Below are 121896 nucleotides of genomic sequence, written 5' to 3'. Positions count from 1 at the left end.
AGATATTACTAGCTGCAGTGACCAAGGCAATATTCACAGAAGAGATTACCCTAAATCTGGATTATACTAAGAATCTGCCTCAAAAGAGGCACGTTTGTCTATTACTCAGGAAGAAGATGCACAAATGATAAGCGTCTTAACTTTGTATTCTGTTTTAAATTTGAAAAAGATATTAAACCCTAAAAAAGTTACAAGGTGATGTTACAATACAGAATTCTGGAACTAACAATTAATGCAAGATGCCAAAAGAAACAGATTTAGGTAAAAAAACCAAAAGGTTAGTGGTTTGTTTTGAAGCAACAGATTGATATGGAAGGATTGCCAAGAGGCAAGTACTGACACAGCTCAGACAGTGCCTATATATAGGACCTTACCAAATTCACGGCCATGAAAAGTTTGTCACAGACCATGAAATCTGGTCTCCTGCTGTGAAATCTGATCTTTTGTGTGCTTTTACCCTATACTATACAGATTTCACGGGGGAGACCAGCCTTTCTCAAATTGGGGGTCCTGACCCAAAAGGGAGTTGCGGGGCTCAGTCACAAAGTTATTGTAAGAGGGGGTCATGACATTGCCACCCTCACATCTGCGCTGCCTTCAGAGCTGGGCAGCCATAGAGTGGTGGCCGTTGGCCGGGCACTCAACTCTGAAGACAGCGTCCCCCACAGCAGCAGTGCCGAAGTAAGGGTGGCAACACCGTATCACATCGCTCTTCCTTCGGCACTGCTGCCTGCAGAGCTGGGCGGCCAGAAAGTGGCAGAGGCTGACTGAAGGCCCAGCTCTGCAGGCAGCAGTGCAAAAGTATGGTATCACCACCCTTACTTCCGCGCTGCTGCTGGCGGCGGCTCTGCCTTCAGAGGTGGGCTCCCGGCCGGCAGCCGCCGCTCTCCAGCTGCCCAGCTCTAAAGGCAGCGCTGCCACCAGCAGCAGCGCAGAAGGGTGGCAATATTGCAACCCCCCTACAGTAGCCTTGCAACCCCCCCACCTCCTTTTTGGGTCAGGGCCCCTACAACCCCCCTACAACACCGAGAAATATATATATCTTGATTTAAATGACCTCTTCAGGTCAGAATAGCATTTCTACTTCTCTATGAAAGATTTCTCCCTCTTTATTAATAACAAAAACTTCATACCTTTCATCTGAGGATCTGAATATATTTTAAGTGTCAAGCCGCAGAACATTCTGAAAAACTGGAGTAGAAATATCAGCCCATTTTATAGAATGCTTAAATAACTTCCCCAGACTCACACAGCAAGCTGATGATGGGAATGAGGAAAAGAACCCAAGTCCCCTTCCCTAACCATTAGGTCGTAATCACACATTTTATAGATATTGGGTAAATTTTCCAAAAGCACCTAAGTGACATTGGCCCAGATCCTCAAATGTACTTAGGCTCCTGGAATTTAGGAGCCTAAATACCTTTGAGGATCCAGACTCTAGAGCCTAAGTCTCACTTAAAGTCAATAGAACAAAGGCTCCTGAATGCTTAAGTTATTTTTGAAAATGGGACTTAGGTGCATTTGAAAATGTTACCTGTTAATTACTCATCTCAGACTTGGGTGAAGCAAGAGAAACTCTGGGAGACTCTGGATATTTAAGTGTTTGTATCCCAATCTTTTCAAACCTGTATTTAAAAAGGTATTAAAAAAAATACAAGAAACTCACGTACATTCCATTTCATAAACTATAAAAGCAAAGCAGTGTTTTTAAAGGAAGATCGCGGGGGCAATTATGCCAATGAAAACTGCACAGGCTCACACTCTCCACTGTGGACCAGATCAGCTCAAGATCTTGGTTCCAGTGCCACGACATATTCAAAGAAGCCATAAGGAAAAGAATTTATATGTAAGATGTATATCCAACAAACTGAAAGTTCACCACACAGTGTTATAATCTAACATACAAGATATTTAAATTGTTCACTAATTCACACATACCTCTGTAGACTTGTAGAAATTCTCCCTCAAATTACCATCTCCTTCCACTTTATGCTTTTTTGAAATGCCATAGGATCACATTATAGAGCACTCTGGGAAAGGGCGCATCCATGAAATGCACTCTGCTGTGATGTTGCACCACGTTAAAATAGTAAAGACTTTGATGGGAAAGGGCCATGAGACCCACTGGCATTATAACTATGAAAAAATATGTCTATCCTTCAAATATACCAACAGCTACAAAGTAAATCCTCTTAGGATAGCTATTTGTTCTCTGCCAATGCTACGCTCTTGTAAAAGTAAAAGTAATAATATTTTGCACTTAGAACACAATGAAATAGCTAATAAAAAGAACAATCTTGATAGAGCTATAAAATGTGGATTAATATAGAAGTAACAAAACTTGCTTTATAGCTGATGGTGAGATTGGCTTTTTTCAATAGGCACTACCTATAAATGTCCCCTTTTCTTCATCTGCTTAGACATTGTGACTGCATGTACCAGGGTACATCATGGAAAATGTACTTCCAGAGCTAATGAGAACGTATCATTAATTTATATTGAAGACTATTCGAACAGCACCACAGTTGCTGGTGTGAACAAGAAGCATTGAAACTGTTGACAGTATCATCCTATGCCTAGCCACTGAGCTATGTTCTTTTTCTGTAACAGCGGTTGAATCATTGTGAATGTGGCCTCAACACCCTGGTTTAGAATCAAGGATGATCATAAAATATCAGGGTTGGAAGGGACCTCAGGAGGTCATCTAGTCCAACCCCCTGCTCAAAGCAGGACCAATCCCCAACCAAATCATCCCAGCCAGGGCTTTGTCAAGCCTGACTTTAAAAATATCTAAGGAAGGAGATTCCACCACCTCCCTAGATAACGCATTCCAGTGTTTCACCACCCTCCTAGTGAAAAAGTTTTTCCTAATATCCAACCTAAACCTCCCCCACTGCAACTTGAGACCAATACTCCTTGTTCTGTCATCAGTTACCACTGAGAACAGTCTAGATCCATCCTCTTTGGAACCCCCTTTCAGGTAGTTGAAAGCAGCTATCAAATCCCCCCTCATTCTTCTCATCCACAGACTAAACAATCCCAGTTCTCTCAGCCTCTCCTCATAAGTCATGTGTTCCAGTCCCCTAATCATTTTTGTTGCCCTCTGCTGGACGTGATCTGTTGTATGAATTGATTGCATTAGTTCAGGATTATAGTGCTGCATTTATCCACAAGCTTCTTCCTCAGGACAACTGCTGAAATACCCACAAGAAGCCAACCAGTTGGTTGCCAGGTCTCCAGTTGATGTAAATCAGAATAGTTCCACTGAAATTAATGGAAGTATGCCAGTTTGCACCAGCTGAGGACCTGGTCCTCCAATTGGTAGGCAGAACAACATTTGGGAACATCGGATTTATTTAAAAACGTCAAATGATTTTGAGCAGTCAACCTGTACCTGAACTTGTACCACTGGAGTGAATAGGAATTTTGCCATTGACTTCTATGGAGCAGGATCAAACCTATGCAGCCACCGGATCTTATCATCCCTCTCCCTCTTTCCTCCTTTTGTTCAGTACACTCACGTTGGGAGTCTTGTTTCAAATTACATTGTAAGAGCTTCAGGGCAAGGACTATGTGCCTACGCATTTGTACTGTATCTTGGGCCACAATCCTGATGGTGGCCTGAGGGTGCTACTATAATAGCTGTAGCAATGTATAATAGATGTATTTGTAAATTGTAAGCTCATGGTGAGGGGACTGTCTTCACGTGTTTCTTGTGCAGCATCAACCACGCTGTTGGCACTTAAATATAGCATTGTGCCTAAAACTACAGTATTATTTTTTTATGTAGTGAACAGCCATTAAAAGGTTAAAATGTGGTGAAAGTTTGGACAGAAAGTCACCCAAACCTTTAATTTCTGTTAAAAGTTCAGAACATCATCTCTGACGAGTGCTCAGCTCTAGGAAAAAATCCAGCCATTTATTTTGAGAATATTTATTTATTTATTTATTTTGGTGTCCATGTTTGAATATCTTGACCCAAAAGACCACCTCATGCAAGTTTATTAAAACCTCTCCAGAGAGGAGGTATGAGGCTTCAAAGGGGCTATTGCAGAGGAAGGGTGGGGTTGGGTAAGCATCCAAAGGGCAGAACAAAGATAATTAATATAGCATATAATACATGTAACAAGCTCACTTACCTCACAGGACTGTTGTGAAGCTTAAAATGATATTATGGCCCCAATTCAGCAGGAAATTTAAGCACATGCCTTACTTTGAAATGTAGCAATCCCTTAATTTATTCAATAGGATTGCTCATGTCCTTAACATTAGGCACATGCTAAAGTACCTTGAGAATTGGGGCCCATTTGTTTGTAAAGTGCTTTGAGATCTTGTATGGAAAGTACTTCAGAAGAGCAAAGTATTTTTATTGAATCATGTAGCTATTTATTTGGGTTGTTTATGCAGTAGGTTTGTTTTTAACAGAACATGCAGGATTTCTCTTCCTGTGATTAAATATTCACATAAATATGTTAAGTGTGCAGCCTAATATTTATGGAACATTAGGATGGGACAGGTAGAAAATGCCCAGATACAAAGGAGAAGCACTTCTGCTTGATGTTTCTTTACAAATAACAGCAACTAATGCTGAATGTTGACATTTAAATGCTCAGCTTCCAGACTTAAAATCTTCTTCAGTATAGACAAGAGGAAGTTCACATCAGGCAGTGATCTCAGGCTGAGTAAGTTTTAAGATGAGAAACAGACATAAAATTTTAGGTGCTGCAAGAAGTGAGGATGGCAATATAGGTCTGCGCTGGCCTCATTTTAAGCCCATCTTCAACCCAACTAACCCAAACTCATGTCAAGTCGCTTTCAGACATGACTAACACTTCCCCCAAACTTGTGTTAACTTTGTGGCCTCATCCTTGAGGCTTGGCCTCATGGAAGCTTCCCGCTCCCCACATCTTGTGACTGCAATTTGTCTCCAATTGTCTCCTGCCTATGGGGTTGGCAATGTGGTGGCCCATGTGCCGGCCCATGTGCCCTGCTCCTGCCTCACTTCTGTGTGTGCACTGTGGATTGAGAGGTGCTGTGACTTGTTGGCACACTCACTCTGCACAACACTGAGAGCAGCAAGGTGGTGGCAGTCAGTGGGAGCAGGGCATGCAGCTGCCACTGAGCTGCCAACCTCAGGTGCAGCAGGAGATGATCAGAGAACCCAACCGAAGTCTGAGAGAGTAGATTGTCTTCACATCTGAACCTGATACTTGTAATCAGGTCCTAACAGATTGCAAGGCTCGAGGTGGCACTTTTCTTTCTGCATCAGCACTGAATCAATACCTCAATATCATGCTAGGAGACCCTCTGCTGCAGGACGTGCTGTCTTTCAGATAAGAGGTGGAAATGAAGGACTTGAGTATTTGTGGCCATTAAAGATTCTAAAGTACTCTCAAGAATAGGGAGTCTTTGCAGAGATCTTTCAAATGAGACCTTATAAAAATCAGTCCTGTCTGCTCTGAGAGGACTTTCAACATCTGTAAGCTTTTTTTTTTTTTTTTTAAACAAATGCAGAGATTTGCCCCAGCGTCTTTGGTCAAACAGCTGGGGGAGGGAAAACTTTGAAGTGCTGTGAAATGGTTGCCTTCCCATCCCGAAGGTAACTGGATTGCAGCAGTGTGACACCAAGCTTTGAGAACCTTCGCAATCTCCATATAAATGTAAAACATGACAGACAAAATATCATGCAAGTACTCTTTATTAACTGATCCTATGGATTACTTAAATAATTACACCAGGTGACTCTAAAAGTAATCATCATATATCAAGAAAGAAATAAACCATGTATTTACTTAGTAATTACCTTTCGTTATACTTGCTATGTAATCACCTTGAAGCTCTCTCTTTTATTTCTATTTCTATGCCGCTAAATGGTCAGCAGTTACGAATGTAAGTAAGGAGTACTCACATGATATTTGTGTTCTGATCCAGCCATCACCATCATCATCATCTGCGGCCTTCATACTTTTCTCAGTTAATGAAACTTGGCTATGTGACATACTGAATTATTTAGAAGAAAAGCCTATGTGCCAGCTACCCTTCTTACTAAAGTAAGAGCATGGTACAGCATCTTGCACTGTACTATACCCAAGTCAGTTGTTTCTACCAGCTGCCATCAAGCAAAAGGAAGTTAATTCAGCAAAGGTTGGAGTAACTCTGCTGCATGGCCACAGAAAGAATAATCGATTGGGCCCTGTTCTCTGAAGTGGGTTTTATTTTACACCCCACAGCCTCTTTCTGTACACTCCTGTGGATGGCAAGTTGAAGGTAGCAGCCAGTTAATAGTTAAAGGCGAAGATTTGGTTTTTGTTAATTATGGCATAAAGAGCAACTAGAAAAGCTTTGCTTTCAAACTGAGTAATTCTCTTGATGAAATTAATAATTAATCTTGTTTAAGAAGTTCATGCCCTCACCCCAATCATTTACACTCTAGTGAAGGTTTTAAACCATTTCTTACCCCACTGCCCAACTGTTGATCTGGAACTGTACACTGTCAATGAGGAACTCCAGATTAAGAGCCTGTACTTAGACATTTTTATATTTCTCTTCTCCTAGAGTGTGGCCTCTAGAGGAGTTTCATATAGAGCTAAAATGTATCAATACAACAGAAAAAAAGCTCAAATAAGTTTTTAAAAATGCATGAATACTGTGCTTTTCAATATTAAACAATAGACTTAAAAAAGCTGATTGTATCATTTCACAGGTTTGCTTGTGTGTGTTGCAGGAGAAACATCCTTTCCTCCTAAAATATGATTATAAGATACTTCAAGACAAATCTCATTTGGACACATTTCACTGAATGTAATATGCAAATTTTACATTTAATAGAAAAAGGATAAAAATTAGAAAAATGTAAAACCAATCAAAGCAACAGATCTATACAATCTTACTGAAATGGTACCAATATCAAATCCAGCATAAAATATTCATGAAATATGGCCAAGCATATTCTTAAAAACCAACATTCACTGCCGGCTGGCTTTTCCATTTTCTGTTGTTTCCATTCTGAAATATAAAAATATATCAAGAAGATTGGTCAGTTAGAGCATATAGTTCAATTGAGTGCACTCAAATGATTAAAAATAAAAAGCAAATCTGTGGTTTTATATAAACATTTATTTATAAGTTTCTAGTACCCCAACACTATCTTTTTAGAGATTTCTTTATGCAGTAATCATTAAACCAGAGGAAACTTTGCTTTCAGGCAACTTTCCACTTACAACTAGGGTAAATGAGCAATAAGTTCCATATAATAAATATCACAGTTAAGACTGATGTTACGTTATTGACTCCAGCAGTGATCAACAAAGGCAAGACAAAAGACAGACTCGTGTCTGACTGTGGAGGGTCTGCTTCTCTGAATCTCTAGAGCTGTACCAGTTTCTGTCAACTCCTTAACAGTATTTAACATTTTTCCCTGTTATTTTTATCCTTTTGCTCAATTTGTTGGCTACTCCCATTCTAATAATTACTTGATGGCAGTTGGATTTATGGAAATGCAGGAGATGTTATTATTCCTTTAATGTGTTGTACACGACGCAATGGTTTTATTTCTGCCATGTTTGATTTAGCTACTTTTATGGAGATACTGTTTTGGGGAGTTTGGGTCTTAATCTCGTCTCCTACTTGGCCCCCTCTAAGCATAAGGAGGATTGTGCTGTGTAGATAGTCACTGGGATAGATGGTAAGAAGCAATCCCCTCAAGACAACAGGGTGGCATTCAGCCCTGCTCAGTTAGGGGGAGGACTGCAATGAAGTAGGGGCAAATGGATGAAAACTGAGATTATTAAATTGTTTTCCTATAAAAAAAAAATTAAATTTTTATTAATGCAAGAGGTAAGGAATCCTCTTAATAAATTACTACGATGACTAATTTGTTCCTGTATATAGCACATTGACTGTTTATAAAATGTATTATGTATTCAGCAATACGAACCCATTTTCCTCTTTAAGATGTTGATACAGCTCAGCTTTATTGTTGACAGAGTTCAGACGACCAATAAATTCTTGGTGTTTCCTAGAATTGGCTGTATTAATCCTATTGCTCCACAAAGACAGCAAGGACATTGGCCCTAGGATTAGATTTGAAAATAGAATCAAGGGGATTTGATTAATGAATTCTCAAATACTAAATTCAATATAAGTTTACCAAACAAATTATACTATTTATACAGCACCACCACAGCACATTAAAGATCAATGTAAGACATGGTCCCTACCCCAAGAAACTTACAGTGTAGGTTAGATGAACATGACAGCTACAAACAGGTGGGAGATTTAGACGGTATGAGGTTATGAGGTTACTTTTCCTCACATTATGTTAGTTCTGTATGGTTTATTTTATGGTTTCAGTACATTTGACCAAAATGGATTCCACTATTCTGTGGGCATGAAGCGGAGCCAGGCTTTGTGCCTATGCATAGCGGTAAATGGATCCAAGGGAGACAGACCACATCCCATTCATAACCTGCAGCAGACAAGGAATTGCTCTAAATCAATCAAACCTTGTCCCAAAGACAGAACTGAAGCTGTGACTGCTCTACTGCAATTATATGGTAATTGGGCCATCAAAGGAGGCAGTTCTGCTCCTTGATATCCCAGGCTAGAGACTGGTCTCTCCCGCTGATTGACAGAGAGAGTGTCAAGTGGTCAATGTCCTTTCAACACCAGCCACTGGTGACAGCTCTGAAATACAGCTGTTCAGCCAGCAAGAATGGTGGCCCACTAGACCAAAAAAAATTCCCCACCCAGAACTACCAAGGACAGTGGGCAGCAACAGAGACCTCTGAGCTTTCCATCAGCATTTGTTTTATTGGAGGAGGGGAATCTCAGTCTGTGAACTACCAGATCCCACTCTTTACCTTTTGCAGACTGCTCCAGACAGTACTCTAGCTCCAGGTCTGCATAATGCAGCTATCACTAAAACCTTCAGACCACACCAAAATATTCCATTTTATATAGTATGTCAATTATCTAATACAGTGATTTTCAACCTTTTTTTTCATTTGTGGACCCCTAAAAATTTTCAAATGAAAGTGTGGACCCTTTTGGAAATTCAACCAGTGGTCTTCAAACCCCTGCCATAGAAGTCTTGGCCTGAAAACTGACGTTTTGTAAATGTCGCACATGCTCAGCATGGCATTTGATGCAATGCAAAAAAGGGCACTAAACTGTGGTAACTATGGTGGTAACAATACTTCTGGGTTTTGACGTGTAGGTGGGGGTATTCAAATACTTTTGACTGATCAGAAAAACAATGCCCTTTCTGGGATCTGAAACTGTATTTTCATAGTAATCTTTTGCAGACCCCTTAGACATATACGTTGAAAACCACTGATCAATAGATTATACACGCACAAAAATCAGAAGACATCTCTCAGAATTCAGAATTTTCTAATTAAACTAAAATTAACTCTTCAAATCTCTCCAAGACTCAACTCTTCTGCAGTTGACTCCTCACTCTAGGATAAAACCATTTGATGTCCCCTGCTACGGCTCATTCATTCTGCCTGTAACTTGTTTTTTGTGGCCTTCTTTCCCCTATACGTGTATGGTGCTTGGTATTCACCACTATGCCTTATTTAGCACTTTATTTGGTGAGGGTTCTTTTCTATAAAGACACACTACCCCAAAATAAATATATTTTACATTTACTAGTAACTCTTCTGCTCTCCTTTGTGTTACCCTCATGGCTCTTTATTCTACATTAGTGACATCTCTATACAAGGAAATTAATTTTGAACTCAATAAACGTACTACCTAGATTAGGACGAGGCTGTGATCTTTGGGCACATTGAGAAGCTCCTTACTCCAGATGTAATTCCACAGAAATCCATGGGATCACATACAATGTAAGGTAGTAACCAAAATTTAAAACTATCACAATCTGGCCCTTGAGGAACAGCAATCAATCAGATGGAACTCAAATCAGGAACATAGAGGCTTTGTATCTTTACGTATCATTCCCCTGAAGCCTTCAACCTCACAGCTTGTTTTTCATCCCTCCACCTGGACCAAAACTGTTCAGCTCAGAGTAAGATTCTGCTTGACTCCCTCTCTTCACCCACTTTGTGTATAAAGACTTAGCCACGACTCTTATTAGCACTGAATGATTAAATTTACATACAGGATATTCAAGAGATATACCTTTATCTTATTCAAGCAAATAGGAAATGCTGTGACAACCATATAGGATATCTTGCAATTCACACCAATTTTACCTGACTTACTATTTTTCAAAATCTGTTGCAATCTTTTTTACTTACCTTTTGTTTTTTCCACTGGAGGTATTTCATCTATTGTAATAAGAGGCTTTTTGTTGGGTGGTTCGGGAGAATCAGGAGAATCTTTTATAACTTCAGCTTCTGCCAGTTCCTCTTTTTCACGATCCAATACACCTTTTAATCTTAAAGGGGGGGGGGGAAGGTGAGACATCAGAGAGCATCAACAACAAACTTCTCATTTACAGCACTCTTCAAGTTTATTCATATAACATCTGTCCTAGTATAACAATTGCTTTTTTTTGTGAGTCATAAGATTGATGAAAATAACCAGAAAAGCCATTGGCTAAGTATTTTCTTGGATGCAGACCAAAAGGAAGTGAGAATGACCTGACACTCAATCTCATTTCAATTTGTTACTAATATTTATATTGCACTCATTATTGTGATAATTGGTTGTGCTAGAGATTTAAAAGTGCAATTGTTGCAAACCATTTGGACAACCCAAATCTACTGACGACTCCTGGTTTGAGCCTGAACCAGTTTGCTGTCATCTGCATCCCTACCTTTGTCTCACACTAGGAAAGAGAGGAAATCATAGTATTGGACTTGACCACAGGCACAGGTAGATCCAAGTATCATCAGCACGCTCACAACACTGCAGGCCAAAACATCCATCTTCTCCTAGTGGCCATGCACGCATATAGAACAGCACATACAAGTTGAGCTTAGAGCTGATTAACCATTTTTTAGGAGTTTCAACTTTATGATTTCTTTAGAAGAGAAGTTTGAATGAGAGGAAAGAAAAAGATACTAAGAAATTAATGACTAGACTGATTAACTGATCCTTCATGATCATATATGTCATATCAGCTAACAGGACAACTTTTTGTTTCTTAAGGGATAGAAAGCAGGTCCATAGTCAATAAACCTTGACGCTCATCTACACAAAACTCAGTGCAGAGAAACCTGGAGCATCTAAATGTCTATAAGGACACCTAAACAGTCGATCAGCCAGAGTTCAGGATACATAAAATTCATTTGTCTATGGTTTTCAGTCACACTTCATTTTAGGGTTTGTTTACACAAAGTTATTAACAGATGTACTATGTTACGGATGGGTATACATCTAAAACAGTAGAAGGTGCTATAGATGGTGAAGCAACTTACTGTTATTTTGGCGATTATAACAATTGATTAAACATTTATTAAAAAACCTCTCTCTCTTTTATTATCCCCATTCTAAACTATTTATAAGTGTACCCTTAATATAAGCATGAAACTAAATGTCATATTTGGGAAACTTATCTTAACATCAGATAATTGGGGTTTCGATACTTAAGAGTTTATCTGTAACTGCTTACATGTGTGCCTTTTATAAACAAGCTAAAATTATGTTAATTAAATCACTTAACATTTTAAAAATTCTAGCGCTAGACTGTGCTGTATATTACATACTAGTACGTGAAAGCATATATTAATTCAAAAAATTCACCTCTCTGATTCCTGCCAGGGTTTTTCCAGTTCATAATCTTTTCCTGATTTCTCTGACTTGTCTTCTTTTTCTTCTCTCTTCCTCCCTCGTTTCTTGCGCTCTTCTTCTTCAGGAGGTTTGCTCCTGCAAGCCAGTAGACACTCCAAGACTCGCTGGTGTTTATCAGAGTTATTTATATGCGCTCTAACAAGGGTCTCCAATTCATTCCACATAATCCGGTATTGTTCATCTCTATCCACAGGCACAAAATAAAATCTTCACATATTTATACACAAACACACTCTCTCTCCCCCACCCTCCAGATTGTAAGAGCCATTTATATATTAAATAATCAAAGTTCAAACGGTTGCTGTCTAGTAGATTGAGCCTAAGTTTTTTTAAAATGTCTCAGTAAAAGTAGGTTTTCTCTAACTCCCTTTTAGTGGAGTTCTGATCACATTGTATTGTTTCATTCTTGGAAGCATCAGAGCCGCATTGTACATGGACATGCTCGGTTGCTTCCAACAAACCTGAATTTCCAATTAAATCTAATACCCAAATCTCCCCTTGAGTCATAATCATTAATTTCCCTGGGTCAAAGCTATTGTGGAGACATTGCCAAAACCTATTAAAGTCACTTGAGCCAACCAACTCAAGAGACAAGAAGAAACCCTCCTTTTCAATGCTGAGACAAGTAGAAATCCATCTGTTCATTGCCAGATTCAAATTAATTTTAATGTTTTTCTCTTAGACAAAAATTAAAGACAAAATAATAGAGAATCATCATAACATAACACTACAGAACTAAATAGTTCAAGTAGCTTTTGTAGCTGACTTTTTTCCCCCCATACTCAGGTAACCATCCTGCCTAGGATTAGATTGATGTACAAGAAACGCAAATCATTATTCCAATGGATGGGATATCACAGACTTCCAAATTTGTTGTAAGGGAAGTTTCATCTTTTATATCAAATGTTTCAACAATACAATGACTACTTTTAAGATAATCAAATATTAAAAATATTTTAAATATACAATAGCTTTGGAAGGGTCTGGTTTCCATGTGTCCAGTGGTGCCTCCATTTCCTCTGTTCTACCCTACGCGAGGCTCAAGATGGTGTTTTCTGTGTGATTTTTTTTTCCCCTCTAGAAAGGGTCTTAAATATAAGATGTGATTGAATCTGTTATTTGCAGTTACAACTGAGTTTTTTCTTTAACATGAAACTAGGGGAATAGCACTACAGCTCTAAATTATGCAGCCAAAAGATATACAACATTTATTTTGCTCATGTATGTAGGTTAGTGGACTCTAAATTACCTTTGATTGTCCAACTTAAAACACAAGGTTCATCTGGAATGTATGCAGATGGGATATATTTTTTGCAAAAGTACAACAAAATTAATAAATGTTAAACCTTTTTGGACCCTTTCCCCTGGTACCAACTGTTGAAATTGGCAGTGGATCATTTTTCCTCTCCATATCTACTAAGTTGTATATTGTTTTCTGACAATTCAGCACATCCTCATCTGAGAGAGCTTCTTTCACAATAACACTGGCTAACGGCACTACCTTCAGGACAAAACAAAACAGAACAAAACCTGCATTTAGTTGGGGGGGTGGGGATTTAGAAGCATATCTGAGGTTGACATTAAAAAATAAAAATCCTTTAACCTACATTCGGAAGTGTCCCCAGCATGCATTACTACATGAAGTCTTCCTCTTAACCCAACAGCTCTGCATCCAACTCAATTCCATGTAATGGGAGACATTTGGGTTCAGAGTTATAGTTGTAAAATATACACAAAGTACTTAATCAAAAGTGAAAGCCAAAACCTTATTCTAACTGATTTTGTTTTGGTTGATTTTTCTATAGCGTGCTATTAGCTATTCAGTTGTTATTGATATTAACTCTTCCCCCAAGTACAGTTTTAAAACATACTCCAGAACAGAAAAGGAAAGTTACAAATCCATGGTCACTTACAGCTTGCATGTTGAAGATGGTGGTTTGCGAAATAATCATAGGCCAGTAACGAGTATGTTTCTCTAACTGATCTTTTGCTCGTTCCAAAGGAATCTCAAGACTTCCATCGATCTTATATCTGGGGTCTAGAAAAGGAGTTAATCTGTTTTCCCTCATAAATTCACCAAAATCCTAATGATAACCAAACAAGATAAAATTAGGAACTTCTCTAACAAAGTAACTTTCATTGAACGGGTCAAACATCATTGCCTCCCTTATGAATAATACAGAAAGGAAAAGGAATGTAGCCCTAAAAACTATACCTCTGTGTTCAATATTCTTATGAGCAATTCTACTTTGAATTCATATAGAAAGCATTTAAGGAAGAGGTTTGTCAAATCTTAACTTCATGAAAGCTTAACTTCAAAAAAAATTGTAGAATGTGGCAACAAATGCTCTGCTTTGGATTGATAATAAGGAATTACATATGTTAAAGTTTTATTCTGTTTGTTTACAGGCCACTTTTTGCTAATGGGCACCGAATGCAGAGGATATCAAATTAAAAAGAGTAAAATGGGTTTCTTTAGAGTGCCCCCTCCACACCTGAGTCTATAAGATCCAGCTCTTTTTTATCTGTTCAGTCCAGCTATTCTCAAAGACCCTCATTATGACAATTATCCTTCTTATAGAGGGCTGGGTGCAGGGCTATCTGGATCCAGTCCACTTCAAACCTTTGTTGAGATAAACAGTGTTTAAAAAGAGTAATCAATGAGAGTATTTTAGAAATTTCATATTGCTTACAGCATGCAAGCACAGATGTGGGATAGAGACAGAAGGTTTTTATAAAGTGGTTGTGTGTGTGTCAATAAATGCTGACTATCAATAATAGAACGAAGAAATAGTTGATCCAAGTGTGCCATTTAAAAAATTTTTTTTTTTTTAAAATAAGCGACCTACAATTTCTTACAGTACAGAATGTCTGTTTCAACCCACCCTCACTCCTCACCCCTGAATTCTGATGAATTGTTGAGTAAGACTAAAAATATAAAATAGTAGTATCTTACTGTAATCCTATAGTCTGTGACTCTTCCACCACATCCTTCACTAATTGAAGGGGGATCTTCTAGAATTGATCGAGAACTGCTCAAAACATGCAGGAAAATTTCTCCTCCATGGCTACTAAGCATGTGGCTAATTACTTTAGAACCAGACTTGCGCGGTTGTTCCAACAAAACAGAACGACCTATTAAAATTGAGATCAGTTTGATGAGCTACTGAGTACAGCAATTTACATTTAAAGATATTCTACAGGTTTATATTTAACCACCCAGCCACCCAACCCCAGCGGTGTTAAGCTAATGTAGGTCTCTTACTAAACTCAAATTAGTGACCTACAATTGTTTCCTATGGAACTTTAATTCCTGCCTTTAGATAGGCTATTATGGAACATAGCACTCTTCTTGCATCATATAGAAAGGGTTCAAACTACGTAATTTATTTGTTACCTTTTGATCATTCAGAAAATATAATCCTTATGGAGATAAATGTCTGTAAAAGTAATGGAAATGCTATACTCTATTTGGTCAGCTCATTATTTTCAATAGTTTACAATGCTAACCATATAGTGACCCAAACACATAACTTGTTCTCATTGAAGACTAAGGACATGGTAAATATACAGTTTAAAAAACTATCTTGTGAAAAATATTTGAGTACTAATGTATCTTAAATTTCTTTGTTTCAAGGGACACTATTTCATGTTCACAAAAGTCAAAAATGTCTTATTTTCTTGAAATTAAGAGTATGCACAAGAAAACTCTACTAAATATATTCTTTTGAGGGTGAAGGTTATGGTAGCAGTTGAATGATAAACTGACTAACCAAATCCTTGGCTGACCTCAATACTAATTAGTGTGTCAGTTTCAAGCAGGTACAATGCCCTCTTAGTATATGAAAATAAATGTAGGAGGTCACATGATCACCTAATTGGATCAACTGTGGGTGGTAAAGACAGTAGTCACCGATCCTTGATTCTGTCCTGATTGCTGACAGCTGCCTACCCTCTCTCTCGCTCTCTCTCGATAGATAGATAGATATATGGCAGGATATATCATTGCTACCTTAGCTCAAAACTGGGTTAAATTTAAAATGAAAGTTAGCAAATTTAGAGGTGAATAGAAGGGAAAATATTTTTATAGTCTCTTGAATGAGAGACAGTGGGGGAAAGAGGAATACATTGAGAAGTTCCTATTCTGAACCTCTGCAGCATGTTTCAGAGAAACTTGCAAATGCTTTGCAATATAGAACAATTTCCACTTAACTGATAAGAGCAAGAAAACCTATTTTCCAGTTTTCTGATGGAAGAACCCTTAGATATTACATTTCTATTCAGAAAGAACACTCAACACTATTAAGCATTGTGATCAAACATATTATTATTAATCAGTTATACTGTAATTCAAGAACAGTGGTAATATTAAAATAAATGATTACTACTAAACACAGAATCTATATTGGGATTTAGGGGGAAAAAAAAATCAGGATTCCTCTCTCTTTCCCATCTCTTCTCCCCTTTATTAGGTTTAAACTCAAATTGTAATTTTTATTCCATTTCCCTTCAAATATAGTTATCAGTTAATATCTATCTAGACGTTTGTTGGACTGTCTTGCTTCTGTATTACTGTCCTTTACACAGATTAGGTGTTCATATGACATCTGGAATAAAGTGAATAACTAACTTCTTAACATTTTGTACAATGTGGATATACCTACATGCTTTAAAAAAGGGATTTGCAACATTAACAATTTTTAAAATGCTTAACCAAGAAAACAATTTACCATTGAGAAGAAAGTTTGTAAGACAAGAGGAAGGTCGGCTATTTACATCTACGGGTGAGATTCTGTATGCTCCAGTGCAATAATGCAATTCTGAAAAATAAAAACGTGGAAAGGGTTAGTTGCAAAGATAGAAAAGCACACACTAAACACAGGGCCTGAAGCTTCTCTTACAAAATACCTAAATTAGTTGAAGTGATTTGTTTGTGAAATTTCTTTGAGAGAGAAAGGGAAGGAAAAAAGCTGCAGAGCAATGTCACTAGAGAATTAGAATACGTTTACGAACTGGTGATGCAAACCACAGAAAAGTAATGGAGGGGAAATTACTGAACACTTTTTGCCAGTGAGCAAGCAGTTTGCTTGGTAGAGGAAGAAAAATCCTGTTTTCCCCTCTCTCCTACATAAATAAGTCAGTGATTAGCCAGCATCAGGAGCATTCAGTCTGTCAAGATACTGACTGTACACATACAGTGGCCGAATCACAGCAGTAGATGTTGAAGCCTCTTTGGAGGCCTGCTGGCTGTCAGTAAAGTAGAGCTGTGGCAAGAGATACTGGGTATAGGAAACAAAAAGCAGAGGAACAGTAGTGCAATCACCAGGGAATAATATGCCGTTGGCGGGGATGGGGGGTGGGGGGGAAGAGGAGAGAGAGAGGAGGAGGAAACGTACTGCAGGACAGAAAGTGCTTCTCAAACATTTACAGAAAATACAGTACCTACCAACACTGTTTGTTCGTGGTGTGCACCATTTTAATGTTACAGTTTCTTTAAATGTACCCTCTCTGCTATTGCCACCTATATGATTATCACCTGCAACATCAAGTTAGAGAAAATGTTCCATAATAAGTTAGTCAGTCTTCAGTTCATTACATTATAGAATACAAAAATCTAGCAACTATAAGCCTTATAAAAATATATGATGGTGCTGCACAAACCCTCCTACTTGAATGAGAGGGTTTAACATACAAAATGTCTTATCTGGAATCCGAATTTGATTTTGAAAGAGAACATGATGATTTTTAAAACACTAAATATTCAAAATAAGGTTAAAAATATCCCCAAACCCAGAAGTTTTCAGAAGTAACAGCTACAATTTTAAACTTTTTTTTTTTTCAAGTGAGCAAAGTTATTGCAGTACAGACAAAGTTGGGTGTAAGAAACCATGCATGCAAAATACATAGGTGTTCAAGTAAGCGTGTTCAACATAACGGCTACATTGAGGCTCCTGAAAAGATGTTCCTCTAAGTCTCATTTTATTATTTAAAGCAAAAATATATTTACAATACTTTTATAGTTGTAACAGGACAAGCAGCTTATTTTAAAAAGAAGTCTAATACACTCCAAGGATGGGTAATAGTCTTCTGTGCAAAAATTCTGCACCTCCTAGGTTTCAGAACCTTTGTTTTGAACTGATCAGTTATAATTAAAATTCTATTTTAAACAGCACGTCCCAAAAATCATAACTGAAAACGTATCTCAAGAGCACATTTGACAAGTTGTATTGCTTTCTTCCCTTTTGCAAAAAATGGTAGGTATTGTTATCAATCTCTATATCCTTTCTTGTCCAATGCAAACACCTCTCATCATGTAGTTCTGGCCATGTATATTAAGATATATTGCTAAAACACTTCCCTACAACTGTCTTATTTACAGCTGGTCTGACAGGAAGCAGTGAATTACAGGAAGGCAATAAAATATATAAACATATCATAATGCTTCCACGACAATGCAGTATATTCTTGCTAATTAGCGCTTTGCTAATCTGAACTTCCAATAATCTGCACACACTAAGGAAAGATAAGTTTTACATGAAGTTTCAAATCGCTGGTGTTACTACTCACAAAATATACTTCAAAATATTACGCTCTAGACCAATAACTCATGCTGAACTAGATGCAAGAGTCAATGGGTATATATTGGGTTATGCAGGAGGTGAGACTAAACGATAAACACAGTCCTTTCTGATTATGAAATCATAGAAACATGTACTAATGGGTCTTGCATGATCTGTCCTTTGCTTCTACAAGTAGTCTTTACCCACACAGTCACACTGAAGTCAACCCTGCAGGTTGCCGTTAAGGATAATCTGTTAGTCTTTACGGTGCCACTTTAAGGTGCCACTTTCATATGCATATTTGATTATCTCAAATTTTGGGAAACAAGTCTGTGTGTTTGTGAGTGAAGTAATGGGTTGCCATATTTATTTAGACACTGACATGCAGCTACCTGGAGGGAGAATACTTCCTACAACATCAAAGAAAATTTGGCCTGTCACATGATCCTCTTGCTCAAAATCTCCTGGACTTTTGTTTAAGCATCTGGTATCTTAACTCATGAACTGGCATGCTTACATTCATGTGACAAACTGAAATGCCTCTGGTTCCATCAAACACACACATTCTGATGCATGTCTAATCTAGTTTGAAGTTTACATGTTATTCTTTCCTTCATTATGTCTTTTTTTTTTAAATCGGTTAAATTGAATATTCCAAGACCAATTCATTTTACATTACATCTCAAATTGTTGTAAAGAAAATTTAAAATGTCAATTAAAAAAAATCTGCTATAATTAGTTAAATCTTGTCCTTGCTGAAGAAGCTTAAAGTTTGCATCCATTTAAAGCCCAGATCTTGAGTTTTTGAACGATCTTAAAACAGTTTTTATAAAAGCGTTCTATTAGACATTTTTAATTCTTAGATTATTCCACCACTCACTTTTTACATTCTTTTTCCCCACTTACCACTTTTTAGAAAGTCTACATGTGCATCTTTGTGATGAAGAAGCTCCACATCATAATTGGCAGATGTGTTAGCATGTTGTTCTTCCTTTAAATAAAAAGGAAATTCAAAAAGAATCTGGTTTATTTTTTAAAAAAGATTGTTTGTTGTTTTTATAAATGGAGAATGATAGTCTCCATTTTACCAGAAGAAAATAAAATTCTAAGTGAATCAGACAATAAGGGGTTGCAACGTTGAGGAAACTGTTTGCTTTCTGATCTATTTAAAGATGCAATAGCCTGCTTTTTCTTTAAATCTATGATATTCCTATTTATATAAATGCCATAAATGTGCACAATGCATAACAAACAGATAAATAACACTGACAGAAATTCTTGTTTTTTTCCTTCCTCTTCTTCTCTATATAAAGCACAAGAAACAGATTGGGAAACTTGTAATTTCCTAACCAGCACCCAGTAATTCTAACTCGAATCTGTTTGCAGAGTCACTTTTTTTTTTAAATCTTCTGAGAATTTCTTTTTACCCTGTACTAACGAAAGAAACCACTTACAGTAGCAGTTTATCATGTTCCTGCGGTTAAGAACTAGAAGCTATTTAATAGTTCTAACTGCAGGCATAAAGTTAAAGACTGGATGTTTGTTAAAAGGAGGACACAGCATCTTTAAACAGCTGCATTAGCAAACACCATATACAGTAAATTAGCAAAAACAGAACGGTAATCTTGGGGAATTTATTTTGAGTAAATAGTACACGGGGAACCCAACATATTCTATTCCTAAAAAAGACAAAGGTAGGAGGAAGAGGCATACCAGCAGCACACAGGGCAGTAAGTTACAAATAAGGTATTTGTGAAACTAAAAGAAAAAAAATGTATTTATTTTTATATATATATATTATATATATAATACTATGATCCATGTTAAAGCTGAAAGTTGTAAAAACAAACTAAAGTAAGTCAACTGATACTTTAGCACACACAATCCATTCACTACTATCATTTATTCATTTTAAAGAAGTGGGCACTGGGTAATAATGACTTATTTTTCCTTTTGTGCATTCTTTAGTTTTGCTAATAAACTTCCCTCTCTTGCAATACTGGTGCTCTTGGTCTGACAGTAAAATGTAATTGAAGCTGGGGGGGCTCCTACCTACTAAAAGCCAATTAGAATTTTTAGTTACATTAATTGTCATCCCAGTGGCAATGAAGATTAATTAAAAAAGAAAAATAAATGAGAAGTAAGGATATACGTAGCTTCTATGGGGAAAAAAAAGTCATTTAATATCTTCCATTACTAGAGGCAAAAGTAATTTCCCCCTTCCCCTCTTGTTAAACAGCTCCACATCAGCTGAAAAACCATTATCCTTTGGTCAGAAACTATTAGTTACAAACACCTTTATGTTGGGTGGGCATGAAAATGACACAGAGGAAAAAAGACTCACTAAGCCACTAAAATGCACAAAGGTCAAGAATATCTAATGAACACAATTGTAAGAGACAAAAGAATCACAGACAAAGTAATTTGAAGTAAACAAGATTATATTTATATAAATAATATGAAGTGGACTGAAATAACACTTGTACTGTCGAATCGAATTGCTGACATAGCAATACAGCATTTTGTTCTGTGATCCTTCCTTTTTTTCCCTTCTTAAAATGTACTAACCTGGTCACAGACATTGAATGTGGGCTAATAAAAAACAGAAAATGTGATATGGAGAGAAAAACAACGTAAAAATTCAATTAAAATAAATATTAAAATTTCAAAACAATTTAAAGCAAGTGATGCAGCTACTTATCAAAGCTATAGATACAATCTTACCTTCATAGGGATATTGGTTATTGTGGTTGAAGCCAGATCGAAGTGCTGCTGTACTAAAACGTTCAGTTTTGTAGCCAGATGCCGTCCAGCACGGACACTATGCACTTCGCTGGTTAAGACTGGAGAAAGCTTTAAAAATAAAATAATAATAATAATAATTAAAATATAAAAAAGACATAGAATGTACCTTATTGGTGTTTTCTGATACCACACAAATATACAAACCATCAACATTTTAAGCTTAAGAAGACTTGCATCACCAAGTTCAACAGAAAATGTGATGTATGGTTAGAAAGAAAGAGGATATAAACATAGTTTAAAGTCATCTTGGATGCAGTGATGTTATATAAAAGACTTTGGTTCAGTCAGTCATCATAACTTCATCAAAAACGCTGAACACCAGAGAGTTGTTAAACTGTGACCCTTTCTGCCAACAAGAGGCCACCTCAATCCACGAGACTGGAATCCAAGAACTCCTTGGTCCTAATCTCAACTCTGTCACTGATCTGTCATAGGGCCCAAGGTAGGTCTGTCTCCATTTCCCAATCTGTAAAGTGGGGACAGTAGTCTTTTATCCATCTACCTCGTGTGTGCTTCATATACACTTGTATAACATTCTGAAGAGGTAAGTGCTATAATCATGCGTTGATATAATGAGCTGCAAGGAAGTCCTGTCTAATTTTCCTTGGCCAGGGGACTGTGTTATAGAGGGAAACCTCAGAATATGGTGAAGTAGTAAGAGTACTCTCTGCTTCTCACACCCATTGCATAAAAATGTAATACTCTATACAAGGCCTCTGTGAAGTTTATAAAGCATTTGAAGGTTCTGTGGGAGGAAAGGTATTATCTTTATTTTTACTCCTACAATGAGATATAGGATTGGATTTATTTCATGTTCAGAGTGACAGTTTAAAAACTAACTCCAGATTTTTTTTCCCCCCACACTTCCAATTAACCCAATAGTTTCACTTTAGTCTGGCCATTTTAAAAGGACGCTGTCAAACTAGAAAGCTCTCTTTAAAAACAAAAAAAAAAAAGGAAAAAAAAAAAGCCTTTACCAGTGTCGAGCCAAAGTGCTCGGATAAACTCAATGAAGCTACACCAGGTGCATACATATAACCAGTTTTATTGCCAAGCTATAATAAGCTTCCCAGCCTTCACGCGTTACTAAATATGTGCTTTCCAGCAAGCAAACAAGCATCAATGCTTACACCCCTTCTGCTACCAACAGTCTCGGACCCTCCAGCATTGTCCTTGAGGGGTCATGGCAGGCACTGCTCCAGCATGGGGAATTCCTGGGCACCCACAAAGCCTAGGTCCGCAGGTGAGACTGTTCGTCTAAAGCAATTTGCATAGTTGCTTTTATTATCATCTCCTTCGAAGGGGGCGGGGCGGCATATTCACCCACAAGCAGGCTCTGTCAGGAAACACTATTGCTTCCTATTTTCACACTTCATAGTTTTGTGCCTTGCTTATTTCTTTGTTTATTTAGTTGAGTGGCTACAAGCCAGTTCACTACTAGCTTCCCCCGAACTATGCTGTAACAACAGCCCAAGGTAACTTACTTTCAGCCCCAACAACCTCTGGGTACAGCCAACACCTTATGATTATTAAAACAGAGCAGGACTGAAGAACAGCAGAGTACAGTGGCATATACCACTTGGTGCATGTGTGGTTTTTGACCTACAGTCACTATAAATATACAGATTGTCCAAGAACATGCACTTGTAAATAAGCAATGAAAATATCAGTATACAGAATAATTTTAACTTAATGTGTTAACGTTATTTATAAAATACAATTTCTTCTTTTAGGACATTTCTTTTATTGGTATGTGGATAAATACTATAGGATTTTATCAACTCCTGAGACACCACAAGGATATCTGCATATCACCCCTTTGGAAGCAGATATTCTTTCCACTGACATTTAATTAAAAAGACACAAACAAGCCCATCTGCCAAGTTTAAAATAACATATCGTGCAATACAGTTAGTCAAAGTACTGACGGGTTGGATAGAATAATATATATGTAACATTTAACAATATTCATGCTCTGGCAGGCTATCAAGCTCAGCATCAACAGAAATTTGTATGGGGAAGTAGAGGTCCCTGGTGGCCGGCAATGTGTTCTTCTGTGGAGACAAAGTCCCAGAGAAGTAAATATCTCATGCAGGTCTTGTGTTTTCATTGTACTGTAATCTCCTTCCCACAAATGAAAACTAACAGTTTTCCTTTCAAGAAGTCACTAAAGAGCTCAATCTGCAAAAACTATAAGATGAATGGCTTTATTGCAAAGTCAACAGTTAGCAAAAACAACTCAAGCAGACTGATGAAAGAGATACAACTCCATGCCTATTGCAAAAGGAGGGGAAAATGTTATCAGAAACACACACTGAAAATGGTAACAACATTTCTATGTTGTCAGCTTCTTCACAAACTGTCACATATGCCTCTTCCTTTACAGATGAGTATCCAGTCTCTGGGAAACTAAAACATTACTGCTAAATTTTAAGACCAGGACTATACTACAGACCTATGTCGGTATAACTATGTTGCACAGAGGTGTGAAAAATACACACCCCTGACCAACAGTTACACCAACCTTAAACCTTGCATAGACAGTGCTCTGTTGATGGGAGAGCTTCTCCCGTCACCATAGCTATAGCCTCTCAGGAAGTGACAGGAGAACTCTCTCCTGTCAGCGTAGGAGTGTCTTCACTTAAGCAGCACAGAGGTTCTGCTGTGTCAATGCAGGGTTTTAAGTACAGACCTGCCCTAAGTTGGTTTGTGACATTCAGTACAGTGGTACCATTTCTTTAAAGCAATTTAAGCTCCTTACCTCTTTTTTAAGGCGATCTGAAACAAGGCTATCTTCACCAACTGGATAGGTGTGGATTAAGACCAATTCACACTTCTGGATCTGCATGAGGCTTAGAAATCAAATGTTCTATTTAGTAGGTCAGCAATGCAGCTGTATGCCACATAATTCATGTCAACTCTCTCCCATGCAAGACTAACTTGATTTCCTGAACACTGCACTAGTCAGAAGCACCAGAGACAAATTCTGCTTTTGAGTAAGTTTTGTCAGGACTTGGTGTTTGTTTATTGCATTTTATAAACACACAAATCTCCATCACTGGAGATTTTTGAGAACTGGTTAGACAAACACCTGTCAGGGATGTCTCGATAATACTTACTCTTGCCATGAGTGCAGAGGACTGGACTAGATGACCTCTCCAGTCCCCCTTCCAGTCCTATGATTCTATTAATTGATAACTGAAAACATGGTAAGATTTCCAGCTGAGCATTTTGGGGTGCAAAACAACACTGTACTTCTGTCGCACCTTCCATTTAAGTATCAATGGGGTAGATAGATCCTCATCTAAAATAAGTTGTCATAGCTCCACAGAAGTCAATAAACCTATGACAATCGAGACCAGCTGAGGATCTGTTCATAAAAAAGTGTTTTTCAAATTTTAATTAATCCCCATTAGGTACAGAAGAGAAAATGAAAATTAATAGCCTGAATGATGCTGAGCACCCTCACCTCCCAATTGCTGGAGTTCCACACACAGCCATTATGCAACCTACGTGAAGTTTTCACAAGAAAACTTTGGAAAAAAGAACCCAGATCTTGTATCTCCAATCCTCCATTGTTTCCAATGTCACAATGTTAGTCACAAAACCTTTTCACCCTTACATAGCATTTAAATAAAAACCTTATTTCCTGGGGGCCCATAATACCATTTTAACATTTATAAAATTGTAAAAATGCAAACAGTGAAATGAAAGTTAGAGGTTACGTGGTGGATTATATTATTAACATTTATTTATATTGTGAAAATGCCTAGAGCCAACCAAGGACAGGGCCCCATGTACAATGTAATAGACAGTTCCTGCCCTCAAGAGCTCATAATCTAAATAGACAAGATAGACAGAAGATAGGGAAAAGGGATTTAACATAACAGTCCTTTTTTCCCCCCCCTTCAGTATTTTGTTTCTCAAGTTTCAACAGAGATACCAGGCAAAAAAAGCTATTTGAAAACTAAAAGCAATTTCCAAGCACAGAAGCTCTGGCAGGCTAAAAGTAACAGGCATGTAAAACTAATTCAGTGCTGCCACCAATATGCATTGCTCAAAGCATTAATCACCAGCAGTATCAGGTATTCTTCAGATACACTGTTAGTTACAGAGATGTTTTCCATAGCTGGGCTAAATTATCTTCTTTACTCTTCTTTTTTATACCTCATTGCTTTAAGAGATTCCAATCTAAACCAATCTAAAGCAGCACGGTCTTGTGCAGGGCTATGGTACAGGAAAACACAATGGCTAAAGACCTCAGACTACAGGGTTGTGTTTTACTATCTTCCTCATCTAGTTTCCCCTCTCTGTTAAGCATTCAAACGGCCCATCAAGACAAACTCTCAATAAACAGCATCATATAGATCAGTGGTGGGCAACCTGCAGCCCATCAGGGTAATCTGATTGTGGGTCGCATTGATCCCGCAGCTCCCAGTGGCTACAGTTCTCTGTTCCCAGCCAATGGGAGCTGCGGAAAATGGTGGGCCACAGGGGCATGCTGGCTGTTGCTTTCCACAGCTCCCATTGGCCAGGAACAGAGAACTGCGGCCACTGAGTTGTGGGGGGCCGTGCCTGCGGACAGTCAACGTCAACAAAATGTCTCGTGGCCCGCAATCAGATTACCCTGATGGGCAGCATGCGGCCCATGGGCCGGTTGCCCACCACCAATATAGATCAGTATTTCGTAAAAGGCACATCAAAGTTGGCATATGCGGGATAAGAAAAACTGTGCTTATGGACTGAACACTCACTGATCTGAATTAGCTGCAAGCTTGTTATGCTCATGAATAGTTTCTTGGACACAGTCTTCAAGCATTCGAACATGGCTGTCACTAAAAGAAGGGGGGAAAAAATTAACTTAGAAAAAGAGAAAAAATTAACCCAAATACTTTAGTAAATGGCTTATTACTTTTACAGATCAAGAGGATTTTGAAAAACTCTTATGGCTATATTTGTTTCACTACCATATTGCTCTTACTGTTTTGACACATAGATGCAGCACAAATAAGAGCAAATGTCGGTTTAAAAATTCTTCAACAGAAGTATAAACAAGTTTTGTTTTGCAATATTTTAAAAAGTCAAAGTATAATTTTAATTAAATATACACAACTTTATCTTTTTTCCTAGATACATGTACAATTGAACAAAATTACAAATCTTATTCACTAATCCCCAACTTTTTATGCGTCTGTGGACTGCTCTGCCTGTGAGCAAGAAGGCACAAGATAGGTCAAGGGACTTGTCTACACTTGAAAATTAATTTGGATTAAAATATGTTGTGAATTTCAAGTACAATAGCTATTCAGGAATGTACAGACCCCTCATCCCTCCCTTATTCGTGAGTAAGAGTACCTTCTTCCAATTTAGCTTAATACACTCTGATTTCTGAATAGCTCCATGTGGAGACAAGCTTTAATTTTGTATCAAATTACTAACTCTTCATAAACCATTAATCCTACACTACTATACTCCTTAACCCACCCGAACTCTTTAAACAACTCTCTCCTGGAAACTCTCTACCATTAATGCTCACTTATGTAAAACAGGGAGCTGTTATCTTGAATGCCTCAGCTGACCTTTCCTGGTGGAGTACATTAGGTGAGAAGTTGTCAGTAGCCAAAAACTAACTATTAAAGGCATTATATATCAAAATAAAAACACTGAACTACATCAAGAAAAAAAAAGAAAGAATCAGAATCTATTTATAGAACCATTAATTCCCCCCCCCCACCCCCCGCCCCAAAATTGTATAATCCTGTAAATACCTTTTGGCATTCGTAATGCAGATTATTCTTCCTCTGTTTCCAACACGTTCTGCATTTTCCATTAGCATGGTTCGGGCCTCATGCTGGTATTCTGTGATTTTGCAGAGTGTTTCTACTGCTGCAACCAAACCATGCAGTATGCTGCAGCATTCTGGGTCTGCACGAGGATTAGGTGGTCCAACAGCTGCTAGAGCGGCCATTAACTGGTTAAAAAGAAGAAAAAGTTTTGTTGTGAAGTTATGATCTTAGCTATTACAGTAAAATGATCTCGTACTAGAAGTCATTAATTACAATTTATTCTACATACAAATTAACATGGTCAGGGGAGAAAAATAGAGCAATATTCAACTGATTTTGACCCATAACCAACTTGCTGGGCTAAATATTTAGCCCTAAACTCGCCACTCCCAGCAGCAGCGCAGAAGTAAGGGTGGCACAATAGGGTGCATTGCCACCCTTACTTCTGCACTGCCTTTAGAGCTGGGCACCCAGCCAGCAGCCACCACTTTCTAGCCACGCAGCTCTCAAGGCAGCGCAGAAGTAGGGGTGGCAATACTGTGATCCTCTCTATGATAGCCTTGTGCCCTCCCTCTTGGGTCAGGATCCCCAGGTTGAAAAATGCTGACTTAAGAGCTTTACATGTTTATATTTCGCTATCTCTAAATTCATATTCATGCTTTGTTACAACACCATGAAATGTAAGATTTAAATATTAAAACCGTGAAATTCAAGATTTTTAAAATGCTATGAGCATGACATTTACAAAAATGGACAATGAATTTGGTAAGGCCCTAGCTATTAGCCAAGACAGTCAGGGACACAGCCCCATGTTCCGAGTATCCCTACACCTCCAACTGCCAGAAGCTGGAACCGGAAAACAGGGGATGGATCACTTGATATTGCCCTGTCCTGTTCATTCCCTCTGAAGTGTCAGGCACCGGCCACTATCAGAATTAGATGGATCACTGGCCAGACTAGTATGGCTGTTATGTTCCTAAGGTTGCAAAACCATTTCCATTATCTTCCTTTGTTACACATTTCTAGTTTTCTGAAAACTACTTCTTTTGGGCTGAAAATTATATTTCTTCTCCATACTGACATTTCACTAATATAATTAGGCCAAAAAAAAAAAAAGGCTTATCTGAATTAAGCTTTTGATATAGGTCCTGATGAAGATGTTCTTGATAGTTCTTTCTTACCAAGACTATGTATGATCAGTTGCTGTTTCTGATGGTAAAATTAGACCTTCAATAGTTTACTTCAGATGTAAAAATTAGAGCAGGCAGGGAAACAGAAAATTTTTGGGTCCAAACTGAGACAAAAATTGAAAAACTCAATTTTTCATGGAACTGGGAGTTTGTTTTATTTTGCTTTGGAAACACGTTTGGGGATTCCAACATGAAATATGATCCCCTAGGACCCAGGCTCCCTGGAAGCTCTGGGACCCCCACTCTGAGGCAGCCTGCCCAGCAGGCTACCTAGAAGCCCTGGTTCCAGGGCAGCCCACTAGACAGGCTGATTTGGAGTCAGGAAGCCCTGTGAGCCCCAGCCTACCAGAGGAGGGAGGGGATAAGCTTGCAGGAAACCAGCCTGGTTTGCAGATTTACAACCAAATTTCGACAGAATCAACATGTTTCTGCAGATCTATCAAATTACTATTTTCCAGTGAAAAAGTGTTCCATCAGAAAATCTCCAACCAGCTCCAGTCAAAATGCAAACAGAGTCTCCAACCAGCGTCTATTAGGCATTCTCTGCCCCTAAGCTGGACGTGTCAACACCCTAACAACCCCCTTCTCAGACTGGGCTATCTACAAGACTTACTCCTCCAGATGCTTAAAAGGACCAGCAGGAGACACTGACCAATTGGGAGCCAGCAGGCCAGTTAAGGTAGTTTGCCTGCTTCTGCTTGGGGCAAAGATAGGCGATACTGGGAAAGAGGAGTTACTCGGTGCTCTCCCAGAACCCCATGGCCAGTTAAGGGCCTTGCTTTCAAGTGCTAGCCTTGACACAGACAAATAAAAACAGACAAATTTTGAATTTGTTAACCTTTTTTAGACTGACCCTGAGCTTACGGCACAGACCTCCCTACTCCAAGCAGGTGGCCATAACTTACAGACCAGTGGTTCTCAACCTTTCCAGAGTATTGTACCCCCTGCAGGAAACTGATTTGTCTTATGTACCTGCAAGTTTCATGTCACTTAAAAACTACTTGCTTACAAAATCAAACGTAAAAATACAAAAAAGATGTCACAGCACACTATTACTGAAATATTGCTTACATTCTCATTTTTACCATAGAATGATAAAATAAATCAGTTGGAATATAAATACTGTACTTACATTTCAATGTACAGTATATAAAGCAGCATAAACGAGTCACTGTCTGTATGAAATTTTAGTTTGTACTGACTTTGCTAGCGTTTTTTATGTACCCTGTTGTAAAATTAGGCAAATATCTGGATGAGTTGATGTACCCCCGGAAGACCTCTAAGCACCTCCCGGGGTATATGTACCCCTGGTTGAGAACCACTGTTATAAACGAATGCAGGGAGTGCTTAGAGTACCATCCCTGGCCCTGCAGGGGGTACTATAGAGAAGTCAAACCTGTGATGGAGTACCTTTTAATTTTGTCTTTAAATTACTACTTTTTCTTCTTCTTTGTATTCCCACTGTGTTTTAGTGAATTTCTTTATAAGATTAATTTTGGAACGTTTTGCAATAAAGAGAATTTTACAGCTCTTGCCTATTTTCCTTTGTTATAGTTACATGATTGTGATTTTAAAGGATGAATAATAAAATAAACAAATAAAAATTTCAAGTGAGTTTAAAAGAGGAGCTAGTTTCATCTAGATTTGTAAGAATATGCAAATAAAATTAAAATTTACACAAGCTAAAAGTTGTTGTCTCTATTTAAACCATTATCTTAAGATGAAAAGTAACTGAACTGCACACACACAAAACCTTATTCTGTTAGAAACATACAATGTTTCTAAATCCAGAATTCTCCTTCAAACAAATGAATCAATTATTATTCTCAGAAAAAATATACAAGACAAAAAACTAAAACATTGATGTCATACCATGATAAAATGTTGCCTACTGAATATACTAAGAAAGCTTATTCTTTCACTATAATTAATTTAAACTAGCCTCACAAAATAAATAGACATATCGAGTACTAATCATACCTCCTGCAAGTTTTGGTCTTCTTGGGTCCAGGAATTTAAGATATGAGCCCCAGAATCACTTACAATGAAATTCACCTAAAAGGTTACAAAGCAAATTTTAAGGTCACAGTAATGTATTCTTTCTTCTTATACGATAATTCTCACATGCCCATAAACAGAGCCTTGCACGGATACAAAATTTTTATCCACAGCCAATCTGCAAAAATGGTCAGCAGATAAAAAGCAGAAATCCGCAGATTAGCAGGGCTTTACTAGCAGCTCCATGGGTCACCATGCTCCAGTGACACAGGGTTGTGCCAAGCCTGCAAGCCCCAACCACTTCCTACTTCTCCCCAGAGACCTCCTGCCCCACCACCCGCTCTGCCCTCGCTGCACCTGCTTCCCCCACTCCAGGCAGAGAGGCTATAATCCTGGGCCCTTGTGTGCAGTGCCACCCTCCCAGCAGGGGGCTCGGACATCCCTATGCAGCCATGGCAGCTCTAACAAATGCAGACCTGGCCAGGACAGACAGTGGCAACAACTACGCTTCTCACAGCGCCTGTCGTTGCTGCTCGCTAGTTTAAAGTACAACGATACCTCTTTCAAGATGGCACTTGGCTCATTGAGCAGGAGCCCATGCTTGTGCTCCTTTCTGGGAGCTGTAATTTAAGCAAGTCTGAGCAAGCCGGGCACTACAACCGCCAAAATGCTCAGCGGGCTATTGCCACATATTGCAGCCCCCGCGGAGGGATTCAAAGAGCTGAGCGGGAGCCTGAGGGCTGGGTGACAGCTGCTCCAGTTGGATGAGTGTGTGCTGCAGTCAGAGCTCCATTCCCACCTCCTCCACCCCACACCTACTGTTGGGGCCACAGCATTTGCCTTGCCCCCATCCCATGTGTTACAGCGTCACCCTGATTTCTGTGAGATCGCTAGAGCCCTGCGCAGATACAAAATTTGCATCTGCATCCAAGCCACAAGCTGCCAAAAATTGTCTGTGGACATAAAGCCCATATCCATGGATCTGCAAGGCTCTACCTAGAAAAGGTCAGAGTGCCACAGTATTATATTTATAGGTCACTCAAACCTCATTTCATTTTTGCATCAAACTAACTTGTGCCCATAGGTTATAACAATTGTGCTAAATCCAGACTAACATAATATCTCCTTTTTATTTTAAACAAAGATCAAGCATTTAGAAGTGGTGTGATGACAAAGAAAAAAAAATGTTCATGTACACTTAATTATCATTTTAGAAAGTCATTATTAACACTGACTTCCTATCCTGTGTTAGTAGAGTATAAACAAGGAGCTGGTTTTGACTGTTAACACTGTAGTTACCATTGCAAAACTAACAGGAGAAAAAAATGGAGCAACTCCCGTAGTATCACATTTATATTTTCATTAGCAATAGTTATTGAGCACAGATGTATTTTTTCCTCTTATTTAATTAAACACAGCACTTAATCAGTGACTAGAATCTGCTATCAAAGGAGATCATTGAGGTAAATACCCTAGTGAGCTATGATGATAGATTAGATAACTTTATGAGCCTTCACTGCAAACGTTCATACTCATAAAGCATTTAAGCATGTACTTAAGTCCCACAGACTTCACTGTAATCTCCAGCATGGGACTTAAGTACATGCTTAAATGCTTTGCTGAATTGGGGCCTTAGAGAAATTACAATTTACGCTTAATAGCAGAACTGCCACTCCATTAAATTTGCACTGCAGAGAGCCACAAAAGAATTCAACATATTTAGGACAGAAAGGAGTGGAACAACCTTTAAACAACAACAGTTTGAAGGGTCACAAATGGGCCCCAATGACAAATCTGGCATTCTAAATCTTATAATTAATTGTGAAGTGTTAAGAGGTACAGTACTTACTCTACAAAGCAAAAAGGATAAAAAAATTACGCTCTGTAAAATCTTTCACTTTTAATTTATATTTCTTTAATAACTTACTTTAAATTTATTTTTCTTACAAATATACATTGCCCGTGTTATGTTAAAAAAAAGTTAATCTTTTATTGCCATTCACAGTTCCTTTTCTCATTAACACAGTGATTCTCTTTAACTTATGTGTCAAAGTGTGGACACCTAAAAAAACCCAAAAGTCTTAGAATTTGTTAAATATACTACCAAGATACAAATGAGAGTCATGCTGGGCACAGTGGATTATGGCAGCTGGATGTGATGCCAAGCATGCACCAAGGAACACCCTTAGGATTTCGGATTTCCAGGTTAGTGAAAAAAGGAACCATAAAATCACAGAAGTGACTTGTTTGGTCTTAAAGGGAATGGAGAGGTCTCAAATGCGTGCCAAAAGAAAAACAGACTAAATGATCCACTATGTACTCCTTAGTTTTGTCCAAAATGTATCAGCTTAACTCCAAAACAAAATAAATGAGTTTGTGAGAACAAAAAGGCGTGCTCCAAGTCTATTTTTAAATAATGCAAAGTACATAAAACACACTCTGAATGAAGACTAAACTTATTACAACAAGATAAATGGGTCATAACACATTATCAATCCTTCAGCAAGGCTGCATTTTCCTCTCTCCCCAAAAGTGGAAGACCAGCATTACAGAAAGCAGGGCTACAGCATGAAGCCACAGGGAACTGTCTCCTATAATACCAATCAATCCTGCATACAAACAATAGACCTAGAGGGCAGTACATTTTACTGTCATTTCAGCAACAGAGTCAGATATGCCAATGAGGGCAATTATTCTATTACTCTGCCTTGCTTTTACCGTTATCCCATTAACTACCACTCCATACTCACTTGGAGACATCTGTGACTAATTTTGTGCATGACTAAATAAAAGTGAATTTCTCCTCTAAGATGACATTTTCCTAGTAATATCAAGTATTTTACGTTTTTCTTATTTTTTCATCAAATTTTACAAAAGTTATATCCAAGTCTGTGTAGAGTCAAAATCTGGATTACATAAAACCTGAGATCAAAATAAATAATTTAACCTTTAAATATATCTTAAATAATAATTATTAATATGATTATAGTTGGTGTGGATTTAAACACTCACCCACAGAGTTTACAACCAAAGCAATGAGATAGAGCGGATAACCAGAAAGTGAAAAACTAAAATTAAACTGACTATTTTCATTGTTCAACTGAGTGAAAAGGGTAATGCAGCAGCTTAAATGGTGAAAAATTCAATTTTTAAAATTTCCAGTGTTTTTAATCTAAGACACCTGCTTTTCAATCTGACAGCATCCAAAAATAATTTTAAAAGAGCACCCACTAAAATGAGACACTCTCTACAATAAGCAGTACTTTTAGAAGCACTTACCAGTTTTTTGAAAGGAAAAATATCATACATTATTCTACAATATTCCATAGATGATTCCACCGAACAGGTCCACAGTGATTTTGATATGGGTGCCAGAGGTATGATTCCTTGGGTCCGATTCTTTACTAACATGTCAAACTCAACATGTTGTCTACATGATTCTGCCATATACGGACAGTGATCCACAACAAAAACAGTTTTATGGGACTCAGAGAAAATTTTCATTTTCTTCCTGAAATGAATAAATCCTGAAATCAGACAAAAAACTTACAAAGCACCAGGAGAAGACCACTATATGAACTTAGAGCCTTTGAAGATGTTTAGTGTTATTTTATTTAAATTTGTACAACAAATATTAACTTTATTAGAGAGCTGCTGTTGGTAAGATTTTAGTTACAGATGCACAAATATTTCCACCATAAATACCCATTTGCATTGATTGTTTGCCTTACTTATGGTTGGTATTTAAAAAGAAAATCCTTCTGAACTAAAAACTAGTAATACACAATCCCTGCCCAGGAAGAAACCACTTTCCCCAGAAAGAGAAGAAAACTGAAGAGAATGTGATAGAAAAAGCAAATAATAAATAGGTACTACTTTTTTTTTGCAGTTCATCCTCATATAAGGATTAAAAATGAAATTAGTAAGCAGTAAGTTTTTTTGCTTGTATATCTAAAAATATACCTTAAAATATTATTTCTGAAAATAACAAATTACAGAGCAGGCAGCAATTTTTCAGCAAAGTAATTCATTGCAGTGACCTGAAGAAGAGCTCTGTGTAGCTCCAAAGCTTGTTTCTCTTTCACCAACAGAAACTGATCAAATAAAAGATATGATCTTACCTGACTTGTCTCTCTAACGTAGTTCATTATATTTGTTTCAGAGTAACAGCCGTGTTAGTCTGTATTCGCAAAAAGAAAAGGAGGACTTGTGGCACCTTAGAGACTAACCAATTTATTTGAGCATGAGCTTTCGTGAGCTACAGCTCACTTCATCGGATGCTGTGAGTGAAATGAGCTGTAGCTCACGAAAGCTCATGCTCAAATAAATTGGTTAGTCTCTAAGGTGCCACAAGTACTCCATTATATTTGTAGGCACAGCCCTCAGCACACAAAGCAAAGCAAATTCAGTCAACTAAATTTAGCTTTCTCAAAATAAGATTTTCACACCAGAAATTATGCTAACTAACTTTTAAAAAACCACTCATCTGTATGGTTTTTTGTGTTTTGTTTTTTTAGTCACTTATAGTAATCTTAGCTGGTGGTAGTTAAACAATTTTTAACAGCAAAGAAACTTTTCTTTTACAGTTTGTTAGTTTGTGCATTTGTCAGTGTTTTGCAGATTGTCAGTTTCTCTTCCACCTCCGCACACAGAGATTTCCCTTTTGTTTGTATGGATCTTTTGCACAGCAAGAGGAAAGAAAAACATTTTAAAGAATAGGAAAATGTGATTGCAAAGTTAAAAATTGGCATGCAAACTTGGGGGCAGAAACCTACTACCTGAAACTATTTTAAATTAATTATTTGAAGTGAGAGATTAAGTTAACTGTGTCCTTTCAAAATTGTCATGCATCAAAATGTTATTTCCCTGTTCAACATGGAGAACTATTTAAACGAAACATTGCTAGCAGAAACCCTACTGCAGTCTCCCCATCCTCAGCATTAGGATTTTTGGACAGTTTCTAAACACAGCTAAGACACCATTTGTAACCAGGATGAATGTAGATGCAAACAGTATTACAGCTGTGCTTCTAAATGAATTTCAAACATTAAAAGGAACACAATTATCTAATGTTGCTATTCTGTAAGTAAACCAAAGAATTCAGTCCCCAGACTATGACCTATTTAAGACTACCAAGCTTTTGTATCTGCCCTTACATACAGATATATTTTTCAGAACCTCCTATTATGAACCATTCCAAATGAGTTAAAAGTATTCTTGATTGATGCTGACCAGATAGGAGAAGAGGTCTTTTAAAAATTGACAAAACTCTGAATTCAACTGTACAGTCCCCGGTGAGTCTACTACCACAGTTCTCACACCATTTGGATGGTGACACAACCTCCTTCACAAACACAGATTTAAGGCAGAAATCAAGATGTTCAACTTTTAAGTGCCAGAAGAGAAGGACCTCAAGATTATGTTCTACCAACCATGCTTCCTCACATTCTGTACTCAACCTTTGATCTCTGTATCTGGGAGTAAGTCATGCCAGTTAAGTAATGAAAAGTTTTCACAGACTATCTGAATCATTTTTAAGTTTTGCCTTCGTGGCATCTCACCAGGTCTTTAACATGGGCTTAATTCTGATGTGCTCAGTATTAAAGATGGCATTTTTCAGACCCATCCATGTTGTCAATGTTCTGTTTTTCCACCTTAAATTTGTTTTTTTGTGTTGTTCAATAGCACATTTGATCTTGAAGATCTAAAAGAAACTCAATTTCTGCATTTTTTAGAATGAGCACAAATCTTTCTACTTAAAATAAAATGTAAACATTGTTTTAACTACTGACAATCTGTTTTTATAACTTCAGTCCACTGAATCACTTACATACCATTTCCTTCAACTCTAGGTATACTAAGTCAGAAAAATTCATCCCCTGATGTTTGGTGGCAGTGTAGACACACTTTAATCACAGGGGGAGAGCTCTCCCGGCGATAAAAAACTCCACCCAGAACAAGTGGTAGTAGCTTTATTGCCGGGAGATCAAGTGCTGTCTATACTGATGCTTTTCAGCGCTAAAACTTTTGTCACTTAGGAGAGCGTTTTTTTCACACCTCTGAACAACAAAAGTTTTAGCGCTGAAAGTGGCAGTGTAGACACAGCCTAACAGTTTGCAAATCCCGATCCAATTTACAATAGCTGGTCCCACCCACTATCCATGTCACACTCCAATTATTCCTTCCTATCCTCTTTCCCTCAAGCCTTCTAATTTTTAGAGATTTCCTGTTATACCCATTAGGAACCTTGATGTTCTTATTGTTTCCCTTTTAAAAACAGGAAACATTTTCATTCACAGATTGAGTTAGAATGTTTTTAGAATTAAAATCATTCAAATAGGTTTATGTAAAAACTTTAGAATGGGTGGTGGTCGAAGTAGTATCTTTTGTCAGATCAACTTCTGTTGATGAAAGTGACAAGCTTTTGAACTTACATAGAGCTCTTCTTGCCAGAACTGAAGTTTGAAGCTTGTCTTGCTCACCAAGAGAAATCAGTCCCATAAAAGATATTACCTCAGCCAGCGTCTCTCTCAAATCCTGGGACCAACACGACTATAACACCGCTGCAAACAAAATTTGAATGACAATGCAGTTAAAAAAATAAAGGAACCAAGCAAACCACACACACATGCTGGGTTTGGTTTTCCCCTGGAAATAAACAAGCAGGTTTTACGGCCTAGTGCGGACAGGGTCACACCATGCTCCACCTTCACGTGCGGTTTTCTCCTTTCAGCCTCTAAAGACTTATTCACACTAGCAAGCTCTGTAGATGATCTTACCAACAGGCGCGGCTGCCGGGTGCCAATAATAGTTTAAATACGAGCACAGACAGACCGTAACCTCCTCCAGCACCGTGCGAAGAAGACTTGGGCCTGGCATTAGTTGAGGGAGCCGGAACAACCAGTGGCAGAGCCGGGAACAGAACCCAGGAGGCCCAGCTCCTCAGACAGGCAGACAGGCAGACAGACACCGGGCGGTGGGGGGGGTGAGTTCTCTTACTTCTGCCGGAGAAGCGCCGCCCGGGGCCCCCTCTGCCCACCCAGGGAGCGCGCAGGCGCACTTGGGCTTCACACCGGGACGGGAGGGCGGCGCGGCGGCCTGGTGGCCTCCATCTCCCTCCTGCCGCCGCTGCCCCACAGCCCGGCCCCGGCACCCGCGGGGAGCAGCCGGACTCCCCGCTGCGCTCACCCCTCAGGCTCCGATACCCTGAGACTGCCGCTGAAGCCAGGAGCCCAGGGGCCTGTCGCCACTGCCCCGGGCTTGGCTACAGCGATGCGCCCCGCACCCTGGGCCATTCACGCCCCCATGCTCGTGTCTGGCCAGCGTCACCACACTGGTATCGCGAGACTCGGACACTCACACACCCACCGTTCGTAGAGCCTCTCGCGGGACTTCCCACGGGGCTCGCAAGAGAAACTGACACTCTCGCGATATTTGCTTGTGGCTCTTTACCACAAGCCGAGCAGGTGGATAGGGCTGGAAGTCTCGCGATATCTGGTTTCTGTTCCCTCCAGCCTCTTCTTTCTGGCGGGTAGCTGTGGTTGTGGAGCGTCGCGCTCCCTCCTCATGGGGGCTCTCCTCGGCCTGGCGCCTTCCCCCGCACTCGCCGCTGTTTGAAGCGGCGGCCTCCGCGCTCTGCCGGCGCCGCCGGATATGAGTGAGTTGGGGACCCCCTTCCCCCCCCCCCCCCGGACGCCGGAGGAGGGTTACAGGGAGCGGGGCTGGCGCTGGCCGTGGGAATGGGAGGGGTGGGGGCGATTGTGACGTTCGGGCGCCTGTGGCCGTGCCCGGTGAACGTTAGCCACAGAGGGCCTCATCCACCCACCAGCGCCCCTGGTATCGCGATACGTGACGCTGTCGTGAGGTAACAGTATCGGGCGCTGCCGCCCTCCTTCCTGTCCCTCCCGGCGCGCGACGCTGCGGCACCAAAACAGCCCTGTCAGGCACGCGCCTGTGGGGCAGCTGGAGCCGTGCTCGCCAAGCACCCTCGCCTCCCCCCCCTCCCCCGCGCCCCCGCGCGCTCCGCCTTGGCTGAGCAGCCCGAGACCCCAGCTCTCCTACGGCAGCGGCCCCGAACGCGGGCGCTCACGCAGCGGCATCGCTTGACTATTTCGCCGTCAAACGCGGAGGGATTCGTGTGATAAATGCCCCGGGCGGGGGGGGGGGGGATGCTGCTCGCTCTGTGTTTTACGTGAGAGGTTGCGTGCGGTGCTCTCCCAGGCGTGCCTGTGAACCTTTGCCCAAGCTCTGTGTGGCAAAACTGTTCCGTGGTAGAAGACTAGTCGTCAAAAGGGGGACAAATTAAAGAGCATAAACCGGGCTGAGAGGTTTTAGCAGAGATGGAGAAAGGCAGAAAGATACAGGAAGGTTGTGTGTGTATGTATGTGTGTGTGGGGGGGGGGGTTAGTATGTTTTTAAGGCAACTGAGTTTGATAAGATTCAAAGCAATTAGTTAACGACAGGAAGTGAGTATGTAGGTGGCTGTATTGCTGTGCTGTTAGAGCTGTTGCTCTTGCTCTGTGCTAGCCCTGACATTTCTGAAATCAGTGAAAGGGCCTGGCTTGAATCCATTTGCCATTTAGATGCATTTCCTTGGCGGGGCGGGGGGAAGCGGGAGCTGCAGTTGTTACAGAATCTAAGATTGTAAGTGTTAAGTTTATAGCCCTAGTGGTTGCAAGAAAACCTTCCAGATATATAGATTAATGCAGTGATGTATTCCAAGATCTGCAGATAGACTGTTCACATCTCTGCTCAAGTTAAAAATGGTGTTTCCAAAGCACAGTCCAAACTGCTGAGTAGAAAGTCTCATAAAATCTGTGGTGTAGGGATTATCCTTTTTTATGATTGTACAAGTGCCCAGTATAGTGGGTTCCTGGCTCATGGTTCCAAGAATGTCATTCAGTGTGTCGCTCTGAAAACTAAAATGAATGTACAGTCAGTGTGAAGTAACAGAAGCAGCTACAAGTATGTTCAAAGTTCACTGTGTTTGGAATCTCAACCTGGTTCAGTATTCACTGGGATTGTCAGTCTGTTACTGTCCAATTTTTACTATCTTGGGCTGTTTTACACACATGGCATTACAAATTGCTCCCATGTTACAGCACAGGCTTTCAGCTACTGGTAAATAATAGTAATCTCCCACTCAAAGACACTAACATCAGAACTGGGAGTATCTTCTGCACCACCTGGGCTCCCACTATTTTTGGTGGGACATATGTTGCTGTATTTCTCCCAGACTTGCCCCTAAATGTCAACTGTGCACAAGAAGTCCCCTAGAGCTATGTTTATGCAGGATGTGTGGTTTCATTTCAGTCTTTCTTGACTCATTCACTGTAATTCAGAACCTTGCTGATTCTGCTACAAAGGGAGTTTTTTACAGCAATGTAGGAAGGGCAAAATTGATTATTTGCCTAGAAAGGTGCGTCAGTAATGGTGTAGTTGAATCCAAGTTAATGATATATAAGCTCTAATATAAACTGACGTGCAAAAAATGTTTCTACTGTACAGTGTGAGGCTCCATTCATAGTGGGCTGGAAAATAAATTAAAGAACAATTTTTAAACTATCTAAATATGGTTCTGGCTAACCTTGCTTCTATCAGTTTTGCCAGCCTGTGTGGAAGGGGCCAAACTTTGTGTGTGTTGGTGTAAGTGTTCTAGCCTAGAAAGAACAAGAACACAGATTGGTGGGGGGAACCATATGAGCCAACTCGCCATTAATATTCATTTAAAAAAACCCTTATATCGCCAGACTAAGACAAAACAAATCAATCTGATTGTTTCTGGCAACACACAAAATTCTAAAGAACTTGGCTAGGTACCACAAGATTAACTGTTAACGAGGCACTTGATAACCAGAAAAGACTTAACACTACAAACATTTACAGGAAATGTTTACACATTTACACATTACACAGCCATTTACACATTTACAGCCAGCCTGCACCTGCCAGTTTTTAAGTGAAGCTTACTTGTTGAATAAACAAGATATTTTCCATTCTCTACCAATGGGATCCCTGAAAAGGCACCTGTCTACCTTTACATAAATACCAAAGTAAACATGTTTGTATATTACATGTTGTATTCAGGGCAGAGAGGGAGTCTCTGGTCAGATTAATCAAATTAAAACATCTGTGTAATTTAAATAGATATCAAAATCTTTGAAGAATTAAAAATTTGCAGCATATTCTTAAAATGCAGGAACACTGTTGAGCAATCAAAATTGTTCTCTCTTTTTATCTTGTATTCCCCCCCCCCCCCCCGATCGTAGTAGGGTAGGAATGGGGATGATTTTGCTTTACATGTAAATGTTTGATTCATTGAATCATTCCTCCTCTTAACAGCACACCCTGGACTAGTCTGTCAGAAAAAATCAGTCATGAAGTAGGGACTTTGTTAGGATCTGCTTAAAATCTTGGCTTTCAAAGGGAGTTAAAATCTTTCAAAGGAGCTTAAGGGAGTTAAGCACCCAACTCTTACTGACTTTTTTTTTTTTTTTTTTTTTTTTTGGAAATGGCCCAACTTGATTATCATACACATTGTAAGGAGAGTGATCACTTTAGATAAGCTATTACCAGCAGGAGAGTGGGATGGGAGGAGGTATTGTTTCATGGTCTCTGTGTATATAATGTCTTCTACAGTTTCCACAGTATGCATCCGATGAAGTGAGCTGTAGCTCACGAAAGCTTATGCTCAAATAAATTGGTTAGTCTCTAAGGTGCCACAAGTACTCCTTTTGTTTTTGCGAATACAGACTAACACGGCTGTTACTCTGAAACCTGTCTTTTTTACTGTAGCTCTGTTCACTGCTCAAAAGCATGAGCAGGTTTTGTGGTGTTGGTTTTTTTTTTTTTATGGAAAAAATGTGTGGGTTTTCCTCTATACTCTGAACTCAAAAATGACTGAAGAGACTTTGCATCAAAATCTCCAAATAAAAAACCAAATATAATCTGAGTACCAAGACTAAGGGTATAAAATCTCATAAGGCCGTTTTTCAAATTTGAATATATAGTTTTGTTACCTTAGCCATAGTGTGGGCCTGGTCACAGTGGCTGTAATGATAAATTGTGAAGTTTTAATTGAGTTCCGTGTGTTCATTTTGTGTCCTAAATTGCTGTGTTACTCAGTACTGTTAAAAAGTCCATATTTTGATGTGAAGAAAGTATACTCCATGCAGTGGTACTGGAGTCATTTTTAGACATAGATAAAAATCATCTATTCTGTGTCTCTAAATTTTCCCTGGGTGATTTCATCTTGTCAGGTTAGTGGTCACCTCAACTCTCATGATTCATAAAAATTTATCTTTATTCCTAGCCTTTCAGGATCAGTTCTAGATTTCCCCCCCTCTCAAATACATCACTGGGACCACAAAATATATTGAAGGGAGGAGAGTGACACAACTTTTTTTTTTTTTTTTGCTTCAAGACCACCATCTCTTCAGTAACCAAATTTACAAATAACTTTTGATTTTCCTCTTTTTCCTATGCACTTTTCAAAAAGGCTGTGTGCAAGTCACACCACTGTCTTTTCAGCTCCTCCAGAATTTCATCCTTCCTGCTTATCCTTCTTTGCAAGAAGTTGGCCCTCATGTCTCATTGATTGCTGTAATACCTTCTGGAGGAACGAGCCAGAACAATAATCCAAAATGAAGGTGCCAGTATCACCTTTCCCCTTATGCTCTGAACACATTTGTACTAGTTCCCCTTCTTGTTCCATATTAAATTCCAGCTATTCTACTTTCAGAATAGAGCACAACCTATGGTTCCATCTCTGCCCTGTCTTACTGAATCTTATGGGATAAATGTAGGTCTCAAAAAGAGAACTCTCTGGATGCCCTTTGAACATAGTGTTCCATTATTAAGATTGTCGGGAAATTATTTACACTTCAACCAGATTACTACAGCTAAAGGGGAAAAGTGCTATCCCTGTATTTTTGATGGCCTTTAATAGGTGTCTTGAATTTCAGTTAATATGACATAACTTTTTGTAATTGCAAAAATTTCCTTTCAGCTCTTGGCTGTGGTGCATGGCCTTGAATTTGGGGGATTAAAGGTGGATGAAGGAAATGGGGGCCGCAGGGTTCCATGAGAGATGTAGAGTTTCCTTGTTCCCCAGGAGAAAATAGTTCCTGCAATGTGAGGATGTTTCTCCTTATTTGGGGATGAGGGAAAGAATGTATCTGACTGCTTCTAAGTTAATGAAAACATTTGATGTGTTTTGAGGTATGACATGGTGGTGATACAGCTGTATGATAAACAGTCTTTGTCTTGGCAATAATGACTTCTATTTTTTTAGAAATGAGTTGCACGATTGAGAAAGCCCTAGCTGATGCTAAAGCACTAGTAGAGCGACTAAGAGAGCATGACAACGCAGCAGAAGCTCTTATTGAACAGACTACAGCTCTCAACAAGCGGGTGGAAGCGATGAAGCAGGTTTGTTTTCCCATTTTGCTTACTCAAAAAAACACTTTGAAAACACTTGAAACATTAGTATTTAAAACTGGTTTAAATATTTTCGACTCCTACAGTATGTTGTACCAATAAAATAAAAACCAGCAGGATCTTATTAAAGGGAAAAAGGCAAAATACCACATTTATTGTGAATACAGAAAGAATCATAGTAAGCAGTTAGTTATAGCTATAACATTCCATTCAATCTCATATTTATTCACACATTCATTCATACAAACACACACACACACATACACACCCACTCACACAGGTTCTGCAAGGTTGTTATCATAGTTACCAGCCTTAGAGTTGCTCATGCCAAGCCACTGGCCAGGTGGCCTGGACATGAGGAGGGAGCAGGGCCTTGTCAGATGCTCATCTGATGCTCCTGGAAGTTGGTTTGTAGAATCAGACCCCAAAATTCTCACTTTTTAGAGTCTATTTTTATAGGAATTTCTTCCTATGCCAGTCTATGGGAATTGCTTCATCATGCTGTTGCTGAATCAATCAGCAGATAGCACATTCCTGACGGCTTCAAGATGTTATCTTGTTCTTTGGTTCTCCCATTCTTGAGGCTGTTGGGTGGATTCCAGTCTGCCCTCCGGGTGGGGTCCTCTGGTTATTTCCACTTGACGCCTTCTTCAGCCGATGGACACTGGATTCTTAGGCTGGCACCTCCCTGATCATTCAGTTATTATCCACACCAAGCATCCATCCACATACATCCTCTATCTCTATTTTAATCACAATTGTTAATACAACAAAAGGGTGGGGAGTCTCTGGGTGCTGTTTCTGTTGTTAGAGTATTGCTTTGAGTCTCTCTCTCTGTGTATTGCTTTGAGAACAGACTCTGTCTTAGAATGTACTAACACAATTAGCAGCTTGCAAGTTTCACACATAGAGGGAGAGAAACAGTACCAAAAACCAAGAGACCTCTTAATTAGTAATACCCTGGAATTTAAACTCTGGGGAATCAAACTCATTTGTGATTTTAATACAGAACTTCTTTAATATGATCCAACAAGTATAGTGCATAATCTGTTTAATATTCAATACCTCTTCTGGTGATCTCATGGGGATTGGGATGAACTCTGTGATCCAATAGGTCTCTTGTCTCTAGTAATTATGATTCTACAAACAAATTATTCGTCAGTTACTATGACCCCATCCTACAAACATGTACATGCTTAAAATTAAGCATGGTCATGTGTCTGTAGGATTGGGTTTTATGATTTATTATGGAACTTTCAGTGTCTGTGTGCTGCTCTTCTACAAAGTATTTAAAAGTAGCTTAATATTTTTGCTTAATTTTGCACATCTCCGCTAATTTTTAAAAAAATTTATAGAGACTTACATAAGAACAATCTCTTGTTTTCTCTTACATGAGTATTCTTATCTCATCTTATATTTTCTTCTGTGGCAAAGTAGCCTGTTCAGCTTATTTTGAGTGGGTAACCATTTCCTTTCTGCTGTTAACCTAACCAATGGATATTACTGTTTTGCTAAGTGTGGGTGGGTCAGTGGTGATAAAGGCTCTGTTGTGTCCATGTTTGGGAAACCCATCCTGTCATGTTAACAATCTCAGTAAAGTAGAAAAACTAATAAATAAAGAAAAGGAGTACTTGTGGCACCTTAGAGACTAACAAATTTAATGGAGCATAAGCTTTCATGAGCTATAGCTCACTTCATCACGAAAGCTTACAGTCCATTAAATTTGTTAGTCTTTAAGGTACCACAAGTACTCCTTTTCTTTTTGCAAATACAGACTAACATGGCTGCTACTCTGAAACCTGTTAATAAATAAAGGTAACACATTTAAAGTTTTGAAGTAAATGTTGCTTCTCAGGGGAATTATAATGTTCAGCAGAACGTTCAGACATAAGAATATTTGTTAAAAATTAGCTCTTGTTAATGGTCTTTAAATGATTGCTAATTAATAATAAGCAATGTACCAAAAGGGCTATTTAGTATTGGTCAGATTCAAACTTTGAAACTAGTCAGTCAGTACTAATGCACCTCCTTGCCTTCATTTACACAAGTATTTTTTTTTTTAAATCTGTTTAATTCTACTAGTACCAAGAAGAAATTCAAGAGCTTAATGAGGTAGCAAGACATCGGCCTCGATCTACATTAGTAATGGGTATCCAGCAGGAAAACAGGCAGATCAGAGAACTGCAACAGGAAAATAAAGGTGAGGCTTAATATTTTGTTCTTTAAGAATCTGATCCTGCTCCATTGAAATCAGTGGGAGTTTTGTCGTTGACTTCAATGGATGTAAGATCATACCCTAAGAATGTTCCCTTCTAATTTTAAATTCTTGTAGTATAGGGGTTCTCAAACTTCATTGCACCATGACCCCCTTCTGACAACAAAAATTACTACACAGCCCCAGGAGGGGGGACTGAAGCCTGAGCCCCACTGCTCCAGGCAGGAGGACAAAAGCTGAAGCCCAAGGGATTTAGCCCCACACAGGGGGCCTGTAACCTGAGCCCCACCATCCAGACTAAAGCCCTCAGGCTTTGGCTTCGGCCCTAGCCCTAGCCAGGCGGTGGGCTTGGGCTTCAGCCCCTGGCCCCAGCAAGCCTAAGCCAGCCCTGGTGACCCCATGAAAATGGGGTTGTGACCCACTTTGGGGTCCCGACCCACAGTTTGAGGACTACTGTTTTTAGTATAATCAGTCATGTGCACTGGTTGTGTAGACATTTGGAGATTTGGCATCTTTATTACAATGGTGAACAAAAAGAAATACTATTTTTCCTTTTTCCTGAAACCTATTTTTCCTTTTGAGATTTTTGAAATGTAGTTTTGCTGGCAGTTTTCTATAGGTCTTATGGCTCTTATTTATCCTGTGACTTGACTATTGTGCACTGCTACTATACAGAATATATCTATCTTACTGTTGCCAAGAAAATAACTTATTTATGTACAGGGGAGGCTTCTACTTCTTTTTAAAAAATTAGTCTAATGAAATATCTTCTGACTCTTGATGGTTTTGGGGTACTCTAAACAAGGGGGCACTTACAGATTCATATTCACCATTTTCTTGTCTCACATAGGAAGTTTCCATAGGGCACTAGAAACGCAAAGATCAGTCCTGCTTGCTAAGTACAATTCCACTCCCTTTATTAATTTTGTAATGGTTAATTGCTTTGAGCCTTTAATGCAGAAAAGCTAAGCTTTGGGGAAATTAACTGCTGGTTCTATATACTGAAGAATCACAAAATATTGTTTCTCAAAACAAAACAAGCTTTGCTCATGTTTAAAGTCAGACAAACTCTGCAAAGTTACAGATCAAAACAGTAGCCTAACTTTCAGATGGACTCTGCATTGGGTGTTTTAAGTGGAGCACTAGGAGCGAGATCCTCACCCTTTTCTCTGGCCACTTTGCTCCAGCCCTTTTATCTTAAGTAGGATAAAGGGACTTCATAGGTCCCCTGGTTCTGTCTGTGGGAGAACTTCTCAGTGCAAGCGCTATGCAAACTTTGTTTGGTGCTGTCTAAGAGCTTAGATTAGTTTTCTCAAATGAAGTATTTTTGCATGCATGTCTTGAAGCAGTTTTTACATTGTTTTGGTAGAACTACGTACATCTCTTGAAGAACATCAGTCTGCTTTGGAACTCATAATGAGCAAATACAGAGAGCAGATGTTTAGGCTGCTCATGGCCAGCAAAAAGGACGATCCAGGTATAATAACAAAGTTAAAAGAGCAACATTCCAAGGTAATAAGTCTTTAAAAAAAATTCTAACTTAGTCATGTCAATATAATAAGATAATTGAGCAAATGTCATTTTATATTAGAAAGTGCATTAGCAATTCCCAAGTTTTATAGGATAGCCTACTTAAACATGGACAGGAAGCTTGTTCAGACAAACAGATCAGTCTTACTAGATGCTTGTGATGTGTGTTTAGGTATTTATCTAAGAGCATTTCATTACTACGTTTCCATAATTCTCTTTTTCCTCTTGTAGACCAGGGCCGGGGGGGCGGGGAGCTATGCCATATTGGACTTTCGGCTATCATAGTCTCCAGTAATAATTTAGATCAGCTCAGTGTTCCAGCATGCACTTGTGACTTTAATGGCTTCTGTGATCAGTGCTGGGTCAATAAGGTAAGCCTTGTTTTATTCAATATTCAACCCCTTTTCTGAAGGTATTAAACTAGTTTTGAAAAAACTCTTGGGAGAACCTTCTGAATATTGAATAACCAGGCTTATATTTCTTCTCTTCTCCCACCCCTTCAGGCAGGCTTCCTGTTTCAGCACTAATCAGAGATGCTATGGAGTAACCAGTGCATTGTAGGATGTCTGAGTGGATCTGGAAGTTGTCCATACTGGGTGAGCTGCTTGTGATGATCCTGGAAAACTAGGAGAGTAAAGGGTTACTAAAACCAGTGTGTTTCTAACCTGTCATCAGTGGCGTATGTGTGTGAGGGTATTCAGCTCCTACTTAAGGCTGACCCATATTATTTTGGTTCTTCACTTTTTTAATAGGCTTTGCCAGAAGGTGACAGTGTTCAATTCATCTTTTTTAAGTAATTAGCACATGTATTTAAATTGTACCTTTTGTAACATGGCACAATAAACAGTTAATGAAAAGTACTGCAATTGTTACAGTGAACGATTTCATTAGAAGGGCTGTTGAAATAGATTTTTACATACAGGTAATAGAATAATAAGCATTGTTAGGTACCAGAAGTAACTTCACAGATAAACGCTGAGAATAAAACAGTGGGATATCCCTCAGTTCACTTCGACTTGGAGCTTCCTGTTAACCTTTTGGGTTAAAAATCGGAAAAACTCCCTCTATAGAGGAGAGAACTTCAAATAGAACATACACTGATAGATACAATAGGAGTTTAAAAAAAAATGTAGGTACTACAGTACAGACCCGTTTACACGCAAATCCGCTTAAAGCGCAGTAGCGCCATGCCTCCCAGTGCTACCTATTTAACACACGAGACTCGTTAACATGTGGTACAGGAACTTGCTATGTAGCACTACAGATTTGCTCACTAGCTCACTGACATAGAAATCAACAGGAAGTGCGGAGCGGAAACATGTTGTACGTCTTTACTGATATTGGTATAGACGTATCATGCACGCTTAGTCATTGTCACGCTAGAGAGAGAGATGATATATAGTAATTTATATACTACATTAGAAAATTTTAACCGTAGGCCTGATATAATGGCAGAGGGCAAGCATCAGCATTCCTACACTGTCGAAGAAAAGCGAGCTGCAATAGATGGAGTAAATAGCGGAGAAACCCAAGCCAAAGTTCCAAAAGATATTGGGATTGCAGAATATACTCTCTCTGAGGATGGCAAAAAACCTAATCTAAACTGAATGGCTTTGTACAAAATACTGATTCTGCTGCGGGGCTTAAGCGAAAACATGTATGCTATTCAGCAAAACCCACAATAGACAAAGCCATGTGCACGTGGTTTGCTCAGGAAAGGCTGAAAGGAATGCTGCTAAGTGGGCCAGTTCTTCAAGCCCAAGCTACAAAATTTGGAAATTTAACGGGGGATGAATCATTCCAAGCCATTCTAAATATGGTGTAGAAATGTATAAGTCGTTTTAAAAAGCGTCATGGCATAGCGCAGGTATCGATCTCTGGAGAAAGCCGATCAGCTGATGAATCGGCCGCGAACGCATTTCCTGCCAAGTTCATTTTGTAAAATAGATTTTAAGACTACCACGAAGAACAACTTTATAATTGTGATGAAACAGCTTTATTTGCAAAACTGCTACCTGATAAGATGTTAGCCTTTAATTACAAGACACAGAAAACAGCTGGATTTAAAAAGATCGTGTGACTCTTCTTTTTTGTAGTAATAAGACTGGCAGCCATAAGCTTGCCTCTCTTCTCATTGGCTGCTTTCATAACCCTTGCTGGTTTAATCACCTCAATAGAGCCAAACTGCCAGTAATACATGCTAACAACAAAAATGCTTGGATGGCGAGACACATTTTCGATGACTGGTTCCACAACAGCTTTGTTCCAGCTGTTCGTAGGCATCTGCTGTCGAAGAAACTCGAAGCCAAAGCACTTTTGCTACTTTACAGTTGTCCAACCCATCCTCCAGCCAAATCACTGGTATCGAGCAATGGAAAAATTCGAGGGCTATACCTACCATTCAACACAACATCAAAAATTCAACTTTTAGACCAGGGCATTATTCAGAATTTTAAAAACAATTATCGACGGGAGCTGATTTTGGCAATCGTATCATGCACGTCTTCAGGCATTTCCGAATTCCTGAAAAGTTAAACATGAAGGAAATTATGTATTGAGTTAAAAAAGCTTGGGACAGAGTAAAACAAAAGTCCATTGAGAACTGCTGGATGAAGGCTCTCGGTGATGCCTTGTCCGTCAAAGACGGCTCAGACTCGGAAAACTCCAGCAGTGGCGCTGATTCAGGGCCAGACTTTGAAGGATTTTTGGAAGAAGACATCCTACGAACACACACGCAGACAAAAGAGGATAAAGGTAAACTTCTTTTTCAAATGATAAAAGATTTTAGTTTGGATACGTTGCTGGAAATCATTACCGAGTGACTGGACATGGATGAAGATTGCCTGACTTCAGAATTTCTGTCTGAGGAAGAAATATTAACAGGCTGCGAGGCTACATTGGACCGCAAAAGTTATGGCGAGAATTCTAGTAACTCAGGCCTAAATGACAATGACGACGACAACGAGGACGTCATTGAAAAGGTCAGAATTTCGCCCACAGAAGCCCTTAGTGCTGTAGAAACTGTTGTAAGATTTATGGAGGAGCCAAATGCGGAAAATATCTAAATCATTCATCTGCAGCGAATGACAGACTTCATAAGAAAGAGAGGAAAAAAACGCCATTATTTTCTGCTCTTTCTGGCTCGCATTTTTTTTTTCTAAGTGAATCATAAACACTTTTTTCAGCATGGCCCGCTTAACCCGCGGTTCATTAACACGCAGTCATGACGGCTTGACTCTTGACATCCGCGCGTAAATGGGTCTGTACTGTATAAAGTGAGTTTATGCTTCTAGAAGAGTGTACAGATGAAGCATTCAAAGAAGCTGCATTTGTTTCAGTAACAGTTTAAGTCCTAAGCAAGGAAACAAAATATCTCCTTCTGATTTATCCCAAGATAAATGTTTTGTTTGGGGAAAATATTATTTTAGCAGAGAAATTTCATGGCCCTCTCGATCTCTTTAGTCCAACTCAATCCCATTTAGTATGTCTGTGGGGAGACTTTAATGTGTCTAGATACCTGGAATTTCATCATTTGCACTTCTTTCTAGTCTATATAGTCAGTAATGTTAGGTAATCTTGAAGTGCAGTCTAAAAGCTTCTCTCTCTTATGGGCATTAAGAATATAATTACTCCAAATTTGATGTCCAAGGAATTAATCTTGCTTTACCAGTGAACACTGTTCTATCAAGTGGCAACTGTTGGCACTTGTCTACTGAAGTTTTCCACATTGTTTTCTGCAATTGAATTTTTTTCAAACAAATTTGAAAATATTTATACCAGTATCATATATACCAGAAAAATATTTGTACGGTGTTAAGTAGTCAGAACTGGTCTAAGTATGGTGTAGAAATATGCCTTGAACTTAAACTTCTTATGCAGTTTCCTGCTATGAACAGTTTAATCTTAAACTTCCTAAAAACTGGTTTGACCATTTTAAAAAAAAAAAAATCTTTTGCAGGCACGTGATCCTTTCTGTGGCCTAGTGCCATATGGTAACTTTTAAAACAACCAAATACTTCAAACAACAAAGTTATTGCAACTCAAACAGTGGTTACTGCACACCTTTTAACTTTTTTGTAATACTTTAAAATTAAAGTCTACATCCATAGTAACCTTGTAATGAGTCTATACTGGAGATTGAAATTGTCCTTTTAACAACCCTGAAGGACTCCTCCTCATCAGTGCATCTCAATGTGTCCATGAAGCACTTAATTATGGACTGGAGAGGAGGCAGTTGGCAGCAAATCAGAATGTACATTTTAAAATTGGGTGGGGTTTTTTTTTTCCAGATCTTATTTAGTTTTACTTTACCTTTTTGAAAATAGTAAATAATAGAAGAATATTATGGTTGTGACAAAAGAAAGAAAGAAAATTCCAAATCTCTTGTAGCAGATGGCCTGAAGATCAGGCATATTTAGCAAGATCATGGGCTTTTTCAAGCCTCTGCAATATGTAGGCACAATGGGGCAAGCTAAAGATGGAATTAACTTTGTAACTTAAAGCCTAAACATTATTTCAACTTTTTAAATAGTTACAAAGCTTTTGATTTCAACTTTATTTTAATATAAACCCTCCTGGATATCCAAGGAATTCCTTTGTTTTGGGGAATCGTTTGAGCTTGCTTTAACTAATATTTGGCTTTCAGATGCTCTTGAATGATTTTAGTATAGCCATACTATTTTGATGTAATCAGATATACTAAGCAAAGCAGAGTTTAAATCGAATACATCTATATCAGAATCAATATGTGCAGAAAATGGTGGAGGTGATATGGGTGACATACTTTCCTCTGGCTTGGTGTAGAATTAATTCCCCAGCATGGTTGGGGAAGATGACAATGGGGGACTAATCTTCCAGGTGAGGTGTAAAATAGAAAATTTTGACCAAAGAACAGATGTGTCCTTTAGTGGGCAGGCAAGATAACAAAGGTTGATTAAAGTGCAAACATAGGTAAGGGACATCTCGCAAAAACTAGAAGTTGTCGGGACCATCCCACAAAAAGAGATGGAATAGGGATTACTTTTAAAACAGAGTGAAGTAGTAGATATATTGCAAGGACTGTCAGGGATGAACAAGAGCAAAGAAATTATTATTACTGCTGTAGGGATTATGTGGTCAGTTTTGCTGATACTGTAGCAAGCTTGATCCAGACTTCCAAAGGCATGAGACTGAAGAAGAAGCCTTTTGCTAAGATGACTTCCTTCTTTTAAAAGTTTACTGAATCAATTGTGTCACAGTAATATTAGTTAATGTTGGAACGTTGTGGGGCTTTTTTTACTGCCAGATCTAAATTATTGTAGAAATCAAACTTCTGATAACTGGCACAGTAGTTAAAATGAAGTTAATGCTCACTTTTATTAACGCAGGAAAGAATATATTGGTAAAGCTTTTTATTTCACTTATGGTTTAGGAGCTACAAGTGCATGTGGACCAAATTACAGAAATGGCAGCAGTAATGAGAAGAGCCATTGAACTTGACGAGCAGCAGGGTTGCAAAGAGCAGGAGCGTATTTTTCAGCTTGAAGTAAGTATTAAATCAAAGAAGCTAAGGCAGCAACTAGGTTTTCTCTTCCCACTCTCACCACTAAATGCCCTGAGGCAAGTGTTATCACATTTTGAAATAAAATTACAATATAGCATGTATTCGTAAAGTAGAGGAACTTTCTAGCTTTGAAATGCTCTCTTGCTCAACATTACAAGGGTTTGCTCAAACTTAAAGCGGTCTCTTTATTTGACCACCTATTATATATCTATTTTTTAATTATTTTGCTTGGCCCACCTCCTCTCTGTATCCGCTTTTAGTCATGGTGTCAGAAGCAAGTACTTGAAGTGCAGTGTTGCTGAAATAAGTGGTTTTTGTGAGAACTGGGCTATATACTACTGTATCTATATATTATGTCTAGGCTTAATTGAGTGCATTGGGACCATGCTCAGCTTTTAAGTCAGTGGATTTAGCCTTTAATACACTTCCTTTTCCTTGCTTTTTTTTTTTTTTCCTATTCTTCTAGTTGCACTACTCGACCACTGTGAAAATTAGTTGTTGCTATCCTGGTGTGATGAATTGGGAATATTCCTGTTCAGTTTACGACTTGTGTGAGATTATGAAGCCTATATTTGTGTCAGACTGCAAACTCTCTATTTTGAAAATGCGGCCTTTTGCTTTCTCTGTGGTCTGTCTGCCTCCATGTAGGGTTGCAAATTCCAAAGGCTGGTGGCAAAACAACAATAGAGAGTAGTTGTCTCAAGTACCCAATCACTGGAAATCTAGTCACTCTTGAGGAGACTGGTCCCTGCCCTGAAGAACTGGTTTAGCAGATGGGAGGTGACTTTGCTCATATAGGGAAGCTGGCTTGAGTGTCACCTGACAGATAGTGAAGGTTTTAAAAGAGCAGAGGCTGGTCTCTGCATGGGGGCTGTTTTCTGCAGTCTGAGGGAGAGCTCACTTCCCTTGTGACAGTATGCATGAGGCAGGGGATACCCTGCCCACCTTCAGAACACAGATTATTCTTCAACCACTTCCAACAGAAGGGTGAGCAAATGAGGGATATTGTGGTTAAGATGTTTTATTGTTTCCTGTGGTCTAGTTTCTCCTGTGCTTTACAGTATTAAGTATGAAAGAGCATAAAGGTGTTAGACAAGGGGTGGGCAAAATACAGCCCGGATCCAACCCATTCTGTCCAGCCTGCCCTGACTAGCATTTCTGCCTGGCCTCCTCTGCCCCCTCATGATCTCAGAGTCTGGGCTGTTAAAAGTCCCACGGTGCAATGGGGAGCGCAGGCAGGCTGGCTGCCTACCATGGTCCCATGCCAATGGGAAACCGACCAATGGGAGCTGCGGGGGTGGTGCTTGTGGGCACAGGCAGTGCACAGAGATGTGCCAGCAGCAACCAGACGCAGCTGCTTCCAGGAGTGGCGTGGGGCCTTGGCATGCAGGCAGCCTGCCTGAGTCTTGCTGCGCTGCTGGCCGGGAGCCAGCTGTAGTAAATGCCTCCCGGCCAGAGCCCACACCTTGTACCCCCTGGCCCCAGGTCAGAACCCCCTCCTGCACCCAAACTCCCTCCCAGACCCTGCACCCCAACACTCTGCACCAGTCCGGACTCCCTCCTGCACCCAAACTCCCTCCCAGACCCTGCACTCCCTCCATTAATATATTAGAAATGTGAAGCCCGTGATGACTTACCAAAATTAGTGGAGTGGCCCTCCTGCGAAAATTATTGCCCACCGCTGTGTTAGACTGTACAAAGTGTAAACTGTAAGTGTGTATGCATCACAACTGCTGCACTGTAAACTGGAGGCTTCACACCTTTTGGGTGGCGTTCTGGGAAAGGGGTAGGTTTAAGTGCAGGGGAGTCAGTGCTGAGCTAAGAAGGGCTAGGTGGCTGGATAGTGGGTTCACACTCAGAAGGGGTGCCAGTTAGAAGAGATATGCCCTGAGATTGGGGCAGTGGCTGAACTCCACTGAGGCTCCAGAAGCTTAACACACCCAAGGGATCCAGAGCATAAAGGGGTGGGTTCCTCTCACATCAGTCCTGGGCACTCACTGGATTCTGAGAGACAATCGTCCAAATACTTTCCTTGGCTCCAGTTGTCTCCTTTGACTTCTAATATGTCTCCTTAGATGCTATATTCTCTGCAACAATAGAGAGAGCCTTACCAGTGGCACTTCCTTGTGCCCTTTACAGAATGCTATGCTATTCAGCTTAATTAAGGATTCATATGAACCATTCAAACAACTATTTTCAACATTCATCAGCACTAACCATGAAGTCTGCAAAGCCAGTAATTTTGAAGAAAGTTCAATCTTTTCTCTACTCTTATTGCCATTTTAGTCCTGCATGGTAGAGGATGCTCTGCATTCTTGGTTTTCAGTCTCAGCTTCTGTTCTATGTAAATTTTCCAATCCTGTTGTTCCCATCACATTATTGCAACCCAAAACAACCTCATCTCATGACAAAATTATCAAAATGTAAAATGCTATTGAATTAGCTTGATCTAATTTATTTTTATGCTCCTGTTTGCATTATACTCTATTTGGACAATAAGATTAGTCAGTTTTGCTCTGTCCAACTCTTGCAATTTTTTTCCATGAGTCCTGCAATAGGATGTTATGTAAAATTCCAGCTCCTAGGGAAATGATTGAGAGTTTCAGCTTTCATTTTTAAACAGTTAAATTTTTAGCCCTCATGTTTTAGACAAAAGCTTTAAAAATGTGACAAGAATGTATGCTGAAGGTTCAGAAACCAGAAGGCAAATAACCTCCAACCCACATGCATGTGTTTTGTCTTAAAAACCATTTTAAAAAAAAAAATTTGGGGGATCGCTTTTTGAATGTTTGAGGTAGGCAATGTAGCTTTCTGGTTATGTGATTACACAATGCTTTGCCACAGAGAAATGTTTTAAATAAGTGTTTTCCCATGGAGGGGGGAAATCTTAACTTTGTTTAAAAAAAAAAGTTTAAACTTAAGCTATCCTCTTCCTTTGAGCGCTCTTCTTGATGCTGAAGATATCTGTTCAGTACAAAAAAAATAGAACTCCTAAATACTCCCTCACTCTTAAATCACAGATTAATGTAAAACTTCCTTCCTCTTCCATTCCAAACAATTAATCTCCCCAAATCGGTCTTATTTTCATTTTTTGTCCTGATTTCCACCTGGAATTATTTTAAGTGTCTTTTTTTTTATTTTGGCATCTTCTAGCAAGAAAACAAAGGCCTGAGGGAAATCCTTCAGATCACTAGAGAATCATTCCTGAATCTCAAGAAAGAAGATGTATCGGAGAGTACATCTCTGTCAGCATTAGTAACGAGCAGTGATCTGAGCCTCAGGAAGAGCTGAAGATTCTGTGAAGTCGTCAAACTTCGTTGCACATTTAACAGCTTAGGGTATCAGGGTTCACTTGTCAAGCATTTGTTACTGAATAGGGCACCAGAAAGATCCTGTATCTTAAATCAGATTTCAGGTTAATGCTTTATACAGTGTACAGTATATCAAGGTTTTTAGTACCAGATTAGTTGATTGCCATAGACCTAACTCTTGTAGGAAATTGCTTCTCACTGCAGTTGTGGAATTGGAGATTTTGTATTAATCCATTCAAAACAAATGACAAGCTAAACATTCACATATAGAAAATGTGTATAAGCTACTGATCATAAAAAAGACACCTGCCTAAATAACATGACACTTGAAATCAGTCTCCTTGGCCAAGAGTAGTTAAAGTAACAGGTAGACCTTATGTACTATCCATGTTGCTGTCTTTTTTTTTTTTTTAAACAAATTTTAAACATAGTCAAAACTATATTTCACAACAGGAATTGGTAATACTAAGGGCCTAATCCAATTCCTGGTTGAAGTCTGGAAACACAGACCTCCTGAAGAATCCCAGTTCAAAATATGATCACTTGCATTGGGTATGACAATTAGGAAATAGCAAATTTAAAATGACAGGTCTTGTTATTCCTCATGCTGTTAATCTTTATCAACACTCAGCAGTAAACTAACTTGTAAATAACTATATTTAATATTAGAAGGTACTTTCTGCAAGTATCCACAATATGTTCTGCTCATATGTATGTGCAGTTCTAAATACTATTAAAATATGTTGCAGATACTGAATCTATTTTTAAATTGTTTCAGTAACATTAAAAGAGCTGCTTCCATCTTGCTCAGTTTCTTGGTGTAGCCAGTCACCTTTAGAGAAGGAAAGGGGTTCAGGCTTTTGTTTCAAAACTAGAGGACTAGGTTGGTCTGTTTCTAGTCTGTAATTGGATGTTTGTTCATCATGAATTGGGAAGCTGCAGTTGTGAGACACCCAAACTAAAATAGCTGAAATAGGGTTTACTGAAAGAATCATTTGAGGAAGTTGGCACTCTGGCAGGCTCTAATAGTGCTATTAATCCCTCACTTTCATGAGTCCCAAAAATGTTTTTAAAGTTTGCTTCAACTGCAACTCTGTTTATAGATTGAGTTGTGCTTTTAGCATGCTTAACTGAGCAAAAAGGAGCCAATTCTTTGAGTCCTGAGGCAAATGCAGAAATGAAAAGTTGGCACTTCCCAATTAAACGGCTAGAATCCAACTAGATGGGCTACATGTGCTGCAATATGTAGGTGTGAAGTGAAAAGCTGAGGAAATAACTCTTGCATTGCTTTTGTCCTTTTTGACTGAATTTGTCAATTTGTTTTTCTGAATAAGAAAAGGAGGAGAAAACCCTCAGTTGATGTGTGGCTTACTTTGCATATTTTTTTGTCTGGCATGTAAAAAAATTCATAACTTAAAGTGAATCTTCAAATATGTATAGTAAAAGCCTTCACCAAAAAACTATACACACAAGCACTAGCCAAATCTGAACACTTTGGCAGCTCAAACTTTCACAAAGCAAAAGTTATTTGAATCCTATCAAACTCTGCTACTCAAGCTGCATTTGATAAATCAGATTAGTTAAATAGTGTAAATGTAAACCAATTTTTTTCTTCCAAATTTAAAAAAAAACTCTTGACCCTTGTAGGCTAAAACCTAGCATGGTATAAATGTCTAAGACTGAATTATCAGCCTGTGGAAAAACTTGGGTTTATAAAGTTAATGATTGAACGATTGGCAGAGTAATGCTATTAATTCCCGCTATAATTCACAAAGTAACTTTTCCCCTCCTTGGAAGCAAAAGATTTTTAATTACTTTTAATATTTGACTTAATCTGTATGAACTTGCTTGGTGAAGACAAATATGCAAGTTAATCATTGGAATGACTGAACTGCTCCTATGGAAGTAATAAAAGGCATTGTAATGATGATAACAGACTACTGTGCATGAAGTTCTCCAAACTTTCCAAGGAATCTTGCTTTTTACAAAATAAGTTCATAAAAATTATTGAAAAGATCACTAGTTCTGTTTCTTAACAGTGATTACAAAATCAGCATCCTATCTTTTGGTTTAGGACCTTAGGAAAAACTGTGTTATACAATGCCTCCTTATTGTATCAGCCTTAGAAAGATTTTATTTCCATTTGAGAGCTGTAAGAAAATGACAGTTTCCCTTTAGACATTACTGGTGTCCAACAACATGTTCAAGATAAATTTTAAGATATCTTTTTTAAAAAATGTTGTTTCCTAGCTTATATAACAGAGGAAGCTGTTAGTCTGTGGCAATTCCTTAAGGTTGCTCTATTATGAAACAATGCTTGATTCGTGCTTATCTTTGTAAATACAAAATGTGATTTTAATTTATCTAGTCCTAGTCTTCACCTACATGTATTGATATCTCTTCCTCCATCCCCACAATGAACTCAATTTTAGGGTTTTAAATACATTTCACATTGTGTGGAGTGACTACTTTCCATCACATACCCACTATTTTTGTAATGCAGATGCTTGAAGTGAAGATATGGCTGGGAATGTGTATTGTACAGTAAACTTATTTTATGAATAAAGATGACTGAAAATTGAGATGGCTTAATGATTAAAGCAATATTAGCAAAATGTACCATTCAAGAATTAGTTTGCTTAGTGTTTTATATTTATAGAAAAGATGCCCAATTAGTGGTGTCGTGGCCTTCACTCCTCCTCTCTTAAATGTTAAGGAGGCAGGTTCTCTTGTAAAGTGACAAACTAAAACTTGAAAATCAAATGTACTTTTCACTTATTCTCTGGATCGGTTTGGACAAGTAACAGCCTAGTTACTTTTACAGGTTGTCATGCAGCTTTCAAACCAAGTATTACAGTTTGCTAATACAGAACACTTTACAAAAATCTCTTTTCTTAAATTTTGAAAACTTTGCTAAAATCTGACTTTCCTTCAGGGTTTAAAAAAAATTTACATCCACATTCAGCCTGCTACTTCTATGAATATTAACTCACATTTAATAGAAAGTTGGGTGATGAGGGCTGTTTAATTATAGTTAACTCATGATTAAAAAATTACTTAGTTTTAATCACTTATTTTGGATTTTTTTACATTTTCAAATATTGATTTCAATTACAACAATAGTGTACAGTACTCACTTTTACAAATATTTTCACTTGTAAAAATGATAGATGAAATAGTATTTTTCAGTTCACCTCATAAGTTACATAACTGCAGTCAAAAACAATGTAAAACCTTAGAGCTGACAAGTCCAACCAGGCCTACTTCTTCAGCCACTCACTAACAGAAACAAGTTTATTTTTAGGAGATAATGCTACCTGCTTCTTATTTATGTCAGCTGAAAGTGAGCAGGTATTTACATAGCACTTTTGTAGCCACAATTGCAAGGTATTTATGTGCTAGATATGCTAAACTTTCATATGTCCCTTCATGCTTTGGCCACCATTCTAAAGGTCATGCTTCCATACCGATGACACATTAAAAAAGTGCATTAAATAATTGGTGACTGAACTCCCTGGGGGAGAATTGTAGGTCTCCTGCTCTGTTTTACCCACATTCTGCTATATATTTCATAGTATAGCAGCCTTGGATGATGACCCAGCACATGTTCATTTTAAGAACACTTACATTGGTACCTTCTTTGCATTTTGTCAAATCTGCAGTGAGATTTAAGATAGCTACTGTACTCAACCCAAAGTTTAAGAAGCTGAAGTGCCTTCCAAAGTCTGAGAGGGACAAAGCGTAGAACACATTTTCAGATGTCTTAAGAGCAACACACTAATGTGGGAGCTACAGAACCAGAACCTCCAAAAAAGAAAATCAACTTTCTGCTGGTGGCATCTGACTCAGATGATGAAAATGGATATGCATCAGGCCTCACTGCTTTGGATTGTTATCAGGCAGAACCCATCATCAGCAGGGGGACATGCCCTCTGGAATGGTGGTTGAAGCATAAAGCATTTGGCATATATCTTGTGACACTGGCTACAACAGTACCATGTGAACACCTGTTCTCACTTTCAGGTGAAATTGTAAACAAGAAGTGGGCAGCATTATCTTCTGCAAATGTAAATAAACTTGTTTGTCTGAGCAATTGACTGAACAAGGAGGACAACAGAGTGGACTTGTAGACAGCAAATATATGAATGCTGGTTTTGGTACCTAATTCTATGTTTGTAAGTTCAACTTTCATGATAGAGATTGCACTGCCTTACTTGTATTAGGTGAATTGAAAAATACTTTACAGTACAAATATTTGTAATCAAAAATATAAAGTGAGCACTGTACACAATTACACTGTTGTAATTGAAATCAATATATTTGAAAATGTAGAAAACATCCAAAAACATTTAAATGGTGTTTTATTAACAGTGCAATTATTCACAATTTTTTTAATTGCTTAACAGCCCTAATTCTAACCCTGTCCCTTACTGGATTTAAGTTTTAAAACTTATTTCAAGCAGTTTTAGAACTTGAGGGTTTTACTGAACTAAATATGGAGTTGGTCAGTACAGTATCCTCTCTTTAGTTTCAATCTCATTGCTGTCTCCACATTGTCTTCTCTAGATTTTAGATTTTGTATTAATACCTATATGCATTAGGGGTGGTAATAGGAAATTGGAGGGCCTGAGAGCTGCATAAGGTGGGGAACTAGCTAGCTACATGGTTTTTTGAAAATGCATTAAAAATAGTTCTGAAACCTATCACTTAGCCATTTTAAAAAGGAAAAATAAGCTAGTTCATGTTTGAGCTTTTGTTTCAGGTTGACTGTACACACTAGTTGAATTTACATTCTGCTCATGCTTTCAGCATGAGCCCAGCAGCTATAAGAGCTAAAAAGAGTCTTGAATAAAAACAGATTCTGGAACAATTCCCCAGGCAAAGGGCCCTGAACACAACCATCCCCACCATAGTCAGTACTGTTCGCAAGGGCTGACATTTATAAAGTTCTTAGTGTGCTTTAGAAACTGATGTGAATTATAGTGATCATTGCACATTAAATTGACACACAGCATACTCCATGGAGAATCTGACCCTTGCTCTCTGGCCCACATTGTGAAAAATGGACAGGGCCCATTTTCTCTCACCCAAAATTAATAGTCCTAGTGATTAAAGGAGCTAGGATACTGGCCATACCACAGCTGTCCCTTAAAAAGGGAGTCAGACAGAAGAAACCACCTTGGTTTGAGGGAGGAAGTAGTTCTAAAGTCCCAGATGCTAAAAAGTTCTGTCGTAGCAAAGTAAGAGTATGGTGCAGGTAATTGCAGTGCTTCATTAAGTTGACCTAGTGTCAGGGCGTGTAGGCTTTGTTTTGAAAGGGGAGTTTGGTGCCAAGATGTTAATCTTTAACAAGTGACAACATGAATTCATAAGTAGGCATAGGGAACAAGGCTGGAGAACGTGAAGCAATGCCGAGGGTAGAGCTACAAAAACCCACTGCAAAAGGACATTTCTCAGAGCACTCATGGGGATTAGAAAAAGCCTTTTTCAAAAATCCAGAGGATGGTCAGTTTTAAGGCTGTGACTGGGACACAGGAGATCTGCGTTTCATTCCCATCCCTGCTAATATTTTCTTGTGTGACCTTAGGCAAATTGCTTAATCTGGCTCAATTTCCTCAATGTGTAAAATACAGCTATAGTTTCCTTTCTCCAAATCTTTGATTATGGTGTAAGGTCTTTGGGGCAGGGACTCTGAGCACAATGTGGACAAGATCTCAGATGGGAACTCAAGATCTTACTGTACAAAAGATAAAATGAAGCCTCCATACTCACCTTCTGAACATCTCCACAAGAGACTTACAGAACAGACAAAAGGTTGAAATATGTTTTGATCATGTTTGTACCAAAGTTGGTAAAACCCACTATAAGAGCAGACTTCAGTTCCATGTACTCTTAAAAAAAAAAATCTTTATTATAAAAGATAGGAACAAATGTAACTTATATTTTCTCTTTCACAATGTTAATCATGGCAATTATAAAAACAAGGTAAACATATATAGTTTCAGATCCAAGTTAAGTGTTTGCTACTTTGGCCATCAGATGTGGCAAAGTTACTCAGCATCATCAGTGCTATAAAAGTTAGTCAGTGAGCTACAGTCCAGTAGATGAGAAACAGTTTTCCCTCGAGACACTTAAAAGACAGCATGTTCCGGACCATATCTTCAACTGGTGTAAGTCAACATAGTTTACTGATTTCATTTGAGCTATGCTAGAATCTGGCCCTTGCTTTTTAGCTCCCACAGTGAATGACTGATTTAAAATTAAGTTAAATCAGCCTTTGAAGAAACTGTGAAACTATGCCACATCTTTTCTAATTTTTACCCCATAATGAACATTTTAAAAATTAGCTTAAGTAGTATTAAAATGGTCTGAAGTATCAAGATTTCAAGGGAAGGCTTCTTGTTGCTGTTAAGGTTGTGGTCAACTCATGCCATTAGATGTTTTGCAGCTTTCAAAAGCTATTGTTAAAAACTTAATTCCTTTACCACTTTGTCATTCAAAGATGGTATCTGATATTGAAAGAATTTCAGTTTTTAGTCATCAAGTTGCACTGGTAAGTTTAGTATTTTACTATTTGTTAGTGGCTGTTCTAATACAAAGTTGAAGAGCATTACAACGAAGCAAGAGAGGTGAATGCTGCTTGCTGCCTAGGAGTTAGAGGTACAGAAGTGGGGGTGATGAGGGAAGAGGAAGGAGGTACAACTTCCTTCATAACCTAGGTCAGGACGTGGGAGGTATGGACTTTATAGCCACATACACACGCAAGGGGAAGGACAGCATTTAGAGGCCTGGGAGGAGGAGCTGGAGGAAAGCTTGGATTTGTGGTTTTACTGAGTGATCCAAACCAAGCCACTCTTGTTCACTTCTCCAGCAGTGATTAAAAAGAAAAAGACACTAGCTCTCGGGAATATGAAGGGTTGTAACTCTATGTAAGGGTAACTCCTTTCACACACAGTGTGCTAACTGGAGTGTAAGAGAAATGTACATATTACCAACCAGCAAGGCTTCAGGTCAATACTTTACCTGCAGTATACTTTTCACATTCTCAACCCAAAAGGGGAGGGGAGAGGAAAGCACTGATTAAGAGGCAGGGTTAGTGTTTTGAGCAAGCTCAGAAAAAAGAAAATCTGCATTTAAATACAGAAGTGCTGAATTTGAGGTTATTCTTCTATGAAGAGCTAACTCAATCAATTCTCAGGAACCAAAGCTATTTACAAAGCACAGTAGCTGAAACAAGGAGGCCATTAGCCCTTAGGTGTTCCTAGCTCAAAGAAACAATTAGGGAGACTAAGCATGGGAAGGGACACTTGTGTTTGATCAGCAAGCCATCATCTCTTACAACTTACAACTCCAGCTTTGCCTCAATGCTTCTTGTAGGACTCTGGGCAACTCTTCAAGCAGAAACCAGACAAGCAGCTTGGTACTGACAGGACGTCATCCCACCCCGCAGATAGCTTAAAAGGGAGGATGAAAAGGAGCCTTCTTATTCTATCTCTGAGGCAGAGTCCAGTTGCTGAACACACAGAAATACAAATATTAATCCAGTGCAATTAAAAACACAAAAGTTACTTAGTACAATTTGTGATGGTTCAGTAATATACCTATTAAAAACCATTACTGTGTTCAGAGATGTGGGTTTGGTACCAATATTGAAGGTTTAATAGTTGTGAAGACACTGCAGTTAGGATACTTCAATACTAAAGACAGACTAGATATTTCTTCCCTTGTATGTTCAGCATAGGATGCTCATGTCTGGTGAGAAGCAAGGTGGTCTCTTGAAAATCCATTACAAGATACAAAGGAAGAGTTTTGACATTGCACAGATTTAAATCACAAGTTACCTTCTCAGGCTTTTGTTTTTAGATTTCACATACCTAAACATTTCCAACAAACACAACGAGACTCACAAAGAGAAACACCTTAGTCATTGCACTCAAATATACTCCACCCTTAGTGCAAGGTCTCTGCAGGAACCAGAATTTTTTACAGCAGGACAAGTGGGCCATTGAGAAAGAGCACAGGACAGCAGTGAGTGTATCAGCCAGATAAAGGTTTGTCTTCCACGTCCAGCATACACTGTAGCTTTGTTAAGCGGGATTAGGTCATAAGAACACCAAGTCAGCACTGCTGGACAGATGCTGGTCATCACCACCTTAGTTTAGATGCTTAGAGCCCTTTTGAGTAGCTATCAATGTGCACCATTTGGTTAAATTACAGAAGCAATGGAGTTCTTTCCCCAGCTGGCTGCTCTTTTCGGAAGAACTCCTTGATCTGCGATAGTTTGTTATGGATCCTCTCTCTCAGAGGAGGGATGTGGTGGCTAGGATCCAGAATGTTAGTAATCCTGCGCTCCCTTTCTCGCTTCCAGATACGGTACGGGTGTGGTGGGAAGGGTACCTCACGTCTCTCTCGGCGAAGCTGCACCATTATTCCACCGACTGCCAGCATCCCCCATACTGCCAGGATGATTAAATCTATAGTGGAATAGGAAGCCATTCATTCAAACAGTATCAGAATGAAGGGATTTCCCCACTCCCCCACAAAAGCAACATCACTAGAAAGGTCAGGCTCAGATTTAGATGCTGATTTGCATATTGACATGCTTGGACCAAGCAGTCATAGGGGAATGGAAAATACAGGGCTGGGTGCCTACTATAAACACAGTATGTTTGTAGAGGGAGATGGTGCTCTTGTAGTTGAAGTACAGGCCTGAGTTAAACTTACGACTCCAGCGTTGCCTCGCTATTTCTTATAGGACTCTGGGCAACTCACTTAAACTCTGTTTCTACATCTATAACGGGGGAATCATTTCTCTCAAGCATGCTGTGGTGATTAAGGTTTTTAAAAAGTGTGTTGAGGGCCTCTGAAGATTAGCATATGAGAGAAAGTTTCCTAAACCAGTTCTTAATCATTAAATGGACACCTTCGCCTTGGCATGATCCAGGCATTTGTTACAGGATTCACACTGGGTAAAAGTTACCCTCTCTTAAAATCAGATTGAAAGTTGGGATCTTACAGAAGCCCAGAGCCTTTAGTTGCATCTGGAAGCCATGTACTTCAGCCTATCCTTGCCAAATAGCCTGGAGCTGCTCTAAAGAAAGTTGCAAAACCCACCTCCTCACCCATTAATTTACATTAATAGAAAAGCCTCAAAAATCCCTCAATAGAAGGGGGGGTGGGGTGGGGAGAGAGAGAGAGAGAGAGAAAACAGTCATCTTAACGCAGGGGTGGCCAACCCATGCCTGAGAAGGAGCCAGAATTTACCAATGTACATTTCCAAAGAGCCACAGTAATACGTCAGCACCCCTGCCCTGCTCCCAGAGCCTCCCACCCACCAGCAGCCCCACTGATCAGCGCCTTCCCCTCCCTCCCTGCACCTCCCGATCAGCTGTTTTGTGGCATGCAGGAAGCTCTGGGAGGGAGGATCAAGGGCACGGCAGACTCAGGGAGGGGGCGGGAAGGGGTGGAGTGGGGGCAGGGCCTGTGGCAGAGCCAGGGGTTGAGCAGTGAGCACCTCCCGGCACATTGGAAAGTTGGCGCCCGTAGCTCCAGGCCCGGAGTCGGTGCCAATACAAGGAGCCGCGTATTAACTTCTGAAGAGCCGCATGTGGCTCCGGAGCCACAGGATGGCCACCCCTGTCTTAATGCATGGGAGGTGCACACATACCACAAGGCAGAGGCCATGGAAGTACCAGATAGCTATGGCTCCAGAAGCAGCTCTTCTCAGTAAGAGCTTCAGAGTCCTTTTACTCACTTAATGGTTTGTGAAGAGACAAAACCTAATTACTCACCATTTGTTTGGAAGGGCACATTGGTGTACGCTTGGCTGAAGTCATCATTCAGAACCCTCCTGAGTAGGTCCAATGTGATGTAAGCGAGGCTTGTGTACAGGTAACAAGCAATTGCTAAGACGACTGAATAAGAGCCTACTATGCCACAGGCCAATATGTTCAGCTACAAAGACAGAAAGATCAGATCTTCCAATGGCCAGCTAAAGAACAGCCTCTATCTTTTCCATACAGACAGCATAGTGAGAGTTCTTTTTTATCTTGTCTTCCCTCCTGCATTCCCCATTTTTATTTGTTCCAAAACACTTGTTGCAGCTTGTTTTAGTGTAAGTCTACAGTGCCGCACGGTAATTGCAGCACACGTAGACATACCCAAGTTTGTTACTGAGTTTGCTAGATCAGAGCTGTGAAGCCACAGCAGCTTGAGCTGTACAAGCCCGACCAGGACCCTTGAGGTGTACTCCAGTGCAGTCGTTTTCAAAGCTCAGGTTGCGACTCAGTAAGGCATGTAAGGCAGTGGGTCGCCCAGGGACCCTACCGGCTCTGGTCACTTCCGGGGCGCAGCACGGTCCGTGGTGCCAGAAAAGGCGGGAAGCCTGCCTCTGCACCCCCACTGTGCCACTGACCAGAAGCCACTAGAGATAAGTCCACGCCCCAACCCTGAGTCCCCCTGCCCCACCCGTGAGCCCCCCCCAAAACCCAGAAACCCTTCCTGCACCCCAAACTCCTCATCTCCAGCCTGCACCCCCAGCCCAGAGCCCTAACTCCCCCCCAGCAGCCCAACCAAAGTGGGTCACAACCCATTTTAATGGGGTCACCAGGACTAACTTACACTTGCCGGGGCCAAATCTAAAGACTGAGCCCAACTACAGCCCAGGGCGACGGGGCTCAAGTTGTAGGCCCCTTCTTGGGGCTGAAGTCCTTGGGCTTAGACTTTGGGCCCCCCACACCGGTGGTGCTTGGGCTTTGACTTTGGCCTCCCTACCTGGGGCAGCAGGGTTCAAGCTCAGGCTCTCGTCCTCCCTCCAGGGTCGTATAGGAATAGGGGATCATGGTGCAATGAAGTTTGAGAACCTCTGCTCTAGGGGCTAGCCCATGCCGCTATGGCTTCATTGCTATTGTCTGAGCAAGCTGAATCAAAGCGAATTCGGATATGCACACATGTGCTGCAGTGACCCCTCTGATTGCAGTGTAGACATACACAAAACACAGTCCTGAAGAGACTATAATCTTTAAGGGTGTCTGTACTGTACCCAGCACAACAGGGTCCCAATACATACATAATTTGTGGCATATTTTGTTTTTAAACACACAAAAGTGATGGGCAGGCTCTGAAGGTTTCAGAGAGAGTCAGGACTCTGATCACATCCTTAGGCAAACCTCTTCCTCTACCAAATTTTAGAGGAGTATGTTGTTTTCAGATACACACATATGCTCAACCATTGTAGAAAACGAAGCCAGGTAGTGCAAATACTTACAATTCTTGGACAGCCAACAAAGACTATTGGCACCATCAATGCTATGCAGGAAAAGGTCACCCAAAACACAGCATCATCACGAAAAACCTTGTAGTCTCCTGTGAAGAGACAGCACATTGTGAGTCAGCCACAAGTGAGACTTCATGTGTAAATGGAGTTGATTTTGCAAAGTAAAGGACCACAACACTTGATAATATTTTAAGACTAGAACCTCATCCCAGTATACAGGGAGTTCTGGGAATATGTTCCAGAGTACTGTGAGGGGAGATCGTGTAGTTACATATGGGCAGCAGGACAGATCAACCACTGAATTTCTTCCATTCCATTTCTGTCCATTGTGTTATACAAAACCAACATCTTCATCGTTTGCAGTCCATCGCAACAGTCAGCGACCAGTCTGCTGGGTTTAATATAACAACTGTACCGTAAATGTACACAGTAGAACTAATCAAGAAGTGAAAAAGTTGATGAAAAATTTTGCAAACAATCATGTTAAAATCCGAAATGTAAACAAGATATTTAGAAAAAATTCTTAAGATTCCAACCAGCTCTAGTGCACAGTTTTACACACAAATCAGAGACTGTCTTACTTAGGTTTACAATTCAAGGCCCCAATCTCACAAGCTCTGTATGGGTGATCCCTGCACCAGTTTGGAAGCCACTGGACTTCAACAGGGGTCTGCACACAGAGATTATTGAGGATCAATGTCTAAGTCATGCACTAGTGAACTCTTTCATACAGTTCATTTAACCTAAGTGAAAACCGACAGCTTGGAGCTGTCCCTTCTCCCAATCTGATCTTTGACTTGATGGTTTATGGTAGCTGGAGAGAGACAGAGGGGGGAGAGAAAAAAAAAAAAAAGAAGAGAGAGAACCGATCAATCTTGAGTTCAGTATTACCATGGCAGAGCAAGATGAATGTGGTCTCTGGAGATATAAAATAAGAGAGAAGGAAGTAGTTTTGCTAACGTCACTATCCCAGAAGTACTTCGGTTCAATAGCCTAGCTGTACAAACAGACTTTTAAGTAGTGCCTTTTTTAAGATGCACTAGGGGGAACAGCAGCCGCACCTGTTCGTGAAGTCAGACTAGATACAGAAGAGCACATTTGTACAGCTAGGAGTAAAACTCCTCCCTCCAGGACATGACTGTGCACAAGGCTTTTTGTTTGAATTTTAATCTCCCAACACAACACCAGACGAAGAGCAGCTCTCAGAACATCTTTAAGCACAGTCCCTTCCCCAAGTTACAGGCTTTCCGATTCTTTGTTGGGGGGGAAGGGAGAAGCAAGAATGGATCTACATGCGCGGGGAGTAATGTTGCTGTTTCAGAAATCTAATTGAATACTAAGTGCTCTGGGGGGGAGCCCCAACAAGTTCAAATACAAAGTCATTTGCAGTCTGCCACATCTTAGGGGATTTGGTTTTTTTAAAAGCTCCTATTATAAACAGCATTCTGTCCATATGCAACAACACTCATCGCTTCAAAAGTGCTGCAGACACACTATGTAATCCTCCCTACATTTTGGAAGTACATAATTAGTAAAATCACCCATTTTAATCCTCTAGTCACTTTCCACAGATCAGCCAGAATGTGGCATCCTTCCCAGAAGCCCAGTCTCAAGCTACACTGGTAGCAAGACATCAAAATCTACCTCAGAAGCCAGCCCCACCCCAGTTGTTTGGTGTCATTGCAGCAGTACAGTCTCTGAATGACTATTCAGACAGTAACAGAAAGTGCTACAAGGCATACCTAGTGGAGTGAAGAAGATCACTGATGAGAAGAAGAATCCCAGCACAAGTCCAACAATCAACATACACAGAAGGACAAAGCCAAATCTCCACCAATAAGCAACCAAGAGAAGCCCTCCAACGAGTCCAGCTACTGCTGTCAGAATCAGACAAACTGTAAAAGAGAAAGGGGGGAGAAGGGGGGGAGGGAGGAGTAAGAAAAGCACCTCCAAGATGTCAAATTCCTGGAAAAACCAGTTTTGGTAAGGTCCTAAAAGATCACAGTTGTTGAGCTAGTATGCAATGCTACTTCAAGTTTATTAAGTCTACCCTTATCTGATGAAGCCCAAATGATAACGAAGCCATTAAAATTGGCTATAGCCAAGTGTACCTGTTGAAATGCCTCCTGACACTGATCAGAATACCAGAGAGTCAGTATGAGACAACAGAAGTATTTCTGGATTTTGTAGTGTCATTGCAATAAGAGTGCCAGGCTAGTGCCTTAACCACAAGACCATCCTTTCTTACTCCAATGACAATGGAGGAAGAGGCACAATACAACTTCACTACTTTCTAAAATAATGGCCTTCCTCTAGTATCCAAATCCAAACAAACAGTTTAACCTCTGCCATCCTACAGTTCACCCTAAATCAAAAGTAGCAGATCATGAGCCAGCAGTTACTCTGGGCTTTTTGATACTATTGGGACAATCTGTATGATGGCTCAGGAAAGTGATCCAGCTTTTTAATTTTAAAGATGGCACAGTCGCATGTTAATTCATCATGACAGACTCTTGCTGGCCTTGTTTGTGTCAGGACAACTTTTACTTTTAACAAAGAGCCATTATCCAGTCCCAACTGATTTCAGTGGGACATTGTCATTGACCCCAATCTTGCTTTTTTTTTTTTTTTCCTCCTCTCTCTACACCCCCCCTCCCCCTACTCCCCAAGTTTGTCCTCACTTACCATCATAACTAAGGGAGGTTATTCTAGTAAATAATACAAAGAAAATAAATCCTGTGACGATGAAGCCCATGTAGAACAAATCTAAAAAAAATAAAAAGACAAAAAAACAATTTGATATGCTCTGACAATTTTCCATTCTAAGCCTACTTTTATGTACAGTTAAAGACATCTATTCTCCAGGAAATGAGATTTTCGTTATAAAAATGTAGTTTGTACAGAGCAAATAACCAAACAGCACAGGCCCACCCAAATGTCTGGCACTGGTAAATAAAGTTAGCTCACTTCTTCAGAACTCAGCCAGTCTACAATAAGACTGCCCTGCTCCCTCCAGCTAGTTTTAGCTTCCTGTTCTGTGACATCTACAGCCAGTTTCTCACCAACTGTAGACACAAGTTTTCAGTCCATGATAAAATTGTGGGATCGAGAATAGGGGTCCCTTCCCATAACACTTACATGTGGGATCAAGAGTGAGGATTACGCAGATTATGCTGGTTAAATCTACAGCCAGGAAGCCCTATTCCATTCAGAACAAAGACAGCCACACCTCAGCCCCCACAATGCACAGTACCTGTTTTCCAGAACCTGTGCCCAAAGAAGCAAATAAAGAGACCAAGAACAGCGAAAGTGGTGAAGAATATTTTGGTGGAGAGTCTTCCTATAAGGAAACAAAAAATGAAGTTGGGTGTGCATATACACACAGGGCTGCGAATAAGGTAACAAGCCATGGACACTTATGCTTTCGCTGTGGACGCTATGGGTATTAACAGCTCATATGCTCTTTCAAAGTACTGCTTGAGCTGAAGGAGCATCTCCTTTAATAGAAGAGGGTTTGGAACTATTGAACAGTTCCAATTCCATCCCACAGAGGGCAGTAGTTCCTTCCCATTCTAATATCAATGCAGGAGTGGGACTCTGAAGAGTAGAGCCTGAAGCAAAAGTTCAAGATCTCCAAGTAAGTTACATGTCATGTAAACATGAAGTCAGTAAAATTACCATGGTATGAGTTCCCAACTGTCTTTAAATTACAACACTATACCAACCCCCAACCGCAGTGTCTAGACAGCAAGTCACAACCCTCTTTGACATACAGCCAGAATGCTATGACATGGGTACTGCCACCATACAACAATTTAAAGACCTTTAAGGCTTGTCTACATTTACGGTGCTGCAGCTGCACCACTGTAGTGCTTAGTGAAGATGCTCTTGACGGGAGAGCTTCTCCCATCCACGTAGCTCCTCCACCTCCCCCAGAGACCGTAGCTATCTTCATGGGAGAAGCTTTCCCGTTGACATAGTTCTGTTGGAAGTTGGGTTGGTATAACTGCATCGCGCAGGGATTGTCTACACCCGAATGATGTAGATAAACCAACATACGTTCATAGTGTAGACCAGGCTTAGTGTGGACCTACAGTCATTTGTTTAATACCTCATCTTCATTAAACAAAAAGAAGCTTGCAGAAGAGTTTCCTCAAATATTCCATTGCAAGACACTGCATGCAATATTCTTATTGGTGTTACAACCATTGGAAATGGGACACTACAGTTTATTTGATTCTCTGAACGTGTTAAGAAGCTTATCCCAATCTCCCACAGACTGCAGAATGTGTGTGTCAAAACCAGTTTAAATACCATTGCTTAAGTTACAATATACGATTTTAGAAGAGCATTTACCTCCCACGACTCACTTTCAAATGTCATGGGCCAGATTTTCCACTGCCCCTGTCCCTGGCACAGTCATTTACCCCCATATATCAGGCAGGTGTAACATGGTATAAGCATCAGAATGACAGTTTTGCTTCCTCACAATATTCCCCCATGCCTCCCATTCACTTTGTACAGGTGTAAGCAACTTTGTGAGCTGCAAGGAAGCGACGAATCAGGTGCTATGCTTTCCTGTGGTCGACGCTCACTTGTGCGGTTATGGTCAGAAAGGCAGTCGTGTAAAAAAAAAAAAGTCACCTTCTTACTCAAGAGATTCATTCCCTGCATGCAGAGTCATATTTCAACAGCTTGATGACAGATACACTTCATACTTTTTTTATTCCCTTTTGCACTGCCATGTTAACACAGCTATGGGAGACAGCTGGGTCCTGTTCCAATCCACGTGACATATTCATTAACCAATGAATTTCATTTGCTGCATCCTTCTTACTGGTGGTGCACAAGATTAAGAATACATCTTGGGTAGGCAGTTAGAGTGTAGATGCGATACCTGCTCTTATGTACTTGATGAGTTAGATCTGGGGTCACTGAAAGAAGCTAGGGAAACCCCCTATCATAGAATCACTTCTCATGCTAGTAACGCTCTAAAAATGCCATCAAGTAGGCAGTTTCTTGCTCTGCGTTAGATAGTCTCCAAAGCTGCTGACAAATGCAGAAGCCCAAGCCCAGGTCTGAGCATGTTAAATAGACCAACTCACACTGAAAGCAAGAACGCATATAAAAAAAACATACAGGTCTACTGGACTTACTGAGAGAGGAACAATTATCCACAAGGGCAGTGAGGCTACAGGCATAGGTATGAACAGGTACATATGCAGCAGAGGTATTCCAAAGTGGATCCCACACGATGACATTATAGATCACTCCTTGTCCAGGGAGTGAGGAGAAGTGTACATTGGTCTTTTCGTCAGTTGTTAAGGAAACCAGCTGGAAAAAAAAAAAACAAACAAACCAGAATTTGTCACCGTCAATAAATACTCTTGTGATCTTACAAAGGGCTCTGTCCCTTTCCTCCTTTGCATCACGCCTGGGGCGCATGCCATCCAACCAGGATGCCTTGATTAGCCTAAGAAAGTTCCAAGGGTAACCATGTTGGGTATTGAGTCTGGAACAGTGTTTAAAGATCTAGAGGCAGAGTTAAGTAAATGTGGGATGTAATCCAAGAGTCATCTGTGTGCCAAAGTCTCATTGGGTTCAGTGGGAATTCTGCCTATTAAGAGCCAGTTCACACAAGCCCTCGCTCAGTATTGCCAATCCAACCCAAAATTCATGGGTCAGACTCTACAACTACCCCAATGGCAAAAATATCCCCCCCTCCCCAACAAGATTTTTTAAAACCAAATCATGAATTGTAGTTTTTAGCCTGCATTTTGATCCCCCTTCTGCACTTCTAGTAGGAAGCGACCCACCCCCAATTTGGGAGTGAGCTAAGGGTCAAAGATTCAGCCTTGAATAAATATGAAAGTGCAGTCATCCTAGTCACAGGGAGCTCTGCTTCCCCTGTCTTGTCCCCTGGGGTGTGGAGAGCTGTCATTCTATCCCGCTCTGATCCTCTCCCTAGCTAGACAGGAGAAGTAGTGCAGTACTCACATTCTACGTCTGTGCTCCCCAGTCTCCTGTAAGCCCCCTACATTCACTTGCTCCCACCCCACATTTCCTCCTCAGCTGAGGGATATAGTGACCATGTTGTTGGGGCCAGCCTGTGGCCTCAGCACCATTGCTAAAAAAGAGACATGGTGGCCATATTGGCTAAAGCTAAACTTCAAGATTGAAGGCAGAAATCAGATTTTTGATAATTCTTAAATTTGTATCGAGACTCACAATAAAAGTTTTAAAAAAAATAAAGTCACAAGGCAAATATAATCAAACTCCATGGGAAGTTAGAACCCAATTTCCAGGTAGCTCCCTACACCAAAGCTCTCTAACAGAGCATCAGCTTAGAAGTTTTCCCATTATCAGAATGGGCCGGCTAGCTGATCATACCCCGAAGGCAAGGCACATACACAGCAATTTCTGACAGTTAATAGCTTTACAAGTTACAGTTAATAGCTTTGCAATACCCACTGACTTGTGACCCATTTCACAGATGTCACGCTCCACAAGCGGAGGTCAATACTTGTGGTGTCATGACAGGGAACAGAACCCAGAGGAAACATCGCATCCTGGTGTTTCAACACTGCAACTGTTTCACCCCTTCCCCCACACATGCCTTTGCTGGCAATCTAAATGTTAGCCAAACTTACTCTAACGCCATTAGCTCGGACGCTCTGCACGTCAGACATCTTTCGCAGGTGGTTCAGGAGTGCAGTTTCCGAGAGATCATTCTCTGGTAAGAAATACTGATAGATGTCATAGTGCAGTCGCCATCTAGAGTTCTGACCTGTCCCTGAATCACACGAGGGAGGGTTGGCACCTCTGGAATTAGACAAACAAAAGTTTATACTAGCCACAAACCCAGACCAAGAGTCCTGATCTTAGATTTGTATCGCTAACTGGCAGAAGCAGAACTCCAGATCTGAACATGGATATTTCAACATCCAGATCCACGTCTGGGCTTCAGGATTTGGCTCTTTCTAAAGAAGTGTTTAGATTTCAATCTGTCTCCAAGCTATACGCGCAGGTTGTAAAGTCTTCTGGGAAAGAGAATGTTTTACTGTGCATTTCTACAGCACATACAACAGATCTTGCCATTATAGCTAATGCTTAACATAAGCCATTGCTAGGAAATATAACACAGATTTTCCAAATTGTCATTTAAATTGTCACAACAGCCAGACAGACATTAGGAGAGAATTCACATGTTTCCCCTTGAGTAGGCTGAAATGCAGAAGAAAGAGATCTACCTTAGAATCCATCCAACAACATAGAGCTTTAGGGCTTGTCTACACTGGCACTTTACAGTGCTGCAACTTTCTCGCTCAGGGGTGTGAAAAACACCCCCCCACCCCTAAGCGCTGCAAGTTTCAGAGCTGTAAAGCACCAGCGTAAACAGTGCACCAGCGCTGAGAGCCACGCCCCTCGGGGAGGTGGGGTTTTTAGCGCGAGCTCTCTCCCAGCGCTCTGCCGCGACTACACAAGCCACATGAAAGCACTGCCGCAGCAGCGCTTTAATGTTGCCAGTGAAGATGTGCCCTTAGAAAAGCCCTTCCTCAGAAAGAGTTTGTGCTTTGACAATGGCACAAATTCATCTGGCCTTATATCCTTCCCCACCTTCTGCCAACAGCCATCTATCATGATGCATTACACTATGCAGAAGATTAGGACTGCAGGTGATAAGCAGTAAGATTAGATAAGACTTCCAGACAAGGACCTTGCTATCATGGTAATAGAACAGGGGTGGGCAAACTTTTTGGCCCAAGGGCCACATCGGAGAACAGAAATTGTATGGTGGGCCATGAATGCTCACAAGATTGGTGTTGGGATGAGGGCTCTGGGGTGGGGCGGGGATGAGGAGTTTGGGGAGTAGGAGGGTGCTCTGGGCTGGGACCGAGGGGTTCGGAGGGCAGGAGGGAGGATCAGGGCTGGGGCAGGGGTGCGGGAAGGGGTGCAGATTCCAGCTGGGGGTGAGGGCTCTGGGGATGAAAGGTTTGAGGTATAGGAGGGTGCTCCGAGTTGGGATAAAGGGGGTTGGCAAGCAGGAGGGGGATCAGGGCTGGGGCAGGGGGTTGGGGCATGGGGAGAGGCTCAGGGGTGCAGGTTCTGAGTGGCGCTTACCTCAAGTGGCTCCCGGAAGCAGTGGCATGTCCCTTCTCTGGCTCTGTGTGGAGGCGCGGCCAGGTGGCTCTGCGTGCTGCCCCGTCTGCAGGGACAGCTCTCATTGGGGCATGTAGCAGCCAGAGTGGGGCCATGCCACAGCTTTCGGGGGCCATGCGGTGCAGCCCCCGACCCTGCACCCCGGCTGGAGTGCCAGAGCAGGGCTGAGCCACGTGGTCTGGCCCCCGACCCAGTGCCCCGGCTGGAGTGCAGCAAGCCCCAGACCCCACTCCCCAGCAGGAGCTCGCAGGCCAGCTAAAACTGCTCGCGGGCTGGATCCAGCCTGCAGGCCATAATTGCCCACCCCTGTAATAGAATGAAGAAGAAAAAAAACAGTAGTACAGAATGGTTTCTAGAACAGAACAGATGTTTTCCATGAAGAATCATTAGTCCCAATAACTGTGTATTCTTCACCAGGGTAAACATCAGAAATTTGAGCTTGTATAGTTTCTCTCACTTTCTATGGATAGTCTCCTCACCCCATTTCCTCTCTCCCTCACAAAGTTAACCTATTTTCAGGATCAGCTATGCATCTTCCCTTGTTTGATGTCTATTTCTTTTGCTATAAGCAAAATTCTCTCTTGCTAAGAGAGAAAATACCTTTCCAGCAGAATAATATTGTTTATTAAGCATTTCCAACTCTGCACAAATGCAATACATGGAAGACTATTTGTTACGTTACACACACCTGGCATATCCCAAGTTTGCAGGGGCAAACTTGATGCATGTGTCAATTAAATTATACTCTAAATAAATATTGGGATCAACTTCCAAGTTAAATTCCAGATTGCAGCCTCCAGGGATAGGATCTAAAAAACACAAACAAAATAAGAGACAGTTAGATGTAGCAAATCTTCCTCTCCCTCTCGAGGAATTTTCAGCAGTGCAATGGAATGAAGCTATAGTTCCCTTTTGTTGTGTTTATTATTAGGGCCTCATTTGGTATTATTAACAGGCATAGTCCATTCTCCAAAGATCTTGAAATATAGGGTCCTGATCCTACAGGTATATACATGGAAGTAAGTCACAGAAACTCTGACTAGACTTAAACATGGGAATAAATGTTGGCAGGACTGGGGCTTTAGACTAGCAAAGCCTGTACAGCCAGCTCCAAGATAGCAATTGCTTTAATGTTAGATCTCAATATAATCAGTTGATTAAATGCTGAACCCAAATTTGGCATCCATTCCCCAGTAAGTGTCAGGACTTCCGGTGTGTTTAGTGCAAGCTATATATAGTACTGGGCAACAAATATGGCCTTCCAGAGAAAAGATCTGTAGTTTAACTCTTCTGTTGTTCTCACAGAACAGAATGAGAGGGGGAAAAAAATTTACCTCTCTCAGAATAAGCGAAAGAAACAGCTGTGCTCAACACTTGCTTGGCATCCGGAGACTGCAGGTACCATGTACACACACTCTGCTGAGGCCGAAGAATGGAAACTAACCCTTTGTCTACTCCAGTTTCTGAGCTATTTGCAGAGGAATTCTGAAAACAAACAGATAAAACCAAGCACACCTTCAGCACAGCAGTAGGTTTTTGCAGAGTGACAGACACACAGAGAGCTCGTTCCAGAAGGCACGCATTATCTGGGGGTGTGAATCCCATTGCCAGCTATTAGATCATTGCGGACTCCAGACAAGTCAGCCAGCCACAGGCTTTATCATTTTATTTTATCTTCATTCCTTTAAAGAGGCAATACCCTTTGGTTTGGGCTCAAAATAGGACACTGGAGTGATTAGCCTGAGGCAATGTTCTCAGGCTTCTAAGTCCCTATGTTGCATTTGTGATTGTTTTACAATCATCGTTCTGTTGCTTTTTTTTTTTTAATTGCTTTATTTAGGACCTACACAAAAAGCAATGCTTTATGCAGTTACCTCTGCAGCCACAGTTTAGTACTACTGAATATTTCAGAAAAGCGAATAGGTTAAAGCGTTGGGAGAAGAAACTTGCACAGCCACCACCTCCACCAATCACAAGTTCCCCAATTTTGTCCCAAATACCCTGTGAGTGAGTCCTTGCTGAAATGCCCATGAAAGTTTTGCTTAGGAGAATGGGGTTAGTCACAGGAAAGCTACCTGCTAGTACAGAGATTATACTGCAGAAGGTACATTTTGTCCCACAAACCAGTTACATCCTCATTGCCACAGAATAGTTGACCTTTAGATTACACTGTCCAATGCTAGTGTTGCTGAACTGAGGCTAGAGTTCAGCAGCAAGAATGTTTATGCTTCATTAGAGGGGCAAGGTGGGGAGTTATGTTTGTGGAAGAAAAACAGAGAATGAATTTGAGCTTTTAAGAAAAAAGACAAGGAGTACTTGTGGCACCCTAGAGACTAACCAATTTATTTGAGCATAAGCTTTTGTGAGCTACAGCTCACTTCATCGGATGCACACGCTGTAGCTCACGAAAGCTCATGCTCAAATAAATTGGTTAGTCTCTAAGGTGTCACAAGTCCTCCTTTTCTTTTTGCGAATACAGACTAACACGGCTGCTACTCTGAAACCTGAGCTTTTGTCCCCCTCATCCCACATCACTGAAGTTAACAAAAATAAATCCAGAAGAGGTAACTAGGGGAATAAAACAAAAGCAACACACAAAATTTTAAGAAGGGCCCTATAACATCCACACCTATAAATATGAACTGCAACAGCCAAAGGTGTTTATCCTAGTGGAGAACACTGAGTGGGGAACTGGTATATTGATGTCAGTCCTAGGTCAAATATGAGATGTTACAGCATGTTTCAAAGGTCATGTGACAGCACCACAATTAAAGCTTCAGAGCAGTTTGCAGCCAACTGCTCATTCATTCAGAATCCCAATATACAGAATGGCTCCATGTTTTTTGTGAGACATAAGCTACAGTAAGTTGAGTAGACATGAAAAAGATTTAGTTCTAAAGTCTGGGAGCTAGACTAAAAGATTAAAAACATATGCGTGGTTCATGCAGTTTCATTCCCCCCTCCAAACACAAATTTATCCTTACCACAGAGTGATTTTCTAATCTTCCTCTTCTAATGAGGAGTACCATTAGTTAATGTGAACACAATGGAGGCATTTAGATTCCAACTTCATACATACCTTATCAAAGGAGATGGTTACATTTTTTTGGTGGGAATGTACTTGAAAAATAATGACAGTCACATTGCTTGCAATATTCCTTATTACAGCTTCCACTGGGATGGTCTGGTTAAGTAGCACATTTTTGAACTTGTCCAAAGAGAGTTCAAGAAGACCTGTATTAAATAAATATCCAACAATCAAAAAAGTTATGTTGGTATCTTTAAAAGGGAGGGGAGGAAGGAGATAAATGTAATGAATTTAAAGATTTACGGGGTCCAAAATTAATTATCTGGAGACAAAACAGAATTTGGTACTAAAAAAAAAATTAATTCACATCAGAACACCACAGACCACCATAAAAAGATCTGCTTCTCCAGAAGAAAGCCATAATGAGAGTTTAAGCCTGGGACCCACAAGGAGTGTACATCAAAGGGGCTGTCTTCACTAAAATCTTATGTTGTGCAGAACTGAGTTAGCCGACAATGCTGGCCATGCCTGAACTGACTGCAAACAAGGCAAACAGCATTCAGTGTGGAATAAACATGATGAGTTGAGTTAGCTGACATGATGCTGAATGCCTCTTGCCCTTGTCTACTGGCCTAACTGACTGGTCAGTACACTAGCCTCACAATATAGTCTTTAGACATACCAGGTGGAATCCAGAGCCCGCTGAACTCAATGGCAAAACTTCCAGAATTCACCCAAGATTTCCTAATGAAGACACACGCAGCCATTTTAGAGAAGTTAACATTTTTCCTTGGTGCACGTTGATCTTGGAATTCTGCATTGATGGCGCAATAAGTCTCTAAGTGAGGAGATCTGATAAAAGTTAATTCATCCAAAGAGAAGTTTGGGGGCTGAAGCCAGGACAGTTTACCTTAAATAATGCAGACTTGCTGGAGTATGATCCTCAAAATTGAGAGGTACACCCTCTGCATTACTTTAAAAGGAGCCACACTGTCTGATCCAGCTTACTACATAATGAGAATTAACATGTTAACTAGTTATTCAGGTTCTACAAGAAAGCCTAATTAGTGCCAGTAGCTGGGGGGTGGGGTGGGGGGGACGACAAAACAAAACAAATCTACATAAGACCACCTCAAAATCCATTTGTCACCGAGTTAAAGAAGCACATTTTTTGTAATCAGTAGGTCTTCTGTTTTTGTTTTTAATAGCTTCTTTCAGATATATGGTTAGGTTTCTTTCAGCCCTAGTCTACACTACAAGCTTATGCCAGTATAACTACGTTGCTCAGGGGTGACGTAGTTATGCTGACCTAAACCCCGGTGTAGACAGCGCTATGTTGACAGGAAGGCTTCTCCCGCTGACACAGCTACCACCTCGAGGTAGGGAGCATCTTCACTAAGCACTACAGCAGTGCAGCTGCAGCGCTGTAAGTGTAGACAAGCCTCCAGTTTTGAACCAAGAGGCACAATTCATGCCAAGTTCTTTCTGCCCCCAACCAGTAGTCAACCTAGCAGAGAACTTACCAAGCATAAAAACATAGAGCCACTTCCTCAGCAGAACAACTCTTATCATAGAGTAAATGCTGACAGATGTTGCCTATTATTCCATGCCTCTGTTAGATGGCCTGGATTTGCTTGGAGGACAGTCAGTGCTGCTGCTTCCCTTCCCCAATACCCTCACAGAATATGCAGTGGTCAGGTGCCCTTTTAAACCCTCAAGAGGATACTGTAAAGTTAACCCCCTGAAGGTATGAGACTTGGGAGGACTGCAGTAACAGCAACCACAACCAGACTGGATTATATGCACAGGAATTCAGAACTACCAAAGGAAACAAACTTCATCCTAGCATAAGATTTATATGTTAGGTCACTATCTTCTAGGAAGCAGCTTTCAGAGGGAGAGCCGCATTAGTCTATCAGCAAAAACAACAAGGAATCCATAAAAAGAAAATGAGTACTTGTGGCATGCATCCGATGAAGTGAGCTGTACGTCACGAAATCTTATGCTCAAATAAATTGGTTAGTCTCTAAGGTGCCACAAGTATTCCTTTTCTTTTTGCGGACACAGACTAACACAGCTGCTACTCTGAAAGGAATCCTAGCGGCATCTTAGCGGCTAACATCTCCATAGTATGCTTTCAGATGGTCCCCTTCATTGCAACAATAGCCCCATTAAGGGTTTAGTTTTGACTTCATACAACACATTTATGATAGTCAGCGTAACTTGTGTCAACTTAACTCTGTAGTGGAGACATAGCCTCAAGAGTTGCAACTTTGAAATGACTATTATTTATCATAGTTAATAGGTAGAAACAAAACCCACAGTGCTTAAATTAACTGCTCAATATGCAGACTGCTCAAAACTGCTCCCTACTTCCTAACGCCTACTCAGCTGGTTTTTCACACCAGCTGAACATCGATATGCATCTGAGGAAGTGAGCTGTAGCTCACGAAAGCTTATGCTCTAATAAATTGGTTAGTCTCTAAGGTGCCACAAGTCCTCCTTTTCTTTTTGCGAATACAGACTAACACGGCTGCTACTCTGAAACCTGTGACCATGTGAGAATTCTTGGTCGACCTAGCACGGTCTGCGGGTTAGACTGGTTTAATTACTCTCTGATGGGGATTTTTCACAACCTTGAGAGGTAGCTATGCTGATGTAACTTTTCAGTATAGACCAGTTTATTCTGGAAACAAAAGAGTGCTTTTTTCCAGTTTAGCTTAATCCACAATAAGAGCATATACGCTTGGGAGTTATTTCAGAATAACCCATGTGTAGACAAGCCCTTATATACAGTTAGTGTTTGTTAAATGATTTTGCCAGTCTTTTTGTGTAGCCTCAAGCTCCAAATCACTTACACCTGAATGGCTCATCCAGCAAAAATAAGGTCAGCACACAAACAGCAGTTCTTTTAGAGTCAGTTTCAAACACATTCGGTGGAGAGGTCTGAAATCCAGTTCTAATTATTGTTCATGGGCCAGAATTACAGATTTAGTACTCCATATTTGATTCAGTCCATAGGGATAATTCCCATTTATGTCAACAAGAAGTTTATACAAAGAGCAAGGGCAGAGTTATAACTCAAAACTTAGCTTTTGTTTTGTAGCACCTTGATGCTGCAATCAGCATCATTCACTGGCAAATAAGCTCACTTTTAGGATCCCTGTTATTTCTGTTCTTATTTCTCTTCTTTTGCCATCCATCTCTGTTTCTTTTTCTTTGAATGTCTCCCTTCCATAGTTTCTTCCATGCCAAACTTCCAGACCCTTCCACCTTATCAGCAATGAAATAGTCACAGTTTGCAACCATTGTTTCAGGTTGTCTGCAGATTCAAGGCGACAACACAGCCACAGTTACTCTCTGTTCACATTCTGATAGTTACCTTCCTGGGTGCTAAAAGATTTCATATTAAAAGTTTTTACAGATTCTGCAGAACTAATATGCAGGCCACATAAACACCACTTGATAGACTTAACATGCCTACTTTCGAGTCATCTCTCACATATTAGGCTTCTCCTCTGTGCAGCCTCTGCACATACCATTTCAGACATTTAGATTTAAGAAAGAGATCATTTATAAACACAATACAGAACATAGCAAAGAATTCGACAATTAAAGCAGTAGCCTGATCTATTAATGAAAGTGAACTTATTTCATACTCCAAAAGGAAAAGAAAATGGATTCTTGGTCTTTGGCTTTTAACAAACAAACAAAAAAGCTGCCTTCTAGAATCGAGCAGTTTCAAAATCTAGAATCAAAGAGGAATTTTTCACAGGTACTAAATTCACACAAAAGAAAAAGATTATGGGAAAATTAACTCTTGTTTAGCCACAGTACAAACCCAGTATGGCCAGTGAAAGCTTTTCACTGCCTCAGCCCCGAACTACAGGAACAAGCAGGGCTCAATTTATGCCAGGACTTGCCAGTGCTGAGCCCCGGCACCTCTAGGCTTAGCAGTTCATATCCCTGGCATCTCTGGGCTTGGTGCATTAATTTGAATATATAAAAATTGCTTGAGTCCTGGCATCTCTTCCTTACAAATTAAGCGCTGGCAATAAGGGTTCAATTCATCTTGGCTCTCATTAAGCAAGCTGAGGGGACAGTTTAGTTTCCATGCCTATGCAAAAATCCCCAAAAGGATGCCAACTGAGGTGTTTGTTCTGCAGTGTCCAGGATCTGTCTGTCCACCGAAACCTGATCAACTTGTTTATACAGAGGCCTGTAAACAGTCAAAGGTAACACCTAGAAATGAAATGCATCCTTTATTAAGAGTTTAGGAGAGCCAAAATAGAGGTACTAGAGAGGACATCTTTCCCTCCCATTCAGTTATATCAAGTTGGAAGATTCCTTACTCTGAGGTTTCCTATTAAAAGTTTCCTATGAAAAGTCTCTAATTATTTTGTCATCCCAAGCAGGCACGTGTTCTGCTTGTACAGCATTACTGGTTGCGTCAACAAGTGATGAATGGAAAAGAAACAGCCTATTTAGGAATCCCTCACCATTACATGACAAGTTCTCAGTTACATGTCAGGGTGTACAAAGGCATAAAAATACACATTTAAGCCATGGGCAGTTTAATACACAATTTTTACAAGTTCAGGGAAGCTTAGTACTGGTGAAAAGTATCACTGACAGCCCGGGGAATGAAGTCCTCCACCCACAGATCACTAAATAGCCTGCACCACCACTTTGCTGTGTTGTTGCAGCCTTCCCTGTATTGAATATAGGTATCACAGTACCACTTAGAGGGCTCAGCTGAGATTGAGGCCCCACGGCGCTAGAGCTAGGGTATCACACACAGACAGAGAGACAGTCCCTGTCCTTGAGAGCTTTCTGTTTAAGTAGACAAAAGTGGGAGGGAAACAGAGAGGTGAAGTTATCTGCCCAAATTCACATAGCAGGTCAGAGTAACAGCCGTGTTAGTCTGTATCCACAAAAACAACAGGAGTACTTGTGGCACCTTAGAGACTAACAAATTTATCTGAGCATAAGCTTTCGTGAGCTACAGCTCACTTCAGCATGTAGTGGAAAATACAGTGGGGAGATTTCTATACACAGAGAACATGAAACAATGAGTGTTGCCATACATACTGTAACGAGAGTGATCAGGTAAGGTGAGCTATTACCAGCAGGAGAGCGGCGAGGGGCGGGGGGCACACGACAGACCTTTTGTAGTGATAATCAAGGTGGGCCATTTCCAACAGTTGACAAGAACATCTGAGGAACAGTGGGGGAGCGGCGGGGGGGAATAATCATGGGGAAATAGTTTTACCTTGTGTAATGACCCATCCACTCCCAGTTTTTCTTCAAGCCTAAGTTAATTGTATCCAGTTTGTAAATTAATTCCAATTCAGCAGTCTCTCGTTGGAGTCTGTTTTTGAAGTTTCTTTTGTTGAAGAATTGCCACTTTTAGGTCTCTAATTGAGTGACCAAAGAGATTGAAGTGTTCTCCAACTGGTTTTTGAATGTTATAATTCTTGACATCAGATTTGTGTCCATTTATTCTTTTACGTAGAGACTGTCCAGTTTGGCCAATGTACATGGCAGAGGGGCATTGCTGGCATATATCACATTGGTAGATGTGCAGGTGAACGAGCCTCTGATAGCGTGGCTGATGTGATTAGGCCCTATGATGGTCTCCCCTGAATAGATATGGGGGCACAGTTGGCAACGGGCTTTGTTGCAAGGATAGGTTCCTGGATTAGTGGTTTTGTTGTGTGGTTGCTGGTAAGTATTTGCTTCAGGTTGGGGGGCTGTCTGTAAGCAAGGACTGGCCTGTCTCCCAAGATTTGTGAGAGTGATGGGTCCTCCTTCAGGATAGGTTGTAGATCCTTGATGATGCGTTGGAGAGGTTTTAGTTGGGGGCTGAACGTGATGGCTAGTGGCGTTCCGTTATTTTCTTTGTTGGGCCTGTCCTGTAGTAGGTAACTTCTGGGTACTCTTCTGGCTCTGTCAATCTGTTTCTTCACTTCAGCAGGTGGGTACTGTAGTTGTAAGAATGCTTGATAGAGATCTTGTAGGTGTTTGTCTCTGTCTGAGGGGTTGGAGCAAATGCGGTTGTATCGTAGAGCTTGGCTGTAGACAATGGATTGTGTGGCGTGGTCTGGATGAAAGCTGGAGGCATGTAGGTAGGAATAGCGGTCAGTAGGTTTCCGGTATTGGGTGGTGTTTATGTGACCATCGCTTATTAGCAGAGTAGTGTCCAGGAAGTGGATCTCTTGTGTGAACTGGTCTAGGCTGAGGTTGATGGTGGGGTGGAAATTGTTGAAATCAGGGTGGAATTCCTCAAGGGCTTCTTTTTCATGGGTCCAGATGATGAAGATGTCATCAATGTAGCGCAAGTAGAGTAGGGGCATTAGGGGACGAGAGCTGAGGAAGCGTTGTTCTAAGTCAGCCATAAAAATGTTGGCATACTGTGAGGCCATGCAGGTACCCATAGCAGTGCTGCTGATTTGAAGGTATACATTGTCCCCAAATGTGAAATAGTTATGGGTGAGGACAAAGTCACAAAGGTCAGCCACCAGGTTTGCCGTGACATTATCGGGGATACTGTTCCTGATGGCTTGTAGTCCATCATTATGTGGAATGTTGGTGTAGAGGGCTTCTACATCCATAGTGGCTAGGCTGGTGTTTTCAGGAAGATCACCGATGGATTGTAGTTTCCTCAGGAAGTCAGTGGTGTCTCGAAGATAGCTGGGAGTGCTGGTAGCGTAGGGCCTGAGGAGGGAGTCTACATAGCCAGACAATCGATATGCACGGTCTGAAATTGTGGAAAAGCAGCATCGCTTGCCCCATAACCTCAGCCGTGCAGAACACAATGCCATCCACAGCCTCAGAAACAACTCTGACATCATAATCAAAAAGACTGAAAAAGGACTGATTGACATTTCATCCCTGCCTTGCCACTCCACCCATCATCAGGTGTTCACACATTATTTGGGGCATACAATAAACAAGCCGCAAGAGTTGTTAATACATGCATTTCATGTAGTAATATTTGCAATATCATTAATATTGTGATACAGCATGGCCAGAGGGCAGCAGGAGAGCATTAGAAGGGAGCCTTATTCCCTGTATAGGGAAGAAAGTTTGCTATAGATTAATTAAAGCACTTGAAGCCAGTCACCTGATAAAACCCCCCTGCTTCAATCAGACAAGGGAAGGAGTTGAAGCAGAGTGGACTGATGTTGGATTAGAGAGCAGTTTGGAGGAGTCGAAGCAGAGAGCAGTTTGGAGAAGTGCTGCGGTGGGCTAGACGACCAAGACCCTAGGTAAAGGCACACCTGGTTTGTGCAGAGGGAGCGCAGGAAGCCCCACAAGCTGAAGGGCAGGAGAGGGAAGTAGCCCAGGGAAAGGAACTGCTAGTTCAAGTGGTTTACCGCCATCCCTAGGGCCCTTGGGCTGGGACCCGGAGTAGAGGGCAGGCCCGGGTCCCTCCCTCTCCACTCCCCTCCTCTAGGACACTAGTGGGGCAGTTAATACCCCAGTTCAGGGGTGAGAAACAGTGCCCTGAACCCTCCCCAAGAAGAGAAAGCGCGAGACCCATCAAAGTAGTGCCGGCAATTTGCCACAATATGTATATGAATAATACAAGTATATGAGGCAGGAGGTGGCGGGTACAGTACGAACCTTAATCCTCAATTCATCTAGTGAACACTTTTTAATGCGAAAACATTCAAAATATATATTTGTTTAAATTATAGTAATATCTTAACCTAATACTCCGAAGCACGTTTCCCATACTTGTGCCTGAAGATGTGCTCATCTTCTATAAAACGCTTCAGTTGGTGGTGGTAGGGAGCTGAGCTTTGGTGTTGACATGGTACCTTTAACAATTTTCACTGCACGTTATTTCTCCCATGCTTCTGACATGGTGGCACAGTTTGTTTGCCAGTTCAAAGCCATCAGGTATTGCTGCACTGATGTCAGCCAGCAGAAAGAGGGAGTCACCAGCTCACAGAATCTTCAACACAGTGGCAAGACCAAAATAGGATGGTACTGCATCACTGCCCAAGGGTACAAGGACAGCTAACACGGCACAATGTTCTAGTGTTGCTCTGCAGCAGCATGAATCTTTATTACAGCTCTCTCTCAAGCTAGAGAGTCCTTAATCACTTAAGAAATTAGGCCCTGTTCAAGGTGATGAGGCAAGAGTAAAATAAATCAGTAAAACAAATACACAATACTGATATTCCCACTGGATTTTCTTTTGCATCATCATTTGTTTTACTAGGAGGTTGTCCAACTCCTCAGGTGACCATATCTTCCCTGTTGATCACCACACCTTCTTCTTTACTTCAACTGGGGTGTGTCCCTACCTGCAATGACTACCTTGTGCTCTAATAGGTTCTCTTGGTCAAAATTCTTGTCTTGAATGGAGTTCTGTAGAAATGATGTTAATTCACTGTTTCTTGTTTCCAGTTTCCATCAGTTTCCACAACTTTCTGTGGCAGTAGCTCTGTATTTGCACTCAGCTGATGCACCCTGCTTGCTTCCGTAGCTCTGCTAGATCTTGTGATACTCTTTGTGATGAGGACTTTGTACTTTTCAAAGACAAGGTTACGTCACCTGCAGCTAGCTTGTGTTCAGTGCAGACTCAGAAATTGGACACAAAGTCCTTGAATATCACTTGCTGGCCAGCATACCACTGAAAGAAGTGGAACGGTCAATGACTTTACAGGTGATGTCTTGTTAAGTATGTCTAGTTGACTCCTCTATTTGCAGCTGGTTCTTTAGCTTACACTTAGTCTTGGAAAGCCTCATGTCACCAGCGTCCGAGAACATTTGACATCGGTACAGGAACCAACTCATGTGACAAAATATTCTTCATGTCAACCTCTCATGAACTTGCTTGTAGGCAAGTGTCAAATGCCTTTGTTGGACAAACCTGTACATGCTTTGTCCCTGCCAGTGGCTCTGCTATCCTTGGTACGGTGTTACAGAACCCTGTGGACCAGTTACGTTCAAATTCTTGCATTTGGTGAATTCCAATTGTAAATGTCATCTACACTGATGGATAGCAGTACCACTCTACCACTGACCATGTTTATTATTGCCTCTGGGTGCTTAGTGGGGTTTAAGGGATCAATACACAGCTCTAGCTTCTTATTAATGCTTTCTCTGTCCCTTGCAACTGCAGCAATCCTTGATTTGATTTCTTCTTCATGGATCTCTTGCATTTCTGCCTCATGAAGATGGTTTCAAAGTACATGTCATTGCATATACCTGTGAAAGTAGAATGAATTATATTGAAATTATAATTCATTAAAGAAATGTTACTGGAAGGGTTTGTTGAAATATAGTTGTCAGGAAGAGAAACATTAAGGAGTGTGAGACAATGGGTCCTCAAACTAATTAACTTAGAGCTCCTACTGAGCTAGGAGATTGGTAAACGTTAGTATGCAAATAAGATATGTATGTATATTTGTCAGTTTCTGCTTCCTTTTGTCTCTTATGTTAAATTGGCTTTGGCGTAGCTGTATAAATAAGTTATCTTTAGCCTCAGAGAGGGGTTCACATCTGGGTGCATTGGCAAAGCACTTTGTTAATAAACAGAGTGGTCTGACAAATTATGTGAGTCCTGAATCTGACTTTGACATACCATTTCATATTGCTGGAACATGAACATGATCAGCTGTTTTCATGCCCCATGTGTTTGTTTTTAACCTGTTAATGTCTAAAACTGTCCAATATTTCAAAACTGCTTCTCAGGAGTGAGTATGTGAGAATTTAAGTGAGCAAGTTCAGAGAACAAGAAAGTGCCTTGTGTCTCTGGGAGAGGAGGGAGCATACTAGTAAGATATAATCCTAATACACACACTAATACAGAGATAAATTAGCTAGAAGGGTACATATGTTATGTTCCATAACAAAATTAGTGTTAAGTTTATTAAAAAAATTGAAATTCTGTGAAAGGGGGTATCACTGTCATCTTGCTTGTGAATCAGGAGTGGGGTGGAATTAAGTGCTAAGCAGTGACAAGGGGTCATCAGGCAGTTTTTTTAGAATTGAGGGTTTTTCAATTCGGAATCCACAAGAAAAAAACAACAAACCAACACTATATGTACACTAAAACAAGGTATTCCCAAAAACTTGTATTTGGCTACCAGACTACTCCCCCAAGCCATTCAACTTTCCCTCATCACACTATTGCCCAATTTTCCCCACTAAGCAATAATTACCTTGAGTTGTTTCCATGTTTGTCTCACTGATTCCATACAAAGTTTCTCAATCAAGGAACCACATTCACAGCAGAACCATATTGACTCAGCAAATAAAAGGGTAGGGGAAACCCAACCACTCCTCTATAGTTCCTCCTTTTACTCTTAAATGTCAAAAGGGACTCCAAGTCTTTAAGACGGTCTAGAGGGCCCTTTTATATGGTGGCATTTTATGTGCAGGAACTATCAGCATAAGGAAGGGCCACTGACAAGCCCCCAAATACACTGCAACTATAGCAGACCCTGGAAAGGGAGTCAAGTCAGTTAAGAGACCTAGCACAGGTGGAATTTAACTGGCTCCCTGAAACTAGAGGACAGCATAGATTACACAAAGCTTTCACTTTGTTACAAAGGCACTATTACCCTATCTGCACCATAAACACGACTGTTGTAGTGCTGTGCCATGCCATAATGTGCCAGGCAAGTACAACTGTGTTCTTCCATTTGAGGAAAGAGAGAGAATCCCTATGAAATAGGACAGCCTAAAGTCTCCTGTACCAAACTGGTGGTGTTCATCCAGTCGTACTGCTGTGCAGAATTAGAATTTCAGCAGAGATTACAAGGGGAGTATTAGAAACTAGATAGTCAAACACATCCTATAATGCATTAGCAAGGACACAGATCCGACCCACCTAACTCCTTTCATAAGCCAATATACTTTTGAAAGGGTTAATTAGAGAGCTAGCAAAGAAAACTCAGCCACTTCCTCCAAACTCAAAAGATATATTGTTAATACAAAGGTTGAAGAGTAGCAGCCGTGTTAGTCTGTATTAACAAAAAGAAAAGGAGTACTTGTGGCACCTTAGAGACTAACCAATTTATTTGAGCATAAGCTTTCATGAGCTACAGCTCACTTCATCGGATGCATGCCACAAGTACTCCTTTTCTTTTTGTTAATACAAAGCACATGAACAGCCACTGGATATTCCCAGCCAAGTGGATTATTAAAGTAAACCTGATATGTAAATTAAAGTGTTTGGTCATAGATGTGTTAAATATGTTTTTTATCTAAAGCTGGTTGAGAGTTTCCTAAATTTTTTGACCAGCTTTATATAAATGTAGGTCTGCCTTGCAACAGTAGCCAGGCATCCTCCAAGGGGAAGTGCGTTAGCTCAGCATCACTTTTGCTGTTTCCCCACTTAAATGTACTGCGGAAACCAACAAGAACACATAACCATAAAAAGTGTGAAAACAGACTTCTTCCTCTGGTCTCTTTAGGGTGAGAAGGGAAGTCACTGCCAGCATTTTACAAACACAGGGATTCAATCCACTTCAGCCCAGGTTTTCACAAGTGCTCACTAATTTTAGGTGCCCAATTTGAGATATTCAGGGCCTGATTTTCAGAAGCACACCCCCAACTGACTTCAGCTCAGCATCTCCAAGGGGAGGGAGAAAAGGAGACTCCACGTGTCTCAAGTTGAGTACTAAATTAGCAAATATATAATTTTTTTAAACGCTGGCCTAAAATCTTATTACATATGACAAGGGCTGGAAGGACCTTGTTGCCAAATATTTTCTATGCTTTACTAAACAATATTAAATTTAAAGCAAAGTTGTAAGAATCAAAGTCAAAGTTCCCTCAAACCATCGGACTGATGTGGTGAAGGCAAGTCAATTTCATAGCCAACAGTCCACAAGGGAGAGAGATGTGGCCAGTGTCACATCAGACTACCTTTGACTATCCCTAACCCCATGGACCAGGTATCCATTTTGCAGCTGGGTGAACTGGAGGGGGCCTTTCAGTGCAAGATGGAACATGACTCAAACTCATAACCTTCAGGACTGTAGTAGAGTGCCTTAGCCACTGTAAAAGATCAGGTAAAAAGGAAATTCAGAGTTAAGGCCAACACTCCATCAAGTTGTCTATGTCTACACAGAGACACTAAGGCAGAGGTGGGCAAACTACGGCCCGTGGGACCCTCCTACCCGGCCCCTGAGCTCCTGGCCCAGGAGGCTACCCCTGGCCCCTCCCCTGCTGTTCCCCCTCCCCCGCAACCTCAGCTCACTGCACAGCCGGTGCAATGCTCTGGGCGGCGGGGCTGCGAGCTCCTGGGGCAGCACAGCTGCAGAGCCCGGCCTGACCCAGTGCTCTGTGGTGAGCAGTGGTGTGGCTGGCTCCAGCTGGGCAGCACGGCTGTAGCACCCCAGCGCTCCAGGCAGCGCGGTAAGGGGTCAGGGAGCGGGGGGTCAGGGGTGTGGATAAGGGTCGGGGCGGTCAGAGGGTGGGGAACAGGGGGGTTGAATGGGGGCAGGGATCCCGGCAGGGCAGTCGGGAATGAGAGGGGGTTGGATGGGGTGGCGGAGGGCAGGAGGCCAAGCCACGCTCCCCTCCCCTAACCAGCTCTCCATACAATTTCCAAAACCCGATGTGGCCCTCAGGCCAAAAAGTTTGCCAGCCCCTGCACTAAAGCTTGGTCTACACTACAAAGCTATGTCAATATAATGACACTGCACTGCTGAACTATTTTGGAATCATCAGATTCAAGAACCAGGCTTTTAGAACAGTTTGCTTCATAGTCATGGCTATTTCTTGGATCATTAACAAAGAGATGAACAACACTTTGCAAGCTTTACAAAAAAAAAAAAAAAAAAAAAAAACACACCACAGATCTACTAATCAGTTTCTCTAAACCTCTACTGTCTATTGACTCAACATGGTGACACACTGATCTAGAATAGTCCATATGCTTGAATTAACCATATATGTAGTACTAGAATTCATGTATGTTGCTTAACACTTTTTTTGCACAACTTAGTGCTTTTGAAAGAGAAATGTCAAGTTAAAACACAAGCCACACTGTTTACTAGTTGTCAGCAAAATGAGATTAAAATCAAGTTCTACAATTCTTAGAACAGACCGATATTATCAGAAGTTTGGAACCATCAAAAAAAAACATTTCTTGCATTAAGATCTTGCGTGGCAAGTTTCAGTCCAGTGTATCCAGACTGTCATTTAGTTTATGAATCAGGGAAAAGAAGAATAAATTATGGCAATGCTAATATAGCCTCAAACTATAGTGCTGTGAATAAATACATCTCTTCATACTGAAAATTTTGTTACAACTAGAACTTTATAAGATTTCAGCAGTATCGTTGCATAAAACAGATTGCTTCCACCTGATGGACCTTTATTTTCCACATCTATTATTCAAACACACACTGTCCAACCTTCATGGTGCAACACAATCCAACAGTTTGAATGAAACTGCACATATTTCAAGGAGGGAGCCATACCAGTAGTTGTTCAATTTCTTATTTTTTGTTTTAACCAGTTTTGAGAGTGCTCTGTTTTACGATTCAATGAAGTCATGCCCTCCAGGAGAAGTACGTTACTGTTGCTTACAGGCTAGCCATAGTGCTATTAAGATCCTCCCTTCGACAATGAAATGATTGTTCACGGCAGGAAAAAAGCCTCACTGTTGCCGAAACATATGACAGAGCCCTGACCCAGGGAACACATGACATGCTCCTTTAAAGCCTATAGTGCTCATGATCACTTTGCAGCTTATGCAAACCACCTGATTTTGGTAACCAACCCAACTCATGCCAATTCCCCTCTGTGTAGAATGCATTCTGGTGTGCGAAGCACTTTGACAGCTGTTCAAACGCTATTTGCAAATAAATAAAGATCCCAAGAAGCAACACGGCCACCCCAGGACAGAGAAATGATTAGGAATCTTGACAAACTATCCTAGGCCACCCCTTATTTGCAGCTCATTGAAGCCTCTCGCACCTGTGATCCAGGATCACCTTTGCAGCCTGAGAGATGATTCCCCGGCTATTTGTGGGGCGAACAATCCCGAGGTGTCCACCTGCTGATGAAAATACCTTTGGCCAACACGGCTCAGAAATAGCCAAGAAGGGCAAACGAGCGGCCAGCGCTCTGTTTTTAAACACAGGCACGCTTGTTTTGACGGAGCGGACGTGAAAGAGGAGCCAGCTTTCCATTTTATTCCCTCCCACCCCCCCTTTGCAGCTTACCCGCGCCGGCGCTGACCAAGGCTTCACGCCTGCAAGCGAGCCCCAAGACCAGCAAGGTGCTGGGGAAGAAGCGCGGGAGCCACATTGCGCCTGGAAAATCCCCCGCCGAGCCCGAGCCCGAGGCGGGGCGAGGCGAGGCGAGGGCTCCCCGGGAGGGCGGCTCGCGAGACGCTCACTCCGCGGCGCGGGCGGCTCTCACTCTGCCGCTCATGGCAGCCCGGGGGGCCAGCCCCATGCGCCCTGACGCTAACCCGAGCCGGCCTCGCCTCCGCTCGCCCCCATTTCTAACCGGCAGGCTCAGCGAAGGCTCCTACTTCCGGCCGTCAGCCCTTTGCTTTGCGGCCGCGGCGAGCGCCTCGCTCGCTCTCGCGGGTTCGCGGGCGGAAGAGCAGCTGGGGCTAGAGAGCGGGAGATGCCAAGTTCCCAGGAGAGTATGGGCGCCCCGGAGCTGTGCCGGGGCTACTCCTGCTGAACAGTGCACCCGACGGGCCTCGAGAGTGTCGGACAGTAGTTCTGCAAGGGACAAAAACTAATCATCCAGAGCTAATGGAGGACGGGCTCCCCTTTTGTATTGTTTATGCAGCTCATTGTCAGTAATTTTCACTCCGTGCATCTGAGGAAGTGGGTTTTTTACCCACGACAGCTTATGCCCAAATAAATCTGCTAGTCTTTAAGGTGCCACCGGACTCCTTGTTGTCTTTGTGGCTAGGGACTAACACGGCTACCCGCTGATACTCATTGTCAGTGATTTTCAGGTCTCATCATTAGGGTTTGTGTTAAGGTAAATGTTGGCACTGAATGTCTCCCTGTCTCAGGACTGTCTAGCTGTCACAGATATTATTTATCTGCCTTACACCAGTGCCTCGAGGCCTGTTGAGATCAGGGCTCTGTTGTGCTAGGCTCTGTAGGCACATAGTAACAGCTGCTGTGACAAGGTTCCAATCTAAAGCGTGGTCGGCATGGGAAAGTTGCACCAACCTCGGTTTTGAAATGACATAGCAGTATCACCAACTTTTGTCATTTTACCGCAAGTCTCAAATATTTTGTGTTTTTCTTAAAGCCCCAGATCCTAGAGGCATGTTGTTATGTGGGGATCTCAGACTTCATCTGAAACAGAAATGTTTCTAGCCTTTAGGGGTGTGGAGAAGTCTGAAAATGTGACTCAAGTACACACTAAAGGATCAGGAAACAGATGACAGGTTAAAAGATCACATTTATTATTTTTAAATTCTAGTCATTTTTAAGGCAAGCTTATGATTATTTGTGTTTGAATGTTTTGAAGGTTGGGAGTACTATTATAACTAAAGCAATACAAATCCCTGGATGGATACTTTTATTTTAGTTTGAGTGTCTTGTTTTGGCTTAATTTAACTGTTTCCCACTCAACTCAAGCTAAACAAAAGAAAAAATAAACACTCAAACTGAAATAACAGAAGTTTGCACTGTGTTAATAATAACAGTTTACATGTATACCTTAGGGGTGCAACTTTCTTGTATAGACAAGTCCTATAAAAGTGTTTGGAGGATTGAAGTCTTTGTCAGTAGGGATGGCTGTTTATCGTGATTTGTCTCTGCCCATGACACTGTCTCTGTTAGCCAAATTCTGCTATATTAACATGCTAAGGTAAGGATCCATCATGATTTTGACAGGATGCCTGGGGTGCAGCCTAGGACTGTGGGATTGCTGTGCCCCCTTAACTCTCCAGCCTGGGCTGTCTCTCACCATGCTTTGCTAGTGACAAGCAGCAACCCCCTCCAAGTGCTGTTATCACTCAACACAACCACATGTGGAGCCCCAAACCTAGGGTGTGCACTATGCACTAATGGCGGGTGCTCCAGACTCACATCTCTAAAATATTAACAAAGGCATCAAACTGCCTTTAACCTCAAGTGCTGAACTGATCAGTTTGAAAATCCCCACACCAGAGCCACTCATGAATCACACAGAGAAAGGTACTTGCCAAATCCCCCTAGCTCCCAGCCTTGTACCTCAGGAATATATCATATTGCACTGCTCAAGATGAGCAGTACAAGTTTATTAATTGGTTCACCACTTCATCAATGGAAAGTGGATATACACCAGTCTTCATAAACCTGAGCAGATTTACCGAACACTTCAGGCAAACTCACTGGTAAAGATAAACAGTAAAACAAGTGTATTGATTACAAAAAATAGATTTTAAGTGATAGTAAAAGTCAGAGTGGTTACCAAAAGAAAAGAAAATATCAGCACGCAGTCTAAACTCAACCCTATTAGACTGGGCAACATCTAGATTAAGCAGTTTTTCACACCCCACTGGATATTGCAGTTCATAGTACACAGGTTTCACCCTTGAAACCTGGACCAGTCTCCTCTGTTGGAGTTTTCAGTCTTCTCAGTGTCCTTGCTGCTTGCAGCATGGGCGGGGGAGGAGAAAAGGCCAAGCATGTGGCCACTGTGTTCTGTTTTATGCCCTTAGTCCATGTGCTTGGAGAACACAAGTCCAGGCATCTCTGATGGGCATTGCTGAGTCACCAGGCGAGGTTGAGCAATTCCCCCGATGTGGCCTTGTGCAAGTGCATCATTGCATTGTAGCTCCCTTGCTGGACAATAGCTGTTGATGGTTGTTCAACACCTGCCCTGGTGTTGGTTAGCTCCCTTGTCCTTATCTCTGGGGATCTAATATCTGGACATTTCCCCAACTCACAGCATGTTTTAGTGACAACCATACAACACAATTTCATAACTTCATATGCATTAATAATATACATATTTAGATAGAACCATGGCTTTCAGCGGATCATAACCTTTCCCCTGATACCTCACATGGCATGCTTTATATGAAATACCATAATTATATATAAATGATGAATATGGGGGTTACAGGTTGCTCCTCCCGACGTATAGAGTGTCACAATGATATCAGCCCTCCCCTCCCCAGCACCTTAATCCAATTCTAACATAACAAAGTCTGAAAATAACTCCTAAAACCTCAAACCTCCTCTAAAGCTGCAAACTCAAAATTTAACTTAAAATACAAATAGAAGGGCTGATACTGCAATGAGCTCTGCAATGGCTACTCCCAGTGAGGTCCACAAAGGTGCATCAGGGTCTGCCTGCATGGAGCTCATTGCAGCTTCAGTGCTAGAGACAAAAGGTTAAAAATATTGTTCAGCACTTTTCTTCTTTGAAGGTCATTGCAGAAAATAAATTAATCCTCATAGGCGGTAGTGTTAACATTGACGTTTAATGTTAATGACCCAAGAGAGGTTAAGTAGTTTGCCCAAAGCCAGAGATGGCATGAGTACTAAGGCTATGTCTACACTACCACTTATTTTGGTATAACTTCTCCCCCTCAGGGGTGTGACTATGTCACCCGTCTGAGCGACATAAATTATGCCTACCTACGCGCTGGTGTGGACAGCGCTACGTCAGTGGGGGAGCTTCTACTGCCGACATAGGTACCGCTGCTCACTGGGGGTTGATTAATTAAGTCGACGAGAGAGCTCTCTCCGGTTGGCTTAGAGTGGCTACACTAGAGAGCTTACAGTGGCACAGCTAGTGTAGCCATAGCCTAAGTAATTTCTTATTCATAGCCCAGTACTCAAACCCACTAGCCCACGTCTGTCAGTGCTCAGACAACATTTGCTCCTTAGTGTGCTTAAGTCCCACTGACTTTTAATGGCAATTGAATCTGGCATGGCCAACTGCTGAATGGCCAAGACAAAGTTAAAGTTCAAATATGAATTGATTTGCACAACTTTGGTATCTTTTATCTGCTAACCTGACTTAAAATAAGAAAGCCATCAGTATATGCTTGCTTTTCCTTGACGCAGCCCTTTCTCAGAACTGATAAAATCGTAGAAGTGTAGGGCAGGAAGGAACCTCAAGAGGTCCTCTAGTCCAGCTTCCTGCACTGAGGCAGGATTAAGTATACCTAGGCCATCCCTGAGAAATGTGTGTCTAACCTGTACTTATGTACATTAACTAAAAGAACTACTCTGTAATATCAGTACTTTGTTTTGATAGTTTCCTTATTTTTTCCCATTCAAAGCACGTGGCATGTGGAAATTATTACCATTTCTATTTAACAATGGTGTAAGTGAAAGGAAGATCAGGCCCATCTGTTTTACAGAAGTAAGGCCTAGATCCTCAAAGGTATTTAGGCACCAAACTCCCATTGATTTCAGTACCTCTGAGGAGCTGGGCCTAAGTCACACATAAGACAGTAGCAATTTGCTTTATTTCACTGTCAAGAAAGTAATAGATTTTTTAAAAGATATCTAGAATCCAGATATTTTTCATCAGACTGTAACAGGGTTAAAAAAGATCAAAATTTAAATTAAAACAGGTTAACAGATCGTTTTGAAACATTACAAATGCAACATTTTTCTATATTGTGGAACCTCAAATTTCTTTTTCTCATTTATTTTATGTATTTTTTTCTTTACTGAAAAATGAACTATAATACAAATATGATAAAAAGTCTTGACAGGAATCCTAACTTCAATCATCCTTGCTTTAAACCAAATTCATTTAAAGTCAGATAATATATAAATAAGACATACCACTTAATTAATCCTCATAATCCCCCTGTGAGTTAGGCATTATCATCCCCATTTCAAAGAAGGGGAAATTTAGGGAGAGAGATTAAGTCCAGGATCCAGCAAAGCAGTTAAGCATGCTCACATGGTTAAAGCAGAGCATGTGCTTAACTACTTTGCTGGGTCAGGGCCTGTGGAAGAGGTTTTGAAACTAGGGGGGCGTGCAGGAACGTTCAGGGTGGGGGAGTGGAACACCAGCCCTGTGCTGCGGGGCTTGGGCCAGCCCCACGCAGTGGGGTTTGAGGTGAGAGGACCACCGCCGAGTCACCTCAGCAGGGCACCCAGCCTTGCATGTGTTTATTTTTGTGTGGGCCGGGGGAGCATGGCCAAAAATTGTAACTCAGAGGAGGGGCTCAGCTTAAAGTTTAAAAATGCTGGCCTATGAGTCTAACCAAATGCCCACTGAAGTCAACAGGAGTCTTTCCACTGACTTCAATGGACACTGGATCAGGCCCAGAATTATTTGCTTAAAGCCACAGAGGGAGTGAGGCCCAAGAGGTAGTTAGATGCTGAACTGTCATTGAAATCAATGGAAGTTAGATGCCTAAATACTGTTGAGGATCTGGGACTAAGGGTTAGCACGCAGGTTCAAAATCAGGAATTTCTGGAGCTCAGTCTTTTGCTCAGGTCATTAGAACATGTAATGTTATTCCAAAAAATTTTCTACTCACAGAGGCTGCTGGGTATTCAATATTATTTGTAGATACAACATTTCTCCTTGGTCTCAGTTGGAAATGATAGCTTTGCATTTAAGGTACAGCACTTTTTTCTGCTATATGCTTTTGCACATAGTAGCTAGTGAAGGCAGACTGCAAATTAGACAAGTTAGACAATGTAATGTGGAAGCAAACAAGGTCATTGTAGTTTTGCGCTGAATATTTGTGTTCAGTTCTGTGCACCTCATTACCAGAAAGATATTGATAGTTTGAAGGGAGTTCAGAAAAAAAGAAAATGATCACGGATCCAGAGTGACTGATTTATGAGGGAAAATGTTGACGCTGTGTTGCTTGAGTGACAACCAAGGAGGATTTGTGATAGCACTCTACAAATATTTGAAGGGAGTAAACTCCAAGGCTAGTAAAGAATTGTTTATAATAGTTCAAGGGAGTAAAAGTGGGAGTACGAGAAGAAATTAAAATAGATAAAATGTAAACTGAATATCAAGAAAAGTTTCTTATTTAGTAAAATGTATGGGCTATAGAAACATCTCCCAAGGAAAGAGGTGGAAACCACATTACATGAGACCTCTGAAACTAGACTGGAAAACACACAAGTAATTATACAGTAGCAAAGAATCTTACATTGGCCCTAACGTGTCACTTCCATCCCCAACTTCTAAGGGCTTGTGTACTCTTAAATAAATGCTACAGCTGTGCCACTCTAGTGGTTTGGTGTAGACACTACCTACACCAATGGGAGGGATTCTCCCATGGACATAAGCAATCCACCTCCCTAACAAGTGGTAGTTAGACTGATGAAAGAATTCTTTGCTTGACCTAGCGCTAACTACAGGGGGATTTAGGTTGATTTAATTACACACTGCTCAGAGGTGTGGATTTTTTCCACCTGATCCACGTTGTTAAACTGATCTAATTTTCTTGTGTAGACCAGGCCTGAAGATTCTGTACCTACTTGCATAACTATGATTGCCCTAGTCGACTAAGAGTTTATCAACAACATGCTCAAGCAGTTTTGCCAACCCTAATAATACAAAAATCATGAGGTTGTCTTAAAAATCGTGAGATTATTTTAAAAATAATGAATATGGAGTTTTTAATTTGCCTTGTGCTTTCTGAAGCATTCCATTTCCCAACTTTTCTCTGGGAGTATGAAGAGTAAAAACTTTTTTTTTTTTAATCTGAGAGTCTGGTGTGTTTACTAGACTACTGAAGCCTGGGCTTGAGAGTTGGTAACACTGCAAATTAATGATAAATCTGTGCATCAATATAAGAACTACAATTTTGCTTTCATCCTAGCTCAAGACTGTTTATTTTTTTTTTTTGAAGCAGAAGAGTTTTATTTGTGTAACACTTACACAGAATCACCAAAAAGGATAAAACAAAACTATGCAACAAAACAAAAGCAAACGGAAGGTATAACACAGCAGCCTTCAGGAGGGAGAAGTGTTCAGGCTAGCCTGGGCCCAGAGCGGGGGGGCTTCCTTGACACTCATGGTCTTCCACCCTTCTGAGTTACCTGTTGGCCTAGAGCGGGGGGGGGGGGGGGGGGGGCTTCCCCGCCATTCATGGTCTTCCACTAAAACAGCAGAATGGGCTAAATTGTGCATCACAAACCATTGCACTTGTCACTAAGGGAATCGGGACCTGAGAGTCTTGCTTGTGTCCAAACCCTTAGAGTTGCAACCCAGTCGAGGAAAAAGGTTTAATACATTGTGAGTCCTAGGGGGCGGGACTTAAACAATCCTGGGCCAGCTTCTTTCCGTCCCTATTTATATCACATGACGCTGTTCATCACTCCGCACACTCAGACCCCGCCCTTCCTCCCCCCAAAGGATGCCCCGCCCCTTCCTCCAACGCCCATAGAAGTCAACGGGACTCTTTCCATTTACTTCCGTGGACCCTGGGCCCCGCCCTTGGCCTTTCACTCCGGAGGGCGGCCCCGGCAGCTGCCGAGTCGCCTCTCAGCCAGCAGGGGGCGCGCACCCCGCAGCAGCCAAAGCATCCTCGTGGCCGCCGCCGGGCGTCGGACCCGACAGAGAACAACGCAAAGCCCTGCCCATTTTCCCCTCCCCCCCTCAAGGCCAACCGTCCAACACCAAGCGCACCCATTGGCTGCCCGGCCCGGCCCCGCTTAGGCTCTGTCCAATAGGCAGGAGGGAATCGGGATGGGCGCTCGGGCAGCGTCATGGCGGATCGGCTAACGCAACTGCAGGACGCGGTGAACTCGGTGAGGCTGGAGCGGCTCAGATCGGGGTTAGGCCGAGTCGGCTCCCGCCCGGTTGCGGGGAGCGAGCGTCGGTCCCTCCATCTCCCCGGCCGCCTCCGAGCCTTTCCCGGGCCCTGGGGGGAGGGATTCTGGGCCCCGCGGGGGCGGGGTAGCAAACCCGAGGCGTCTGCTCCCTCTCAGCGCTGGTCGGAGCGGGGGCGGGGATAACAGTGGCGTCGGTTTAAAAAAAAAAAACAAACCCCGCCGAGGCCGTTGGGCTTTTAAGCGTTCTCGGCTGCTCTCGCGCCCCCTCCCCTTGTGAAGCGCGGGGGGCGCCTCGCTTCGCTCGCGCCGCCCCGGAGCTAGTCTGTCCCCGCCAGCACGGAGCTCGCGCCGTGCACAGCGGGGGGGGGGCTCGGCGCTGTTGCCAGCGTGCGGAATGGCCAGAGCAGCCCGTTCGTGGGGTTGTGTGGAGTTGGGGGGGGGGCTTTTCCCCGTCCCGACCTGCGGGGGGCTGCTTTTCCAGGGAGTTGCTCCCAGAAGCTCAGTGGTTTGAGAATTGGCCTGCTAAGCTCAGGGTTATGAGTTTAGTTGGGGATCGGTCCTGCTTTGAGCAGGGGGTTGGACTAGATGACCTCCTGAGGTCCCTTCCAACCCTGATATTCTATGTCACTACACCACGTCTGTCTCCGATCGCAATAATCTTCCTACTTAATTTCACCAGGCTCAGTAACTGGTTGGGTAGCAACTATCCATGTGGCCAGGGGAATGGGAGAAAGCATGTTATCTCTGCAGTGGGCTGAGCTGCTAAAGGCCAGGATTTAGGAACCAAATTTTTGTCCTGGACTTGAGTATGCTAATGGTAGCATCTTAATTAATCCCTGGTCCTGCTAATTGATCTGTGGGAGTGGACACATGCATTGGCATGGGGTCCCAGTGCAATCAGAGACATCCACTTGCATGGAAGGCAGGATTGGGATCTTTACCACAGACTTGGATTAACCATTTTCATTTACTGAAGTGCAATTCTGTGAACTGGTTGATGGGGCAAAAAGTTTAAACTGACTATCTTTAGTGTAAATGCCGACTAAAATGATAGTATGATTGTGTAAATATATTTCATCTTGTCTATAGCTTGCAGATCAGTTTTGTAATGCGATTGGGGTATTGCAGCAGTGTGGCCCACCTGCCTCCTTCAGTAACATTCAGACAGCGATAAACAAAGACCAGCCAGCTAATCCTACAGAAGGTCGGTTTTATCTGTGTCCGTTAACTAAACATGATTACTCTCTAGTAAAATAGGTAGTGTCAATTTAGAATTAAGTAATTTCAGGCGTAAGAAACTTTCTTCAGATGTTGTAACAGTTGTAATGATTCAGGCGAAGTTATGGATAATTGCACATTCTGTAGGGAAGTTAATTGATTGAGACGCGAAATATTTTTTGACAAAGCTAAGCACAGAAATGTGTGTGTCTCGGGGTCCTTGTTTTATATAGATTTAGTAATTCAAACATCAGTCATTTTTATAAGGATCACGGTTATGAGGAGATTCTTAGTCAGTGTTCAGGAAACTTCTGTTTTTAAAAGCCAAACCAAGTATGAACTAGTCTCATGAAATTTTACATTAGTTTGAGTATAAAGCTTATCTAGCTATCAATCTGGTTTTGCTTTTAATGTTTTTGGAATAATACCTTCTCTCGCTAGTGTCTGCAGTTATAAAAGTTAACATTCATATTAGTTTACCAAAAACTCTTTTCCATCTGTACTTTTTTACAGATTAATTCTGGTCATTTTTCTAAAGATAAAGCAAATATATGATCTAATATCATACTTCAGATGGAAAAACAAATCAAGCTGGGAAGAAAGTTCAGTCATATGGATATGTGATATTTAGAAAATATTTATTTATATGCTCAGAATGGCCCTAATGTTTTGAGAATTTTTAAATGTGGCTTTATAGTTAAGACACATTATATGCCTAAATGGCTCTTTAGTCCCCTTTATTTTACATGTCTTGCATCAGATTAGGCCTGACCTCAGGAATCTCAACTAAGGCTAGCACAGTGCACAAATGATGCTCTGTTGCAGTTCTGGAAGACTGTCAGCCAGTCCTACAGTGGCCTATAAGGGCTTGCCATCTGATATTGGAGACCTCTGTGAGGAGCTAGTTAAAGGTGCAAAAAGCAGAGCTTTCGCTTGTTGCCTTTCTAGTGGCAGCTGGTCCAGTCAAAGATACTGGTATCTAGTAAGTGATGATTCAGGAGCCCAAGTTTTTGTTTAAGGTTTAAAGGCATTAGATCATGTAAGTTGACGTGATCTAACCATCTTAAACTCTAGATAAGGCAAGCTGTATTTCAGCATATTGTAACTGTTCAGGTTAAAGTCCAGGTTCTAAGCAAGTCAAAATTTTCTTGGCAGATCAGTCTCCCTGTAAGTTTCTTATCTTCAGGTACTGATAATCTCTGAAAGCTTAAGTACAATCTGTAAAACTTCAGTATTTCTATATCAAGGTGATATATGGTGATGTCACAGTACACATTTAAGTAAACATTGTCATTTTGAAAAACAATCAAGTTTGAAAATATAGCTTATTACACCTATCCTTGAATTTTATAGTCCATTTCCTATATTAAAATTTTCTCTCCCATGCAGCTGTGAGAGATCTACACAAACAGGGAAAACAGTGAATATAACTAAAAGTATGGCAAATGTACAAAGTAAGCTGAGGAAATACAGCTCTCCCTCTTAATCTTTCAGCTATAGTAACCTGGCGTTTTTACTTGTAATGTGATTTAAAACTTTTTCATTCAGAATTGACTTTAAACTAGCAATATTCTTTTTGAAAGTACTCCACACATTTTCATGTTATTTAGAAGTTAAATTAAAATCCTGTCACTAACAAAGTGAAAACTGAGCTTTTCAGGTGAATTTGTACATTAACAAAGTAAGAGCATTTTTAAGTTTAAGTGGTAACGTTAATTGTTGTAGTGGTAAATCTTTTAAGCAACCATATTAAGAATCCTTCTCTTGGTCTGTTACCAAGTTTGTGTAAACATTTCATAAATTTCAGATTTATTCGCATTATCCTAATCTAATCCTTGCTCTTTTTTTAACAAGCACAATGACCAAATTCAAGGAACGAATTGAAACATTAGAGTATCTCGATGCTCCAGAATATGTAACACATTGTAACTGGAATGTTTGATATGCTGCTAGAATGGAGTATCTGGCTTAAGAGTTAGCTGTCTCTTTGCAAAATAAGGCAGCCATTCCAATGCCATTTGTTAGATTGATTCTGATCCTAGCTTAAACAATCTATGGTTTGAGATGGAAGGGTATTATCACTGTCTTTAATACAGGAAAGAGTTTTTAAAATTTAAGAATACATTGGAGTTAGAAATCAGTATAAATCTTCTGAAATTCAGAGTAAAATTCTAGGTGACTTGTACCTTCAGTGAGCACTAAGTTCATCACAGCTCTCCTCTAAAAAGGTAAATTAAATTGTAATAGATAATCTGATTTTTGTTTTTATAGAATATGCTCAGTTGTTTGCGGCATTGATTGCACGAACTGCTAAGGATATTGATGTTTTAATAGATTCATTACCTAGTGAAGAATCAACAGCAGCTTTGCAGGTAAGAATATCACTAAAATCTAAAACACTTGAAACACAGCAAAAAAATCTCCACCCTCTTAATCCCCTCTGAATATTCCAGCCCAAAATCACAGGTGGCATAAAGGATATAATCTTAGCTCCCTTTAAAAAAAAAAAAAAAAGTTCGAGGGAATATTTTGTTGTCTCTCCCCCCTGTGCCCCCCCCCAAAAAAGTACCTGTAATCAACAGCTTAATTTATTGGAAATATTACATTGAATAACTTAAAACTTGAAGCGGGATGGGAAGACTTAAACCTTGGAACTCTGAGCTATATTAAATTCATTTTTCTTTTCACGGGGCTCCTAAAGAAACTGCCCTCTCCACCACCATCTGAAACTATTTTTAAGAGCCATGTGGTTTTTTTCAGTTTATTTAAACACACAACTGTTTTAATATACCTTTTGTTTTTCTTTATTAAAAGAAACTTGCAAGTTTTCTGGCTCTCAAAACAGGTTTCATCCAATCTCTATAAGAGCATGTCACAAGCGAGTTTACTAAAACTGCTGTATCTGACATGGTACTACCGCTTTGTGTCTAGACCACTCATTTTTTAAAGGACTTTCAGTATTTCTGAAATGTTACAGTTCTTTCCTCTTCTTAGCTCCACAAGGAAACCTTCCTGCAGGTCAGCAGATCAAACTTGCTTCCCCAAACCTTTTTCCCTCAGAAGGGCCCATGTGCCTCCTCCTAGGGCAGTGGTTCTCAAACTTTTGTACTGGTGACCCCTTTCACACAGCAAGCCTCTGAGTGCAAATCCCCCCACCCAGTTTAAAAACACTTTTTTTATATTTAACACTATTACCAATGCTGGAGGTGAAGCGAGATTTGGGGTGGAGGCTGGCAACTTGCGACCCCCCCCCCCTGCAATAACCTCGTGACCCCCTGAGGGATCACAGCCCCCAGTTTGAGAACCCGTGTGCTAGGGTCTCTCCAGCAATCAGTCCTACCTCCCAACGTAGTTTACTCCAATGCTCATCTCTTTCTACAAGTCTTGCTTGGTGGCCCACCTGTCTTGCCCTTCCTAGCCCTAGTTTGAGTGTTTTTTAAAATTACTTTGTGTAAGTATGTGTACAAAGATGAGCCCTAACTCCCTATGCTACATTGAAGCAATTTTAAGATGGGAAGAGTAAATTTTGTATTTTCAGTTCTTGGAGATGAGTTGATAGTCTCAGAGTTGCAGAGGATAAATGCAGATTACAAAAGAGATTAGACATGTCTAAACTGGAGAAGCATAAATAGGATATTGAACAAAAGTGCTATATTCTGCTAGATCTCTAGTTATAGTAGTGACTAAACATATTAGTTACATTTAAAAACTCAGACCATATAGCATCAGTGTAACTTCACAGTCCATATAAATAACCTGAATAGTTTTTTAGTCTTCTGTGCAGACATACCACAGATTATGATGTTGTCATGTTTCATAGCTGAGCCATGTCTGACCCTAATGACACTTGTGTTGGGAAAACCAAGGCACTACAGAAACTGGTTTTGATAACCCAGTAGACAGCATGCTTTCCTCTGAGCTGATATTGCAGCAGTGTCTATGCCTGATTTTTAGGGGCCACTGCATTTACATTTTCAAAAAAAGACCTTGACCAGTGCCTGTGATGATTAGATTCCATGGCCCCTTTGTGCAAGGATAGATGTTTAGTCCTGGTCAGATTGTCCTCTGGTTACACTTCCAATTGGATGTGGCTTTTTGTTTGTTATTTACTTCCATTCTTAAATTGGTGTGGTGTTGCAAACAAATGTCACCATCCACCCTTATGGGGCTATGTTATAGGGATGGATGAAATTGGCTGAATGCTTACCTCAGAAAAACAGTGGAGGTTCTAAAGGTGCAATACAAAAAGACTCAATTTATTGACACTAATGCGTAACTTAAAATGTAGCGGGACTTGAAACCTGATTTCATGAATTTATCCTAAATGATGACGATTGTCCGAGTTCGAAGATGATCATGACATCACTGATTGGTCTTGTTTCTGTGAACATGTGAGTGGCTGATCAGATCAGTTTGAGCTTTGAACAGTCTGTAGCATGCTAGCAGCATAAATCTCACAACAGTAGAGTGTTCGCTGTTAATCAAGTAACCCTTAGTGGCATCTCTTGTTCAGTGTGCCACCAACAGTATCCTAAATAGATGGGGCTGCCACATTTGTTCTCCCAAGACATGACCTTTTTTCACTTTTCTGTTCAGATAGCTAGTCCATTACCATGTCTTTAGTATAAATGCCCATATTTTAGCTACTGTCACATGTCATACGATTTACAGTTAAATTATTGAACAAATGGTTGGATTCTAATTCCCATTGTCCTCCACGTGTATATGTCTAATGGCCCTCACTGGAGGCACTGGCTGTGCAGTTCCAAAGATGAGCTTGTTGGGGAATGTAGTACAAACTAATTGACAGGGTGGATTTGATTTAAATCACTAATCAGGAAGACTCGATTAAATCATGGTTTTCTACGTAAAAGTGCATTCTTGTTGGTTGTTATAATCTTAATCCATATTCTTCACAACTCAGAGATTTAGGTTTCATTTTTAGAAGGTGCACACTATACATTTTTAAACAGTGATTTATTTTGAAAACTTTGTATATTAGTTTTACAGCTATATCAGAAAATGAATGATTGTTTGGTTATTTCATTTACCAAAGGTAAATTGGGAGGTGAATTATCTCCAATTCACCAGGTTAATCATTAATATTTGGAGGATTTTCTTGCCATGCTGTATTAGGAGGAGAACATCACCAGACGGACATTTTAAATTGTTCTATTTAACTAAAACAACATCGTTAAGTATTCTGTTTTTTTTCCTTCAACAGCAAACATGTAATATTTTAAGAAAACAAGCGTTTCTCACATTTATCTCCAGACTTCTTTTTCTTGTCCAGATCTATTCCGCCCCCAGCAATCTTCTATTCATTGAACTTTTTGAAAGTTTGCGCTTGTAGAGAGAGGTAAGGGATTGACTCTGTGTACACAAATTTGTAGAGGGACAATAGGGCTGAGGCTTGTTGTTTCTCACCTCCATATATTTATTTATTTATTTTAAAATGCTTTTGCTGTTAACAAGCATGTTACCTCTGGAGACACAAATTCACAGTTTGAGAACTGCAAAAGTAAGCATCTCTGATTGTATCCTCTAGACTGAGCATTGGGTAGATAGAAAGTTTAACATAAATAATCTATACAGAAGCCTGTGGAACCCCATAAGGTTGGGTCCTAATCAATGAACTATTGGAACTCATTTACAAAACTTTTCTTAAACATTACATGAATATACTGTTTCATACTATAGAATTAGAATTTATAATCCTTATTCCATGATGAGATATCTTTAGATAAGTTTTTTCCTCAAAATTAGATTTATATAAAAAAATCTTTTTAATTTAAAAAAAAAAATCATTGATTTTTATCCACCCTGCTAATTAACACCATGAGATCTGAAAGTGTTACACCTTACTCATCTCTTTTGAGTAGGGACAAAGGTTCTGGTTTTTGTTTGTTAAGAAAGCTGTAGTTGAGTTCATCTAAAATTGGCAATATGAGATACAAAACATCTATTTTTGTTGATGAATTTAATCTCCAGGCAAGAAGTGCATTTTTAGATGGCAAACTTATAATGGATAAATGATATTCTTGTACTCCAGCAGAGAATGACTGATGTAGGAGCTAAAGATGGGTGTCTTACTAGGTTTCATCACAGGCATGGACAACTTCTCCACCCATTCCCTTGAAGAAAACTCTGCCTTATGTGGTGATCACAATCCCCTAACTTTTCTTTTGTATTTAAAGGCTGCTAGTCTGTATCGGTTAGAGGAGGAAAACCATGAAGCAGCTGCCCGTCTGGAAGAGGTTGTTTATCGTGGGGATATGCTACTAGAAAAGATACAGAGTGCCCTAGCAGATATTGCTCAATCACAGCTGAAGACCAGAAGTGGTACTCATAGCCAACCTGTTCCAGATTCATAGCAGCAGGGGGCAGCATTTTGCTGCAAAAATGAACTATTAGATTGTGAATAAAATCATATTTTTGAAAACAAAGTTCTGTATCAAACACAATAATATTGAGCCATACTGTTGTGTAAATATTTTGAGTGCACTGATTATGGTAAAAGCATGTCACTTGTCAAAGCCTAAAAGTCTTGTTATATAGTCTCAAGTTTGGCATGGAAAGCATTTATAAACTAAGAATTGGTGTTCGTGTTGCTCCAGCACTGCACATTTAATGTGTTTCCTTTATTTCAAAATACTACTTTTTTTGGTAAGTTTAGCTTCTCTTATGCATAGATTTGTATCTGATGCGCGGTCATCTTCACAATGTAAATTTGTATATTCCTACTGGGCAATAAGGGAAAGTTCTTTCTCAGCATATTTTTGGTAACCTCCCTCTCCTCTAAATCTTCAAGATTAGGGTGTCTTATTTTATTGTGAGGCTTTTACAGGAAATTGTGCTTCACTGTGCAGAGTTCTATGAGCAAAGTACTGTGCATTCTGAGGTTGTTCGAGTGCTCACCTCTTGCATTGCTATATATACTGTTTAATTACCATTTCTGCTGTGACAGTTTGGCAAACTTATTATTTGACTGTATTTTATCTTCTTTGGCTGCAAGCTAGTATGCAGTTTTCTTGCCAGCTGCATCCTGTTAATACTTAAAGAGCCAAAGCCAAGATCAGGTGTCTGTCAAATTTGTGGTTCACAAATGGGACTGTGGAGCAGTAGTGGTTCTTGATGCACTTGCTGGTTCCCTGCAGGCTGCTAGCAGGTCTTATGGAATTGGCTCTACCCCTTTGCTTCTGGTTGCTTCTACAGATGCCAGGTTTCTCATGGCAAAGCCTGTGCCTGTAAAAGTAGATGCAACTACAACCAGCAGCTCCTCTCAGTAGCATCAGAGGAATTGGAGAAGAAACAAAAGGTGTCCAGTGGGGATAGAAGCCAGCGATGGAAGAGCTGAAGCTAACTTCTTTTCTAATATTGCTCTTCTGTGTAAGCAGTTGCTGTAGCCACTGCATGGATGTTGTGTGAGTGTAAATATGAAAGGGGTAGTCCCTGAGATATTCAAGAGTTCTTCCATACTGAAAAAAATTGTGCCCCAATGGTGTGAATTAAAAATATAGAAAATTGGGCTCACTTCAAACCCCACAAGCTTTTAGGGATGTTTGGATCAATATTTGAACTTTGTGGCATAGTACTGGAGTACACCCTTCTCCCTTAGCAGTCTAAAAGTTTTACTTTGGCCTTGAAGATAGACTGGCTTTTCTCGGAGTCTGTGTGCATATAGTCTACTTATTTGCCTGATTCAAATTGTTTATCTGTATGTACTGGGCAAATTTCCCTGATGTACATGGAATTGTTACACTTCTATTGTGTTCAGCTGATCTGAAACAATTTGATCTTGTTTTTTGGCAACCTACCACTGGCAATGCATTCAAGGAGCCATACACCCATTAAATTGTGCTGTAAAAAGAAGAGTTGAGTAGGTCATGGGACACACCTTGTACGCTTACCACTGTAACAGTCTGCTGTTCTAAAGAGGACTTTCACAATATAATTACTTACAAAGTGGTAAGTACTGCTAGTTGTTGCTAAAATGGAAATGTGCCATTTAAGTGTGATTAAATCCTAAACTTCACCTGCTATTGTGAGACTCCTGCAGTACCTACATACAAGGAAGAAGGGAAACATGGTTTATTACTTCATATAGAAGTGGGGCCCATGCTGTGCCATAGGTTTCTTTTGTCTCTTGGTAAATCACTAGAGTTCAGTCTGTCACAACTATGTACTAATTTTGGGTGCTGACTCTGAGGGTCTGACTCTTTTCTTTTTTAAAATACATGTCAGACACCAACTGCAATTGAAGTCCTAGGAGCTGTGCTCAGTATATCTAAAAAAACATGCTCGTGTCTCAAGTTGTGTGACCTGAAAGTGAGGTACCAAAATTAGTGAACACTTGTCTGTTTTCTCATCTGTAAGATGGAGAAAATTTCCCAATCTCACAGGAGTTTTGAGGATTAATATATTGCTATAGGAGTTCAACAGAGTAGAGATGGATTAAATAGCACTCAAATGGATTCCCTATCTACATTTTAATTTCTGTAGTTGCACAATGGCACTAATATCTGTCTTGTCAGCTGTTAACTTGCCAGAAGTAAACCCAAGCTCAATATTTCTTAACCATTCAGAAGTTCTCTTTGCATGATTACTATAGAGTTACACCATCCTTGTATATTCAGTTTTGTACTCTTTTTGTTTGAATATTAGGAAGTTGCTACTGCTGGAATTCCAGATTTCCTTGTTTAAAACGTTGCCTTAGTGTAGCATTTTCTTCGTGCTTGCTGCTTACTCTAGTATGTTAATGTGCCGGCCACCTTTATATTAAAGTGTGTACTAGTGTCAGAGCAGCTATTTCTGTTCTGCATCTGAAGAACTTTAACTCTTATGCTGGTGTGAAGTAGGGCATGCACACTGTTTGTGTGTCCCCTTGATGTCTAGTTCAGCATTTCTATTAAAATGTCAACATTTGGTTATGGACAATGTAATAAAAATAAAACAAACAAAGCAAGGAAATTGGTTGAATGCTTTCTTTTTAAAGGGGGTGATTGTTTTTCAGTTATAACCTCTAAAACACCCTTCCATTTGTTACTCAGCATGGGTGGGTCACATACTGATGTGCATGAGTCCCACAGTGCAAACTTTCACCTGCGCTTTAACTACAACCTAGCAGCTCAGCCTGCTCCCCCTTGCTTCGGTGGTCCGGTCTGAGTTATAGGCAGGTCTGCAGCACAGAATGGGGGAAATAAGGATGATTCATATAGCGAGTAGTAATATGTTATGGCAGTGCTTTCATAGACAGCATTTTGTTTCAGTGCTAATGGAAAGTGGATTAAAACTAGCAGAACCAAATGTACTGGTTATGTTCAGGACAAGGTAGAGCTTGAAAACAGGTAAATGCTTGCATAAAGGTGTGTTGGGGGGGCTAAGGCTGTGCAGTGCATTTCTCCCCTTCTTTCCAACCCCCCAAAACCCACAAAATGTAAGTGTGTAAGGAGTAATTTTGCTCATAATTGTGGGTGGGGGGGTGAGAAAAGGGGAAAGAAAAGTGATAGCACTAACGATTCTTGTGGTTTCTCATGGTCTCAATTTGGTAGTAGAGACAAAGGAAAGCCATTGGTGCAGCTCAGAGGCACCTTGAGGGGAAGAAAGGAAGTAGTGGAAGCCATCTTGAAGTGGAGGGTGACTGCTTACATATGTAATGTATCCATCACCATGGTGTCTAGGAATAGTAAAAGATTCTAGGAATTACACTTTGTCTTCTTGAGCCTTTAAGCATAGAAGTTGTACATCTTCATCTTTAGGCTATTGTAATGAGGCGTATTTGAAAACTAACTCCCTTTGTTTTTAGCTGCCTTATTCTGATGGTCATGAGGACATCTTGCAACCACATGTCAACCCCCCACCCCCAGTACCAGCTGTGCTGAGGCTTAGTAGTAAACTAAGCTACACTTCAAAGATGCTACCCCCCCCCCCAAAAAAATATAAAAAACCAAGAAGTTGGGTTCTCTTTATGGTTTCTGAGACTACAGTTTAGATCTGCTTCATTATCTGTGTCTGCTCCTCACAAGGCTTGTGAGAAGGCACTGTATTTTATCTGAGATCTTTATTACCTCCACCAAATGGCTCAGAATCAGGGTGGATTTGATTTAAATCAAATTGATTTAAATCATGATTAAATTGAGTCTTCCTGACTAGTGAGTTAAATAGATAAAAGTGTATTCTTGATGGTTGTTATAACCTTAATACATATTTTCCACAACTCAGATAGATGTAGGTTTCATTTTTAAGTGTTTTATTTTGAAAATTTTCAGATTAGTTTTACAACTATATCAGAAAATGAATGTTTGATTACTTCCTTTACCAAAAGTAATTGAAATAGTTCATCTCCCAATGCCTTCATAAATATCTATCTCCAATTCACCAGGTTAATCTTCCAAATATTAATGATTTTCTTGCCATGCCATATTAGGAGGAGAACATCACTAGGCAGACATTTAAATTGTTTTATTTAACTAAAACAATAACATGTATTCAGCAGCTAACATATAAAATTTTAACAAAACAAGCATATGAATTTTTGAACGTAGTTAAACAGTCAAGTTTTTTTAAATCAGGATTGTTTTTGTTAAAATTGTTAACTAAAATACTTAATTTTTGTGGTTTTTCTTTTTTAATATTTCATTTAACTTGACTATATCAGTCAGGTCAACATGAGAAACTTAAAATATTGGCTTCTGCAGCTAACTCAATCGTTTTCACTTTCAGTTTCCTGTTTGTTCATAATCTGGAAAAGAAAAACAAGCTCTCCTGCTTTTTCAGCTCCCAAATGATTTCTCAGTTTAGAACGAATTAGTCCAAAGGAAGAAAATATACTTTCTACACCAAGAGAAGAAGCTACTGCTGTTAAAAGTGAGATTATCACTTCAACAGTCTCTGAATTCAAGTGCTTAAGTGACTTCCACCTGTTCCCAGATGTGACTTTCTTTAAAACATCATCAGCAAATATATTTCTTGAATGGTTCACTATTAGCTCTGAAGTTTATTATAGTGGGCATTATAGAGGGATGATTGCTGGATGTCCATGTCCTAGCCAACTCCTCCTCTTCAGCAGTTAAGGTTTGACCCTGGTACCGAGTATTGAGAATATTTGCAAGAAAATGAGCTGCAGATAGTGTTTGTCCTATTTGTTTTGTTTTTTTTAATGCTTGTAATTTAACTCTGTTGGTACATATTTCGGTTTCTAAGATCTCAGTTCCTTCCAAATTTCAACAGCGGCCACAATAAAACAGTTATTTCCCTGCATTTTGTTCAAGGCTGCAGAAATAGGCTTCAGGATGTTCAGCATGTGTTCAGCATTTCTCGTAAGCCCAATGTTGAGAACTTTGGCTGGATCAGGGCCATCTATTTTTTCACAATTTTGCTCACAAACTGTCATCAGAATAGGCCAGTTCTTGATATAGTGCTCAAAACAGTCCACTACTGAGTTCCATCGCACGTCTTGTGGGAGAGTTAGCAGCTGCAAATGGTTGTTACGGAAGTATTTTCCAGTTTCAACATTAGCCTTTATTTCTGGAACACTGAAGTCTTTGGCTAGGAGGTACATCAAATGAGCACTGCAACCGTATGATGTTAGCTTGGGATTCTTTTAAATTTCTTCTCATCTTGGATACATTTGTCTGCGACCAAGCTGCATACTAGACATTTGAAATTTTTTTTCACAGTTTGTTATAGCTTTTACTGCTACTTCTTGTTAGCATTCTGCTGTGTGTGCATTTCCTGATGTGTCAATTGTTTCTGTAAGGAAGACATTCCCTTCTTCTGTGGTCACACACGTCCAACAGGATCATTGTGGACATTGCTCCACCCACCAAGACTCAGGTTAACAATTTCACCCTCTAGATCTTTTGCACACGGCTCAATTTCTCTTTCATACACTTTATCCAGCAATTTGCCTGCGACATCTGTTGGGTGGACTGTATCCTGGTCTTAATGACTGAACCATGTTAATGAAGTGTGGGTTCTCAATTTTAGGAAAAGGAGAGTTTGTTGCATAAACAAAGCGGGCAATTATTTAATCAATTTCCTCTCTTTGTAATCTGCTGGTTCTTATCACAAACTTATCTATGGTTGTTCCTGGATGATGGAGGTTTTTTTTTTTCTTTTTGCTATAGGTGATATACTGTAGCTATGTGACATACATGATGTGACTGAAACACTATCATTGGCAGATAACTCTGAAACTATAGAAAATGATGGTAACCTTGAAGGTGGCTAGTCTTCAGAATCCTGTGTGCTGAGGATGGATTCTCCTAAACAAAATAAGTCAATGCAGTTATTTAATTATTATCACACTGCTCATTTAGTATTACTCATTGCATTCACTGGCACTCTGTACTACTTTAAAGGTGAAATTGTAAAAGAAAGATCTGCCTATTTCAGCTATTTATTTCTTGTCACAACTGCATCTAAAATGGTAGTACCATAGAGTAACAACTATATTTTTTGCTCAAACATGAGAATTCAAGAATAGTCCAGAAGGAAGACAGGCAGTCCTTAAGAAAGAAGAATGAAATAAACAAGTTTACCAACCTGCAGACAACCTGTTCAGACATGTTCCTTTCATCATCTTCAACACAGCTTCCTCCTGAGAAGGAACCTTTCTCATGATGTTGTTTCATTTGGGCAACCAGGCCTTGCATTTCTTTGTTGCAGTGTTTGCATTTTGCACGCATGCCTGACTTACCTACAGGTAGAGAATTTCATTAAACTATTCCCAAACTGGGTCTCTCTTATGGCCTGCTGCCATTATAGGTTTTCCCTTGTAGTGAGAGAATCGTATGGTAGATCTCAAATCAATGAAGGCTACACTCAGAAAGACCTCAAAACTTCTGGAATATGCTGCTCAAACAGTTTCAAGTTTTTGTTTCTACTGCCTGTGCCTCACTTCTCACATTTATCTCCAGACTTCTTCTCCTTGTCCAGATCTATTCCACCCCCAACAATCTTCTATTCATTGAACTTTTTGAAAGTTTGCACTTTTTAGAGAGAAGTAAGGGATTGACTCTGTGTACACAAATTTGCAGAGGGACGAGGTCTGTTATTTCTCACCTCCATATTTTATTTATTTATTTATTTATTTTAAAACCTTTTTGCTGTTAACAAGCATGTTATCTCTGGAAACACAAATCCACAGTTTGAGAACTGCAAAACTAAGCATCTCTGATGGTATCTTCTAGACTTAGCACTGAGTCCCATGGGGTGGGTAGATAGAAAGATTAACCTAAATAATCTATACAGAAGCCTCTAAAACCCCATAAAATTGAGTCCCTAAGCCATGAATTAGGGGAACTCGTTTACAAAACTTTTCTTAAACATTATATTAATATAGTCTCATACTATAGAATTAGAATTTATAATCCCTTATTCCATAATGAGATATCTTTGAGCTATAATGTATCTTTATCTTTAGATAGATTTTTTCCTCAGAAAAAGCATTTTATCAAAAAAATCTGATTAAAAAAACATTAAAAATCAGATTTGTTTTATTTAAAAGAAATCATTGATTTTTATCTACCCTGCTCCGAATCTACTCAAAAACACCAGGGGAAACAGCAAGTATTAAAAAAATCTGAAATTTCTTTTGGCCTCGAGCAAACAGAACTCATTTTGTCCACAGAAGCCAGAATAAATGAAGACAGAGTGTTATGGAAAGAAAACAAACAAACAAAAATGTTGAGCAAGTGGTGTACAATAGCTTTGCGTATTGGGCTTGACAAGGAATACTTCCTAGTGAACAAATTGTGCTTTGAAGAAAGATGACACAGCACTTAATGGAAGATTCCAATGAATAATAATTTAAACCACTTCAACTGAGCAAGAGCATTTCATTCTGAGACGCCACTGTGCCCACTAGCAAAGAAATTGCAAAAAATGGCTGCTTGAAATCTCAGATTCTTTACTATAAACATCTATGCTAAGAGGACAGGTACTCCTCACAGTGCCCATTCAGTTTCAGCAAAATAAGTTACCAAACTAGAGTGGGGTGAATTCAGTAAGAAAAGTACTTTCAAATAGTGTGAATTAACATCGCTTCTGTATTTTCAGCCCTCTATTATTCATAGACATTGAGGTGGGTGGCTTATTTCCAATAAGAAGTGTCCCAAGCACTAATAGGAACAATTACTCAGAGGCATATTAGCATCAGATGAGGTTTCATAGCTCTTAATGTGTATGAAAGAGGAAAGGAGGAATGAAGAAGTAGAGGCGCTATGTTGGTGTTGTACAGTGCTGGTAGTAGAGTTTTCCCTACTGTACCATTCAACCAAAGGTTATTTTTTCCCATGGGCAAAGCAATGGAATAGATAAGAGGATTAATATCAGTCTCTTTCCTAGTGATCACCCTCAGGGTGCTCTCAAAGGTCTCGTAAGAAGCTGCATAGAAACCCATTCATCATAGAGCTGGTCTAATGTAGAGTGTGAAATTCCGCACTAAAGTGGTGATGGTGAGGTTGATGCTTTATCTGAAGCCCTCAGAGAACATGGGGTGCAGGATCTGCATCCTGTAATTACAGAAAATCAGTTGTGGAATACACCCACCTGCTCCTACCAGATGATCCCTAGTCAGTGCTCCAGACAGAGACTTCACTGCAGTCACCTCCAGATCACTACTGTGCCCTAAAGGGAAATAAATTATGCATATACACATTAGTTTGTTAAATCTATTTACATATGAAGCAATGGAAGCCCTGTCACTCCAGATATCTAAACTGGAAAAAAGGACTATAAATATATTGAATTTTAATGGACATTTTCCCATTGACTTCAATGGGCTATGGATCATGTCCTTGATAATCTAATCAGATATTTTCATCTCTAACTTCTGTGAATCTGCTCCAGCATCAAAGGGGGATAAAATATTAGGTTTATATTACAAGTGAGTATTCCTCGTGCTCCAGTTATGTTATCTAGTGTTTGTTTAATTTGCTTGTATTGCACTCATTTTCAAATTGGGAACATTTATGGAACTGGTGTTTGGGAAATTTTTGGCTGTCTTAGTGTGCCTGTCTGTCTGTCTGTCTTCATAATGAATATTTAATTTGAGAACCATGCACACTTTTGTGTGAGTATTTGAATCCCAGAAAGCCGTATAACAACTTCCAGTTTTTTGAACCAGCATCACAAACTAGTACAGCATTCAGTTCCGCATGCAGTGGATGCAAGAAGAATTGTATAGTCTGTCTGTTTGGTGGGAAATTCTGGGATTTTTCATTTCTTAGTTTCACTAGTGTGAGATATAAATGCAGCATTCTGTACCGATTTATTATATAGATTCATGTCTAGCTCCAACTCCAAAAGGGCTGTCTATTCTGTGAACTGTTAGACTGCCACCAGTATCAGGGCTGGGCTTCTCCTGAATCTCTCTTTATAATTAACATTCATACAGCACAACTCAATGTTTATATAAACATGACTTCCTCTGCATCAGCTTTTCCTCTGTTGACAAACTTAATATTTACTTACTTAAAGGAGTAAATATTGCTTACCAAGGTTGGAAAAGGATATGGTAATCAAGAAATAGTAATTATATAGCATTTTGTCTACTGAAATTGATTCTATTCTCTTCATACTTTTAATATACAAAAACTTGATAAATACACAGATTTACACAACATTTTGTATTTGTAATAGTGCTTTAAACCTGAGGGTACCAGCTTCTACTGCCAGTTACACTGGAGTTACTTTGGATTTACACTGGTGTCGCTGAAAATATTTCAAGGATTTAATAATAGGTACAACAGAAAAAAAATATTGTTCCCATTTTATATATGGGGAAATTGAGACAGTGATGTGGCCAGCTTTACTATGGTTATCTGTGGCAGAGCTGAGAACATAACCCTGGATTTCTGGCTCCAGGCCCTGTCCTGCAGCTAAAAGACCCCGTACGCTTACAGAATAAAAGTGGAAATAGAGGCCCCCAGTCAGGAAAGCACTTAAGCACATGCTGTCACTTTCAGCACATTTAAATTTAGCATGTTATTGTTCACTGTTTTCCTGTATCACAGCATAAAGGATAGAAACAAGAGAGGGGGAAAAGAACTGTTTCCAGCTGAGATTTAAAAAGATTGAAAAATAATGAGGATGAGGCCCAGGAAGATCATCACAGATGCCAGGAGCTGCAGAGAAGGAGGTTCTTGCACCCACATAGTAGTAAAATTGTGGAATGAGGCAGAGGAGGCAGCTGCTGAAGCAAAAGGAATGGGAAGGGAGGGGAGAGAGAGAAAGGGACAAATCCTGCTCTCTTTAGAATGCTGATAGTCCATTGAACAATTCTGCTCTGTGGGAGCAAGAACATGTGAGTTTTAAAAATGAGGGTAATTTTGACTTGAATTCTGAAGAGGGTGGGAAGCCAGTGGAAGAGTTTGAGGAGGGAGGTGATATGACTGCTGTTTGTTATAGCTGAGAAGTGGATAAGATGTCTTTGTGTAAAGTTCTCTCACTTTTTCTCAGCAGGTAGCTGAAAAGTGTAAATTACTATTTTTTGTGTGTGCGTGCCACCAACTTTATTTAAAGCATTTATATTGATAGATAAGCTAGCACATTAATTTTGATATCTGGACATTTTCAAGATTCTACAGTTAGATAAACATCTTCTCACGCCCCAGCGAGCATTGTATGTGTGTACTGAATATAGGACTCAAAGGAGAGTTCTCAGACTGCATTTGGCAATGAGTGTTTTCAATGCACCGTTTTCACTCAGCATTGTTTCAAAAACAGTAATAAACTCCTGTCAGGCTCCTAGTAAACAGTATTTAAAATCATGCAAGTGAGGTGGTTATGGTGCTACATGAGTTCTGCAGTTACAAAGCCACCCCGTTATAGACTACTCAGCAATATGAAAATGTAAGATGCAGAGGACTAAGGACCCCATCCTGTAAACACTTGAATTCATTGAGACCACACATCTGCATAAAGCTAAGCATGTGTGTAACTGTTTATGGATTGGGTCCTATGGCTCTGTGTGTGTGATTCACCCCTAAAGAGATACAGTATAAAATGATAGGAAAGGAAACATCACAATGGAAAAATCTAACTTTATTAGGCTGTTAGATTTTATCACAAGATCACAGAGTTTGAACATAAAATGATGTAGTCTATTAGAATCACACTTCATTTTAATTTGCAGCATGGGACTTAGGGTAAAATTGTCAAACACATCTATGGGCTTATCTATGTGGCAAAATACTGCACGGCAAGCCAGGATCTGAATCTACAGCGCACCAACTTGCTGCACTCCTTGTGTGGACACTGCTACAGTGCAGTGAAAGACCTTGAATGCAGTTTAGCATATTACTATTTGAAAGGGTACTGTGCCAAGTGAGGATCCAAGATTTTCAGTGTACTGTAGTAGCATCCACATACACTGTTACTGCAGGGCAAGCTGGCTCCCTGTAGATTCATGCCCTGGCTTGCTGCGCAGTAAATTGCTGTTCTTCAGGTAGTGTCACAATGGGTGCTCCACTTCAGGTGCACATGTACCCCATGTACCTTTGATCGGAGATTGGCAATACCCATTTGGCCCATGTATGACTCTACACTACCGTGTGCCCCATACCAAGGATATACCGCACTGTGTGAGTGAGCCACCCTTCTCAACTGCCTTGTTCTGAGATGGAACGTTTAGTGTGTATACTAGTCAAGGCTTGTTCCTCAGTCTAGTTCTTTATTCTTATACTTAAATCATTTTGTAGAGGGGTTTCATTTTATAATCCCTTCCCCCTTAGGTTTTTTAATTTATTTTAGAGATCCCCATCATCCTAGGGTATGCCAGGATCTCCAGGCTTCAAACATTGCTTCATGAGCCAGGAAGCTGTTGCAACTAGTGATGGATGTTCCTGGTGTACCCACTGCTTAGGGAAAATGCACATTCCTGAAAAGGGTAGCACCTGCTCAACATTTAAAAGCAGAGCTAGGAAGAAATGGGAGCTAAAACTTAAGTTCTTAATGATGCAGCATTCTTTCCATCCAGCGTAGGATCCAGGCCAGGAGACCCCCCCGGCCATGAGTCTTTCAGTATACATAGTGCCCCCTCCGCATCTGCATGTTTGCCCTGACCTACGCCAAGGAGATCTTTGGAGGAGCGAGGAAAGACTCATTAAAAGAGGATTCATTCTCCTCTAATAAGGTCACTTCAATAAAGACTCAGTCTCTTAAGCATAAGGCTGTATTGGAAACCTCACAGCCTGATTTGGGTACAGGCGAGGCTCTGTGCTTCATCAGTACTGACTGTGACTAGGACTCCAAGTTCCTCTAAGGCTGCAGCTACACTTGTGACTGTACATGGTTACATGTGTGTTGTGCCACAAACCCATATTGTCCACATCTGAAGCCCTGAAACATGTTCCTGGAGGACAGTGTAGTGCAGGAAAACTAGCACATATGAAGGATGTGGGTATGTACATGCCTCTACTGTGGCATGGCTCTGTACCCATTCTACAGTGCAGTATGGATGGGGGCAAGGGGTGTGTACTAGGTCACAGGTACTAATAGTTCTCCAGGGCCATTCCCACAGTGCATTGACCCTTACCCACAGGTATAAAGGTCCCTGATCCCCCAGTGCCAGCAGTAGCAGCAACCTGCACTGAGCTCTTAAGATAAGTTCTCCTGTGAAGACTTGATCAGCACTGGTGATCATGGATCATATTCCAAGAGCAGCTGCTTGGTCTCTGGAGCATGCTTGGGTGCAGATGAGTGTGTGGTCAGGATAAATCATCCTCTGTGACTTTGCCTAGAGTGGCAGGAACATACACCTGTACCGGGAGATTTCATGGAGACTGGAGGAGGTGGGCATTCACTAGAGTCCATCGTCATGCCGGGAGCACATGAAGCACCTCAGGCTTGTTTACAGGAGGGTGAAGCACTCCAACAACAGCTTGGGGAAGAGATCTAGCACATGCTAATACTACAATGAGTTAGACCAGGTGACATCCAGGGCTGCAAATACAGAGTCTGAAGTGACTCTCAACCCCACTGGCCTCATCATATGATGGGACACCACTGAGGGGCAAGGCAAGGAGGCAGCAGGGACCTTGAAAGAAATCCTGGAGGAAGCCCCAGGAGACCTGGAGAAAGAGGAGCATATTATTTGCTACCTCTACTCGGCAGCCCTAATTGAGGAAGCATCTCCACAAGGAACCAGAAGAGGACCCCAAGCTGTGGCAAGAACTGGAATCCCAGGCTGGTAAGTTACAATATATACACCCCCTCCCCCGAAATATCCCCTCTTGCTGCAATAGTACATGCCTGAAGCCAGGTCCCCCAACACGCACACCCCCGTTCACCCTGACATGTTCCTCAAGCAAGACATGGCTGTAAATTAATGATTTTATTGAAATACCATGAACAACTGTAAAGCATTTAGTGGAAAGTATCAAAGAAAACAAAAAAGAGTATTAACAAGCAGCCACTGTGTCTGTACATTTCTCAGCCAGGTTCTGAAAGGGCTGGCATGGGCAAAGGAGAGTTTTATGATACTTATAGTTTTGCAATGACCCAAAACCACCCCTTCCCTGTCTTTCCTTCCCCTATGGAATTGGACTCCTGGACTCTCACGCACTTATTTCTGACTTGGGAATTTCCACAAGTGGATATGTTTGCCTCCATTACCAACACAAACTACAATCAATTTTGCTCAAGAGGGGTGTTGGGCCCTCACTCACTAGGAAATGGTTTCCTCATTCCTTGGACAAAGGGCCTTCTGTATGCATTTCCTCCGATGCCCGTGATATTGAGGGTAGTAAACAAGATCAAGCAAGACAAATCCAAGATCATGTTAATAGTTCCAGTGTAGCCTAAACAGGCCTGGTATCCTTATCTGATTCACCTTGCTGTTTGTCCAGCAATGAATCTTCTGTGCATTCCCAGCCTTCCCTCACAAGATGCCGGTCACATGCTCCATCCCAACCTGGGGATTCTTCAGCTCAAGGCTTGGTTACTCAATGGTTCCTGGGAATAGACATCTTGTTCTGCAGAGGTACAGCAGGTGTTAAACAGTAGAAAAAGGTCTACTTCTACAGTACTGCAGAAACTAAAAAGATTTCACCACTGTGTGACCAGTGACATCTTTTGTCCACTTATTCTTCTGGTCTCTCTGGTCTCCTCGACTATCTGCTGGAATTAAAGATGTCACGATTATCTAGGAATTCCATCAGGGTTCACTTGATAGCTACAACAGCCTTTTATTCCTGGTGTGAGGGTGTCATAAATATAAAGGGAAGGGTAAAACCCTTTGAAATCCCTCCTGGCCAGGGGAAAGCTCCTCTCACCTGTAAAGGGTTAAGAAGCTAAAGGTAACCTCGCTGGCACCTGACCAAAATGACCAATGAGGAGACAAGATACTTTCAAAAGCTGGGAGGAGGGAGAGAAACAAAGGGTTTGTGTGTCTGTCTGTAGTCGTCTTGGCCGGGGACAGAACAGGAATGGAGTCTTAGAACTTTTAGTAAGTAATCTAGCTAGGTATGTGTTAGATTATGATTTCTTTAAATGGCTGAGAAAAGAATTGTGCTGAATAGAATAACTATTTCTGTCTGTGTATCTTTTTTGTAACTTAAGGTTTTGCCTAGAGGGGTTCTCTATGTTTTTGAATCTAATTACCCTGTAAGATATATACCATCCTGATTTTACAGGGGGGATTTCTTTATTTCTATTTACTTCTATTTTTTATTAAAAGTCTTCTTGTAAAACACTGAATGCTTTTTCATTGTTCTCAGATCCAAGGGTTTGGGTCTGTGGTCACCTATGCAAATTGGTGAGGCTTTTTATCCAACATTTCCCAGGAAAGGGGGAGTGCAAGTGTTGGGAGGATTGTTCATTGTTCTTAAGATCCAAGGGTCTGGGTCTGTAGTCACCTAGGCAAATTGGTGAGGCTTTTTACCAAACCTTGTCCAGGAAGTGGGGTGCAAGGTTTTGGGAAGTATTTTGGGGGGAAGGACGCGTCCAAACAGCTCTTCCCCAGTAACCAGTATTAGTTTGGTGGTGGTAGCGGCCATTCCAAGGATAACGGGGGTAATATTTGTTACCTTGGGGAAGTTTTGACCTAAGCTGGTAAAGATAAGCTTAGGAGGTTTTTCATGCAGGTCCCCACATCTGTACCCTAGAGTTCAGAGTGGGGGAGGAACCTTGACATGGTGGCACAGTGGTGGGATTAACCTGAAATCATTTTGAGATCCAGTTGAGATTTTTTGAACTAGAAATACAGATTTTAAAAAGGAATTTTTAGGAAGTCCAGAAGGCAGCTTTGAAACTGAAAGCAGCTTGGTTTCTCTCTGCTTTGTGGCCAAGCAGAGACAAAAGGGGATTATCTTGTGAATTGCAGGTTTTCTTGCCTGGAGGCAGGGTACTTAACTCC

General features: G+C 40.6%; 4 protein-coding genes across 7 annotated transcripts; 2 read left to right on the top strand and 2 right to left on the bottom strand.

Annotated features, from left to right (window-relative positions):
• Positions 1-5680: 5680 nt before the first annotated feature.
• Positions 5681-37443, bottom strand: INTS13 (integrator complex subunit 13). Of its 3 annotated transcripts, XM_084648539.1 has the most exons (18): positions 36882-37003; positions 34224-34282; positions 33382-33613; positions 30085-30159; positions 26897-27099; positions 25883-25963; positions 23890-23980; positions 21048-21176; positions 19230-19314; positions 17210-17299; positions 16494-16583; positions 14720-14898; positions 13677-13847; positions 13110-13264; positions 11716-11946; positions 10266-10405; positions 7937-8072; positions 5681-7005 (listed from the first exon to the last, which is right to left on the bottom strand). In XM_084648539.1, exons 3-18 carry the CDS (start codon positions 33604-33606, stop codon positions 6966-6968), a joined length of 2121 nt encoding a protein of 706 aa, XP_084504665.1. In that variant the 5' UTR covers positions 33607-33613; positions 34224-34282; positions 36882-37003; the 3' UTR covers positions 5681-6965. The 3 variants fall into 3 exon arrangements, with proteins under 3 accessions (XP_084504665.1, XP_084504666.1, XP_084504667.1); XM_084648540.1 differs by lacking the exons at positions 34224-34282; positions 36882-37003 and adding an exon at positions 37102-37443; XM_084648541.1 differs by lacking the exon at positions 34224-34282 and having other exon boundaries at positions 36882-37356.
• Positions 37444-37592: 149 nt separating this feature from the next.
• Positions 37593-57720, top strand: FGFR1OP2 (FGFR1 oncogene partner 2). 2 transcript variants are annotated; one of them, XM_084648547.1, is made up of 6 exons: positions 37593-37759; positions 42395-42531; positions 44623-44740; positions 46125-46267; positions 51696-51809; positions 54981-57720. In XM_084648547.1, exons 1-6 carry the CDS (start codon positions 37756-37758, stop codon positions 55116-55118), a joined length of 654 nt encoding a protein of 217 aa, XP_084504673.1. In that variant the 5' UTR covers positions 37593-37755; the 3' UTR covers positions 55119-57720. The 2 variants fall into 2 exon arrangements, with proteins under 2 accessions (XP_084504673.1, XP_084504674.1); XM_084648548.1 differs by lacking the exon at positions 37593-37759 and adding an exon at positions 41611-41750.
• Positions 57721-61025: 3305 nt separating this feature from the next.
• On the bottom strand, positions 61026-92423 carry TM7SF3 (transmembrane 7 superfamily member 3). Its single transcript, XM_084642294.1, has 12 exons — positions 91803-92423; positions 77653-77807; positions 75908-76058; positions 75262-75382; positions 73064-73235; positions 71570-71747; positions 69667-69753; positions 69099-69179; positions 68156-68308; positions 66405-66502; positions 64930-65092; positions 61026-63612 (listed from the first exon to the last, which is right to left on the bottom strand). The coding sequence occupies exons 1-12, from the start codon at positions 91885-91887 to the stop codon at positions 63350-63352; spliced, it is 1707 nt and encodes a 568-aa protein (XP_084498420.1). The 5' UTR covers positions 91888-92423; the 3' UTR covers positions 61026-63349.
• Positions 92424-98974: 6551 nt separating this feature from the next.
• MED21 (mediator complex subunit 21) lies at positions 98975-109505 on the top strand. Its single transcript, XM_084616790.1, has 4 exons — positions 98975-99293; positions 100407-100521; positions 102807-102907; positions 106733-109505. Exons 1-4 carry the CDS (start codon positions 99252-99254, stop codon positions 106907-106909), a joined length of 435 nt encoding a protein of 144 aa, XP_084472916.1. The 5' UTR covers positions 98975-99251; the 3' UTR covers positions 106910-109505.
• Positions 109506-121896: the final 12391 nt, after the last annotated feature.

This window comes from Lepidochelys olivacea (genome assembly GCF_965140295.1).
Source record: "Lepidochelys olivacea isolate rLepOli2 genome assembly, chromosome: 1".
In the NCBI taxonomy this organism is placed as follows: Eukaryota; Metazoa; Chordata; order Testudines; family Cheloniidae; genus Lepidochelys; species Lepidochelys olivacea.
The sequence above is the reverse complement of the archived record's forward strand: the minus strand, read 5'-3'. Positions and strand labels throughout refer to the sequence as shown.

Bases quoted from the DNA above. Each gene is read 5' to 3' on its own strand.
- FGFR1OP2 (XM_084648547.1), top strand. The intron at 44,741-46,124 runs GTGAGGCTTAAT...TTGTTTTGGTAG, and splicing joins ACTGCAACAGGAAAATAAAG to AACTACGTACATCTCTTGAA. The intron at 46,268-51,695 runs GTAATAAGTCTT...CTTATGGTTTAG, and splicing joins TAAAAGAGCAACATTCCAAG to GAGCTACAAGTGCATGTGGA.
- MED21 (XM_084616790.1), top strand. From the start codon at position 99,252: ATGGCGGATCGGCTAACGCAACTGCAGGACGCGGTGAACTCG. The intron at 99,294-100,406 runs GTGAGGCTGGAG...TCTTGTCTATAG, and splicing joins TGCAGGACGCGGTGAACTCG to CTTGCAGATCAGTTTTGTAA. The intron at 102,908-106,732 runs GTAAGAATATCA...TTGTATTTAAAG, and splicing joins AATCAACAGCAGCTTTGCAG to GCTGCTAGTCTGTATCGGTT.
- INTS13 (XM_084648540.1), bottom strand. From the start codon at position 33,606: ATGAAAATTTTCTCTGAGTCCCATAAAACTGTTTTTGTTGTGGATCAC. The intron at 27,100-30,084 runs GTATGATTAGTA...CTTTTTAACCAG, and splicing joins AAGACCAAAACTTGCAGGAG to TTAATGGCCGCTCTAGCAGC. The intron at 13,848-14,719 runs GTAAGATACTAC...GGTTATCATTAG, and splicing joins TCACAGACTATAGGATTACA to GATTTTGGTGAATTTATGAG.
- TM7SF3 (XM_084642294.1), bottom strand. From the start codon at position 91,887: ATGTGGCTCCCGCGCTTCTTCCCCAGCACCTTGCTGGTCTTGGGGCTC. The intron at 75,383-75,907 runs GTAAATTTTTTT...TGTGTTTTTTAG, and splicing joins TTTCGCTTATTCTGAGAGAG to ATCCTATCCCTGGAGGCTGC. The intron at 73,236-75,261 runs GTGTGTGTAACG...GTCTAATTCCAG, and splicing joins GCAAACTTGGGATATGCCAG to AGGTGCCAACCCTCCCTCGT.